The sequence below is a fragment of the Chenopodium quinoa genome, unplaced genomic scaffold (genome assembly GCF_001683475.1).
Source record: "Chenopodium quinoa cultivar QQ74 unplaced genomic scaffold, ASM168347v1, whole genome shotgun sequence".
Taxonomy (NCBI): Eukaryota; Viridiplantae; Streptophyta; class Magnoliopsida; order Caryophyllales; family Amaranthaceae; genus Chenopodium; species Chenopodium quinoa.
Window position 1 is genome coordinate 3849439 of NW_018745003.1, and position 144179 is coordinate 3993617.

The window sequence follows — 144179 nt, forward strand, 5'->3', positions numbered from 1 at the left end:
AATAAATCAAATCAAATTGTTCAACTATCAAAATTTGAATTGATAAGAAAAACAAATTGTTCGTTAATTATAATTAAATTAAAATTTGTGATACCTACCATTATAACTTGACACATCATAAAGGGGAGTTTTTTCCCGAGTTTTTAGAGCGCCACGTAGGATTTTAATTTTTTAAAAATTATTAGAGCGCCACGCAGGATTAATATTTTTAGAACGCAACAATCGGATTATGCCACGTAAGATTAGTTTTTTTAAAGCGCTAAGTAGGATTATATAAAGGGGAGTTTTTTCCTGAGTCTTTAGAGCGCCACACAGGACTTTAATTTTTAAAAAATTATTAAAGCGCCACGCATGATTAATATTTTTAAACACTGCAATCGGATTATGCCACGTAAGATTAGTTTTTTTAAAGCGCTACGTAGGATTATAATAAAAAAAACGCTACGTAGGATTAATATTTTTAAAACGCTACAATAGGATTATGCCACGTAAGATTAGTTTTTTTTAAAGCGCTGCGTAGGAATATAATAATAAATAAAAATTTATCAGAGCGTCACATAGAAAAATGTTATATTTTATCCAATGAAAAAAAGAATTGCAATTTATTTTAGATCTAAAATTTTATATTAATTATAAAAATAAAATCACGAGTTTATTGTGTGGCTGGCCATATCGTGTGGCAGCTGAGACACACCAAAACAGTGACCGAGTAGCCTTGGTCGTGCGAGTAACCCCGGATCGATTTAAGTATCCTGTGACCAACCGAGTAACCCTGACCAAATAATCCCGGCCACACGGTGTGATCAGTCATATATGAAACTTTGTGAAATAAAATATTATCTTTTTATATTAGGAATTTTTATCTAAATATGAAAAACAAAATTAATAATTCATTTTATAGAAAAAATTCAAGTAGTAAACAAGCGAATATCACAAAGTTTATCAGATAAATATAAATTTAGTAAACTATTTTGTTTGAAAAATACATATAAATCGTGCATCGCACGGGCTTCATCTAGTATTTAATTATACATGGCCTACAACCATGAGGAAGTAGTAATGCACTATTGTTATGCATTTGCAAATGCGTAACAAATATTTAAATATTGAAAAGCACATGGAAGAGAGATAGAAGGAGTGAAATAGGTAAGTGGGACCACTTTTAAATGTACCACTCAAAGTAACAAAGTTTATATAATACTGTTTCGGGGTTTTTTGATGTCTTGCGGGAGAGTTACAATTCCAAGACTGGCTTCTAGACGCCTGTACCTGCAAAATCACGGAGACTCCGGTCAGTGGGAGCTCCGCCTCCGACGATCAAGTTAGAACGCGTTGTAGGAGTTAAGTACGGAAAGTAAGGTCTCTCTCGGATACCAAGAGAGGATCTGCAATGTAAAATTGCTCTGTTTGGAGTGTCAGGTGACTGACTTGTTCTCTGTTTGAAGAGTAAATGTGTTTGGTTAATTTCTGAATACTTGTTTCCTCAGGGGAAACATCTGTATTTATAGTGGAAGGAAGAGTCCAATACTAGGTTTCTTTGCAAAACCTAGGACTGATTGGACTCTGCCTAGGAGTTTGGGCCGTACCGGCTGCTTCCTGTCAGGCTTTCCAAGACTGACTTCTGGACGCCTGTACCTGCAAAATCACGGAGACTCCGGTTGGTGGGAGCTCCGCCTCCGACGATCAAGTTGGAACGTGTTTTAGGAGTTAAGTACGGAAAGTAAAGTCCCTCTCGGAATACAAGAGAGAATTTGCAATGTAAAATTGCTCCGTTTGGAGTGTCAGGTGACTGACGTGTTCTCTGTAGAAGAGTAAATGTGTTTGGCTATTTGTGAATTTCTGAATGATGTTTCCTTGGGGGAAACATCTGTATTTATAGTAGAAGAAAGAGTCCAATCCTAGGTTACTTTGCAGAAACCTAGGACTGATTGGACTCTGCCTAGGGATTTGGGCCGTAAAGGCTGTTTCCTGTCAGGTTTTCCTATATGCCACGTGTCGTGGCCTGATTTGTCTACTTTGGACCTCTTACAGGGTGACACGTGGCGCATCACAATTGGTCCGCGTGGCAGGCTATTATAGGCCCCTGCGGACGACACGTGGTGGACCAGGACTGGTCCACATGGATGACACGTGTCGGACCAGGACTGGTCCACGTGGAGGGGAAAAATTCCCCTAAACATTTTCCCCTCACAGGGGTGACGTGGCTTTCCACGTGACACCTGTGACAGATGTCACGCTGCCATTGGACAACATTTTTTTTTTTACTCTGACTCTTGGAATTCATCCCCCTATAAATAGGGGGGCTGTCCTAATCATTTCATTTATTACAAACTCTTCAAACCATATCTAGCCGCCTGTTCTGACTAAGATACTTAGGACGACTGTTCTGACTCCTGGCCGCTTGCTTTCCTTAACGTTGGAGCCGCTTTCTTTCACAGACCGCCTGATTTTTTAACACCCGTATCAAGCACCGCCTGTTTTAAGGACCGCCTGAATCAAGGGCCGCCTGCTTCAACTTTAGTAATTCAACTCCAACTTATTCGCCAGGTAAACGATTGCTTTTTTATTTTACTTTCATTTCTTTTCAATCATGGTAGCCCAAAAACAGGCGGCACGGCCTAGGTTAGCGATCAGCCGGTCACCAGGGACGGCTGAATCTAGAACTGGGAGTGCCGATTGTTCCTTGCTGGACCATACTAAACGAATCGCCAAGTGTCCGACTGTATACACGTCTGTGCAGGACATCATGGCAAGAACAAAATGAACACAACGAATCTATAACTCCGACGGATCTTCTTTTCACATCCCTGTAAACTAAGTGTCGCTGGTGCCGCCTTGTACCCCAAGCACCCCAAATGACTCAATATTGGAGGAGTCAGAGGACGAGGTGGAGAACTCGGCACCTCTTATAGACCTATCTGGACAGGCGGCTGCCATGTCCGACTCTTCAAGCGAGTCCGACTCTAGTTCGACCAGTCGGTACTCCGATAACTCTGAGGAGAAACATAGTCATCTGCATGTGGCTAGAGAGAGCCACGCTGTCGAGAAAGGGGACGACTGGGCGCAGCCGTCTGCCTCACAAAGAAAATCACACACCGCCTACTATTGCCATGTTCCCCAAGGCAGGCGCAAGGCGATGTCCGACCGAATCGGGAGCTTCCGGGCTGAATTCTTCATGGGCCATGAGTACATACTCACGATACGGGATGCATAGGACACGGTCGTCTGGCCGGAGGGGACGAGCTATGGTGATGAATGCTTCGGCTGCTACGAGGCAGCCATTAAAGCTGGTCTAAGGTTTCCTCTACATCCGGCTGTAGAGAGGATATTGGATGGGTACCAGCTGGGCCTCTGGCAGTTGGCCCCGAATTCTTGGCTAAACATTATTGGCTACATAGCCGGATATGAAATGATGGGGGTGGACGCCTCCTTTGAGGCGTTCGCCCATATGAACTACCTCAGCCGGACCCCTAGAGCAAGCGGGACCGGCTGGTATCAAATTTCTATCCATCGAGGCTATAGTATGACGAGAGGGAAAGAAAACAAATGGAAGGACTGGAGAAACACGTTTTTTATTGTGTCCTGTCCTGATAAATCCCTAAATAGGAAGTTTAATAGGTGGAACCGGAATCCACCCTTCCTTGCAGGCGGCTTCTCAGACCTGCCGCCTGTTCCCAAGAAAGCTAAGGAGGAGATCCGATTCTTGACAAGGGCCTCTTCCAAGTATATATTTAGGCGAACTCCCAGACTGGGGTAAGGGAGTTTATCCCTAAATATTACATTCCCAAATACCATTGGTTGTATGAAGGGATGTGTCTGGCCGCCTGTGGCCTAAGTTTGGAGATGCCGAGAGGTAGCCATCCGCCTGTCTTTTAATGTCTCTCTTGGACTTAGTCAACTTTTTGTCTAACACCCTTTATTGTGTTTTTGTAGACAAAGCATTGGAAAGGATGTCGGCTTCAAAGAGAGCAGCCGCCCAATACCGCACAACCGTCCTGGGCAAGCGGCATGCAGAGGAGTCGCCTGCTAAGGCGGCGCCTAGGGTAAGCTACCTTGGATCTTGTACCCTTTTATATGCTACTTCCTTTTAGATTTGTAGCTAACTGTTTTTCTTTGGAGGGAACTTTTGTCAGACCCTCCTCCTCATCTCAGCCGGACCCCAAAGTCCGTAAACAGACAGCTGGGGATGTGTCTACGCCTGGTAATACCAGGCGTCCAGCTGAACGACATGGGAGGACCCTAACTACCCCTGGGAGCAGCCGTCCCCCAAGAGAAAAGGAGGCGGCTTGAAGTACTTAACTTGCATTTCTTCAATACTTTTTTTTTTAGAAAGGTCGCCTGTTTAGAACATGCGGCCTGTCTTGTATTGTTTTGTTGGCCTAGTGAACTGAGACCGGCTTTGCAGGCGCCCCTGAAGAGGCTGGTCTGATTTCAATGGCCAAGGCCATGCTCAAGGCCATTCCCGTAGATGAGAGGGACCCTGTTAGGGGAGTCGGCACCCTTAATATTGACAGCATCCTCGCCCTTATTGTCGAGGTACCCTTAGTTTTATTCTTTTCATTTTCTGTTTTATAACTAGCCGCCTGTTTTGTTGACGACTGCTTGTTGGCCGGCTGCAGACCTTGCTGCGAGTTCACGGTCTCCGAAGACCCATCAACGAGAAGAACAAAGAGGTAAAGGCTGCGAAGGCCATGGCCGCCTCTGACTCTGATAGAGCTATGTTTCAAATTGCTCAAAATGAGGTCCTGACAACTGACATTCTGTATTATCAGGTGTTAGCCACCTTGCAGGCCAAGAAAGATTTAGAGGCGGCCAAGAACAAGATTGCGGGCCTGGAAAAGTCCGTAAATGACCTCAAGGAGGAGATGGCGCCTCTAAAAAATGCGGAGAAGGATGCTGAGACCCTTCGCATAAGGGTCACCAAGATGAAGGACCGCCTGGAGACCCGAGAGGCGGAGCTCTCCCAGAAGTTTACAGAGCAGGCGGAGAGGGAGAAATAGGCTCTAGTCCAGGATATGATGGAGGACTGTTCCTATATCATGAAGATGACTTGGGCAAACCTCTTTCCAGACGCCGGCTATGACAAGTGGGAGAGCCAGTTTAACCAATGTACTGATCAATTCAACCAACAGGTCCTGGCTCAAACAGGCGGCTAGGGCGGCGCCGAAGGCGAGGAGACCGAATCTACTTCGGGGGAGTCGGACAATGGCGGGGGGTCGGCTGGTCATGAGGAACCGCAGCAGAAGGAGGGTGATGCTGAACAAGAGCAGGCGCCCGCACCTGAGAAGGAGCAGGCGGCTGAAACCCCTGAGGTCCTTCCATCTGCATAATTTCAAGCTTTTTATGTATTTCTTCGGCCTGCGTGCCGTGTACTTGTATCATTACCCAGCCAAGGGGTCGGGCTGTATCAACAATTGTTACAACACTGTCGGCCAGAAGGCCGACTTATTTTATCAATCATCCGGCCAAGTGGCCGGCTTTACTTGAATTTTTTGAATGTTTCAATTTTTTGCTTTTTTCATGACCATTTTGTTAAGTATAAGTAGCCCGCATGCTTAGAACACCGACTGTTATTGCCCCTGGACGACTGGACACCTGGTTTCTCTTTGTTAACCAGTTGTCCAGGCGACCATGTATGTAGGCGAAGCTAAGATTTGCAGAAATTTGCCAAGTGTAGTAGGTCAGTTCAATGCCTCGATGATCAATCGTTTTGGACGCTTGTTTGAACAGTCGTCAGAATAGGTCGAGATGACTAAACTGGGTTAGAACACTTGGCATTTTTTAATTATAATAGTATGCTGCCTGTTATTTTATAAGAAACAGACCGCCTGTTTCGGCAACAAGCGACGCGGTCACATGTCCATGTATAAAATTAGGCAACTGATTTTATTGAGTAAACAGGCGGCCAAAGCCGCCTGGAGTACCCTAAACGACGACTGTTATTTATTGATAACAGACGCCTTGTAAATGACTTTGAACAAATGGGGGGGGAACTGGTGCACAAGTGGAGTCTTTCGAGCACAAGTGTCTGATGGTCTGGTGCCACCTGTTTTTAGAAAACAAGCGGTAGCCTGACCTCCCTTGGTTCCTCCTTGCCCCAGATTGAATAGTAGAGGAAACAGGCGGCTGGAGCCGAATGTTCCCCTTGATTCACCAAGTGTCGCTTGGCTCATTACTTAACCAGTGCCGACTGTGTCATTAACAGGCGACCCTTTGACAGATGATAGGATAAGTAACCGCCTGTTTGTTCAAAAACAAACGGCTTCCTGATTTGCTAAAGATTATAGGACAAGTAACCGCCTATTTTGTAAAACAAGCGGTACATAGACCTTTAGGTTTTTTCTCAAGTATGGAGGCTCTTGATAAATCTTGAAGACTGATCTTTCTTGGCCTCGTATTGAGTAGTAGAGTAAACAGGCGGTGGGTACCGAGTGTTTCTCTTGATTTGCCAATTTTAGTTGGCTTTTTTACTCAATTATTGTGTCGACTGTACTTTGTCCCAAGTAAGCACCGTTGGCTTCCGACTTAGACTCGAGCTAGTTACCACTAGTAGGGGTACGCTTGGTCTTTGCCTCATTTTAGCCATTACCAAGGGTCTAGGGACCGCTTAGGTGGTCCGTTTGTTTTATAGAGCAATGTGCCACCCGAAATGGGAGATGCTCTCTACGACAAATTCACCCGGAAGGATGTCGCCGGACGCCTGCTTTATTCTAGGCCAGGTGTATTTGTTAATATAGGGGATCATCCGGCATTTGCTCAAGTATGATACTTCGGCCCATAGCTTTGATAAGCTATGGACTTACTGGTTTTTTAAACTTAGCGTTTTAAAGAATTTTTCCAAGTTCATATAGTATCCGTTTTCAAGGAGACTTTGGAAGAATTTTTGGGGCCGACTGATGTTCAGTCTACTTGTCTCTTTAAGGAGACTTTCAAGGCCGACTGAAACTCAGTTGGTTAGCTCCTTCAAGGAAGCTTTCATGGCCAACTGATGTTTAGTCGGCTAGCCCCTTCAAGGGGGCTTCCAGGGCCGAATGATATTCAGTCGGCTAGCTCCTTCAAGGAGGCTTTGATGGCCGACTGATTTTCAATCGGCTAGCCCTTTCAAGGAGACTTTCAAGGCTGACTGAAACTTATTCGGCTAGCTCCTTCAAGGAGGCTTTCATGGCCGACTGATGTTCAGTCGGCTAGCCCTTTCAAGGAGGCTTCCAGGGCTGACTGATACTCAATCAGATAGCTCCTTAAAGGAAGCTTTCATGGCCGACTGATGTTCAGTCGGCTAGCTCCGTCAAGGGGGCTTCCAGGGCCGACTGATACTCAGTCGGATAGCTCCTTCAAGGAGACTTTCGAGGCCGACTGAAACTCAGTCGGCTAGCCCCTTCAAGGAGGCTTCTAGGGCTGACTGATACTCAGTCGAATAGCTCCTTCAAGGAGACTTTCGAGGCCGACTGAAACTCAGTCGGCTAGCCCCTTCAAGGAGGCTTCCAGGGCTGACTGATACTCAGTCGAATAGCTCCCTAAAGGAAGCTTTCATGGCCGACTGATTAAATAGGCGCTGAACTTTACCGAAGATACTTAGAATAATTCATAAAATAAATGATAAAAATTTATTGATGTAAATGCAATTACAAAAATTACAAATCCTAGAAGTAGTACTTTTTTAAGTTGTCTACATTCCAGGTTCTGGCTAGCTGCCTGCCGTTGGTGTTTCCAGGCGGTAGGTGCCGCCTCTAATTTCTTCATAGATGCGGTAGGGTCCTTCCCAGTTGGGAGTTAATTTTCCCTACTCATGGGCCCTGCCGACTGCTTCCAACTTTCGGAGTACGAAGTCCCCCACTTTGAGGGGCCTCTTGCGTACTTTCTTATTGTAAGCCCTTGTCATTCTCAATCGATAAACTTCATGGCGCAGGGCCGCATTGCCCCTGCGTTCTGGAATTGAATCTAGTGCCAGCCGCATAGCTTCCCAGTTGGCCTCTTCGTCATACAACATGACTCGAAGAGTCGGCTCATAATGTTCAATAGGCAGAACAGCCTCAGCCCCATAAACCATGAGAAAGGGTGTTTCACCAGTCGCACCTTTTTCAGTCGTCCTGATGGCCCACAAAACATGCGGTAGCTCGTCAGCCTATAGGCCGCCAGCCCTTTCGATTTTCTTTTTTATGCCATCAGAAATCAACTTATTGAAGGCCTCGACTTGACCGTTTGCTTGGGGACGGCCGACTGATGCGAAGCAGTGAGAGATTCCCTGATCTTCCAACCAGTTTGTGAGAGCAGACGTCTCAAATTGAGGTACATTATCAAAGACCATTGACATGGGGACCCCATACCGAGTGATGACATTTCTCCAAATGAAGGAGATGACATCCTTGGTTTTTATTCCCTTGACTGCCTTGGCCTCTACCCATTTAGTAAAGTAGTCGACTGCTACCAAGATATATCTCCGTCCGCCTGTAGCAGGCGTGTAGGGACCCAGAATGTCCATGCCCCATTTAGCGAATGGTAATGGGCTATGGATAGCCGTCAGATCAGTGGCCGGACGATGAATTAGCTTGCCAAACCTTTGGCACTTGTCACATTTTTTAACCATTTCCACGGTGTCTGCTTCTAGGGTAGGCCAGAAGTAGCCCTGCCGCCTAGCTCTTTTTGCAAGCGCCCTGCCGCCTATATGCGAGGCGCAGAACCCTGAGTGCAAGTCCTCCAGGACCTCTCAGCCCTTTTCTGGGGTAACACATTTCAGAAGGGGTTGTAGATATCCCTTTTTGAAGAGTTCCCCTTGGTGCACTTCAAAGTTAGACGCACGCTTTTTGACCATGGTTTTTTCTGGGTAAGCATCCGGCAGGGTGCCGTCTGTTAAGTAGGTCCGGATGTCATCCATCCGGGTTGAGCTTCTATCAAGAACTCCAATTGGCTCTTCCTCAATACTTCTCTTTTCCATCACTTCCCAGAAAATAGATCAAGGTGTGTCACAGGAGGCGGATGATGCCAACTTGGAGAGGGCATCCGCCTGGTGGTTCTCAGACCAGGACACCTGGTTGAGATGGAACTCTTCAAGCGTCTCGGCCTCTTCTTTGACTGCCTGTAAATATTTGACCATAGCCGGATGAGTGGCTTCATAATCACCATGAAATTGGCTAACAATCAATTGTGAATCGGAACAGGCGGCCACCTTTCTTGCCCCTGCCGCCTTACACATGCAGATGCCAGCAAGAAGGGCTTCATATTCTGCTTCATTGTTTGATGCTTGAAACTTAAAACGTAGAGCATACTCATACTTGTCTCCTTCAGGAGACTGACATATGACGCCTGCTCCACAGCCGTTCATTGTAGAGCTTCCGTCCACATATACCTTCCAGACTTGGTCAGAATTGTCTAGAACAGCCGGCCTAGTCATTTCTACAATGAAGTCGGCTAGTGCCTGCCCCTTCACTGATTTCCTTGGTTCAAAAGAGATTTTCCAAGCTTTATATTTCGATTGCCCATTTTATCATTCGGCCTGACGACTCCATGGTTGTTAGTGGCCGCTTGATTTGATGGTCAGTGTATACTACGACCGGATGTGCCAAGAAGTAAGGCTTCAACTTTTTCACCGCCTTATAGAGGGCCAGGCCAAACTTTTCAACCATAGGATATCGCAATTCAGCATTTTTTAGAACATAGCTGATAAAATAAACAAGGAGCTGGCTGCCGTCTCTTTCAGCAAGAAGGACGGCACTGAGAGCATGATCGGAGACGGCCAAATACATATACAACTTATCTTTGACCATAGGGCTAACGAGCCTTGGCAAAGAATGCAGATGTTCTTTCAACCTTTGGAAGGCCGCCTCAGCATCCGTGCCCCATTCAAACTTAGCTTTTTTCTTAACTGCTTGGAAGAAATAGAGGCACTTGTCGCCTGACCGACTGAGAAATCTCCCCAATGCCGCCAGGCAACCTGTTAGTTTTTGAACTTCCTTTACAGTGCGGGGCGACTGCATGTCTATGACCGTCTGTATCTTTTCAGGGTTCGCCTCTATCCCTCTTTGATCAATTAGAAATCCGAGGAACTTCCCAAACTTAACACCAAAAACGCATTTTTTAGGATTGAGCATGACATGGTGCCGTCTGAGTGTGGCGAGTGTTTCTCGGAGGTCTGTGATGTGGTCCGTCTGGAGTTTGGATTTGACTATCATATCATCAATATAGGCTTCTACATTCCTTCCTATTTGGTTAACAAAGACTGTATTTATCATTCTTTGGAAGGTAGCAGGCGCATTTTTCAACCCAAACAGCATCACAGTGTAGCAAAATAACCCTTGGTCTGTGACCAAAGCTGTCTTTTCTTGGTCCTTCTTCCACAAGGGTATCTGATGGAAGCCTGAATAGGCATCCATGAAGCTCATCAAGGCATGGCCGGCTGTTGAGTCGACCAGACTGTCGATCTTTGGAAGAGGATAGTTATCCTTCGGACATGCCTTGTTGAGGTCTGTGTAGTCCACACACATGCGCCAGGTTCCATTCAGCTTTTTCACAAGAACTATATTTGCAACCCAATCCGGGAAGTAGCAGGGCCGAATGAACTTAGCCTCTAGAAGCTTTTTTACTTTGGCGGCTGCCGCCTGACTTCTCTCCTCACCGTGGTTTATTTTCTTTTGCCTAACTGGCTTTATTTTAGGATCCACGGCGAGTTTGTGGACGGCTAGATCCGGGCTGATGCCTGGCATCTCGTCCACTTCAAAGGCAAAGATGTCTTTGAATTCTTTTAACAAGTGGTGCAAGTCTGCACCAAGTTCAGCAAAAGCAGCCGTCCCAACCTTGACAGTTCGGTCGGGACGAGAGTCATCCAGGACTATGTCCATGTGCTCACCAACCGGCTGGGGACGGAATTCATCCGGCCTTTGGCCAGTCAGTGACTGCTATTGTTTATCTTTTCTTTCGGCCACCATCTGGTTGGCCTTTCTTTTCTTGCCGGCTGTTATTGCAACAGGCGCGGCTTCCTTGACCAAGTCAAGGTTAACATGTTCTCCACTAGGACCGGATGTGGCCGTAGTGGGCTTGACATCAGAGAGATAGCACTCCCCTGCCATTTTTTGGTCTCCCCGTAGGGAGCCGACCGTTCCATCATCCTTCTCAAATTTGAGAAGCATAAGAGATGGGATGATAACAACTTTTGATTCATTAAGGGTGGGACGCCCCAGAATCATGTTGTAGGCCGACAGTTCTTCAACAACCAAGAACCGGACCACCATGTGGCGTCCCTTTCCCTTATCGCCCAGGCGGACGGGTAGGTCTATTCGACCTACCGGGTGTACTACACCGCCCCCAAATCCCACTAAGGGATGAGAGACCTTGTGCATACTTTCAGGTTTGTACCTGAGTTTAGTCACGCACTTGAGACTGATGAGATCAGAAGAACTCCCAGTATCAATGAGGATACGGCCGACTCTTTAGTTGGCCACCTTGCATTCGATGACCACGGGGTCATCATGCGGCCTTCTAACTTGTCCCCGGTCTTCTTCAGTTATAATGACTTCAGGGAAGGGGTCCTTGGACGCCTGCCCCTCGTCCACTGAATTAATATCGAGGCCTCTTATGTAGTCTTCGTTACCCCGAATGGTCGGGCCGCCTCCTGCGAAGCCGCCTGCTATAGTATAGATCGGAGTTTCATCCATATCCGAACTGTTAGCAGAACTAGGCTTCCTTTTGGAGGTCTGCCCTGCATTGGATGGTGGGGTAACTTTGGAATTCATAAGGTAAGATTTGAGTACCCCCTTATCAGCTAGACGATCCAACAAACGTTTAAGGCTGAAGCTCTCGTTGGTATCGTGACCAATATCCTCATGAAAATGACAGTATTTGTTCTTGTTCCGATTTTTAGCGGAACCTTTCATGGGAGCCGGTTTCTCAAAGGAGACCCGGTCCTTTATCTCCATGAGGATGGAGTAACAATCTTTGTTAAACTCGTACTTAGGGGAGTACGGCTTCCCTTCTTTCTTTTTCTTCTAGGGTGGTTGTTCAGAAGTCTCAGCCACCCAGACATGTTTTCTTTTTTCCTCTCTTTTAGCCGGCTGTTGAGGCCGACTCTCTTTTCTTTCGGACTTCTTTGGGTCCGACTGCTTTCCGACATTACAGAGGTTGGTCGCCTGTATATAGGCATCCGCCTCCATTAACACCTCTTGAAGGGTAGCAACCCTCTTTCTGACGAGGTCGAACTTAAAAGCCGACCCGTCCTTTAGACCTTTGAAAAAGTCAGTGAAGGCTACCTCATCAGGGAGGCCCTGAATTTAAATCCTCATCAGATTGAAGCGCCTGATATAGGAGCGTAGCCCCTCCTTCTCCCCCTGCTGTATCGTGCCTAAGTCAAGGCTTGTTTTCTTAGCAGGGATGTTCATAGAGAAGTTGGACGTAAATAAATATGCTAACGTCCTAAAATTATTTGCACACTCGGCCGGCAAGTTGCCGAACCATTGTTGGGAGACTCCCCTTAATGTTGCTGGGAAGCACTTTGGTAGGCGTGTCGCGTACCTATCAAAAATAACCTAACAGACCAATACTAATGTAGACTGGCAAGTAAGGGTCGGATCCCAAGAGACTAAGGTTCAAAAATAATTAAATAGACTCGAATTTCTACTAAGCAAGAATCAATTATAATCAATTATCTACGGAACTAAGTATGAGAAGAATTCGAAAATAAGCTAAATAAGATGATTAAATCAAGTACTTAAAACATCCAAGATCTAGTTTCATCACAATTATTATCGATGCAATTGTAATTCTACCCTTAAACCCTAATAATTACCAAGGATCTCTCTCGAGTATCAATGGCTTCCCTAACATACAATCAATCATATTCTCATGGAATCATGCATATTAAAGACATTAAACACGTTACTCTCACTTCCCAATTATCAAGGGATTTGTTAAACATCGCCCGCAAATTACCATATAAAGCCCACAAATATGACTTGGTGTGACTTTATTGCCCTTTTCCTTTTAAAAAAAAACACTCTCCACTTCTCTCTAAAAAAAATCAGAAAATCTACCTATCTTAAAAAAATTAATTACGACAATGTCGAGGCGGCAAGGGAAAGAGGTGGCGGCGGCGACGGCGGAAGAAAGGCGGCGACCTGGTGGCAAGGTAATTATTTAATTTTTTTTTTTAAAAAAAAAAAAAAAAGAAAAGAAGACGGTGGCGCGTGGTGGGGCGTCAGGTCTGGCCACCGAAGCCGGTGGGGTGGCGTCTGGCTTGGAAGCCCATCCACCGGCGTAGGCGTCCAAACCAGAAGCCAGCCCATTGGCTGTGGCGTCCAGATCTGGCGCCTGTGTCAATGGGTGGGCGTCCAGTTCAGGCCCCTGCCCACTGGCTACGGCTGCCGGACCTGGCGCCACCGCCAGTGGGTGGGCGTCCTGGCCAGGCGCCCGCCCCTTTTTTTTTATGATTTTTTTTTTTTTTTTTTTTTTTTTGCAAAATCAGAAATTTAGTTTTATTTAAAATAATTTTGTTTTATGTCTAATTTTTTTTTTGTTAATGTGTTTTTTTTTTTTAAAAAATATTTATCAACTTTATGTGTTTTTTTTATAAATCGTGTATATTTCATTTTTATAAAATCAGTTTTGTTTTTTGTGTTTATGTTTTATTTTTGTAATGTTTGATGTTTAAACATTTTTTATGCCTTAATTGATGTAGTATGTGGAAATTGTTTGTGTTAATGTGTAATTGTTTTTTTTATTTAAAATGTGTAATACATTAGGGTATTATGTGTGTATTTCTGTATGTGTAATATATTTGTTTTTTATTTTTTATGTTTAATTATTTGAAATAATTTTTATTTTTTTTGGAAATCATAAATTTTGTAATATATTAGGGTATTATGTGTGTATTTGTGTATGCCGTATAATATTTTTCTATGTTTAATTAGTTGAAATAATTTGAAATTTTTGTTTTGTGTCCTATTTAGTTATTATGTCTTTGATTTTTTATAATCTTTATTAATTTTATGTTTATAAACATGATGATATGTTGGAAGTGTTGGTATTTTGTATCTGTAGGTAGTTATTTATTTTTCTAAAAAACTTTTGTATGTTTATATATTTTTAATTTTTTGGTAGAATTCACTGGGTCGTCATGGTGCGGGGAAGAATGTAGAGCTTCTTAGTAGAAGCTATTCAGTGGAGAGGTCGGGGCATAGACATGTTAGATCCCGTGGTATTTCAGCCTCGGCTCGTAGAGAACGGATCCACCGTCGGGATGAGGATGACGATGACGATGATGATGCTGAGGAGGGTGACCAGGAGGAGGAGCAGGAGGAGGGCGCATATGAGGATGAGGATGTGGACGGTGGGAGTGGACCGTATGATGATTACGGTCCATTCAGTCAGAGGGTTGATGACATGTACGAGACACATATGGTGGAGGTGCGTAAGGGTAGGGGTGGTAGGTTTGTTAGTAGATCTGGCACATCATCTGCGTCCACTGTATCTGGGGCAAGCAGGAAACGGTCGAGGGCCGTTAATGATTCTTGGGTTGTTAGGAGTGAGGTGCCCGGTGGGCCTGTTGACGGGAGTGTGATTCCTAGCTTTCTAGGACACATAGCTGCCCGTATTTGGGAGGACCAGGAGAGGCCTTCAGTTACGGGGTTGTTGAAATGTCATACCCGGGAAAAGACTTGTAGCTTTTTGCGTACATGGGCTGAGGCTTGGCCGGCGGAGAGCGAGATGTTCGAGCGATTGGAGGGCACTGGGGTGAATCACGTTCCCGCCACCATGCACGATAAGATTGACAGTACGCTGATCACGGCTTTCGTTGAGCGATGGCAGCCGGATACAAACTCTTTCCACCTTCTGTTCGGTGAGATGACGATCATGTTACATGACGTCGAGGCCATTCTGGGGATTCGTGTTGAGGGTAAACGACTTTGTGCTGTGAATGATGCGGATCAGGCAGATTTGTTGGCGGAGTTGTTGGCGGTGGACAGGGCTGCACTGTACACCGAGGCGCTTGGTGTTTGGGAACACGGCGGTGTGAAGATCGCATCCGTGTTGCAGCGGTGTTTGTACCCCAGTGCACGTAGGATGCACGACGCACAGCTGAGTGCTTATGTTTTTCTACTCCTCGGATGTACCTTGTTTTCGGATAAGAGCGGCGGAAACAAGCTCAGGCCACGCGACATAGTAGAGGCGTGTGACCCTGACAGTGTAGGCCAGTTTTCCTGGGGATCGGCTACGTTGGCGTATTTGTATCGCCAACTAGGATTTGCGAGTCGGGCTGACGCGGCAGGTATCACTGTGTGTCTGACTCTATTGCAGACCTGGATATACGAGTACTTTCTTACATTGCGACCATATCGTGACCCGGTTCCTATTGATGAGAGGATGCCGCGTGCTTGTGCGTGGAGTCCGCGCTCGGAGAAGAAGTCCGTTGACCGCCTCCGATCGATACGGTTATTGCTTGACAGGCTGTCCCCCTTAGAGGTAACGTTTATAAATTGTTTCTACATTTTATTATATGCACATATTATATTCATGTTATTAAATTTTAAAACTATGTGCAGGTGAACTGGATGCCTTTCGGCCCGAACCCTAGTGTTAGGGTACCCAGGACCCTGTACACGGGACTCATTCAGTATCGTGAGATCGTCGAGGCGTACATGCCCCAGCGTTGTCTTCGCCAGCTTGGATTTGTCCAAGTTGTCCCTCCTCCTACTGCCACGGCCACAACGATGATGATTATGTGCCACCGCCTACTGCCACGGAAGCGGTATGTCTCATAAAATATTTATCGTTATTTTTTAATTAAGTTTTATATGTTGTTATTGTATTTCATCTTTTATTTTTTGTTGTATGTAGTGGATGGGAAAGATAATGCAGGACGTACAGAAACTCTCTCTGGAGAAGGACAACATGAGTGCAACAGTGAGAGCTGCTGTTGATAGTCTGGAACAGACCCTTGCGCATTGGGAGTCGGCGTCGAGGAGGGATTACTGATGGTTTTGTCATTTTATTTACAGCGCACTTTAAATATTATCGTTTTAATTTATTAAATTGGACATTATGTTTTAAGTTTGTAACATTTTAGATTGTTGTTTTAGCTTTCAACTTTGACATATTATCATTGCTGTTTTTAAATTTTGACGAAATAACCATTCGTGGATCCGCGCAACTTACCTATGCAACATATAGAATGCAATAAGCAATACAATATAAAAATTTAATGTTCTCATTAAAAGAGCAACGTACAAATAAGGTTACATAGGAAGAATGTAAACATGAAAAACTAAAATGCAGTTAGGGTGTTCCATTCGTGGATCCGGTCATGATATAGCGCATCCCAACCCTCTACGCTCGCTGTGCGAATGGTGTACCACCGAGGTATAATCGGTGGCACTGGAAAACCGGATGACATGTCTAGTCGGATGAAATGTCTGTATGACGACCCAAGAAACGCAATAGCTACCTTTCTGACCGGTGTGGTGACAGTGTCACGCGAACGCCAAGGGAGAACCGTGGTACAAGGATAATAATCTTGACTGTGCAATCCCAGCCCGAAATGCATGACTGTGCACTTGTAAATGTTTGCAACGGCAAACAGATCTAGGGGCGCGTCAAAATAATGATTTTGACCGCAAGGTCCACCTCCCCACCGGATACGCCGCAGAGCGCCATCCAAGTCATCCTGGTACACATGACGATAAACATTTCGGTTAGAGGCAATTTCGTTGTACATCAACTGACGCACCAAACCGTAGTTGTCTTCGCCCATTTGAAAAACATCAGCCACGACCCGGAATCCGCAGTTACCATCTCCGACTACATCATTCCACCCTTCCAAGTACGACATGATGATGTTAGGTATCCTGTCCTTGTACGGAAACTGATCAACATCGTTTCTTCCTATTCACCATATAATTAAACACAGTTAAGAAGGCAGGAGTAACCTTATAAACAATGTGCAATGTAAAAAACCAAAACGTACCAGTTCTCAGGGGCATATTCACAAACGATGAAGATTGACTACGACTAGATGACGATGTCCGACCACGAGCACGACCACGACCAAGACCACGAATATACTCAAACGCACTCCTGTTCCGCCGTTGGCGACCTCGAGGACGGTCAACTCCTTCGGGTTCCTCAAAATCTAAGGTAGACGTGTGGAACATGTCATGAAGTACATGAGTAGCGTCACGAATAATAGACGGATAACTGGAGGACACTCGGTCGTACATCGAACGAAACTGCTCCAACTCCTCCTGTTCACGGTTGGCCGTTTGAGTATCTGCATGCTCACCAATAACGAGCGTCCGCCAGAATGAATGAACCTGATCAACATGTAACGACGCCCTTTCTTCTGTAATAACGCGGTGAATGGTGCATGCGCAAGGTAATCCATGAGTTACTGAAATAGCACACCCGCACCGAGCATACACTTCGTCAGCAAAGTCCCTCATCCTGTTCAGCTCAGTGAGAATCAACCCCAAGCAGTAGTGCGACACACGACCATGGAGAATCTTAAATATGAAATGGCTATACATCGTACCATGTCGTCGTCTGGAGTCCTCTAGAGAGTTCCTGATGCCGTTCTTCTGAGTTTCAATTTACTTGTTAAGTCTATCGAACAGTGTATCCAAAGCAGCGGTCGATGAATCAATCCAGTCCTTGGTAGCTCTATGAGCGCTCTCAACTCTACATGTGGTAGTGTTCCCGAAATGAAGTACCTGGTTTGTCCAATATTTGACAAACTTTTCCCTGTGAGGGACCCATTGCTGCATCACATAGTCCACCAGTGCCGAACACCACTGGTACGAATCCCTGAAGTTAGCCAATTCTCGCTCGTACACTTCCTCTGTGGTAGCCTGTAGGATCTTCCGCCACTTACCATTCACCAATCTCTCTGCCATTTCCAAATTCTTGTTGAAAAGGTTGTAGGCTTTCACTTTCACGCAGTTGTTGATGTGCCATGTGCACAATAAGTGCTTCGACTCTGGAAACAACTCCCTAATGGGGGCAAAGAGACCTCCCTCACAATCACTGACGATGGTTGCTGGATGAACATTAGGCCCGATGTAGTTTCTCAGCTTCTCCAAGACCCAATAATAACTTGGAGCCGTCTCATCCTTGATGATTGCATGACCAATCAGAAAGTTCTGGTTCGTTGGAGTCATCCCCATGATCTCAACCAGTGGGAACTTGTACTTGTTTGTCTTGTACGTTGAGTCGATCAAAATCACAAATGGCCAAGACTTGATCATATCAGCACAATCAGGATGCACAAGGAAAAGATGAGTCACCTCCGCTGTATCTTCATCAGAATCAAACCAGAACAGTTAACCACGTGATTGTGCTTGGTGTAGCAGCTGCTGTATAGGGTTCCTTCCCTCTGACCGTTCAAACCTGAGTTGCTGTCTGACGTTGTAGATGTGTCTTCGGTTTGGATGGTCTTCTGGAAATTTCTCTAACACAGATGCTAATATTTTAGCAGGCTTGACTTGAGCATCACTCATTTCTTTCACAACTAGTTTCGCAGCAGGACTTAAGCCGCTCAGCTGTCGATGACCCTCTTCATATACTATCATCTCATGGTTGTGATACCCCCATTTAGAGTAACCAATCACTTCCCAACCGTCACGACTCCGTAGTTGTCGAACCTTTACTCTGAACTCACACCCACAACCTTTCCGCTTTGTATCAAACCGAGTGGCTGTACGAAAATCTCTTTCTTCTCTTTTGCGACAACGGTCACATCTCAAAATGCGATCCATTCTACCATCCCGTTGAGATTTATGAGTTACTACTACCAAGCAAAATCCAGCTGCAATTGCAACCTGTTTTGCCCAATCAATCGCTTGTTGAGCTTCTTTGAATGGACCATCATGTCCAAATATCCCACTGTAATCATTTCCGTCTCCACCATAATCCTGCATCAATTATATATTATAATAAATACATTTAACGGATAATACATTTAATTTCTATATTTACACAGAATTAACACAAAAAAAAAAACATAATTATGTATAATATTATTCATACACATACACATACAAATTTTAAACACAATCATTTATAAAAGTCACATAAAAAATTAAATATTTTGGTATACATTAACACAAATCTACTCACTACATAAATAAAAACATTAAATTATTAAACATAATTTAAAAAAACACCGTTTTGAATTTTCAATTTGAAATAAATTAAAAAAAAAAAAAAAAAAAAAACCATTTCCAATTTTTTTTAATACTATTTTGAATTGTCAAACTTAATTTTTTAAAAAAAAACCTTTCTCAACAATCAAACTTAATTTTTAAAAAAAACCCATTTCGAATTTTCAAACTTAATTTAAAAAAATACCATTTCGAATTTTCAAACTTAATTTTAAAAAAACCTATTTCGAATTTTCAAACTTAATTTTAAAAAAACCCATTTCGATTTTTCAAATATAAAACAATTTCGAATTTTTTTAAAAAATCATTTTCGATTTTTAAAAAAAAAATAAAATAAAAAAAAAAACAACAACAAAATCAAAAAAGAAAAAAAAAACAAAAACAGCAACAAAATCAAAAAAAAAGAAAAATAAAAAAAAAGGGGTGGCGTCTGCAGGGCCGCCACAGCAACTGGACTGGCGCCTGGCAGGGCCGCCTCAGCCACTGGACTGGCGCCTGGCCAAGACGCCTGTCTGGTGGTCTGGGCGTCTTGGCTGGACGCCAGTGTGGTGGTTCTGGCGTCTGGCTTGGACGTCCATGCTACGGTAAGAGCGTCCATCCTAGGCGCCGGAGCCACTGCACGGCCACCTCTTTCAGACGTCGTTACGTAAATCGTGAATTTTAACGGTGACTTACCTCGTTTTCCGTCGACGACGACGTACCTCCGGCGTCCCCCGCATTTCCGGCCTGCCCTCCGGTCTCCCCCGGCGAGCCAGTACGGCTCCACATTTTTTAAATCGAGATTTGTTCAATTTTAGAAAATGGGCATAATTGTCATACCAAGTCATATTTGTGGGCTTTATATGGTAATTTGTGGGCGATGTTTAGCGATTCACATTATCAAACCCAACTACTCTCGTGTTGAATATCAAACCCTAAATTGATCTACTCAAATCCTTTTAAATCCAACTCTCGTTGTGATTGAAACAATGGAATAATCACAATACTAAGATTACGTCTAACCTAGTATTGGCATAATCACAATCAATTTAGCATAGCAATTGCAAAAGTTATTAGAGAATTTAAAGATTTACTTCATGCATCAATCATAATTGAGCTACCTTAGATCTTGGAATAAGAAATCTACTCACACATATTGAAAGAAACAATAACAAAAATAATTAAGGAAAACATAATTAAGAAAATTAAAGATGAAAAGAAAATACCGAATCTTGAATTAAATTGAAGGTGGAAAGTATAAATCTTGAATCTTGAATTACAAAAGTAGAGGAATTAAAATAGAGAACTAGTTCTTCACCATAAAAAAATAAAAGGCTAGAATAAAACTTAATGAATCCCCCAAGAAAAACAAAGCTAAAGAATATATATACAAGCCCAAAAAGATAAGAAAATCGGCCAAGCCTTGGTGCACAAGAATCCCAGGAGGCACGGACGTGCCTCTCTAGAAATAAAAACGCTACAGAGTCTGTCTTCCAGGCACGGACGTGCCTGACTGCTTGGCACGAACGTGCCTGCTCTGCTACGCGTATCACTCATCTTAAATCAGTTATAACTTCATATCCGGAGCTCTGTTTGAGGCGTGTAAATTATCGTTGGAAAGGTCTTCTAGTTTACTTTCCAATGCAATTTGAATCACCCCATTATCATTTGTATATCAAAAGTTATGAGCATAATAGTGAACAGATGTCATATTTGTCAAGTATTTCATCAACGTTTTGCTTCATTTCCACTCAATTAGCTCCGTTAATCCTGAAATACATCAAAAACAACGAAACTACCCATAAAAGCATCGAATCATCGAAACTAAACCAAATTACACCAAAATGGACTAAAACACTCGACTAAGCTAATAAAACCAACCAAAAATAAGCTAATAAATATGCACAAAACACGACTTATAAAACTCCCCCAAGCTAGACTAATGCTTGTCCTCAAGCATTTAACCATGAATCACAAGGGAAGAGAATGACAACTCCTCAAACAATCACAATGTGCCATCAAGTTCAAAACCACGATAAAAACAAAATCAAGAATCAACATGTACAAAAACCGCCATTCATTATCTCATATACTTAGACTTGACAACCAATCTTACCACACATCTCCCCATACCTACTCACACAAACATGAATAGTTCTCACTTTAGTTGTGAAAAATAAAAACAATAACGCTCATGTGTTTTCGGGGTGAAATATAAAGCCACTCAACCTAAGCATAGCATGCATATCAACTTTACACAATCGGCCTCTTTAGGCTTGCAATGCAACTTTCTCCACTTTTAGTGATTGATGCAAACACGAAAATCATGAAATCCATATTAGGTAAGCTCGGTAGATAAGGGTTGGACGACGTAAATTGGGAATGTGGTGCTCAAAATAAAACAAATCCTAATCCCACTACACATTCAAATGTCGGGTTCAAGCCAACCTTATTTCCTCCAACTTCATACAATATAAACATAGCCCTTTTATTCTTTCTTTCCCTTTTTTTTCTTTCTTTTTTTTATTATTTTTTCACAAAGAGGAGGGAATTAATAAATAAAAACAAATGGAAGAATTCTCAATTTTTCAAAAACCTTTAAGGCCACTTTTCTTTTCTTTCCTTTCTTCCTTTTTCTAATATCCCTTCTTTCTCTTGTTTTCTTTCTTTTTTTTCCGCTTCTTTTTTTTTCAAAAAGCACACATATGTGATTATAATCATAGAAGCATAGTCATGCAATGGCATATTATTCGACACTAGAAAGAAATAAAATCTATACAATGAAATTAACAAAACTAAACTAAACACATCAAAAACAAAAAGAGAGAGAAAGAAAGATACCTTAATCCAAAAATCTCCCCCAAGCCAAAATCAGACAATGTCCTCATTGTCTTAAAGGGAAACTAGTAGTCAAGGTGACTACTACTCATCATCATCACCAAATCAATGTCACCAAAGCCTCGAGGATTGAAATGCATCTCTTTGGAAAAAAAATATTGGGCAAGAATGAAACAGAGTGTTAGTGGGAAAAAGATAAAAAGGTGAGTCATGTGCACTATTCTGATCATAAATTTTGATTTATGAATGATAATGCAATGATTTTAATTGGGTTGGAAAGTAGCCTTGAAGATCTTTCCAACGATAGGTCACACGCAAAAACCCGATAAGAAACGCAAAAGTTACGGCCTGTAGAAATTGAGCAGTTTTGCTGATCCATACGCGCGCCCGATCGGGCGAGCTCTGCCCGATCGAATACGAGTGCAGTCCAGCGAATTCAATTCTTCTCTAGCTCAAAATCTGCACAAAAACAAACTCCCACAAGCATAAGTTACACTCTCCTTACCTCTCTAAGAACCAAAAAAAACGAAAACACACAAAAATTAGGAAAGACTAAAATAAAAAACAATAAAATACGGGTTGCCTCCCGCAAAGCGCTAGTTTATCAAGGTCCCGCTCGACCGTACTCCTCCCTCCTCAATCAGAAGAATTCAATGCCTTGAGTAACTTATCAAACGCTCCTGCAAACATGTCATTAAGCACTAGATAGGGCTTAATTGCAAGCATAGGTATCTTTACATAGAAAAAATTAGGAGCACATAAAGAGAACTCAAGGTAAAAGGAAAAATCAAAAGGAAGAGATGAAAATATACCACAACCTTCTACTTCCTCCGCTAAAAATTTAGAATTAATAGATCGAACATGGAGGTAGTCTTTGTCTTTATCATCCAATAATAACTTGAATATTTTACCCTCATGAATAACCTCATCATTAACAAAGGAATTTTCAACCACCGTTTTTACAACTAATGATTTTTCAATCACCGATTCGTGAACCAATGATCTTTCAACCACAAATTCTACAACTAATGGTTCTTCATCCTCAATAACATCCGTGTTATTATAGTGTCCATAGACTTTTTCATCAAGAGCCTTCCAATAACTCTCATTTGTAACTACTCTTCTCAGAATAAGATCATATGTAAATGGAAAGACTCTAAAATCATCCGGAGCACGCACGAAAAACTCACTATAAGGGCATTCAGGATTTTCATGGCAAAGAAGTTGACAACAACAGTAGTCAGGTTCTGCATAATATGAATATAAATCTTGTTGTGGCTTAAGCATGGATATTTTCAACTCATAAAAAAAATTAAATAAAAAAAAATCTAGACTCAATAAAGCTTAGTAAAAATGAATCACGAATAATTAACATGAAACCGTTAGTCCCCGACAACGGCGCCAAAATTTGGTAGGCGTGTCGCGTACCTATCAAAAATAACCTAACAGACCAATACTAATGTAGACTGGCAAGTAAGGGTCGGATCCCAAGAGACTAAGGTTCAAAAATAATTAAATAGACTCGAATTTCTACTAAGCAAGAATCAATTATAATCAATTATCTACGGAACTAAGTATGAGAAGAATTCTAAAATAAGCTAAATAAGATGATTAAATCAAGTACTTAAAACATCCAAGATCTAGTTTCACCACAATTATTATCGATGCAATTGTAATTCTACCCTTAACATACGATTTCAATCGAACGGGGAAAAGTAAACCCTAATAATTACCAAGGATCTCCCTCGAGTATCAATGGCTTCCCTAACATACAACCAATCTTATTCTCATGGTATCATGCATATTAAAGACATTAAACACGTTACTCTCACATCCCAATTATCAAACCCAACTACTCTCGTGTTGAATATCAAACCCTAAATTGATCTACTCAAATCCTTTTAAATCCAACTCTCGTTGTGATTGAAACAATGGAATAATCACAATACTAAGATTACGTCTAACCTAGTATTGGCATAATCACAATCAATTTAGCATAGCAATTGCAAAAGTTATTAGAGAATTTAAAGATTTAATTCATGCATCAATCATAATTGAGCTACCTTAGATCTTGGAATAAGAAATCTACTCACACATATTGAAAGAAACAATAACAAAAATAATTAAGGAAAACATAATTAAGAAAATTAAAGATGAAAAGAAAATACCGAATCTTGAATTAAATTGAAGGTGGAAAGTATAAATCTTGAATCTTGAATTACAAAAGTAGAGGAATTAAAATAGAGAACTAGTTCTTCACCATAAAAAAATAAAAGGCTAGAATAAAACTTAATGAATCCCCCAAGAAAAACAAAGCTAAAGAATATACATACAAGCCCAAAAAGATAAGAAAATCGGCCAAGCCTTGGCGCACAAGAATCTCATGAGGCACGGACGTGCCTCTCTAGAAATAAAAACGCTGCAGAGTCTGTCTTCCAGGCACGGACGTGCCTGACTGCTGGGCACGGACGTGCCTGCTCTGCTGCGCGTATCACTCATCTTAAATCAGTTATAACTTCATATCCAGAGCTCCGTTTGAGGCGTGTAAATTATTGTTGGAAAGGTCTTCAAGTCTACTTTCCAATGCAATTTGAATCACTCCATTATCATTTGTATATCAAACGTTATGAGCATAATAGTGAACAGGTGTCTTATTTGTCAAGTATTTCATCAACGTTTTGCTTCATTTCCACTCAATTAGCTCCGTTAATCCTGAAATACATCAAAAACAACGAAACTACCCATAAAAGCATTGAATCATCGAAACTAAACCAAATTACACCAAAATGGACTAAAACACTCGACTAAGCTAATAAAACCAACCAAAAATAAGCTAATAAATATGCACAAAACACGACTTATCACACTTACACCAGGTGGCGTCCTCCAACCCTTGTAAATACATGAGGTTGGTGTAGGCCATAAGGTGGTCTTCTGGATTGGTAGTACCGTCATAGGCGCCTACCAATACATTTTTAACTTTAGCCGGTTGGGCGGCCTCGGTTATGTCTTTGGAGAATGCCGAAGGCTGTTCCCCAAGTCTTTGCAGCCGAAGCTGCCAGTCCAGCGGCTGGATTCCGGGTGCCGCCTGTCTTCCAAAGGGAGTAGGCTGCACGAAAAATTGTCCATAGGGCCCGTACTGCTGTTGTGGCATATAGGGGGACGCCTGGAACATTTGAGGAGTAGAATGGACGGACATGTCGCCTGTCTGACCTCCTTGATTTAGATTAGAACACCTCATGGGGGTATTCTGAAAACTATCATTGAAGTTCGACGTTGAGGCCGACTCTGATAGTTGCATACTCTTCTTTTGCTGGATTATCATCCGAGCATCAGAGTATGCTTTTTGGGAACCATCCGGCTGAATATGACGGATGACTTTTCTTTTTCCTGGCGCAGGACATTGAAGTCTGGCCAGGTTTATTAAGGGTTGCCGCCCCTCCCTTGGTTTAGGATAAGGGGTAGCCGCTCGGATGTTGACCGGTTTATTCCTCCCAGAATGGGAGGGTTCTTTGGCCGACTGTTCCTTGGCAGGAACAGCTGTTCGGTCTGTAATCAGGTCCCTTATCTCCCCCCTGAAACTTCTCATGAGGACATGAGTTCATTTCTCGTGATGGGCGTGGAACCCTCGTCTGCCTGGTGATGACCAGCCGTCTGGCCGGCTGTTTCACTGGGCCCGGCCTGGTTAGCGGTCCGTTTCCTCCTTTCGGTGGGTCGGACACGTCGTGACCGGAGAGACCCGTCAGGGGCCGTATGAGTAGACCTGGACTTCGACCATGGGCCGTTTCTCATTTAGAATTTGTACAGGTTCTTGCGAAGCCATCTTAAAAGTACTCTCCCCACAGACGGCGCCAAATATTTCGGGGTTTTTTTATGTCCTGCGAGAGAGTTACAATTCCAAGACTGGCCTCTGGACACCTGTACCTGCAAAATCACAGAGACTCCGGTCAGTGGGAGCTCCGCCTCCGACGATCAAGTTAGAACGTGTTGTAAGAGTTAAGTACGGAAAGTAAGGTCTCTCTCGGATACCAAGAAAGGATCTGCAATGTAAAATTGCTCTGTTTGGAGTGTCAGGTGACTGACTTGTTCTCTGTTTGAAGAGTAAATGTGTTTGGCTAATTTCTGAATACATGTTTCCTCAGGGGAAACATCTGTATTTATAGTGGAAGGAAGAGTCCAATACTAGGTTTCTTTGCAGAAACCTAGGACTGATTGGACTCTGCCTAGGAGTTTGGGCCGTACAGGCTGCTTCCTGTCAGGCTTTCCTACCTGCCACGTGTCATGGCCTGATTGGTCTACTTTGGACGACCTCTTACAAGGTGACATGTGGCACATCACAATTGGTCCACGTGGCAGGCTCTTATAGGCCCTTGCGGACGACACGTGGCGAACCAGGACTGGTCCACGTGGATGACACGTGTCGAACCAGGAGTGGTCCACGTGGTTGACACGTGTCGAACCAGGACTGGTCCACGTGGAGGGAAAAAATTCCCCTAAACAAATACCATTGGTTATTTAGTGATACTATATCTGCACGTAGTTGGTACCAGTGAATGCATATATAGTACCACTACATACATATATAGTACCACTGAATATTCAACGGTACTATTTGATCATCCAATGGTATTATTGATCATCTAATGGTACCACTCTAAATTCAGGATATGTATTTACGTGTAATTACACTATTGCCCCTCGTTATATAATTGTTTGTGCATAACAATCCTCCCTTTGAACGCTCTATAACAACCCATTTTTTAAATATCAACACACAACATCCTTGTGAACAATTAAGCCTTATTTGGCAACACTAATGAATTGATTGAAATTGAAAAAATAGTAAATGAAACTGATAAGATTTTCACATGTGCATCCGATGGAAAAATAAAATTTCCTCAACGGAGTAACAAACAATTTTACCAATCCTATGCATCAATGTCCTTATTGTGACATTCAATGGGAGCAACAACATCATCACCATCAATTCTATCAAGTGCCAAAACTAAGCCCATAACAAAAGCAGCATCATAACCAGCCTTAAGAACAAGACTAAAAACATCTCTTCCTAACACTATTTTTCTTGTGGGCTCCACTTTACGTTTAATCGTAGCCACTGATTCTGTCAATGCATCACCATGATCTGATGATGTTACATGATATATGGTGCAACTTCTCTCACTGAAACATCCCTCAATTTGGTATTTTGCATGAGATCCACCGTTGATTTCCACGTTTAAGCTCGACCGTCCGATTAAGGTTGACTTCCATATGTTGAAAATTGGTTGTAGTTGTTGTTGATCGTTGGATTTCTCTCCCAAGAATCCTTCCCACCTATGATGAAGTGTAGGCCTCTATTTCCATGCCAAATATTGTATATGGATTAGAAGAAAAAAAAAAAAATAATGTTCAACGAAAAAACTAAAAAAGTAACCTTGTTTATGTTAACAAGTATAATTTTGTCTACATTGATCATCATACATCGTATGTACAATGTAACAATATAATCTCGAAGCATCTAAAAGTCATGAAAGATACTATTAATTCAGTGATACCGTACCTAGTGAATAGTGACCTTGACCCTAACTAGCTAAAATTAGGATGCCTACAAAGACACAAAAAAAAAAAAAAAACACTTTATTTTAAGTTGCTATTGTGTGTCAATCAATCATCTATAGATGATAAATAGAGTAGGTGATATGCGAAAAGCTAGAATATTACAGATGTAAACTTGAAAGGGTTTAGTGTGTTGCTTTTACTCTCTAGTCAAATTTCATCCACCTATGAGGGTTTTTTTTTTTTTTGATTGAAACCCACCTATGAGGTTTTTTTAAGTCAATAATAAACTTATATTCCAGAAACATGGACCCAAAATAAGTGTGAGACTACGTGTATAATATGTGCTCTTAAATGTGCTTGATATAGCGATGTTTGAGATAAGTTTTCAAATAGAGTTAACAATTAGGTTTAGCCTAGAATGTATAATTATGAAATCAAAGAAAGTGTTCATTCATGCCAAGTCTGTGTTTGAAATTTTGAACTTAAATACATGTGACATTTGTTTATGTACTCACACTCAACAACCCTACGATATCCTAGAAACATACTTTAGGTTACAAGATACCAATCATACCGTCAATAGTAAGCGATTAATTGCTAATAGAATCTTTCATTAAAAGGATGTCCCATTTACACAAATATTGACAATCAATTTTAAAGGATGTCCATTAAGACAAATATAAGTTTATTATGAACATAAAAGTAACCAAGTTTAGTTATAAAAAAGTTTTAACACTCAAAGTTTTTCAAAAGTGGACATCTTTTATAAAGAGTTTGTAATAGTGTAAATTTTGTAGGCCCAATGCCAGAGGATCCACGTTCAGCCCATTAATGTTGAGCCCACATTTTGTTAGAGAGGAAATTGGTAGAGCTTCACCAATTACAGACGCAATTTCTTTATTCCTTTGCGTACGAAATAACGAAACTATGCATTGGCGCGTGAACGTTAAGATGTTGCAATTAAAAGAAAACGGGGTATGTATATAAACTAAAGCAGGGATTAGAGAGTATAACCTCCACACATGTACCATTCTACATTTATAATAGTATTTCTACAATCACCATTACTTGGTATTATGTTGCATGATCAAAAAAATTATTAAGAATAAATGAAATTGCACAATAACACCATGAATAAGGATATATATAAGCACGAAATGATCACCTTAGGGAGGAGAGTGAGGAGGGGCTTGCCAAAGGTATCCATAAGAAGGAGGCGATTCTTAGTCGGAGAGCACGTATCAACTCGAAAGACGATATCACCCTTCGAGTCATACACTATGAACCCATCTCCTTGGTTAAACATTGAAGTTTTGTGCACGGTTAACTCTACTTCTTCCTCATAACAATATCTTTCTTCCACCACCACCTCTTTCTTCACTTCATTATAATCGCACATTTTTTATTTTTTTTTTGTGAATCTTTTACTATACTACAAAGTCTAATAACTTAATAAGAAGAAATAATGAACAATAATAGTAGCTACTAGAAGTATATATTGTTGTAGTTATTGTTTAAGGAATTAAAGAAGGATTTAATTTGCTTTGTTGAGGTGGTTGAAATGGTGTGGCTTTTGCTATAAATGAATCTTCAATCAATCTTATCACTTTGGGCCTTAGCTTAATTTGGCCTACTAGTCGTTGTTGTGAGGGTTGTGGTATGGGGTTGGAGTCTTATAGGAAGTCAAGGAAGTCGGTCGTTTTAATGGAATGTACTAGTATTAATTAAGTACGTTGTTATTTAGCCGCACTAAAAACATTACTCTCTTCGATTTTAAATATTAGCTCTGTTTGTACGCAATTTATGGAAGCCTTGTGAGTTGTGATTATCACATGAAAATTAATTAATAAAAGTAATGTGCATGTGCATGAGTGAATATAAAAGCGTTATTTTAATTGTTTGTAGGAGAGAGAAGTAATGAGGAATTAGTTCAAATTAAGTTAAATTAAGGGCAATGAACTAATGATATATGCAATCTATATTATAAACATAAAACATACTTCCTTCGTTTCAAATTAGATGACACGTTTTGATTTTTGACACTATTCATTAACTTTGCTTTGCCTAACATTTGTGATTTATAGTTATAAAAAATATAGTCATGTGGAATCTTGTTAGATTTATTTCAATTGTACTTAATTAAAATTCTATTTTTAGTATTTTTTTACAATAATAAATTAGTGATATTTTTTAATTGAACTATTGCATTGGCAAACGTGATAAAAGAAACGTGTTATCTAATTTGGAACGGAGGAAATATATTTTTTAAAATGGTATAAGTTTGATAATTTATGAAAAATACACGCGTCAATTGGTGTAAGAAGTAGTGCAGGTGAGGATTTTAAAAACAATTGTAAGAAATAGACAATGGTTTAATAGTTTATTTGAAAGTAAAGGATATGAGAGGATATTCATTTTATATAAAATAAAAAATAGAAAAAGGGACCATGATATAAGGACAATTTTAATATAAATATATAGATATTTCCAAAATAAAATTAATGTACTTACAAAAAATTGTCACCATACAAAAATAGTGTACTGGATAAACAAACAAAGATTAAAATTCTAATGCTAAACTTGAGGTCGTGCGTGAGTCTTGTACATTAGAGAGAAAAATAAAAACTGATTTATGGAACTTATATGAAAAAATGCATTAAATGCTCTAAGTTATATTTCACGCTTTTAACCATTCCTATGAGAAAACCTAAAATTATTAATTGTTATATGGTCAATAGAACAAATACCATGACATTCACAATTTACCACCGATGATATCCTCTTTTTTTTTTTCCTCCACTAATCAATAAAAATACCAAAATTACCCTTCTTTTTTGCTTAAAAAAATTAAAATTTTCATCGCTAAATGAACTATTCACGTATAAGTGTTAATTTTGTACAACCCGCCCTCCTAATCTCCTATGTACAAAAATTCCTAGTGATGAGATTCCATGGGTGCAACCTCAACAACATCATCAGTTCATCACCATCAATTCTATCAAGTGCTAAAACTAAGGCCATACCAAAAGCAGCATCAAAACCAGCCTTAATACATAGAGTAAAAACATCTCTTCCTAATACTAATTTTCTAGTGGGCTCCACCTTTCGTTCGATCCGAGCCACTAATATTCGACACGTGGTATGATCTGATGCAGTGGACATATAATATATCGTGCACCTTCTCTCACTGAAACACCCTTCAATCTGGTACGTTGCATGAGATACATCGTGTACTTCTACCATGATTATTTTGGACCGTCCGATCATTGTTGATTTCCACATGCTAAAGATGGGTGGTTGTTGATCATGATGCCCTAATTTTTCACCCATGAATCCTTCCCACCTTTGATGAAGTGTAGGCCTCTATTAATCCCAAAGAAAAAAAATATTGTAAGTAATAAAAACAAAATTAGTGCTAAGTAACTTTATGTCAAACTAAATATTGACATATTGTTTGACCACTTCTTGTAAAAGGTTGCGAATAAAAATTATAAAATGAGGTGTTGAAGAATAGACCTCCCAAATATCACCACATGTAAGAGTCTCACATTAGTTGAAAAAGAGAGAGTTAATCACTTTATAAGGCTAAGGAACTACTCCTATTGCCATATGATTTTGGGATGAAACCTTCTTTATACTTGTGAAATGGATTGTTTCTCTTGGTTTGTGGGTACGGCCCAAACCCATATTTAACATGGTATCAGAGCCAGACCTACAATATGGGACCCTAAATGGCTAAAGTTCACTGGGCCAAGAGTAGGTCCAAGTGAGGGGGAGTGAAGAAGCACTCTAGCTTGAAAAATCACATGAAACAAAGTTCAAAAGGGACCTTACATGTGAGGGGGAGTGTTGAAGAATAGACCTCCCAAATACCACCACATGTAAGTGTCCCACATTGGTAGAAAAAGAGAGAGTTAATCACTTTATAAGGCTAAGAGACTATTCCTCCTATTGCCAAATAATTTTGGGATACAACCTCCTTTGAACTTGTTAAGTAGATATATCTAGATGATAATGTATCATACATTATTTTATACAAAATACAAAGCATTTTGCAAAAAGTATATTAAAATGTGTATGATAATATATACAGTACTATATCACAACTTAAAAGTTTGTATTCATTGTCTTTTACTATCAATAACCAAGCGTAAATGATCTTGTAAACAAGCTTTGAAGAAAGGGAGGTTTAATATAAGCCAAAAAATTTACTTATTAACAATTGGTTTTAAAATGAAATTGCCGCCACGAAATAATGTATTATAAGTCAAAAAGTATATAATTAAAAACTATCTTTTGATACGACTATGTTTGACCAATCAAAATTTATGTATAGATTAAGCATCGTTCAAGTAGGCATCTTTAGATTTGAAATAAAATTCCAAGCACTTGTAAAGCTAATGCGTTCAAATTCAGATGCATCTATAGATTGAAACCCTAATAACAATGTTTGGAGATGTATAAATTAGTCGCCTTACATATATAAACTCATCTTGAGGAATAAATAAAATTCAACTTTTCAAGATTATTTTGAGTGACAAATAAACTTTAAAGCATTTCCCTCAAATTCGTAGAGTTGTCAATATTGAGATTAGCTTCTTCTAAAGTATGTAAAAGTGATGACATGTTTTAAAGATCCTCAATGATATTGAGATTATTGATCATCAATTCATCATATATAAAGTATAACAACAAATATTGACAAAAGGGCTTAAATTTTGTTTAACTTACCTTAGGGAGAAGGGTGAAGAGGGGCTTCCCAAAATGATCCATGAGAAGAAGGGGATGCTTAATAGGACCATACGAGTGAACTCGAAAGGTGATATAGCCTTTCGAATCATACGCTATAAACCCATCTCCTTGGCTAAACATTGAAGTTTTGTGAATTGTAAACTCTCTATCTTCTTCATAACAATACCTTTCTTGTACCATCACCTCTTTCTTCGTCTTATTATCCTCCATTCTTTTTTCTTCTCTTCAAAGTAATGAATTTTTAGACGGTAATTTGCAAATTATGTAGCTATATATTAGCATATTACTATATATATTAATAGCATGTAGAAATATTAACTTGATGAAAGCGGCATGGACAACTAAGAGTGGGTTGCCTCAAATTGAATTAATATTAATTAAGTTGAATGATGTTTTTAATTAATCTTGTGTTAAGACTTGAGTTGGATAAAATTTTATGCTTTTAATTTTTAATTAATAGTCAATCTTATCACTTATATATGCCGGCAAGTTATTGTGTGAAATGCGACCACTTCGGCGCTTCCTCTCCTTTAGTTGTATTTATTATTTAATTTGAATTGCAAAGAGTTGACATTTGGTGATTTGAACATAAAAAAATAAAAAATTAATTGAAAAAAACAAAAAACATTGTTCTTTAATGAAGTACGTTTTTTGATAACTTATCACTTGGTTCTCTTGAGAAGCATAAAAAGACTACCCCTTTATTGAACCCACTAATTCCACGAGGTAGAGTTACAGTGTAACACTAGAAAGTAGAAATAGTATATTCCGTAAACATAATTAGTTTAATCACGAGTACAAAATAATAAAAATTGCAAAAAATATAAAAAAGCTGTTAACTTGTCAAGCAGTTTGAATACAATGTTTAAGCTAATGTTTTCAAGTTTACTGGTCAACTAAAATCCAATAACAGTAAATGATTATTCTTGATATTCAAAAAAACAAAATTGTATAGTACTATGAGAGGAATTGGGGACTATTAAAGTGGTGAGAAAGCATACGGTGATAAAACAGGGTCCTATTCACTTTACCTTAAAAAAATATATAATATTCAGTAAAAATAAGTTCAGTTTAGTAAAAATAAGTTTAATTCAGTAAAAATTATTTCAGTTCATTAAAAATTAGTAACTTTAAAGGACAAAATATAACAGAAAATCAGTAAAAATAATTTCAGTTTAGCAAAAATAATTTCAGTTCAGTAAAAATAATTTAAGTTCACCAAAAATAATTTCAGTTCAGCATAAATAATTTCAGTAGCAAAAATAAGTGAAGTGAATGAGGCCTAAGAGTAAGTAGAGACCATAAGTGGATAAAGTCATATTATTATTAAAATGTAGAACAGTAAGAGATTTTCAAAAGAGGAAGTGTGTCATTAAAAAAAAACCGGTCGAATAAGACAAGATATTTAAAAATATGGAGAGAGTAGTATAATAAACTAAGATGAATACTTGTATAGTTTTACAACTGAAAATGAGCTGACGTTTTAAAATCTCGAATCAATATAAAACCAAACCTACTGTAACCAGACAAAATCCATTTAGAACCCGGTTTCAACCCAACCAAAAATTATCCGAATCAAACCGACTTGTAAGTGTTTAACATTGATCTAGATCGATCATGAACTCTTTTCAACCCGACTTGATTTGACTAGCAACCCATTAAACTTGACCCATATAATCAGTGACTCGATAATAAGTTAAATTAAATCGATATAAACCTGAACCTGCAATAATCCAAGTAAACTCGCTCCCAAACCGACTGGTATCGAACCAACCCATTATGACTTGAATCATCATTTATGACCTAAACCGAATTAGAGCTGCATAAAAATACATTGAAACCGAAACGAATCGATATGATCACCTTTAGTAAAAGGTTGTCTTTGTTTCTTTTTAACTTAAACGAGCTCCTCACTTATCATCACCTTTAGTAAATGGTTGTCTTTGTTTCTTTTTAACTTAAACTCACATTTATGCTTTTGCTCATTTTGGACCTTTGCTGTTTACAATGTGATGGTTTGAGCAGTTGAGCAGGATGCTCTGTTTAAGCCAGTGTTATAATGATTACAGGATGCTTTTAATTTCTTTTTTATTCCGCCCTTTAAGTTTATTCTATACTACAAATGATTATACGAGACTACTACTTTACTCTCACACTAATTACTTTATTACTTTTGAACCCGCCAATTTTTCTCTCATCAACTCTTCCCAACCAATAATTTAAAAAGCAACTTCATTTTTATGGGGCAAAAAGTGAAGGACGGAGTGACTAATGAAGAAGGCCGCATAGAATGTCATCTTCTAGCTGTTTGTGCAGTTATAGATACAAGTATATCATTATTGTAGTCAATGTATATGTTGGTATGTTTATTGCACTATACATTACAATTTTTTGGATTTTACCAATTCGTACATTTTTTTTTTACCAATCAAAGCTTGGTGGAGTTGGTGGGGAACTCACCTTGTGACTTTAAGGTTACATGTTTGAGACCCACCAACTACAAAATGCTTGGGAGTAGGGGGATTCTCTTACCTCCCCCCTCACTCTCAAGTGTCGACTTGTGGAGGTGGACTGATTAAACCTGTGAGAGGTGCCGGTTTAGTAGGGTCTTTCATCTTACCTTAAAAAAAAAATCCAATGCGTACATTTTTTATGTATGGGAGTAGAAGGGTATGTTGGTTAACCAACAAAAATCAAACAATCTTACCTTAGATTATTGAGTTGAGCATAATTATTCCAATGATTCATTTATGTGCTGTTTAAGATTGCAACTGCATCCTTTTACTGTTTTATCTGGATTTGAGACTAAAATATTCTAGTAAGGTTCTGAGGTAGATTATACTTGTAGTTTACTAGAATGCGCGCAAACAGAAAGTAGGGTTTCATAGCTTGAAGATGTTAAGAAAGATATGTGCACCTGAAACTTACATTTTGTACTTTGAAAATACTTGACAGTCATCCTGGAAGTGGGTGAAGGAACTGCTGTGGGAACATATTAGATGCACTTAGCGGAATTTCAAGAAACAATTTCTTAGCACCTAAAACAGGATCTCATGCACATAATAATATGAATCATAAGATTAAAATATTATACCTTTGATGCGTAATTTCCACAAAGCAAGAGGGCACTTCTTCCGGTTAATTAGAGATCTTTAGAACGTCAATTGTCGTCCCTCTAATGTTGGTCCACGAGCAATGAATGAATCTCCACGTATGCTAGTACGGAATAAGGAACAATTCCTTATTGCTTTTGTTGGAGTTTATGTGAGTGAAGTTTGTGATTAATGAAAGATGTCATGATTCATTAAAGTCACTTAGTCATATTTATAATAGACCATCGCAACTCTTCACGTAATTGCATCTCTTCACATAATCGCATCTCTTGGGCATTAACGCCTATTCATGCATATTTATTCAATCATATACTCATATGTGTGACCTCATAGGACCGGATTATTATTAGCAGTAAACTAATCGCATTAGTTCACAAATCATAGTTGGTTTCTAGCAAAACATTATGATTACCTAAAATAACCGATTATAATTTATCTCCATATTTGTCCTAATTACAATTAGTAATTACACTTGATCGACGGACATTTCCTTCAATCTCCCACTTGTCCTAGAACAAGTGTGTAACCATAAATTCCTTAAGTCACTTAATGTCGAATTTGATAATATGATAACATCTTATGTCATCCATATTAAGATTCAAATTGTTTCTTGAAATCTGAGTTAAGAACTGTAGAAACAAGTGATTAAATCTTTAATCCACTTGAGCACGGCCATGCATTTTCAGTTACTAACTCTTCAAGAGGCCAAGACACCAATCCCATTTAAAATAGGAGGACTTATCCATTCTTGTCCAACCAATACTCCCACTAAAATTTTAGCACTCCTGATTGCTGCCTTTATTACCTCCTTTTACGGCACGGCGTTTGACATCATCAAGGATATACCAATTATCTCATGGAAGAATGTTGTTCTCATGTCTGAGGAATCCACTAAATATAAGTTTGAAATCTTATTTCAATTTTGGTCTGTTCCATACACATCACAATGCATATCTATGTAGTCGACTAAACATCTCTATGTCCCTATAGCTCATGAAACTGAACTATCAATCGATCCACATACTAGTCTTTTGATTAAGCCATTTATGTCCACTAATGTCTCAGACTAGGAACGCTAGTAATTTATAATTTATGTTCTCCTAATAGGGTTTCATTTGTCAAATCACGCATTTGACAACCTATAAAAAAATTACAATTACTTTGAACATTTTATTTAATTCTAAACCAGAATTAAATAAGAATAATTTATTGATAAACATAAACATTACATGAGTCAATGTCTTTACAATTATGAAAATCAATTACACAATCTAAAGCCATTCTCCAACATGCTTGATTCGAATAGCTCTAGCGTGACTTTCATGCTTTGGCTGTGGTAGGGGTTTAGTCAATGGATCAGCGACATTCTCATCCGTATGAACTTTGCAAACTCTGACATCTTTCCTAGCAACAATTTCACGGATTAAATGGAATTTCCTTTCCACATGCTTAGATTTATGATGTGATCTTGGTTCTTTTGCCTGAGCAATTGCACCATTATTATCACAATACAAATCAACTCCATTCACAATGGAAGGCACAACTCCCAACTCAATGAGGAATTTCTTAATCCAAACGGCTTCTTTGGCCGCTTCAACTGCTGCCAAATATTCAGCTTCTGTTGTAGAATCTGCTACAGTGCTTTGCTTTGAACTTTTCCAGCAGACTGCACCTCCATTTAGACAAAAAATGAAACCAGATTGTGATCGGAAGTCATCTTTGTCGGTTTGGAAACTTGCATCTGTGTAACCTTTAACAACTAAATCACTTTCACCTCCATACACTAGGAAACTATCCTTAGTCCTTCTTAAGTACTTAAGGATATTCTTAGCTGCACTCCAGTGCGCGTCGCCCGGATTTGATTGGAATCTGCTACATACGCTCAAAGCATATGAGACATCTGGCCTTGTACAAATCATAGCATACATAATTGATCCTATAGCAGATGCATAAGGAACATTTTTCATTCGCTTAGTCTCATCAGATGTTTTTGGACACTGAGTCTTGTTTAGCGATATGCCATGTTGCATGGGAATGAATCCTCTTTTAGAGTTTTCCATATTGAACTTTGTAAGAACCTTATCTATATAAGTTTCTTGACTTAGTCCAATCATCCTTCGAGACCTATCTCTATGGATTTTGATTCCCAAAATATATTCGGCCTCTCCTAGGTCTTTCATAGAGAAACAACTTTTCAACCACTCCTTGACAGATTCAAGCATTGGTATGTTATTTCCTATGAGAAGTATGTCATCCACATACAATACCAAGAAGACTATGCTGTTCCCACTTTCTTTCTTGTAAACACAAGATTCTTCTTCGCTTATGAGAAAATCAAATTTTTTGATTGCCTCATCAAATCGAAGATTCCAACTCCTAGATGCTTGCTTAAGCCCATAAATAGACTTCTTAAGCTTGCATACCTTCGTAGGATTTTCTGGATCTACAAAACCTTCTGGTTGTGTCATGTACACATCCTCCTCCAAGAAACCATTCAAGAAGGCGGTTTTCACATCCATCTGCCAAATTTCATAATCATAAAATGCAGCAATCGCTAGAAGTATCCGAATGGATTTAAGCATCGCTACCGGTGAAAAAGTTTCATCATAGTCAATACCATGGATTTTCTTGAAACCTTTAGCAACCAGTCGAGCTTTGAAAACAGTTACATTTCCATCCTTGTCAGTTTTCAATTTGAAAACCCATTTGCATCCAATAGGTGTTACCCCATTTGGCAAATTAACCAAATTCCATACTTGGTTTTCTGACATGGATTCCATTTCAGATTTCATGGCTCCAAGCCATTTTTCGGAGTCTGGACTCGTCAAGGCTTGTTTATAACTAGTAGGTTCTTCCTGGTCCAAAATCATAATTTCAGAGTTTTCCGTTAACAGAAGTTCAACAAACCTCTTAGGTGGTCTTGTTGATCTACTAGATCTACATACGGGCTGAGCAACAGGAGAAATGTTCTTCTCAACTATTTGAGAAATTTCGCACGAATTTGATTCGAGTGGGACCATAGGAGGTTCTTGCGTTGAATGCAATTCCTCCATCACATTGTTAGAAGTAAGGAGAGGATCGTGCGTTTGAGGCACTAGCTCTTCCTCATCTACTAATGGCCTAATCGGTAAGAAATAGCCTTGTGATCGTGTCTCTGACGTGGTTTTATCCACATCCATTTGTTGCTCCTCTCGAATTTCTTCGAGATAGATACTACTCCCACTTGTCTTTCTGGAAATAAAATCCTTTTCCAGAAAGACACCATCTCTAGCAACAAACATTTTGTTAGCATTTCGGTTGTAAAAGTAGTAGCCCTTTGTTTCTTTAGGATAACCTATGAAGAAACATTTGTCAGATTTGGGAGACAGCTTATCTGAGAGTAAACGTTTTACATAAGCTGCACAACCCCAAATTCGTAGAAAAGATAATTTTGGAACTTTTCCTGTCCATAACTCATATGGTGTCTTTTCTACTGCCTTTGACGGAGTCCTGTTTAGTGTAAAAATAGCGGTTTCGAGGGCATGTCCCCAAAAGGATATTGGAAGTTCTGCAAGACTCATCATTGATCGAACCATATCAAGTAAGGTGCGATTCCTCCTTTCGGATACACCATTTAACTGAGGTGTTCCTGGTGGAGTTAGTTGGGAAAGTATTCCACAACCCTTTAGATGATCATCAAATTCTTGGCTTAAATATTCTCCACCACGATCTGATCATAGTGCTTATATTGTTTTGCCAAGTTGATTCTGTACTTCATTCTGAAATTGCTTGAACTTTTCAAATGATTCAGACTTATGCTTCATTAAGTAAATATATCCATATCTACTTAAATCATCAGTAAAAGTTATAAAGTAACTAAACCCTCCCCTGGCCATAGTGCTCATTGGTCCACAAACATCTGTATGTATGAGTCCCAAAAGATCACTTGCTCTTTCACCTTTTCCTGTAAAAGGTGACTTAGTCATTTTACCCATCAAACATCCTTCACATATATCGTATGATTCATAATCAAACGATGTCAGAATGCCATCTTTTTGCAATTTCTGAATACGTTTTGGGTTGATGTGTCCTAAACGACAATGCCATAAATAAGTAGGGTTCGAATCGCTTAATTTGTTTTTCTTGAAGTCCACATTACAGATATGTTTGTCAAAATCTAATACATACAAACCATTAATTAATTTAGCACTAGCATAAAACATCTCTTTAAAATAAATCGAACAACTATTGTTCTTTATTTCAAAACTAAAACCTTCAGTGTCTAACACAGAAACTGAAATGATGTTTTTAGTAATAGAAGGAACAAAATAACAATTATTTATTTCTAAAACTAATCCAGAAGGTAAAGGTAGACTATATGTTCCAACTGCTAAAGCAGCAACTCTTGCTCCATTTCCAACACGCAGTTCTACCTCCCCTTTAGCCAGCTTTCTACTTCTTTTTAGTCCCTGCACATCCGAAACAATGTGAGTACCACAACCGCTATCAAATACCCAAGAAGTAGAAGTTGTTAAATTAACTTCTATAACAAAGATACCTGAAGAGCCTGTCTTCTTATCTTCCAAATACTTAGGGCAGTTTCTCTTCCAATGGCCTATTCCATCACAATAGAAACACTTGGCATCCGCTTTTGGATCGCCCTTGGGCTTAATAGATGTCTTAGTCTGAGCAACTTGCTTGCCCTTTCCTTTGACAATCTTTTTGCCCTTCCCTTTCCATTTGAACCCCTTACTTTTTTGTACCATAAGAATTTCTTTCTTCGGTTTTGGAATGTCCATCTCAGCAGTGACAAGCATTCCGTGCAGTTCTTCTAGGGTTTGCACTTTATTGTGCATGTTAAAGTTTTGCCTGAATTGCTGAAATCCTTCATGCAATGACATCATGATTATGTCAGTGGCCATTTCAGTGGTATAGGTCATTCCCAGTTTAGACATTTTCTAGAACAATTACATCATTTTGAAAACATGTTCGCCCACTGGTTTATCGACCTTTTGCACACATCGGAGCAACTCTCTATGAGTCTCGTATCTCTCTATCCTTGCTTGCTTCTGAAACATCTTTTTCAGTTGTTGGATAATGCTATAAGCATCCATACCATCAAACTTCTTTTGAAGGTTTGGTTCCATGGAAGCTAGCATGAGACATGTGACAAACTGATTTGTCTTTAATAACCTTTTGACTGGCCTTTTCAGCATCTGATGCTGTGGCTGTCAGAATTGGGACATGGGTGTCAAGGACATCCTCTCTTCCTTCGGCCCTAAGAACAATTCTTAGGTTCCTTTCCCAATCAAGGAAGTTAGTGTTGTTCAATTTATCCTTCTCAAGGTATGAACGTAAATTAGGACTGTTGTTGTTGTTACTAGACATGATATCTACAATAGAAATATAGCAAAATTTAGTTATATGATTATCATAGTAGCAAATATTTGAACAATTCAAAGCTACTTATCACATTTAAAGTTTATCCCGTATAATTAATGTGAATACCAAGATCCTTTAAAACAAAAAATTTTAAGCGGACTTTGGCCCTATGAATAAAATCTGATGTTTTATTGGTAAGTAAACAACCTTTACTAATTACATCTCATATAATTCTTGGTCGATAGATAACAACTTTTGTTTCCATCTCTATGTTTCAAGACCCAAAACTTTGTCTTTTGATAATCTTGTTGAGAAAAAAACCAAACAGTAATATGTAAATTTCATAAATATTACCCTATTTTCCCGAGATTATATGTAACACCCCGCTTTGGCGGAAACTATTACTTATGATCAAGGGCTTTATAGGTGTCTGTTTGGGAAAAACATATATCAATATTTCTTTTAGGGACCTAATTTACTATGTTGGTTTATTTATTAGAGAACATATACAATAAATAAGAGCAATATGTGTAAATTTAAATAAGCAAAATAAAATGCAATAAAATTGTGATCCTAGTATGGCCCCCTAATCCTATGAAAAATTCTATCTTCATAGGCTCCATCCATGATTACTCGCGAATCTCCATCCAAGATTCATCGTGGATCGTTGCCGGATAACTCTTGTTTTGTGTTCTAATTTAAATAAACAATAATTTAAATTACAAAAATACAAACGGTGCGCAGACCGTATTTACAAGAAATACTAACGGTACGCAGACCGTATTTACTATCTTGATTTGGGCCATACTAGTCACAAGCAATAATAATAATAATATCATATATATTCATATAAAATTGCCATATAATAAAAATATCACATATTTTTAATTTGATCAAATAACAAAATTATGGACCAAGAAATAAATCAGCCAAATTAATCAACAATTAAAAAAAAAACGCGGCCATATACACAAAACTTCAGGCAACCCATTAAAAAACCTCAAAAAAAAATTCAGCCCATATAAAAGGCTTTCCTCTTTCTTCATTCTTTTATTTTTACCAGAAAGATAGAAAAACAAAAGCCATAGTAAACGATAGCATGAACTTCAGCTATGAATCGCCACTAATGAAGAGGCACGAAGCAATCGTCATATTATAATTGATTGAATCGCCATATTATGAATCGCCACTTTTACAACTTTTTGTGGCTGACTCCTTAACCACCATATTACAACCGTCAGCCATGAAACATTTTTTTTTTTTTTTTTTTTGAGTTAATTGATTTTACAACTTTTGTAAAAATAATTGGCGATCCTGGGGTGCGGTTTAGGCTGATTAAAATGCCTCATATAATAAATTAATCAAAATCTCCATTTTAATTAATTTAAGGTTTTTAATTATAATTTCAATAATACAAAAACATCCTCCCCTTAATGAAATTAAAATTAACAGTGAATGCATCAAATTAATCGAATTAATTATGATCATAAAATTATACGCAAGAGGCTAACTGATACCCACTGTGGGAACATATTAGATGCACTTAGCGGAATTTCAAGAAACAATTTCTTAGCACCTAAAACAGGATCTCATGCACATAATAATATGAATCATAAGATTAAAATATTATACCTTTGATGCGTAATTTCCACAAAGCAAGAGGGCACTTCTTCCGGTTAATTAGAGATCTTTAGAACGTCAATTGCCGTCCCTCTAATGTTGGTCCACGAGCAATGAATGAATCTCCACGTATGCTAGTACGGAATAAGGAACAATTCCTTATTGCTTTTGTTGGAGTTTATGTGAGTGAAGTTTGTGATTAATGAAAGATGTCATGATTCATTAAAGTCACTTAGTCATATTTATAATAGACCATCGCAACTCTTCACGTAATTGCATCTCTTCACATAATCGCATCTCTTGGGCATTAATGCCTATTCATGCATATTTATTCAATCATATACTCATATGTGTGACCTCATAGGACCGGATTATTATTAGCAGTAAACTAATCGCATTAGTTCACAAATCATAGTTGGTTTCTAGCAAAACATTATGATTACCTGAAATAACCGATTATAATTTATCTCCATATTTGTCCTAATTACAATTAGTAATTACATTTGATCGACGGACATTTCCTTCAACTGCATCACAATGCTTCCAGTGGTTTCACAACTTTGGTTGGTTGTGCACTTGTGCGGGTGACTCGGTGCTGTATCGATGCTGTACAATTATTGTTTATTGCTGCATGCCTTTCAAAGCTTTGTGTATCCTTAATGCTTTATTAACTTGGTGTATATTATAAACACAAATCCTTGATTAAGACGGACTTTTATCAAGACGGTTTAAAGTTACCGTTAAATTAACCATAATTGTAACTTCGTAAACCTGCCTTATACATGATTTTTTTTTTTTGAGGAAATAGTAATATTTTACTACCTCCGTTAAATATTAGTTGCACTTTGAAATATTTTATATCACACAAATAATATTCAAAATTACAACTAATATTTAACGGAGGTAGTAATTTTTTTTTTTAATAAAAATATTACAGAGTAATATTTTACTTTGTTTTTTTTTTTTTTTGAGAAAGAGTCCGTACTACTCCGAATATGGTAAAAGTAGAAAAAAATATCTTAATACATGGTATATGCTCAAAATTGTTCAAAATTGTATATGCTCCAAATATGGTAAAAGTAGAAAAAAAATCTTAATATATGGTAAGAACTAATTATAAATATCTACTTCTATAAGTTTCACATTTTTTTTTACAGGAAAGTTTCACTTCTACTACTTGGTATTTTTTTTCTTTCTCATTCTAATTATACATACGTACGTCGCGTTTAATTTTTTACATTTATATTTGCTCACTCTCCTACATTGAAGCATACTCTGAAGCCTTCCACTGAAGCAGATTCTTAGGTAAGATAGTGTTTTTCAATCATCGTAATTCACCATCTATTAAGTCGATTGTGTCAATTTAGGATTTTGATTATTCGAAGAATTTTATCCATTAAGTCATTTTTTTAATTTTAGTTGAGTGTTGCAAGCTTTTTGTATCATATGAAATTAATTTCAAAGTCGAATATACTTGTACTTGTATTAATTGTTGGCTTTAATTATTATGTACAGATTGATTGATTAATCGGGGGATTGAATTATCGACATCAAAACTCAAGCAATTGTATCAAAATTTTGATGTCTATTTCCTTCCTTAAGCATGGCTTGTGAATGGATATATTTGTTCAGTTTTACAGTACCTTTCATAGCAATTGTATTGTTTGAAACTTGGAGAAGATATCGCTCGTAAACGAACCATAACTCACAAGGTAAGGGCTCATTCGGTATCATTGTGATTTTCAGTTTTACTAAGTTTGATACTCCGTGTAGTTTATAAAAAATGTTACTCGTTTTTCATATAATATTGTTATTATTATTTAGAGACAGTTTTGCAATGGCTACAATAAAATTGTAATTATAGCCATTATAAAAACGAAATCTATACTGCTGATTATCTTTAGTAAATAAGGGCCATTATTTAAGTTGACCAAAAAAAATTTCAATAAATATTTTTCGTTGTTCCTCTTAAAACTAAACTACTGCGACAACTTCTAATTCAATCTTCCATTGATGATTTTCTGCAAAGTATGAATAACCAACACAATCCACTTGAAAGATTATGCACCATTGTCAACCACAAGGAAGATATTGCAATTGAAGAACTTTCCAACGCTAAAGATTCCGACGAATTTGCATTTGTCGTTGAACATTGATGTCAAAAATGAGCATCAGATACCTAATTCATGAGATTGATGGGGATAATTTGATAGAAGAGTGGGATGTTGATGAGAGGAGAGTGAATCACTTAAAAAGAAATCCATGAATTAGTGCAATAGTAAAATTGATCCTATCCAATTATCCATGTACTTCATATTAAATTATCCAATGTATAAAATCGTATCCCTTTTTGAAGATTAGTTGGCAGTTTTCCATCGATTGTTTGTTATACTTTAATCGTATCCATGTTAGTTGTTCTTCTATGGTTATTTAATGGGAATTAGGTTGAAGGTTGAATACTTAGAAGTTCATCAATGGCAGTGACAAGTAGTTTTCTTTTTTCTTTTCAAAATGAATTAGTTTTTAAAATCAATTATAATTTAGAAGTCAAATAATGAATGGATAAGATTAATTATTAAGATTTAAACGGTTGAGATTGAAATTAGTTACAATGACTACATTTTTTATGTAGTCATTGAATAGTCTTCCACTATTTAGTTCGGCATTTATAGTGTTGTACTCCTTCTAAACATAAATTTAACATTATTCATATATCAAGGGTCGTCTTTGGAAGTTTGGAGCCCCTATGCTAATGAAAGTAACGAGACTATTGAATCAAATTATCTATTGGAGGCCCTATGCTAATATTTTTTCTTTGGAAGTTTGTTTTTTTTTTTTATAGAAAAATTATTAATTAAAAGTCATACGACATCTACAATAGAGATTTGACGTAAACAAATACATAAGATATTGAATCAAATAAAATTTTCCTTCATAAAAACTACGATTGTCGAGTAGATTTCTGTAAATTTGTTAAGGTCAATTATTTAATGTAGTTTACGTTATCATCCAGATTAGAATAATTTTAATTTGGAATTATTACATCCTCTACAACACTATGGTTATTTTCAATAGAAACTTGTGATTAAACTATCAAAAGCTTTAATTTTTATTTTATTTTTCTTTTTTTCACAACCAATATCATATTTCCTAATTTTTAGGATTTATTGATAAACTAAATAAAGCTACATTATTAAAAAAATAAAAATTGAAGAAGGAATTATATTAAAATTGAAGAAAATTAAAAATATAATAGATAAAACATAGAAATTTATAATTGAACAATCATTGTGGAAAAGTTAAAAAGCTCGAGTGCTGTGATTTTTCCCCCTTTTTAAATGAATTAAAACTAATTGGTAGGATGCAAAAGTTCAAACGCAACCTCTCACATCCTACAATTTTCGTTAGTGTGTGAGAGGGTTGTATTTGAACTCTTACTTATTAATTGTAGGAAAGGCTTTGGTTGTGGTATTGTGTTTGAAATCCCCATGTTGCGTATATATAAATCCGTAATTTTAAAGATACCTCATCCAAAATAGGTTGATGATACTTCCGAGGGAAATTGCAGCAGATTGGTTGGCAAGATCTTATCATTTTCTTACAGTTTGGAAGATCAAGATCGTCTTAGTGGTCCTCCTGATGACGTTTTATATTGTATCCTCAGATATTTATCATTGCGCGATGTTGCAAGATTGACTACATTATCAAGAAACTGGAGAAAGGTGTGCTTAACCCTGTCCTCGCTTGACCTGGATTGCCGTGTAATGTGTGGTAAGCTTCTAGTACCCCATTCCGAGTAATGTGAACCATGTAAACAAGCATATGTGAGGAGTGTGGATCTACATCGTGTTACTCTAGAGGGGACGGCACAATGGCAGGGCATTCTTTCTTGCTCTTCAACCATTGAACATTTAGCGCTTGAGCTCTTTTTTGATTGGTTGTTGTTCAAGTTTGCGAGAACTACAACTCAGTGCCTGAAACACCTTGAGATCTTTGGTTTTGAAGCATTTAAGTGCTCTTTCTTAAATGTTCCCAATCTGGAATGTGTGTATTTGTTTCACAAAGCCGGAATAGAAGGATTTTTCAACATCCTTGCAGCTCTCCCTAGCCTCAAATCTTTGTACTTACGTACAACATTTCCTTTGGTGCGCGGGAAATCTATAAAAATTTGTATGCTATTAGTTAATATGTCAAGTAATTTAGAACTCCCTTTTCTTTTCAGATCCACGAACTACCTTCTTACAAATTATTTCACACGGTGTTGTGTTTATGCATTTACATAAGCTCAGATGATGGCAATATAGTTCCAGCCCTTCCTCGTCTTCTCAAAGCATTTCCACTGCTAGATACAGGTAATTATGGTTAAACTTCATTTTATATGATGATTTATGTAATTTAGTTTTTGTGGTGTTTAAATAATATTCTGAAATGGTGTAAAAGTGACGTTGAACTCCTACGAAATTTATTAATTAGAGAAGAAATATTATTCTGAAATGGAACTTAGACTGCATTTGGTTTGACGAAATCATATTCAATGGAGAATAATTTTCTATGAAACTTAGTAGAACTTAGACTGCAATGTTAATTGTTTTATAGCGAAACTGACAAAAACCAAAGCTTAATATTGAATTTGTAGTCCCAAGCCTTGCTTGATGACGGTTGGTGTAGTTGATGACTATGGTGAGGAATTCACCACCTTATTTATAACCTTGAGGTCACAACTCATAAAGTTGAATTCTCCCAACTACAATACTTGAGGGTTGAAAATCCTTTACCTTTTTCCCTTACTTTCAAGTGTCTAGCCTGCAAATATCAAATCAAAAAACCCATGTCTCCATGAGCAGTAGTCTGTAGTTATGTTGTGTTCTATTTACCTGATTTTTACTTATCTTAACTTATCTAAGTTTAACTAAACTAATCTGAATTTAACTGAACTTATCCGAACTTAACTGAACTTATTACAACTTATTTTAGTTGTAATTTGAACTTGAGTAAATTTTATCAGAACTTATTTTTTCTGAACTGAACTTATGGAGTACATTATAAGATAATACGAAAGACATTACTACGCTACTTTAAAGTATTTATACATATTATCCGGAACTAGTAGCTAGTTTTGCCAAACAGGCCCGTGCCCGTCATATTTCCCGCGCTTCAAGTCCCAACTCCCAACATAACCAATTAGTCAATTACAGACATACTCCTCCAATACAAGTTACAGTTATGTTATTACCTCTTTTAAATTTCTAACACACCTTCTTCATCATTTCCTTGAGTCAAACAACAATGGCGTCGATCTCACCATTTTTCGACCCAAAACCATGGGAGTCAATGCTTCCAGGTCCACCAGGTCGCAACAATGGCGGCGCCTCCGACGTCACCTCTTCCGGCCTCCTCGCCTTCGCTTCCGGCAGCTCAGTCTCTCTCATCGACACTCGATCCATGCAGCTTCTCTCCGTCATTCCTCTCCCTCCTCCACCTTCTTCTCTCTCCTATTCTTCTTCTTCCTCCCCTTCTCTCTCCCCTTTCGTCACCTCCGTTCGTTGGGCCCCACTTTCTCTCCGCCAATTCGACATCCTCTCCTCCGATTCTCTCTCCTCTTCTCACCTTCTTCTTGCTGTTGGTGATCGTCAAGGGAGATTATCGCTTCTCGATTTCAAATCTCGAGCTCCGATTCTATGGTTTGATTCGGATCATAACTCGCTTAAACTGGGTATTCAAGATATTTGCTGGGTTAAATCTAATCTTGATTCGTGGGCAATTGCCGCCATTACTGGACCTCATCTTTTGTGTTTGTTCTCATCCTCTACCGGAAAATGCTTCTTCAAATACGACGCCGTTTCGGAGTTTCTCTCCTGTATTCGCCGTGATCCGTTTGATTCTCGGCACTTTGTTGTGCTAGGGTTGAAGGGGTTCTTACTTTCAGTCAAGGTTACTGGGGAATCGGAAGACGGTGTCGTTTTGAATGAGCTTCAGATTCGGACTGATTCGTCAGAGTTAGCGAAATTGGAGAAGGATTTGGGTGGTAGTGGTGGTGGTGGGGGTAATAATAGTGCTAATACTTCTCCGACATCGGCGATTTTTCCTAATTATCCGGCCAAATGTTCGTTTTCGCCTGGGTGGCGGCATATTTTGTTTGTGTCATTTCCAAGGGAGCTTGTGGTGTATGATTTGCATTATGAGACGGCGTTGTTTGCCGCGAATTTGCCACGGGGAGGGAAGTTTCTTGACGTCTTGCCTGACCCGAATAGCGAATTGTTGTACTCTGTGCATCTTGATGGGAAGCTTAGCACTTGGAAACGTCGAGAGTGAGTGAGCTTTGATCTTGTTTTTATGTTTTTACATGTTGTCAATATGATCATGATTGGTAGTTTATTCATTGTTTATGTTGGGAATTTATATTAGGTGCAATTCAAGGTGAAATTATTATTATGATTGTTACACTATGGATAGAGTGTGAAGAATTTTTTGTTTGAATAGGAGTGTTATATTGTCAATGTGGGAAATTTCAAATTTGGATGTTGCCTATAAGTTGGTGAAACTAGCAATCTAACCTCAAAATAGAAACGAAGCATCATTAGCATATTTTGTTGTCAATCTGGGGTTGATGTGCATCGAGATTGTGCTGGGGAATAGATTGTCTTGGAAAGTTTTGTGTGAAAAATAAAAGAAAAGAACATTGTCTTCTTTAGTTGCCAATGAAGGTTGAATATGGAATTGCATTTGACTCTCACATTGTGAATGTGTTCAAAATCAAATATTTATTGTATTAGGGAAAGAGCTTTATCCCTTTACTTTGGGAGAATGGCTGTAAGAATAGATCTTCTTTCTTTTATTTTGTATGGTTCCAGCTTGAGAGGAATAGATTGGTCTAATGGAAAGTTGATGCATGTCATAACTCTTAAGGAAGGTTAGAGATCTTTCCGATGACACTGGAATTTTATTTGTAAGGTTGAATATCTACATTTTGTCTATGCTTCAATGTAATCATGTTCGGTGGAATTGAGGCCATAGAGATTGCCTTATTAAGGCTGAGGGTACTTTATGTCTGTCGATTAGTATCTTATGCGCATCTTAACTAGTAGACTAATAGTAGAAATTTGAATTTCATGAATGGAATGTGCTCTCAATGTAGCATCTCAAATGCGGGATTTCAACATCAGAACTTGCAGTGGGCCAGTGGTTCCCAAATAACATTGCGTGTCTATTCTATTTGTTTAATGTTTTGTTCAATGGATGGTAAAATCATATCATATCCTATATTATGAGCGATTGTGACTATGTGACTATTTCTTGTTGGAAGGAGTATAGGATAAAAAAATTGTTATGCTAATAGGTTTTATTGATAATCAAGGATCAGAAACCATGTTAGTTATTCTTGACAAAAGTTTTACACAAGTCAATAACTGATTATTTATTTAATCGTAGGTGGCTTGTTCACAGGAGAAAGTAAATAAGACATAAGATTGTACTATTGGAGGGAAGAATTGGGTTTGGTCAGTAGGGGGACTCACAGAGTGTAGATGTGGCATCAAAGGTGAGCAACTATTAGGAAACCATAGTCATTTATGAGAACAGATACAGGAACTAATTGGTGGGTATTATGAAAAATGATTACAGAAGATTAAGTTAATTAACTGACCAGAAGCAAGTTCTAGCTAATGTGAGCTCTAGTAAAGGGTAAACTGGTGAAGGACTTTTGCGATTGTTATGAGTTGGCTGTGTTCTGCATAGTGATGATTTTGGTTAGTTGTAAAATAGAAATTTTCGTTTTTTGTGAATAATTAAAGATAGCCTTTACCGATTAAGCTAGCATAATTTGATAAAAACATATCAGATTCATTCATGCCATCTTTGTTGTATTCACATCCTTCTTTTTTTCTTGGGTGATTTGGGAAGAATCCTAATTTATATTTCATCACAGAGGTGAACAGGCATATACGATTTGTTCAACACAAGAGTTGATGCCCTCTGTTGGCTCGTCTGCTCCTTCTCCCTCCATTCTCGCTGCTGTAGTATGTGAATCTGATTATGCTCTCCAAAATGTTGGAAAAATTTACTCTGATGTGCCTCATACTCCTTTTAGTGACGAGGACTTTGACAATCCTTTTGATTTTTGTGACGAGTCACTTCCTGCCTCAAAAACTCATTTGATCTCTATTTCTGATGATGGAAAAGTATGGAACTGGCTCTTAACTGCTGAAGAACCTCAGGTGACTGCCAAAGATGTGTCAAAGTTGAAAGAACATGTGAATGAAAATGGATCACGTGTTTCAGATATGAGTGCTGGTAATGACACTTCTGAGGGATCTCTGACAAGCCAAAGATCTGAACGTACGAAGGGAAGAGAGCGTTCATCTAATTTGACTGTCTATCCTGAAGACACACTATTCAAGGTTGGTCAAACTTCTTTCTTACTATTCTTTTTCCTTGGGTGAGTTGGTTATATTATATTATGTTTTTATCCTTTATAAGCTTTTGGTTTCATACACAAATTGAACCTATTGGTAACTGGCCAAATATTAGTTATATCTTGTGATTGATGATTGTTGAAAAGCAAAAATCAATATGTATTTGGTTGGTCCAGCGAATGAAGCAGAATGATGTGGTCAATTGTGTTGTCCAGAAACTCTAGATTTATTTCCAGGTTGTTATATTGTTTACTAGTTACTTGAATTGGGTCTTATCTATTTCTTTTTTTTTGTATTGTAGTTTGGTAATGTATGGTATAATATTTTATTAAAGAATCATATATGCACTCACCTAACAATGAAATCTGCAGATAATCTTAGTAGGACAGCTCCATCTAATATCTTCAACTGTGACTACGCTTGCTGTACCATCCCCTTCTTTGACAGCTACTTTGGCCTGTTAGTTTCATTTCTGATTATTCTCTACTTTTAAAATGGATTATATTATTTATATTTTGGCATTACTGAATTCTGCATTTGTTTTCTCTGAAGGTGGTGGTAATCATCCTGCTGTGGCTGTTCCTTTGGTTGCTCTGGGTACCCAAAGCGGTGCAATCGAGATCATTGATGTTTCTGCCAACGCAGTTACAACTTCCTTTTCTGTTCACCATGGGATTGTCAGGGGATTAAGATGGCTTGGAAATTCTCGGCTGGTGTCATTTTCTTACACTCAGGTAATAGAATGCATAATGATATTCATATATTAAGTTGTGGACTTCCTTGCTAATACCTGTTGCTGTCTGGATTAGTCAGATGAGGTGGCAGGCCTCTGCTTATAATCAGTGTCCTCGCTCATGGATTTTTGCTTAATGAAAAGAAAATGCATTTGGGTGGTTGCAGGCCAATGAAAAATCCGGAGGCTACATTAACAGGCTTGTTGTGACCTGTGTTAGAAGTGGTTTTAATCGGGCATTTCGGGTTCTTCAAAAGCCAGAAAGGGCACCCATTCGAGCTCTCAGAGCATCTTCATCCGGAAGGTTAACACCGAATCTCAAATCTGACTTGGCTATGTAGATATCTGCTCTTTTTCTGTGTAACTCTTTTCCTTTAGATACTCTGTGAACAAGCAGGGACAACAAACATATTATTGCTTGAATTGCATTTGGTTTCTTGTTGCATCAAGACTACCTTAGTTAGTTGTACTTTTGTTTGACAAGTGCATTTCATTCTCCCTGTCTTACAACCAACACCCCCCCCCCCACAAACCAAAAAAAGAGGAAAAAGAAAAATGTGCTAATGATTTGATACGTGGTGCATAAATGTTTTGTTGTTTGATTTAAATTCCATATATTTGATCATGTTATCCCATTTTGATTTTTTGACTCATGTTTTAGAATTTGCTAAATAACCTTTATATTCTTTGAATCGTTGGCTTAATTATGCAGATATCTGCTACTTCTATTTCGTGATGCTCCTGTAGAGGTGTGGGCGATGACGAAGAACCCAATTATGGTCAGCTGTTAAATTCTTATATATGTTGGGCTAGTTTGATTCTTATTATCCTGTATGTTAGAAACTATGATAAATGTATATTTTGTAACGTTTAAATTTTACTTTTCCACCTGAAAGTGCTTTACTAGTGGAGTTGTATGATCCTAATTGCTTGCAACTATATTTCAGGATTTCTTATTGCCTTTTAGACGAGTTATAAATTTTACGTAGTTTAAATTAATGTTTTGAGGATCATGGATGAGTTCTATACTTGTAGAATATGAACATAATGGTTGGTGGGCCTGTAGAAAAATTAATGAATGTAAATACCAATCATAGCATCATGTTTGCTGCCTGTGACCCCTTTACTGGATACCTCACTTCTTCTCTAAAATCCTGTAAGTGTTTGAAACTAAACTAAACCTCAGGAATTCTGCAGAGTACATTAACATTATGAGTAAATACCGATTAATTTCATGATGTCAGAACTGATTTTTAAGCTAGTTGTAACTATTTGTTTATATGATTGTTAGCAGTTTTTTCTCCTTACAAAAGGAGGAAACAGTTTACGGTATAATTAAAGAATTAAAATTTGTGGATTTAGCAACATTTAGTGTCCAAAACTGTCAAGACTTGCAAATATTTAGGTTGACGTGTTCTTTATCCCTATGCCAATAAGTATGTGCTTGGCCAGGCTCCTAGAGCAGTTCCTAGGAGTGAGAGATAGAAACTTGGCCAAACAAAGGTTTTCAGAGAAGTAAAGAAAATGCTCATTAGAAGTCTATACCAGCTTTTGGTACAAAGTCCAAAATGAAGCTATGAAGCTTTGGTATTATTTCACTCTGGTGCCTTGTGTTCACTAATTCCTTTTTGGAGTCCTGACATTTAAACATTTGTTTACATTAGTGCCCTTTTGATAAGAGTTTCATTTAAGCAATTGAGTCATGTGCCTTAATGGTGTTCATCAACTGGCATTTATCTAAAAGATTCACACTTTAACCTATCCAAGCTTCCAAAAATCAATTCTTTCCTTTTATCTTTCTCCATATCTGTTTTAAAACCTTAGACAAGAGGATATAACTTGACATATTTATAAAAGTAACCAAAAATTAAATAATAAAAAAAAAAAAAGGAGGCTTGTATATTGCTTTTGTTGGATCTTAATCAACACATTAAACAAAAATGGTAGGAAAGGAAATTAGTTAAACTTGACTCTTTGTTGCTAAGCACTCTAGTGAATAAATTTGTAACTTTAGGAACAAAAAATGAATTACTAATAACACGGCACCAAAGTAGAAATTATATTTCAGATACAAATGAAGTAAATGTGAGCTTTGCTTTAATTGCTTTGCCCAACAAATTTAATGCTGGCCCTATGCTGCTGTTTGTTTGCGTATTTTTGACACAGCTATTTAACTGTAGTTCACATGTCTTGATAGGATGAGGAGTTACGGGTGTTGGATTCTTTGTGTCTTAGAAAACCTCACCAGAGCCTAGAGTTTGTTTTTCCTGGTGCTCTGGAATTATAAATACCACACAAATTGACAATTCTTTAAATTGAGTGGAGTGATATGAACTTTTCTGTAAGTTTGTGTGAGTAAGTATGGGGAGACAGGGAGGCATATATTTATGGATTGCAAGCTGGCTAAGTTTTTGTGGTATAGATTTGATATGGAAGTGAAAGAGTAAAAAATGTTTTTTTACAAAAGTTAATCTGAAGATTGGCAAGGCATATAGGAGAGAGTTAGTAGAATGAATGGAAGCATGTCAAGATGTCTAGTGTTTCTTTCCGAAATGCTAGCACTCTCTTGACCTTCAAAATAATTTTGGTAAAATTTATTACTCGAGATCCTTTTCTTTGTTTGTTTGTTAAAATGATCTAGTTAACGCCTTTAAATATGTTTAATGCATGTCATTCGTTCTGCTGTACAGATTTTGTATTCCTAATTTTCTCAGACATTTCTATAATTTTGGTGTTATTTGCTCTATATTCTTATCATCTCTATTTCTTTAATTTTAGCTTAGATCACTAGCACTTCCATTTACAGTACTGGAGTGGACTCTTCCAACAGTTCCTCGACCAGCTGCACCAACCAGGCAATCCTCAATATCATTAAAAGACCGTATTGTTGGCACGCAGACGGGGACATCATCTCCGTCAAATGATACTTCAGAAGAATCTAGTAAGCTTCATTTCCATAATATTTAAGATAAAGATAATATATATGCACTGCTAATGACTATTTACTCATGAAATCGGCTCTGATTTGCAGAGCCAGGGAGTTCTGAGGGATCTCAGGATGAGAGCTCTGAGAGTTTTGCTTTTGCACTTGTCAATGGCGCCCTTGGAGTATTTGAGGTCCAAGGCCGTAGGATAAAAGATTTCAGGTATATATTATTTTTCAATGCTGCTCAGAAATTGTATCTGATTGATTTTGAACTTTGTTGTCTGATTTGAGACTCCTCTTTTTCTTTGGTTTATAATAATGTTATCATATTAGGTGTCGTCATTTGTGGTTGATGATATTGAGTCTGAGTTTTGTTCTAGTCACATAATATTTAGTGGCTTATTTCACTTTCTATTGCTGATTAACAAGACCATGTATGAGATATTGACTTTAGCCTATCAATCTACCAAGCAATCACACAATCTTGGGGAATTTTAATTTAGCATTAGGCTCATAGGAATTTGAGGGTTTCATCTTGTAAAACACGACTTACAGCATACTAGGTTTGATGATCTTGATATGAGAATAAATGATCTATCTTCCTTCTAGAGGAAATCTAGCCAGGATGTTATGTGTTCCAACTGTGACATCCTCTGGGAATTCATTCCATGGGGCTGGGCCTTTCGTTCTGAGATAATAGTGAATTTCCTGCTGTTCCAATAATTAAATTACTTTGTAATTTTATCAAAGTAGAACGATATAGGAAGCAAGCAAGAAATATCACTATATCATCAGTATCTAATAAAGAGAAACAAGTATTAAGTCAGATTTGGGCTTGTGACAAAACAAATAGGTTTTATAGGATAAAGGCTGACGATGGATCTCAAATGATATGAATGATTGATAGGTCTCCCTTAGAAGAGTACATATGACTTTCAACAATGATGGAGCAACAGAGTTTTGAGAATTCCTGAGAAGATTCTGGCTAGAAGAGCATAATGCTTAGCGTTTTTATTTTATAAATCCTCTCAGGCTCTCATATGTGCTGATCCATTTGGACTTGGAAAATCTTTTGGATTGACTATATGTTGGGTTGCATGGCCCCAAATTTCATTTGGCCCCATTCTAGCTTCTAAAATTTACTAGTAAATGCTGGATCATTTGTGAAAATCTTGCATGATCCCCTCTTACTGCTCTCGTGAGTCAGAAACTTAGAGCATGCTAGATCATTCTAAACTTTTGTCCTTTGTGAAAAAATGTTTGGGAGCATTATGATAAGAGGATCGTAACATTTCTAGAAGTTGGTCAACCGACCTTTGCCAAGACTTATTTGCTGACATACTTCAAGACTTCAAGTATAATATACGTGAGTTGCGCTTCATTTCACAACACCCATAAGAAGCCATACATTACGAGCTTTCTTTAGAATGGACCCTCTTTGTGCACTACGAGAATACAATAATACATTCACAGTGTATTATTGCAGCTTTGACAGTTGAGTACTGATGAAATGTTCTGAGTTGTGTATTGTGTGACACTGAGTAGGTGGATTAGGGACCAAAATAGCTTGTGGTTATAGATATGAGGATAGCTAGTGCAATGTTCTGATTGTTAATTCTAGATGAATACTCTTTCTGTCCCTACAAGATTGCCCCAAACCTCAGAAGCTAGTGCAGATTTGTTCACATGGGCGGGCACAATTATTGATGATAAGAGAGATAGAAAGAGCATGTGGGGTTGCAAGTGGGAAAATGTACCAGTTAAGGTATGAAGCAATTTTTAGGACATCCATATTTAGCATATGAGCCAATCTTTTAAAGGCGAAGAGAGCAGCAATAAAGAAAGAGGAAATTAGCCTGCAGTCTATAGCACATTTGTACACACCACTGCTAGTAATCTTCGGGTAAGGTTGTTTGTGTCACTATATCTTGCAATATGCAAACCTTGAGTCCTTGAGTGTGGTGGGATCCTAACTGGCTTTCATGACTCCAGAGTGGATCATGTTGGCTAGGGTGGGATCCTAACTGGCTTTCATGACTCTAGAGTGGATCATGCCCATGACCTGAATAAAAAAACCACTTATTTCATTTGCGATTCTATTATTTTATGGTTTGTGGTTTGTGGGAGGGGAGAATTTGTGAATCTTACTTAGCTACTTACCATATCTTCTTTCTAAATAGTACATTAATATTTATCTAACAAATTTGACTAGCAACTTGCCAACTTTATCTAACATGATGTCAAATAACCTTGCCTTACTTAAGATATGGTGATTAAGGATGAATAAGGCAAGAATGAGATGGTTTGGGGCATTAAGTAGGACTCTCAAGGTCATTTGGGAACCCTAGGATGGACTTGGATGCATAATCTTGCCGGGTGAAAAACTGATCTACAGACGCCAAATGTAAAGGCTATAATACACGAAATCGGAGCAATTTTGAATGTTTCGAGACCCGGTGAAAAAAATTCACGGAACAATATGGGATGCATCCATGGTCATATAATGTTGTTTAAGCCCATATACGGCCCTTAGTCGGTTATATAAAGGCCTCGGGGAAGCCTATAGCTAATACAAGAGTTGTGTACAAAACAACATATTGACTGGTTTAAGGCAAAGCGGACGGCTCCGACCACTTAAATGGTCTCTAAGGGTGTTGTGGGGTCCATGGGTAACACCTTGACCTCTTTCCTTTCTGCTGGATAAGTACAAAATTGTCGAAGGCTATAATACACGAAAACGGAGCAATTTGGGAGGTTTTAGGACCTGGTGTCAAAAAATCTCGAGATACTAGGGAATACATCCCGGGGTCATATAATGACGTTTGGAACCATATGTGATCATTATACATTGTCATAATTGTCCGTGGTGGCCTTGAGTTAATGAAGTTGGCGAAAGATGTAAACATGTAAATTGGCTGTTTTAAGGCATAGTGGATGGTTCTACCCACCCAATTGGGCTCCTATAGTGTATTTGGGTCTATGGGAAGCATCTCGGCTATATTTGTTTTCGGGTAAAAAAAAGTCAAAAATTGTCCAAAATGGAAGGCTATCCACGTTTTCGGGTCAATTTTGAAAATTTTTCAAAAAATGAACTGAAAGTGTGGGGTGATTCCTGGTGTCATATAAATTGGTTTGGAACCATAAAACACTATAAAGATGTCTACTAAGTCCCGAGAATGAGTTTAGTTTGATTCAGTTATATTATGTTGCATTATTGCATTATTGTTGGTTTGTAGTAAAAGAGATGGTTCTAATAATGACAAACTCTGTGCAACACCCTAACAACTATATATTTAGCATAAATTACTAATCAAGTAATCATGGATGCATAAATGTATATATAAAAAAAAGCATTCCCTCAAGGTTTGATATGTGAAATTGTGGTGTTCTCTTGCTTCTCAGTTCTCTTTGTCTTGTCTAGTGTAACACAGTTAGAAATCTATGCTTCCATATTTGCTCCAAGTAATGGAACATATTGCATTACTTAACTAGGGTTATTTTAACCTTTTTTGCTGCTGAAGTGTTGGCTTTTATGCCTTAGATTGTTATATCTTGTATTTGATATTTTAATTCTCATAAGTGGTGTGTTTGTCGTCAGACCAAAGTGGCCTTCTTCTTCCTTTGTTTCATCTGATGGGTTGATCACAGCCATGGCATACCGACTTCCTCATGTGGTATATTCTACACTTCTATTCCAAGCTATGATGATTTTAGAAGCAAACATTTTACTATTATGAATGGATACCTTTTTTTTTTTCTGTTAGGTTATGGGGGACAGATCTGGTAACATACGCTGGTGGGACGTGACAACTGGGCACTCTTCCTCATTCAATACTCATAGAGAAGGAATAAGGAGGATTAAATTTTCACCTGTTGTTGCTGGAGATCGAAGTCGAGGGCGTGTCGCTGTACTATTTTATGATAACACATTTGCTGTATATGACCTTGTAAGTGTAGCTGAGGCAACTCACTGGAAAACAAATTTCATCTTCGAGAGTATTGCTCTTTTTGTTTCATTTGAAGGTCTTTCAATGCAACAATGTTTATGGCTAACTTTATTAGAAAATAAGGGATGAGTGGCGAGCAATTTATGTTCAGCTTCTACTTACTTTGAAGTTCAAACCTACATCATCTTCTTAAATTGAAAATCAAGATCCTGATCATATATTTTGTAAGAATCGTAAATTTTTTCTTATATTTTTTTTGGTTATTATTATCAATTCATGTGCGAAGTATACAACAAATCATGTCTTTAAAGTCCCATTGTAAATTTTAGGAATTGTTATGATCTTTTTAACAATTTTTTGGTAGCTCTTGCTGCACTTGGTGATTGCAAGATTATAATTGCTTTTACATGTTACACCAAAGATATGGAAATATTAAAAAAAATATTCATGTGTTTTCTTCTTACTGTGCTGTAACTGAACTATTAGCTTTGCTGAATTTTCAGGACTTGCCAGATCCATTAGCGAATTCCATTGCTCAACCCCAATTTCCGGGAACACTTGTTTTGGAACTTGACTGGCTGCATCTGCGAACTCACTACAGTGATCCACTAGGCTTGTGTATTGCTGGAGCTGATAGCAGTTTTCGACTTGTTGAGGTTACTGTGTATGTTTCTTTCTATGTTTAGTTCGATACTTTCCACTTGAGCTCCTTTTAAATTATAAAGTCTATAAGATTTTAAGCTTACTCAAATTACTATTTGTTTATCATAATCCATTTGGTGTTAGGCTCTTTTTGCACCCTTGCATGAACTTCACTTTGAATCCTGTCATAACTCTCTGCTACCTTTTGTTTAAATAAACTTTTGGCGAACTTTTTGTATATACATATGTTACGTAATTTACAGTTTGCTCATTACTTTTCTTTAATAGTTTTTGACATGAACTTTTTGATCATTTGCATTACATTGGACTCTTCTTTCCTTTACCTTGAGTAGGCCATTTTTTTTAACTGTTGCTCAAGTGAAGAGTTTGTTGACTGATATTGCTGAAACCCTACCAAGCTATAGATTTTGCTGTGTTTATAACATCATCTACATTAATATAATTTCACTTTGATTATTCCCAAAATAATTGATGTTCTCCCCCCTCAATCTTTCTTTTCCTCTTGCAGAAATGACCAAAGATCTGCATATGGATCAATTAGGGAGAAGTTTCGGCCAATGCCTCTGTGTGCTCCCATCTTACTTCCTACACCACATGCCCTGGTAAATTATGATGATGTTTTATTATATTTCATATTTTTTTTTATTCCCAGGCTTTTGTTTCTTCTGGTTAAATCAGTAAGCATGCTTCTCTTATGGTATCTGAGTTATTTGTTGACGAATCATTGATGTTCATTTCTTTTTTTCATTTAAAATGGTTTAAGATAGGTTTATGCTCTAGTCCCATGGGAGGTGTTTTGTCTTCTTTCAATTTTATATTTATATCTAATGTGATAAAAGTTTCTCCTGTTTTATGAAAAGCTTTCTACAAATACAGTGAGTGCACTACACTACATATGAACTATACAATGTGTAGCTAGAGTCTGGAAATTATTTTGTCTTTCATATTAGTTTGAGTGTTTGACTGCTCAATCTAGTAGTGCCAAGCTTTTTCCAAGAGAGTGACCATTAACCTAAATTGACGTTTATTGTAATACATTAATCACGAAGATGGAAGTGCATCCAAACAATTTTATGTACTCATTTTATTTATTCTCTCTTCAGGCATTGCGAATGATTTTGCAACTGGGTGTGAAACCTTCTTGGTTTAACACAAGCAGTATAATGATTGATAAAAGGCCTCACCATATCCCGGGAACTCCAAAATCAGCAGGTGATCTCCGCAGTTACATTATTGACACTCCACCTGTTGGTGATGTTGCGATCCCAGAAATGCTTCTCAAAGTGTTGGAACCCTATCGTCAAGAAGGTGCTTCTATACATATTCAGTCGCTACTATACAGTTTTTAGTTTTAAGCAGGCTTGTCAACAATTTTTAATTATGCGTGAATGTAGTTTATTCATGACTTCTTTTTTTTTTTTTTTTGACGAGATTATTCATGACTTCATTTTTCTTATTATAGGGTGCATTCTTGATGACGAGAGGGCAAGACTATATGCGAAGATAATGTATAAAGGTTCTGCTGTGAGGCTTGCCTTTGCTGCAATGATCTTTGGTGAATCATCTGAGGCACTTTTTTGGCTACAGCTGCCTCGTGCACTTAACCATCTTATAAATAAGTCACCAATTAAGCTGCCTCAGAGAAAGTCTATGCCGGATCCAGCTCCACAGGTTGATGAAGTAGCTCTTCTGACTGAAATAAAATCGGGTGGTAATTCATTGCCTGGGTCAGAGAGAAGAGAATCACTGGTAATCATATGTATATTGTGCAGTACCACTATTATAGGAGGTTGTTTTATTTAAAAAGTTTATGTTTGTAATCTGGATTCATTTTGCTGTAGAGTCAAGGCCAGCTTAGATTGATGGCCTTTGAGCAAGAAGAATTGTGGGAGACTGCTAACGAACGAATACTTTGGCATGAGAAACTGAATGGAGAAGATGCTATCCAAAACCGTGTACATGAGTAAGTCTTTGCTGTTTTTATTTTTATTGGATTTATTATTATTTACAAATCAAAAATATTAAATAAGGTAGCTCTCAGTTGTTCAAAACACAATAACTGTTAGCTAGTCCAGATTTAATGGGCAGATCTAATGTTTTGGGCACTGTGGAAGCCTTTGTGATAGCTTTGTAATATTCTCTCAAAAGAAAAGACACTTGAAAAGAATATACTCAGGCTCCTAGCTTACAACTATGTTTTCAGAAATTTCATAATTTCAACTGTCAGTGTCTACCCCAGCTATCTCTCTATCTCTCTGCTCCCACTCTTATTTCATATATAGTCCTGTTCAAAGTTCCATGTTCCTGGCTACCAATTGTACCTTGCTGATACATATGACTTGCTTTAAGCCAATGATGATGCATACATCTATTCTAATGACTCTTTGGTATTATGGACAGTCTTGTCTCAGTTGGAAATTTAGAAGCTGCAGTTAGTTTATTACTATCCACTTCCCCTGAAAGCCATTACTTCTATGCAAACGCGCTGCGTGCAGTTGCCCTCGCTTCTGCTGTGTCAAAGTCTCTTCTTGAACTTGCTGTTAAGGTATAGCAACAGTTTCGCATTGAATTAAACTGTATGTTTCCTATGGGTCTATGTGTACTCTAATCACTGTCACCTTTATCTAGGTTGTTGCAGCTAATATGGTAAGGACAGATAAATCATTGTCTGGCACTCATCTTCTTTGTGCTGTTGGAAGGCATCAAGAAGCTTGTTCTCAGGTCAATTTTCTCCCCTTCTTAGGGTAGCCATAGAAGGGTAAAAGGGAACAAAATTGTGTATTGATGTGGCCTGTGCACATAATGTCTGCTTTCTCATATATGTGATGCTGTCCCTTCTTCCTCGTCTATAAACCCATTTAAACGAAACTCAGTCAAGAATAGTGGGATGGGGGAAGTAGGAGGACCACTTAGTGCTGTGCATAGGATGGGTGCTTCCTCATATTCATCCCCCTAGGCTTCTATGCGACTCTCAGAATAGTCTGACTATTCTATGCTGTGTGGCTTTGGTCCATGAGACCATGATAATATTGCTGTGCTTTGAGCAGTTAAAAATATAATTACCACTGTTATTTTGCAGTGCTGCAGAAATACATTAAATAGACTTCCGTTGCTGCATTTCCAGTAGGACTTGTGCAAAAACCACTTTACCTCTAGTCTATTAAGTGCATTAAATCAAGAGGAGACAAGTGCTGCTTGAGTGTAGCTTATTGCAGTACTGTTTGTGCTCTGTGGCTGTTGATAAGTTTTGGTTCAGACAAATATAATGGTTGCTCTTAAAATTTGTGTGATGATCTACTAAAAATCTAAGCCAAATTGGAAGATTATGTGCGACTCGTGGGATTTTGGTGCTTTGCCAGGAAATTCTCAGTTTTCTCATCATTTTCTCAGCTTATAATCTCTATATATTGTCTAAATGAAGAAATGTCAAGGAATGCCTCAAACTCAATCACTCAATCAAAGCCTTAATCCCATAAGAAATGCGTCAAACTCGAGATTTAAAGTTTTTTTCATTTTGTGATCATTTTGAATTGAGAATGTTTTTTGTACTTGTTGGAGCGTAAGACCAGTTTTGATATTATATTGGGAACCCTCTCAAGCTACACTGTAAGGCGCAATGTGGTGTAGATATACTGATTTAATTATTTGTTAGTTTGTTACACTGAAGTTTATCTTATCCTTCAATGCAGCTACAAGATGCTGGATGCTGGACTGATGCTGCAACTTTGGCTGCAACACATTTAAAGGGTTCAGATTACTCAAGGTCTGTCTCTTCTCATATCACATGATTATTCTATGATGCTCAGACTCGGATTCAAGTGTCAGATTCAAATATGGATCTAAGTGTGATTTGAATGTTTCTAATCCTGAAGATTTGGGGACACAGTTGTTCAAAGATTTGATTGGGGCGTGAGTGCGTGACACACTATTAGAATATTTATCTTATACATGTATATAGGAGTAGAAAAGTATCTATATTATTATTCCTGTATCTGGCCAAAATTGAAATGTTTATAACCCTACTTGAGCTGAAATGATGAGTCATTACATCACAGATTTATGATACAATGACATGAAAATGCCTGAAACTATTATCTGTATAACCAGTGTTGGTTTGACTAGATTACCCTGCTCTCCCCCCCCCCCCCACCTCTCTCTCCCTCCCCTCTTGCTCCAGTTGAGATATAGTATCTTATTATCGTATTTATGGACGTATTGTAGATTGAGTTCAATTTTTTTTTTCTTCTGAAAAGTAGCTCTCATGACTCATTTATCGCCTAGCATTTGCAGTAGATATAAAAATTGGCAGTTCACTGACTCACTGTCTTCTTTATTTTAGTTGTTGCCTAAGAAAGTTTTCCAAATCTTACTACATACAAATGCTCACTTGCTTGTTTCTTTCTATGATACACTAGGGTATTGCAAAGATGGGCTGACCATGTGCTTCACACAGAGCACAATCTCTGGAGGTATGGCAATGGTTTTCTTCTTAACTCATCGTATACTGTCTGGAAAAAGTCATCACTTTTCTTAAAGTAGTTATGGCTTATAATGGAATATTTTACTTTGTCTCGTTGGATTTTGTGATAGGGAGGAACCAAAAAAAAAAAACTATTATGTAAAGGGGGAATTTATTGTTAAAATCTTTTCCTTTTCTTAATCATGACGACCAGAGGTTGGGACCTTGTGACAACTAATTCCAGATGTAGGAAACATCTTATCTTCTCATAATGTCCTGCCTGCAAGATCTAATATGCAACTATGTTCATTTCAGGGCTCTGATTTTGTATGTTGCTGCTGGTGCATTTCCAGAAGCTTTAACTGCACTTCGTGAAGCCCAACAACCAGACACAGCAGCCATGTTCGTTGTTACTTGTCGCGAAATTCATACTGATATTATTGCTAATATGGAGGACACAGAACAAGGGACTGAATCATCCACTAAAGACCAGCTTCCAATCTTGCCTGAGCTTAGTTTGAAAAATGAAGAAGTCATTGCCGCGTATGAGCTATACGGGCAGTATCAAAGAAAACTGGTCCACTTGTGCATGGATTCACAGCCTTTCTCGGACTGAACACTAAGAAGTTAGGCAACTCTTAATTCTAAAAATTTAGTGGCCTAAGCTGAATTCTGGTATAATTTAAGTAGCAGCTTATTTTTTATTTTTTTTACATATAGCAAAAAATTAATGCTCTCCATTCTAGACTTGGAGTATATTTTTCAAAATTTTGTTGATACAAGTCTGTAGAGTAAATTAACATTATTGGATCAGAAAGTCAAATTATCGACTTGATAGTATTTCAAGATTAACTGAAATTGAAGTATTAACTTGGGTGAAAAAATATTAATTTACCCCAAATTATTTTAGTTCACTTACTTTGAAGTTTGAATGGTGAAAAACTTCTATGATTTTAAATTGCATTTCGCCTTCATTACTAACAAGTTCACATTAAAATTATAAAGTATCACTCTACAAATAGAAGTTCTCGTCCTCTCAACGGCTCAACCTCATGTTGGATGAGAACACACTCTATCTAAACTTTATCCTTAAAGAAGAAACAACAAATGAAGTAAACAATAATTGATTCTAGATATTAAGTACCTACCCCAAAAAATTTCAATCAACTAAGCTAGTTGACATTACCACTTCAACATCGTCCCCTCACCCCTCACTAGATATAGGAGTATGTAGATAGGAACCCCATCACCATTTATGAAGATAGCTTTCACGAAGAGTGATTTGACGATTTTGAGTAGTTATTCCCAGGGTGAATTTTGCGGTAGGGCATGTTGATGATCTAGAGCAATGGTAGAAATCATAGAAAAGGATCCATGATACTCATGCAGACTTGTTAATAATAACACAAGGGCTTTCCTACTATAGAGGCGCGATTTGGAAAAAACACCACCACACCAGAGTTTCTCCTAAGTAACACCTTAAATATGAACTGGGCGCTGAAAAAATGTTGAGCTACCAAACTAAAACTATATACTCCGTAATATGACAAATACCTAGAACAAATGCCAAAGCGACGCAAACTGAGCAAAATTACCTTGTTCGTTACATCTGGGTGCAAAATAGAGGCTCTTTGAGTTTGATACTATACTCATGTTTTATTCACAAAAAGATGTACTCTTTTTAAACCATCAAAAGCATGTCCACAGTACATACACCACATGTTGTCTAAGGAAGTATCAATCCACAAACATTACAAGAAATACGCAAGTTATCAACACCAGCATCGTTTGTACAGAAACATAATACATTGTACCAAGTACAGCACATGAAATATGATGAAGCCGTAACTCTTGGCTAGCGCGATCCTTCCCAGCTGCCTTGCTCCTGAGTTCACACCAGATAGCAGATCTATGCATTAGCTAAATTTTGCACAAGACAATACAACAAGTTTAAAAAAATGGTTGACCAATTTTTATTTTTATTGTTTTTGGAGGAAAATGGTAGACCAATTTCATTTAAAGTATTATAGATGTAATAGACCAAAGCAGTCTGAACAGTTCCTTACAATATTAGAAAATTGTCAGTATACTCCCACAGGAATTAAAAGTCCCATATACTTTGGTACTACTAAGTACTAAGTCAGGAAAAAGTTACCTATTACATAAAAACAGTTCATGTGTAGGTTTAGTGATCAGATTTCCTAATACCCTTACCGGATAGTAAGGCATAAAATACTTCGTATGTATGTTAGTGAAATCATCTTGTATTAATGGTTGAGTGGTTTGAGGAGGATGGAGGGAATAATTTACATATATTGGGAACCTGGATGTTTATAAATAGCTTTGAGTAACACACGATAGATAGCAGCAGAAACTTACAGTGAGGGTAAAGCTTCCATTGCTGATTCTGATTATCGCCTTTCCAGGGTTTGTATAGGGCAATAATTGTGCCCTCATGGATTCCACCATGATCCTTGTCACCATTGAAAGCATCCAAAACCAGGTGAACATTGTTCACCATCCTGATGGTTCTAAAACCAGAACCTAAATCCCTGCTCTCTGTCCACAGGATGGATTCGTCCAAAACATTAGGCTTGTATGGGACTAAATGCACCTGGACAATAATTCAGATGAGAATTATGTGGTTAATGCTTAGGCCAAATTCTTTTCATCTTACAAAAAATAAATATATAATACTCGCATTCAATAAATATCAGCAATATTCCATAGAAAACAGGAACTGCATATAGCCAAAACATTAATCAAGTTGTGTGAATCAATTTTGATCAGTTAAAATATTTTCATTTCAGTAAATTTCAGGAGGAAAGACCAAGGTTTGAGTAAATTCTTGCATTCAAATGCAGACCCTACGGTGATCCTCTTTGTCAAGTGATACAGATCTCGAATAAGTAATCATTCAAAAGATATATTCTTTGGATTTGAAGATTCGGGTCTCCATTTGACCCACAAAAGTCCCCACATAAGATATGTTTGAAAACTATATGGGGCAAGATATGGAAGGGGTCATATAGGCACTATATTCCAAGATCAATGACGCTACCAAATTATTCTGTCCCACTACAAGGGAATATGCTAACAGGACTCCACACATTATATCATGGAAGACAGCAAAGAGCAAAGCACAACGATTAACCATACTTTCTCGAGAATCAAACAACTTGGACATTGACCCATTGCACAACTAGGGACCCTTTTCAGGACTGTAGGGAAGCACAATTACATACGAACACATACTCTTTAAAGGTTTATTTGATCTCTTGCTGTTTGATATCAACATTGACTCTTTGAAATTTTGAATCAATAAATAATGGAAATGAAATTAAGTACGCACGCACAAGTAAAGATATTCATCAAATTTAACGGACCTGAAAAACAGTTTCTACAGAGAAAGTATGAACATAGGCAAAAAGTGGCGTAAATCATAACTTTCATTTGATTACATTAAAAAAAAGGAACCAATTTATAATATCACAACTTCACAAGCATAACAGAAAAGCCTTTGTCAATTATATTATTCATGTCGACTAGAAAGCCAAAATGGTTGATATCAGGACCTTTTCTCTGTAGATATTTCCAAAATCTTTTGTTTATGCCAGTCTCCACACAAGACAGGTTCACAACTACAGAGGAAAGGAACACCCATTCTTCCTAACCCATTGGACTAACTACGGATGACACGTACTAAGTTTCTACTAAATACGTATTATACTTCGTACATAGAGCAAATATTAAAAATATCAGTATTGAGCTATGTCATGTTCCAAAAATTTATTGAGAATCTTGATTCACTGATTCTAAATTGTGCAGATAAATGTAAATGGCAAAACAATCTGCAAAATACTCACCGGATGAGCAGAGGCTGAATGTTTCAAAGCCTGCCCGGTCGATTTGTTCACCAATGCAAAACTTGGATAACCATCTTCATCCTTAACCTTGGTGCTAAACTTCTCATCCTTGTACCAGTGCTGTACCAGAAATAACAATCCATACAACATCAAACATTAAAATCAAAAGTCCATAGATCCCAAAAATCGAGCATGATCAACGTCGAAACCAAAACACAAGGACAGATTATTCATCAACTTCCCCTGAACACAAACTGAAACTTGACAATCCATTCAACCTCAAAATTCAACTAGAATTTGGATCAAAGTATAACTTATAATTCGATTTCAAGAATTAAGACTAGTGCATACTCAATAGCTACACAATCTTTTCTTATTCTCAATCCCTTTCTTAATCTCAATCCTTCATCACCATACTTTTATAAACACAAATCAAATAGGCAAATTAAATCCATTTATATTTTATACACATACACATACACATACAATTAAATATCCCAACAACTAAAATCACCAAAACAAGCTAAAAATCACAATTTCAAACACAAACCAAATCCCCAAAACAATAAAATTGAAACTTTTCATCACCTGATCACAAAATATTATTCAACTATACACATACATATATCTCTAAACTATCAATCAACAATCAAACAATTTTCAACCCAATTTCACCAAAAAAAATTATAAAAAATACAAACCTGAGTAGGATCATTAGGATCAGAATAAGCAAGAACAACCTTGCCATCCCTAATAGCAACAGAATAAGTATCACCACCAGCTTTGCTATAAATCTTAAAAGTTGGCTTATTCCCAAAATACCCCTCTAAACTACCCCCTTCATTAGACTCATACCCATGTCCATGACTACTCACATCACTAGGAGAATGATGAAAATGCTGAGCAATAAACCCAGGCATATGAGGCCTAAACCTATGCTCATCACCCCCACTTTCATGGTGTTGTTGCTCAGATTCATTGTAAGATGATTGATGACCATATGAAGGGTAATTTGGGGATTCCAAGTGATGGGACCCACCATATTCATGATGAGATTGGGACCCAAATGAACCTGAACCCATTTGTGGTGGAGGGTAATTTGGGGATTCCATGTGGGGTGTATGGGAGGTGTGATAAACTCCGGCGACTTGCGCCGGATGTGGGTATGCCCCGGCGCCGGATCCGCCGCCGTATGACGGCGGCGGAGGAGGGTAATTTTGTGGGTGATGGTGCGGAAAAGGGGCTCCAAAAGGGGGTTGAGAAGGAGTTGGGTAAGGTGGCCGGGAAAACTCGTCGGAATCCTCTTCATAGCGGCCGGGGTGGTGGTGGTTGTGGTGGGGGAAATCCATTTTTTTATTGATTGAGAAATAAGAATTTTGAGGAATTTTGTATGAAATGTGGGTTTTTATTCAAAGTTGTGATGAATTATGGAATAATAGAATGATTGTAATGTTAATTTATTGGGTTTATAAAAAAAATTGTTTTTTTTTTAATTGATTTTTTCATTTTTTTTGGGATGGGGTGTGAATGTGTGATGGTGATTGGGTATTTGGATTTTTATATGAGGTTGCACCAAACTTATATTAGTAGTTCAACTATAAACAAGAGATGTCACTCAAACAACCAAAATGTTTAACTTGTGAGTCGTGTGACAAGGTCATATTTGACTAAATTCTAATGGATTTTTTTTTTAATAGCAAAAATAATTCATTAATTAAAAGTCATACGACATTTACAATAGAGATTCGACGTTAACAAATACATAAGATACTGAATCAAATAAATTTTTTCGTTATAAAAACTACGATCGTCGAGTAGATCTTGCACTGTGGAACATCTCCCGCTTATATCGCTGGAAAATACAGCCTTGTTGGAGAGACAATCTAACGATCTTTTGTAGCCGTGAGGATGTTTTCCTTTTGATTCATCTGTTTGTATTCGAAAACTTGATAACTTTTTCACCAATGAAATAATTTCACAACAATCCATTAGATCTAATATCATGGATTCAAAATTAAGAAATTTCTCCCCCGAAAAGAGGAGATAAACCTTGTCTTTCGAAGGAGGTCGAAAAACACTTGTCTTTCGAAGGAGATCGGAAACCATTTCTTTCGAGGGAGAAAAGTTCCTCCCAAAAGGAGGAAGCATTATTATAAACCTAAGAAACTTTAAAGAAACAAGGATTAGGGCTTTCCACCAGTTAAAATTGATGAAAGCCCCTTCAAAATTCAACAATGGAGGCTAGGGTTTTGGAGAGAGGAAAGAGGAGAACTCTAATGGAATTTGAAGTGTTGGAGTTGTATGTTTTTCCTTATTTTAGAAATTTATTACTCTTTCACCAAAAAAAAAAAAGAAATTTATTACTTTGTTATTACATATGTAATCAAATTAGATAAACAAACAAGCAAAAAATCATGGAATGTAATTACGAGTAGGTTGTAAAAAAATCAAATTAGATAAAAAGGAATCAAGATAACAAAACCAGATCCAATACAATGAAATCAAACTAGATAACAAAATTATATCTGATCTGATAAAATAGATAAGTTTAAATTAAATTATAAGTTTACATAATAATGTTTGGAATTTTTAAAAAATACTTAATGAAATGAACACTCTTTTCAGTATTAATACTTCATATATGTATATAAGACGTATTTGACAATTTTCTTAGGTGAATTGAGGTTTTGTTTTAATTTAATTCCTTAAGGTGGTTGACCTTTTTCTATATCAATGATTAAATTGGTTTCCATTAATTTTGAGGAAATGGGCTTCATACATTCATCAACATCAATCATGTATTTGGTGTCATCATACACAATGGTAAATTGGTAACTAAGGAGTTTCCCAAGAAAAACCTCAAACTTTTGTTGAGATTTTCCATTGTCACCTCAAACAATTTCTAAGTTATAACAAAAAAAACCTCAAACAATTAACATGTGTGAGTACATGAAAGCTAAAGTTTGACAAGGAAGTGACTGGTTGTGTAATCGAAACTTGGTCTAGCTATATTTAGCGTCTTTTGCTAATTTTTTTTTAAAGTGTCCCCACCAAAATTTCACACTTTATATAAGTAGTTCAATTTTAGTTTTGTTATCGTCACATTTTCACAATTTGTTTGTATTAACAGTATACAATTTTTTAGCTAAAATCCACCGAGTATGCATGTTGAAATTAACATGGGAAAGCGACAGTGCAAATATAGGTTTTATTGTTTTGGTAATGTGGTAAATTGTTTACAAACTTGTATTTATAAAAAATTAAGTGTAGTAATGTCACAAGGCCATAATTTGAAAACTTTCCTTGTCATATCACAAAAATTTTACTATAAACAGCTACAAATCAACAATCAATATCACTATAAACAACCAACATCAACGATATGTGATAACACCAATATAGACAACCAATAACAACATCAACAGTGGTGGAGGTAATAACACCACTATAAACAACAATATAAAAAAAACGAATAACTGTGTCGTAATTAATAATGGATTCTCAATATCTTAATTTGACCTTGTGATGTCTAGTTGGTGATTGAAAGCATCTCTAAAGTTCCATCACAGCATACTTTGGCTCATGCGGCCTTGTGCAATTGAATTGTACGTTGGCTTGTTGCAAATGCCCTATCCCTTGGCTTGCTGCTCGATCACGCCTTGTGCCTCTACCTACTACTTGTTCATGACTTATGTCTTGGCTTGAGTTGGCCGCAACGGCGCGCCCTGACCAATACCGATAGCTAAATATACTTTGGCATATCCTAGCTAGCTAGGAGGATGCTTTGCATCGCTTATGTAATCTGTGTAGAAAAAGTAAAAGTTCACGTAGTCACGTACTGAACTATTTTTCATACAAAGCATCATTGATTATCTAATTGTCAACATATATACTTAGGACTACCTAATTTTCATAAGACGATGTTTATTTACATGTTTTATTTCTATTTAGTTTGTAATTAAGCCAGTCTTTAATTATTGAATTATGATATATATAACCCTTAGGGCTATATATAAGTATTAAAATCTATTTTCTAAAATGAAATTAAGTTAGAAATTCATGATAAAATCACACGTAGATCGATGTAATTAATGTTAATTTATCTTCAAAATTTCCTTTTTTAGCTTCTTATACATAACCCTTAAGGTTATGTTTGCCACTTTTCTTTAATTATTCCATGTGAACATAAAATATGAAACAGACAAATCTATTAAACTATTGATATATGATACTCATGATAGACTTAATAGTCAATTAGTGATGATACAGCAAGATGAATAACTTAATTAAGAAGACACGCTAACCTGCTTGACAATGACAAAGATTGTTTGTTGTCATGTAACACTTGTAATAAGCTTGTTCGACTCTACAAATTTGCAACTATTACGTGTTTTGACCTTAATACTAGCTTATTGTGGCCAAAAATAAAAAAATAAGCTGCTCCCAAAAATAAAAAAATAAAAAAGTTCATCTAATAAGCTAATAAGTTCATATGATATGATATTTATAGCCATATAAGATAATTAAATTTAGCAAAAAAAATAGTCCGGATAAATATATATTAAGTTTAGGAATAATAAGGATATATCTAATTTTAATTTATAATATAATTTTGCATAAGTTCTAACAAATTTAAATAAGTTTATTAGTTGACTCATATAAGTTTTTAAAAAGTGAAAAATTAGATAAATAGATCACAAATTCCATATTAATAAAATTTGAAAAAAAAAGGCGTTAGGAACTGAGGATACACAAAACTTTCATATAGTAAAAAAATAGACGAAAACGAAAAATATAAGTATTTTTTTAAATAAGGTTTTAATTGCTAGATGTCATCGTATTAAAGTGCGTGTTTAAATTCAAAGTTTTAAAATTTGTAGTAGTACATACTCTTAATTTATAGAATTTGTTATATACATCCGGGTATATTGTACATCCGAGGTAATTTACTCATTTAATCAACAAAGAGCAAATAATATTTAAATTCATTTGTTGATTGAATGAGCAAATGACCCCGGATGTATGATCCACCTAGGTGTAGATAATTGGCTCTTCTTAATTTATCCTGATTGTCAAATCATGGATGGCAAGATTCATTTCAAATTAATTCACTTGATTTTGGAGTACGTAAATAGATTAATAGACAAAGATATTTTGGCGGGAAGGGTAGAGTAATACTGTACAGAAATGTACACAAAATCTTGGTTGTAATTAAATTGTCCAGCAACCCAGCTTAAGAAGGTGGGGCCAATAACAAGTGCCCAACAATGCAAAATGGCTTGTTAATGCATGCAATATGCAAAGTTTCAAACATTGGATATGTAGTATGGTACAATTAAACAAGTTGCATAGTAATCCTAATAAATGGATATGGTATATTATGACGTGAGTAGAATGTATTCCTTCCGTCTTAATTTACTAGTAGTTTCATTGATTATTTTTTGTGAGATTTTTTAGGTTAAATAATGATCGGAATTTCGGGACAAGTAGAATGAAAAGGAGATCGAGATCGATTTTTATTTTGTAGTGTGATCGACTAATCAATTTATATAGATCAAGTTGTTAATTATTACATGCCACATCAGGTGGATGATTCACATCACTAGAAAATTTAGAATTTCTTTTCTACCTTTACCTATCTACTTGCATTTTATACCACATTAGATTATAATAAAGTTATTGTATATTAGTAACAAAAACTAAGAACACGTCCAAATCATATATGGAGTAATTTGTAATAGTGTCGGAGAATATTACGAGTATTCCTTCCATCCCAATTTACTAGGCACATACCTATAAGTAGATCAGAGTGAAACAAATTAAAATGAGAGTGAGGTGATTGTACGTGACTTAGGCTAAGACCTCATTGGTATAATTAACAACTTCTTAATTTACGCGTGCATGCATAACCTTAGTTTAATTTCTAAGTATAGGGAGTAATTAAACCAAAATTGAAAAAGAGAGGGAAGCAAGATAAGAGAAAAGGAGGGAAACCCATGAATTTAATAAAAAGCCTTTAAGCAGTAGCATGTCTTTGCTCTTTGATTTGCCAAGCAAGCAGAAATAATAATGGCAATCACAATAAATAGAACACCCCTGCAAAATATTTATTACAACCATCCAATATATTCACATTATTTACTACTTATGCAGTCTTATATTTAAAATTTATATTCATATAATATAATTTCAAATTTTCAAAAAATGTAGCAATTATATATATTTATGGTATAAGTCAGAAAATCACGTAAAAAAGAAGTATCTCTGCATGTATTTTAGTTTGAAAAATGAATATAAATTAGGTTAATAAGTCTAGTTTCAAAAGCGTGAACATTTCTTGCTAGTAGAGGTGTTTTTCTGTGAACTCATTTTCTCTTTTGCTATGCTTTCATGTGAACTTGAGTTAACCAACTTTTTTTATCTGTGATTTGCTTCAATTGTCACCTCATCTTCACTTCATACATCCCTTTATATATATTCAATCTCTATTCTTCACTTTCTATTCTCACACCCATAAATTAAGCTACTATATATTCATAAAAGTGAATCGAATTAATTAAAGTTTGAGAGATCGATAAAAGAGACTACGTAACAAGTATAAGAGTAGAAGAAGATCAGATTGAAGAAAGAAGATCATGAAGAGATCGATTGCTCTAGTAGTTCTTCTCATTGTGCTCCTTGTTTTGCCAAACATCACCGTTTCTAGACACATCACTAGACCACGTTTCTGTAAGTATATACTAATATTTTATACAATAACCTATTAATTGTATGTAGTTGTAAGTTGTTATATAACTCATTTGAACTGTACAATATATATTAACGTAATTACGAAGTATAATTATTATGCATGTTACGGTATTATATATGTGATAATATATAGTATGATCTTCTCCGATCCCTACTTTGTATGTAATCTGATTAAATTAGCTAGTTCGACAAAAATACTGTGATACAAATTCGGGTTAAAGATCCCTATATATAGATATTTAAGGGTGATACATATAGTTAATTATGCATGCTACATAGTACATATAGATCATATTATTACATACGTACTTATCATAAATTTATATATTTCTACTTCGTTTTACATAAATTTACTATTCTACTTCGTATTATAAAATTATATAAATTTAATTATTACATATGTACTAATATAAATTTCTTTTCCTGTCTAAACAGATCGCAACGCTCACCGAGCCGCACAAGGAAGAATGAGAGGCAACATGAACCCAAGAGGTAGACCAGCAATGAAGCCTAGAGGGCCAGGACCCGACACCGTTGAAATCGCGGGTTCAAGCTTGCCCGACTGTTCTCATGCTTGTGGTTCATGCTCACCATGTAGGCTAGTTATGGTGAGCTTTGTATGTGCTTCTAGAGAAGAAGCCGAGACTTGTCCAATGGCTTATAAGTGTATGTGTAAAAATAAGTCATATCCAGTTCCTTAAAATTAATCTTTGTAATATTTTTGTAAGGGCTAAATCTAAATTCTTGTCAAGCACTAGCTAGCTACTAGTTCAATGTAACATAGTTTATTCTCATTTTATTTTATTTCTTTTATTGATTATATAGTTCTCTCTTTTAGTAGGCCATTGATGCTACAAAATTTTGTTTGCAACTTGTTGTATGTAAGTTGTAAGGGAAACATAATGTCAATGGTAGCATAAAATTTTGTTTGCAACTTTAATTTGTTCCTTAAATAATTTTCTCATACATAAATGATGCGCCGATGTTTAAAAAAAAAAAAGTCAATGTTAACAAACAAACATGTGAAAATTTGTTACATTCATTTTAATGTGTATATTCAAAATTAAACAACTTTTTTTCACAAATTTAAATAGCATGTAATTACAATCAATATTATTAGTATTGAACTCGATACAAATAAGATACCCATACATAAATAATACGCTATAATTATAGTTTATTTGGTCCAAAACCAATTTATACAACCCCAAGAAACACATCACGCGCTCAATTCATCAATTTTGGAGAAATTTTACAAAATTGGTTCAAAAGCATGATGATAGCCTTTAATTTCGAATGATTTTCAATTTTTTAGGCACAAAATAGGAAAGAGGTTGGGGTGCTTCCCTTAGACTCCACAAGACCTTGGCTGGCCATGTGGGGAGCTGGAAGCCTGGAACCGTCTTTGCAAGCTCTTGACCACAAATGTGATAGGAGTTCAAAATCGTTGTTGAATTGTACCACTCTTTAATTTTACAAAGTTGTGTATGTCTAGTTCCAAACAAGCTTTCATGATCCCAAAGGACACTCCACACGTTCAGATCAAGAATAAAATTGGTCTACAAGTGTAAATTATAGCCTTTAATATTAGACTATTTTCAAGCCTAGAAAGAAAAGAAGTCTACATTTTCTAACCAAAACTCTATGTCTAAATAAGACTATACATATGACTTTTCAACCAAAACTTTATACTTGTATATACCATAATACCCATAACATTAAAACTCATCTACGTCACCAAAAAAAATGTATTTCATTTAAAGATTCGACCTCTTTTCAACTTTTTTTTCCCCGACTCTTTCGAACCCCGAAAGGAAAGCAAGCTTGGAGCAAAGTCATATGTATAGTTTTTTTTCTAGTGAGACAACTAAATGACTAATACAATATGACAGATATTTATTTTAAGTTATCTAAAACTCTTTTCTATAGGGACCAACTAAGAAGATGATTGGGATGTGGAGTTAGGCTGTGGAGGCCGGGCCTCTCCAGTCACCCCTAGTTCACTTTACTTCACTGGAAGAACCTTCTACTACAACGTGCAGATCCTTGTTCCTCGTATTCGGCTTTGGTGGCACACATTGTCTCAAAATCAGGACTAGACGCCAGAAGTGAACCACCTCGCCAAACACCTAATATGGGACTGGATAAGAAGAATGCTATCAGTTAAGTATAATACTATAATTTAGGCATATTAGTGCTTGGAATTTGTAAAAAATAGGAAGAAAATTACTCTTCTTGAGTGGTTATCTTCACTTGGTAATCATCAGGGACTAATGGTCGAAGCTCCTTTTCCCTACAAAGAAATGAAAGAAAAAATCTTCAACATAAACAGGCTGTGTACAATCTATTATGTCGAAGTATAATATAAGAGGCATGGTTCGAGGCAAAGCTTACAATCTCTCAGCAAAATGAGGGAATAAAGTGCTTCCACCAGTCAAAATGATACTGAATCACAGCATTGAAAAGCAAAGTTCATAAAATGCAGTAAAATACAGTAGTATATTACAAAATACAACACTCAGAATTTAAACAAAGAACTTTGCAGAACTTCGGTGACAACCTTTCATATAATACAGGGTGGAGAAGAGGATGACAAGAGTTAACAGAACGAACAATACATTCCGCTAATCCAGCTTGATTCATCCCTGCAAGAACAGTTGACAATTAATGTTCCTAGTTCCTACAATCAAGTTCTCATATTTAAAAATCAAAAAGCATGAGGGCTTGAAACTTAAGAGCTGAGACCCATCCTTAATCATTATAACACACACAGATTACCCAATTCCAAATTACCATCATATAAACAACAATGATTACTTTGAGCATAAATAAAAAGACAACCCTTAAATAAAATCTCTTCAAAATTGCATTTCATTCTCTCTTACAGGCATTAAATTGATCAAAACCAATTCTTTTAAACATTTCTTGAAATAAAAAGGGATTGAGCTAGCAAACGATCCTTCAACCATTTGTCAACAATACAATCAGTACATACTTCAGGACAAACCATTGAAATGTCTTATGTCAGTTATGTCAAAGTAATATGAAAGGTATACAAACCTAAATCTGCAGGACAGAAAATCATCTCTGGGACAAGGAAGCGCTCATTGGTCAAGTTAAACTCCTGCAACCAGCAAATAGACTATAAGCAAGGGATTAAAATTTTTAGACAAGACCGAACTGAAATTATTCCTTTACATTTTTAGTTGGATCAACTTTTTTTCTGTCCTCAAGATCCTCCTCTGCATCATCCGAGGGATCTATAGCCTTTTCCTTATTAGGCATAGAGTTTGGTTCCCCATCATACAGAGTTTGATACCTCAGTGCTTCATTCATGTCTTTTACAAATCCTTTTGTATGGATGATTCCATCAGGAAGGACATATGTACATTTAAAAAGGTTGTCCTTGCCAGACTTCCTAAAAGAACAATCAACTTGGTAAGTCATACGAAGTATTACATAGCATCAGAGGAAAATTCACAATAAAAAAGATATAGAGATAGATTGACCAAAAGGAAACCAAGATTATATATTGTTCCATATTGCAAGATCAACATGTTGCCCGAGGCATGTACTAAATTAAGCTTAAGTGTAGACGACAAAAATAAGGAATTAAGACATTTATCTGAGAGAAAATTTTAATGTCAGACTTTAGCCACAGGAAATCCAATAGTACTATAGAAACTTGATGTCTGAATCATATCAACAAAATTCTATCAAAAAGTCAAGAAGCTAAGGCTTTACGGAATCTGCAAGCTATCCAACCGAAGTACACGATCCTATGCAACAATGTAACTAATTGATCACAATTGTCACTAATGAACACAACACAGTTAACTAACTCATCTCACTTCCTCCTTACTCCCTTCAACACTTGCAAGCCACAATCATCTCATGAACTCATTAGACTGAAAAATTATCTGAAAAACATCCCTATTCTAAAACACTAGCTGTTTCATACATATCAGAATATCACCACACTTCCTCAACCCACTCCATCAAAAACAAAACCGAGTAGTCGAAGTTATTGTCATTGTGGAGGCAAATATCAGTCCACCCAACAAAACCCATTTCATTTATTCTTCCACTAACATTCCAATTCATTTCATCAGCAATTCTACCTCTAAAAACAAGGAAAACCCCCCAAAAAAAAACTCTAATCCACAAACCCCAGTATTTATCATGCCATCACAAATTCATAGCTCTAGAAAATAAATAATTACATACCATCAACAATGTATAGCTCTAGAAATCAAACAACAACAACAATGTACTCAAAACGACACCGTTCCTCGAAAACGATGAAAAGGGAATTGAATTTGAATAAACTGACCTAGAAATCTGCAAGTCGCGAGGAACATCAAGAGAAACAAAGCAAAGCTCCTCCTTAACATGATCCATAATCAAAGTTTCATCCATAACATTAATAGTACGATACGAAACCAATTCCTTCAAATAATTAGTCAATACTTTACCCCCTAAATCAAGCCTCTTAACCCCATAATTAAGCGTAAAATTCTGGAAAACAGGAGCACAATGAGTGAAAGAAAACCCACAATCAACAACAAGACTACACTGGGTCTTCGAAACGACACCGTTTGGATTCCTACTAGCTACATACAAGTGAACCAAAGAAGGCGAATCAGAAACATACAAAGACCTGAAATTGAAGTCTTCGAAGACGAGCTCAAAGAGGGGTGATGACGTGGAGGAGAGAGAAAAGAGGGGGTGGGTGAGAAGAAGGGAGGACACGTGGGGGGATGGGAGTGGAAGAGAGCGAAAGAGGTGGGCCCAGATGTCGCGTTGAAGGTCGGGGTTAAGGAGGTAGCCGCGATCAATGGGGCGGCGAAGAGAGAGAGAGGTGGGGTCGGAAGAGAGGATTTCGTCGGAAGTGAGGAGTTTTTTTGAGGAGGAGAGAGAAAATGGTGGTTTGGCGGTGGAGTTTGGGGTGATTAAGGTCAGATTCCGGTCACCTCCGACGCCGATTTTTATTGTTCCGCCGCCGTTGTCGAGGACTATTACGGTTGATGACATTGTGTGAGAAGTTTCCAAGGGTTTTTTGGGGGGTTTTGGTTTTCTTTGATTGGGTTTTCCCGCGTTGGTTCTATACGAGTATGTGTTTAATACGACTACTAAGGAATGACATGTGTTACTCAATGTATATTTCGATTTGACTTTCACACTTATTAGTACTTGTAATCCGTATATGTTTGAACGGACAAAGGCCATATTTCGAAATTAGTTGGTAGCTGATCGAAGTAGCTGGTTGTATTACCTGTTTTAACTAGCTGATTGTAATAACTGGTTCAACTAGATGGTTGTAAAATGTAAATTGCTAGTTGTGTAAAAAGTGTTTGATATATATTGTTTAAAGTTAGTTGTTTAATAAAAGCTAATACAAAAGAGCTCATGTTTTGAGTTTTTCAAAAAAAATTTAAAAAAGAATTTTTTTAGCCCAAAATGCTCTCTCAAAGAGCTTTTTACCAAGCACTAAAATTAGCTTAATGATGATGGTTAACACTAATAGGCTCAATAAACTAATATCTCTCCAAAAGCTTTTTTACCAAACAACACCAATTATATTTGCATCATTTGCCTGGATAACATATAATATTATAATGTAGCCACAATGTTATAACTAGTAGATAAACTCTCCAAGTTTGAATTTTAACTAGCATGTATGTCTATAAATAGGACTAGTAGATAAATTACTCTGTATCAAAGTTCTCAAATTGATTCATTGATCTGATTGTCTCATACAACTAAACTTTGATTTTATATTACTCTTTAAAAATTATTTCATTTTCCTATCCGTATATAAGTCTCTAGCAGCTGTGCCAAAATCATCTCTTATGTGCAGACAGGATTGAATGATGCACTAATTGCAGTAAACAAATGACATGCAAATGGCAGTTTGCTACTATATTGCAGTTTCTGAAAAAAATATTACATCATGATTTATTCCATTTCTATTGAGTATACAAAGATCAAATCTGTACTAGTGTCGTGTTTCCCTTAACTGTTTCGAAACTGTAAGTACAACTACATATGAATAATGAATTCATCTCAACTATGATTAGACTATCAGTATGTTATAAGAAGTATGTACTAGACAAAAAAAGAGGCAATTTTTTTTTTGTGTTTGAGCACTTTCTCTAAGGCAGTATTTCTCACATTTCTCCAAGGGTTAGACTTAGAGCAGCCCCAAGTCATTGGACGATGTCACATGAGGCATCCTTTCCTGCAGACAAGTAGCATTGTCTGTGGTGGATCCACTAAGCACGCGACTGACTTGACCTTGCATCCCATTTGCCTCGTACTCCTGCCAAATCTTCTGTTCTTGTTGCAGCAACTGGAACTTCTTCTCGAGCTCCACTATCTGAACATAAGGAGGAGGCGGAACTGCTAGAGAAGCTTTGAATGGATCCTGATTAACCATATGAACTGGCCCTTCTGTACTCGGTAATGCCAAAACCGTATTCCTTCTCTCCTCATGCCAAGGCAATGCGAGGCTGCTAGCACTCCCACCACTCAACTGTCTTACTGCACCCTGATCATACATGTCATTCAGCATGACAGCATCAAAACTGTCACCAAAATTAACATTTGGCTTGGACAGATTACTAGCTGAAGCCACCAAAACCATCTGCCAGTCTTCATTATTGGGATTAGCAGCTGAACTTTCCCAAGCTGAAGTAATGTGTGATTCAACATTATCAGAAAATTCTTCCCACGGATTTATAACTATGTCGTTTTGATCCTCGTGGAACAAAGACAATGCCATACATTCGCCTTTCTCCTCAGCTGATGGCGCATCACTATTAACCTTCAAGATCACCATGTCTTTTCCTATGGCATCAGAATCCTGAACACAACCATTCATAGCATTTACATTGTTCACTGACACCTTATTCATCAGTTCTGCCATCTTCGAACTACTCTTCTTAAAACTCTTCGTTTCATTCATCCTTTTCTTGACAAACTCCTCCATTGACCTCAAAAGATCTTCACTAATACTCTCAACCTCAGGATACTCATCAGACGGCTTATTAAACCCAACACCCTTACACCAACCATAGAACTCAGCAAGATCATCAAACTGCTTCGCGACAGTAGCATAAGTCCCATAAGTCTTAACAGAATTAAGATACTCCATCTCCCAGAAACAATCTGACAAGAATGACAGACCCCCAGATACATCATCATACAGAACAAAACTGTCCTCAACCACAGGAGTAAGTGCAAGAAACAGTAGCTCTTTGTACTTCCCATTAACGCACCTCGAACATCGAATGTTAAGCACTCGTTGAAGACACCTTTGCAATCTCTCCATCCTACTCAACACCTTCTCAAGTAGTAACTCATCCCTCAAATGATTTTCCTCCATTTTCTTCTCCCTTTCCTCCATTCTCCTCAAATCATCAGAAGAATTCACTTTTCTTCTCAGCCACATTTCGTCGAACACCATCAGCTCAACTTTCTTTACAAGAAACATCCCAAAATTCCTCACAAAATCAGAGTAATCCCCAGAATTTGAATGCGCTTCATCTCTAAAAACACACATATTACTCAACATTCTACCACTAGCATTAGCACAAGCAATCTCCTTCACAAAATTCCTCCCACCATCAATAATCAATCGATAAACAAGAATCAAACACTTTAAAGCAACAAAACAATCATGGGTTTTCTCAATTCTTTTCGAAATCAAACACACACATTCTTTAACAAGATCTCTTGAAATCATTGTTTTACGCAAGATTTCAGTAAAGTATCTGATTTTGGGGATATGGGTGTCGTGATTTGTTGCTTTGACGATCAAGATATCAAGTTCTGGATCAACATTATTCGCCATTTTTGCAATACTAATGCTTGTTCGATCCTTTACTACTCCAATTGCTTTACGAAATGAAGTGGGTGCCATTGAATTTTCTTGTTTGATGAAAAAATTTTATGGGGTTAGGATTAATTTCATTGAGGAAGAAAGGGTTTTTGGAACTTTTTCTGCAGAAATTTTAAACAGAGGAAACAGATAGAGCGCGGCAAATGGTGCATAAGAAAGAGGAATTGTAACTGACCAAATGCCCAAATTAGTTTTTTTTGTCATGCTAAATAATTGCGTCAATACAAGTCAAAAGTTGAGTCGGATATTTTTCAAATTGGGTCTGATTTTGGCACCTTTAAAGCCTTGTTTGGTTCACCTTATTTTTACTAATCTGGTCTGGTCTGGTCTGGTCTGATATGATCTGATCTGATCTGATCTGATTGTCTGATTTGACCTTTGACCTCAAGTGTACGATAATATATAAGGAAAAAATATATCAAGTGGGATCTTGTTAGATTCGTAATAAGGTGTAGTTTATTAATATGTAATTTTCACAATTTTTTTCATTACGAAATTAAGAATATTTATTGATAAAAAACCGCACATAAAACAATGTTCTGATCTGAACTTATTTTTTCTGATCTGATCTGAACTTATTTTTTCTGAAATAAGTAAAAATAAGTTGAACTAAACAAGACCTAATTTTAAGCAGCTACAAATACTTGAGTTCAGACTTCAAACAAAACTAATTATGGATGTGTTTAGTTAGGAGGTTTTTGGAAGTAAAAAATGTTTAACCAATTTAAAATTTTATTTGGAGTGTTTGGTAAAGAGATGTTTAAAATATTTTGTTTGATCCAAAAACCTCAAACAAGGAATTTTTTTAAAAGAATTTTTTAGTTTTTCGGTGGATTAGCAATTATTTACCAAATAATTTTACGCAAATGATTTATGATTAATAACCATCACGTAACAAAATATTTAATAAAAACAACTAACGGTACGGCTAACATCTAGTCAAAATAGCTAACAATTAAAAAGCTAATTGTCGTTGTCACAAAAACAAAAACAAAAACAAAAACAAAAAAAAAAAAAAAAACCCTAATTGTCAAACAAAGCCTATATTAAAGTTTATAACTCTTAACTAAATTGAGTATGTTGATGTACGAAGCTTTGATCTCACTTTTAAAGTATGGTCAATCTTGCCAAATAATACATTTAAGTGTCCCATTTTCCTATAGTTGTAAAGCTAGGAGTGTTAAACACATTAAAATTTTATCCATACACTTTTATAATGGAACCTATTTGGACTTGTGAAGTGAACTTCTTCAACTGATGGACACAGCTCAAACCCAACTGGAACATGTGCATTTAAGTCTTTTTAACCCTATACTCCCTCCGTTTTTTGTAAGTGTCCTATAGTGACATGACACGCATGCCGATACAAAATTTTGACTAATAATATCTTTAATTATCATTAACTAAAAATTATAACAATTAAATATTAATTATCACCCATTGAGACGATTCTAACAAGTACCCATAAAACTATATTTTTTCTTATATATAATTCACAAACATTGGTCAAAATGTGTTTAATGAATAGTGCCAAAATCCCCAATGAGGCACTTAAAAAAAACGGAAGGAGTATGATTTATTCCCATCGCACCTGACTACCTGAGATAGGTTAACTTAAATCATCTGCAAATGCTAAGCTTTTGGACAACCATAAGCTCCCACCAATATGTCATACCAAGAGCACCATAAAAAACAACGCAACTCTTCACCCTTAACAATGAAATTATGAAAACAATCAATGTCTCCTCTCTTTAGCACTGACCAATTTTTAAGCATCTATCTATATATATACTATACTAAAAGACAAGCACTTCAATATGAGATTGACAAATGTCACTCCCTCATTTGCTTATCTTGTATATATATATATATATATATATATATATATATATATATATATATATATATATATATATATATAGGGTCGAGATCCGGTGAGAACCACCTCCTATGTGAGAACTCATCCCATATGTGAGAACAAATCTCAGCCATTAGATTGTATTAATCCAACAGCTGAGATTGTTCAACTAATAATGGCAATAATGTAATTCTTAAAACAAACAAATCAGCCCCCAAAACCCAAATTACGTACAATTTGTATACTCCTCTTTCTCTCTCTTTAAAGCTTGAAGGTGGGATTTCTCTCTCCTCTTCTTCACTACTGCATAATTTCAAGTTCCGAATTGATTTCACTTATTCGAATTTCTCTTAATTTGATTTTAATTTTGATAATTTCAATTGAATTCCCAAACTTCTTGTTCTGATTTTTGTAATTTTGATAATTTCAAATCATCTTCTTCCAATTTTGATAAGTTCAAAACAACTTGAAGGTGGGATTACAATGGAGATTAAAAATTGAAGATCGGCGATTTGTTTCCAGAATCATAAGCAAATTCACACCGACCTCACTCGCCTTGCTCGTGAATCTCGATGTAAGTTTCCAGAATTTGATGAATTTTCATTTAATTTGAATTTTTTGTGGATCTAGTTTTCAAATTTGATTTTGAGCTTACGGTGAATGAAATTGAAGCATTATTTGAGTTATTCAAAAAATTGAGTTGTACAATCATTGATAATGGCTTAATTTTTATTCTGAATCAAATTTAGTACTATATTTATGGTCAGCATATTCAGTACAATGTTCTTATTATGTTCTTATTTACGAATGATGTTATTATGCTCCTATGTTTTTTAAGTTCTTATTTGCAACCAAATTTAAAATGAGCAAATAAATTGAAAATGAGCAAACCTAAATATGTGCAATAATATAGAAAAAAAAAATATAATGAGAAAACATAATTAAAATGAGCAAATACAAAAAAAAAAGGAAAAAAAAAGGAAAAAAAAAAAGCAAATATAAAAATGAGCAAATAAGGAAAATAATTTGGTGGTGGTAGGGGGAGGGTGCAGGGAACAGCAGCGGCGGCAGGGATGATAAAATTAAACTATGGTTATAAATAAAAATGAAAAAAGGTGAGATTGGTGACATTGTGTGAGCATATTTTGATGGGATAAGTTTTTGATGATTTGGTCTATGGTGAAATTGTACATGTACACTTTCTTTAAGTTATGACTTCTTGACCATATTGTTGTGTTTTTATTTTAAATTTAAGTATAATTGTTTCATCTTGTTGATGTTGCTAGGATAGTTTGTTTTTGTTGGGGTTGTGCTTCCTAAATACTTATTTGCTCATTTCACAAATAAGCACTAGGTTATTTGCTCATTTGATAAATGAGCATTCAATTATTTGCTCATTTCCTAAATTTGTGAAATAATATAGAAAAAATATAATGAGCAAACATAATTAAAATGAGCAAATACAAAAAAAAAAAAAGCAAATATAATTATGAGCAAATGAGGAAAATAAGCTAGTGATGGTAGGGTGCAGGGGACAACGACGATGGCGGGGGAGTGACAATGAGACAGGTTGTGGTGATGGTGGTAGTGGTGGTAGGGTGCAGGGGCAGAGGAAGGAGAGAGAGTTTGGTGGTGGTGGTGGTGGTGATGGTATGGTGAAAGGAAGATGGTGAGAAATGGCAAAAATCAAATATATCATAGCCAGCAAAATATATCATACATGTTCTATTATAGGCAGCAAAGTTGATTATTTGTTCACTTTTTGTTGCACAAATATAGTGTTTTTTTTATGATTAGTTGTAAAATTATTTCACATGGTTTGAATTGGGAGTTCTTACATGTCATACTTTGTAGTGTAGAACATAGTCTACCTTCTGCTATTCAACCCCTTCTTCTGCCCTCCTGCTACTGCAGCCACCCTTCTACTGCTCCCCCTCTTCTCTTATTATGTTTTATCTTTTACTGTGTTATTGACTTGTTATTGAGCAAAATAGAATTAAAATGACTAAATAAAATAAAAATGAGCAGACAGAATTTAAAATGAGCAAATATAACAAAAGCTATATTTTCTACTTTATTATGTTCTTAACTTGTTTTTTGTAATATTCTGCAGAAATGATTAGCAACAACGAACAGTGTAATAGTGATTCTAGTGCGAATGGCATAAAGAGTATGTGTTTTGGAACGTGGTTTCTGTTGCTGTACACACGGTAAATTACAGGAAATCCATATGGTTGTGCTTTCCTATATAGCAGTAAACATAGTACGACTATACGAGCAATCACTTTTGTTAAAGCTAAAACCCTGAGATTTCTTATTTGCAGTGTAGTTGGATTTTAAATTTGCAACATGTCATATGTGAACCTATTAGCTCAATTGGTAGAGAACTATGCAAATGCATAGAGGATGTAGGTTCAATTCCTACATAGGTTATTTTTATAAACAAAATTAATTAAAAAAAAATCAAATTCGTACTAATTATATGAGCAAAAAAATGGTTTGAAATGATTTATAACTATATAAACTTTGTTACAATTAAACTCTCATACAAACTTATGTCTCCATATTACATAAATGAACCTACGTAGGATTCGAACCCACATCTTTTGTACATTTGCACAATGCTCTACCCTTGAGCTAGTAGGCTAACGTATTTAAAACATTCAAACACACTCACAAATGAGCATTAATTTGAAAAAATGAGCAAGAATTTGCTCATTTGAAAAATGAGCATTAAATAGTTTGCTCATTAAACAAAGGAACATTGAATTTTTTGCTCATTTGACAAATGAGCAAAAAATAATTGCTCATTTGACAAATGAACAAAAAAAATTAATTGCTCATTTGACAAATGAGCAAAAAATTAATTGCTCATTTGACAAATGAGCAAAAACTTAATTGCTCATTTGAAAAATGAGCAGTAAATAGTTTGCTCATTTGACAAAGGAGCATTGAATTTTTTTTTTTCATTTGACAAATGAGCAAAAAATAATTGCTCACTTGACAAATGAGCAAAAAATCAGTTGCTCATTTGTCAAATGAGCAAATAATTAGTTGCTCATTTGTCTGGTAAAATGTGTTCATGGCATAGGTCGCGTGAGCCCTACCATTGTTCGGGTTGTAACAAGCACAACCTGGTTGAATGGGTTTGCAATCAACTCCTTGGCTGCAGACGTAATTGATGTTGGACTGCAAACCAAATATTATGAATAGAATCTGCAACACTAGAAGCCGATGCGTCTTTATTCACAATCTCCAGCTTTATACCTGAACATTTGCATTGCAACAGCCAATGTGATGTGAGCTAACTCCATATTATGAATAGAATTGGCATTAGTTGTTTCACATTGTAACCTTCCCTTATTGATCACGAAAGGCGACATTAGATCAAGAAATTGATACGCGTTAGACATCAATATTCACATTGAACAATGAGTGTCAACAGTAATAGGAAATGGACATGTACTCACATTGTTGTAAAATATTCTGTGGTTCATATTTACTACTGTGGCATTAAGTATTGTTTAGGCAGATGATAAAGACGATAAAAAACACAAATTGGACCAAATTTTGGCCAAGTACAATTTTATAACTTCATTCTAGAATGAGGCTTTACTGAACCAAGGGTATGGTGCATAGCTTACTTAACCTGAATACCTTTCTTCTTGTTTTTCTCATCGACATTAATCCATACATCGCTGAGTGCTATTCAAAACTCTTAAAGCCTGTCATTTCATAAAAGAAAGTCTTAAAAGAGGGAAATAGATGAATAGCAGGATTTAAGTCCTCTGTCTCACCTAAAAACAATGGTAAATTAAAACTTGATTTATAAAGACAAATAAATGAAGAAGCACATATACGCATACTTGGACCATTTACCTCTTCATATACATGGACTTCATCATCTAATTCACTAAGTAAGTTAATATCTTCTTTGTGAATGTTAAAATGATGAGACATTTCATGGGTTTCTTTTAAATCAATAAGCTCCTCACTTCCACCTCTTGAAGGTTCCTGAGAATTCATCAGCAAGTAGCCCTCTTTTGAAAAAACTACAACAAGCCCACTAGTAACTGTCTCTGATCTATTCTCCCCATATGAGACGAGTTCCAGCGTGATTTCAGCTTGAACTTCCAGTTGATGTAAATTAGTGCATTCACTACCTTCTCTCAATTGATTTACGTACATCAGTAGATGGACCGACATCAACATTTCCTTCAACATCACTTTGTTCACAAGTCCCAGCAAGGATCTCGTTTGCAGACTCATCCTGTTGAGCATCATTTAGGATCTCATTTGCAAGCTCATTTTTTAATTGAGCACCATCAAGGACCTATTATAAAGCTATGAGGACTGTTCTCCAAAGAACTACTAGACAAATCACTTGCTTCCAACTATTATAAAGCAAAACTGAAGCAACATATTATAAATAATAGCAAAATAAGAGTTCAACCTAGTAGCAATTTCATAAATACGACTCTCATTAGCACAATAATAAGCATAACTAGTTGAAGCAAAACCTGTGAAGAGGATTTGTATTTATGAAGCACTAGTTGGAGCAAAACTGGTTGTAGAAGTCTCATTAGAAAAATAAGACTTTCCAAGTGTACAAAGTTCCCGGAAACAAAAGTCGATAATCTCTAAATAACGTTTTAACAATTGATAAACATAATACTTTTGAGACTAATTGGTTTACTTTTACTAATTTTTTATCTACTTTTAGAAAATACAAAAAGCAATAACTGTTCAACTTAAATCAATTTGTAAGCAAGATATATAGATAATTCTGAAAGCAATTGATCATGGATGGGGATAATAAGATAGTATATAGTAACATACTTCCCTAATACTAGACTTATATTATGACATTCACCTCAATCTTAAGGTACATAGCTCATAATCACTAATACAAGCCCACAATCAATTGGATTTTATATACTAACTCGAACATAATCGCAATGTTTACCTATGAACAAATTATAGCAAAATTCAGATTTTTTTTTTGTTTTTTTTCTATAAAATATCAATTTCAATCACATACCTTGAATTTTGCGAAATTACAATTTCTTGCAACCTCAACTTTAACAACTTCAATTTCAACAATTTAACCTGAAAAACACTCAAATTAGTTAGTAATTGTATTAAAAACAGTTCAAACACTAACATTATTTAATGCTCATTTAAATGAGCAAATAATTGTTTGCTCATTTGATAAATGAGCAAAAAATGATATGTTCATTTGATAAATGAGCAAAACATTATTTGCTCATATCTCGCAACACGGACTTTACATCAAGAAGTTCTGCAGGCTTCCTGATAGCATGAACAGCAAAAGACCTCACCAAATTACGATGTCAAACAAAATAGCTCAAGAAATCATGCTAATTTTCTAAGCAATTCACATCTTCGAGGAACCTTGCAAATCTTCAAATTAGTAAATGTGACTACAGTGAGTAATGTAAATACGGAGTAATATTTATAAATGCGGGGATTACGAGTTTAAATATCACAAAGCCGTCCTAACATCAAAATTCTACTCAAATTATGAATCCTTTTATAGAACACTCATTGAATATTTAACAAAGCAGACCTCCCATTGTCTCCCCCAACCTGATATCTACAACATTACATTTAGCTTTTCACTTAGACATTTTATCGAACAGTTTACGTGCATCCTCAATTCCTGTTGCAAATTTTTCGAATCAGAATTCACAAGTAAAACAGGGGTTTTAACTGTTTGGATTACCTTGAATGTTTGTAGGAAGCTTTATACTAGCTTTAACAGTACTCACAATAAAACCAAAACCGCAACATAATCGCAACAAAATCGAGCAAAAATCGCAACAAAACAACAACATAATTTCGAAAATACATAACCAAAATAAGAATACATGTTAAAACCTAAATTCAAGCAAAATAAAACTAAAATGAACTTGATAATTACTCAAAAAAATGAAAATAAAACTAAAATTAACAAAAAAACAAAATAAAACATAATCGACACAAAGTAACCTAAAATTAGTGAGATGAAATCATCACAAATAAAACGAAAATCAAAATGAAGATAAACAATGAATGTAACCTAAAATTAATTGGAAAACAGCAAAAAAATAAACAATAAACTTACATTGACGAACAATTGATGAAGATTGGAGAAGTTGTGATGAAATTTCAGAGAGAAAGAGAGTACAAAACCGAATGAAATTGAATGAGGAGAGAGAAATTGCGCGTGAAAGAGGAAGGAGGAGAGAGAAAAAACGCAGAAATTGTTTTGAAATAAAATGGTTTTGTTTAAACCGGGATTGTATTGTGACCGTTGGATGCAATTGATCCAATGGTTATAATGAGTTCTCACATACAATAGTGTTCTCACATAAGGGGTGTGGTCTCATATGATCCTATTTCTATATATATATATATATATATATATATATATATTTAATAATTATTATTTACATATTCAAGCATATTTATTTTTGTTAAACTTCAAACTTAAATCTATCAATAAAAAGCAAGTTCTATACATGCATAAGATCTTCATGATTTCCGAAGAAAATTTTGTATTTTATTTTTAGTAATAAATTATACTCCGTGTATTGTAATTCTTAAATGTTAATTTTTATAGTGTAACTATGTAGTTATACTTTAATAGTACAAGTAACTCATAATATCTTTCCAATATTTACTTCATCTATGATTTACAAATGACATCAAGTTACTGAATAAATAATTTGAATAAATATGATTTAAGTGGCATAAGGAAACAAAATATTCCATATATTGAAAGCCTAATATTGTTTTTCTGCTGAAAATTAAACAAAATTAGTGGTAGAATTTAGTTTGAGATCAATTATGGAGTCAATAAAGGTACAATACAAAATAGTGTTAAAATTAATTTTATCGGTTGTTGTAATCCTTGACAAATACTGAATATTAAGCTAAAATGTTGCTTTATAAAAAAAAATTAGAAACTTGAATATAAATTTAACTTTAATTTTCCTTTCATTTTCTGTACAATGTCTCTTACAATGACATTTTTCTTTTTTTTTCCATAAGAAAAATTGAAGCAAAAACCAGTCTAAACGAGAAGAATACAACTTAAATTAGACATTTGATAGAAAAATATATATAGGGGTAAAATGTTTTACAACAAATACTCGTGTTTAAAACTGTAATATTCGTATATTGACAATGCCATTACTTTTAAGAATTTTGAGAAAAAATAATATTTTGATTCAAAATAAAATTGTGCATTACACGGGTGCTATACTAAATATATAATAATTATTGGCAATAATTTTATGCTGTTCTATATATAGTAATGTTGTTAATTAGAATATTCTAATTTACATCAATTAATTAATTCATTATACTATAAGACAAACAGATCAATCAATCACTAATTCGTTTGTCTTATATTTGTAATATTATCTCTAACAAAGACTTATATTTTGTTGCATATTTTTGGTTAGTTTCTCTTATGTAAATTATATTGAAATCAAAATATATTTTATTAACTTTGATTGATTCCAAATAATTTATGACAAAAATTTGATCAATATGTTCCTAGCAATTATGCCAAAAATTTATATATAGTGGGTAAGATATAAGGTTATTATTGTGTCTACAAATTTGGTGACTGCGACGGGTGAAACAAATATTAGATTTTATAGCTATTGAAGCGGATGATGATATGACAAGAAAATTTTTAGTTTTTCCTGACCAAGGATAAGAAATGAATCTGTCTATTTCTCTTATATAGTTATGTGGAGCATTATTCATTTATTTTTCAATTAATAAAACAACATTATAAAAAAAAAAAGCGAATAAAATAAAATAATGCAAATGACATAAAATATTATTCAAGTCACATTCCGTAATTTCTATATCGGCCATTACTGCGACTAAACAAAATTTTAATAATTAAATTGTTAGTAAAAATGAGCCCTTTATTACTAATTGAATTATATTTAATTTTTTCGTGTGGGATTAATAATATGATTTATAAACCGTACGTGCATTGCACGGGCACTATACTAGTTACCATTATTTGAACTTCCCAAATCTCTAGTGATTAGGATTTCAAAAGAAATCTAAATGATTACACTTTCGAATAAAAGACAAAATTCTAAGCTTCCAAAAATAAGGAATTACTATCTATAGTGATTACATGTTCAAAAAAAAATCTCTAGTGATCACGCGTTCAAAAAAAAAAATTCTCGAGATTAAATCATTTATGATTTAATTCCATAATAAAAATATATAATATTTAATAATTTATAAGAAAAAACTTCTATTTTAAATCTACATCCTACATTATATAAGCCACAAAGTCATTAACAATTTTATTCACAACTAAGCTTTTAATTTCTCAAGTCATTTAGATTAAGGTCACACAAATTTTTTATTTAATAAACAATCTTATATTTTTTTTAAATGGCAGGAAGGTCAATAATGGTCCCTTTTTCTCTAATACTAATGCTTGTCTTTATGTCTCAAGGTAAGTTTAAATTCATCTTTTGCCTTCTTTAAAAATTAAGGCTACACATACCCTAAAAAATGGCTAAATTTTGTCCTTATTTTCTTAGGTTTATACACTCTACCCTTTCTTCTAAATAAATGTTCATTTATCTTATTATTAATTACGACATTATGAAAGCGATAACCCCCATCTTTTTTCAAGTACACGTATTTTATTTGTATTTTTTTGCTCACTTATTCGACCAATATTTCTTATATTCATAGTACGTAGTAATGTAGTATTGTTTCTTACTATTATTTTTGCATGCAGGAATTATGAAGAATAGCGCACAAAAAATATGCTCAACTCCTTATGATAATAAACTAGACTGCACTCTTGCTACTTGTGGAGAAAACTGCTGGAAAAATAAAAATCATGCAAGGGGTATATGCATCGAAACTCCAACGGGAAGTGATAAATACAAATGTTATTGTAACTCTCCTTGTTGATCTTATATAGTATTATGTTATATATACTCAGTACTATGTACGTTATGACTCTTATAAAGCTTTAAATAAATTGCATGCACTTGACTCTACTGAGCCTTTAAGTAAATCACCTGCACTCATATATAATGTACACTTATTTACATCCTTAATGAAGTATGCATGATTTCTATGGTTGACAATTTTTTCCCTGTCCTCTTCTTATTATTATGCATTAAAAGTAACAAAAATATTGAGTATAAACTTACTTTATTATTTCTAATCCATTCTTCATATTTTGGAATAAACAAATAGTCACTATGAATGGAAATAATAAATGTAAGAAAATAAACTTTCTTAAACTAAACTTTTTATAATGTGAATGATTATTTTCAATTAATAAACATTAGAACCTACGCATTGTATAACTTAATGTTAAAAAAATAATGGTTAAAACTATTTAATTAAACAAACACAGTAACATGTTTATTTGCAAATTGAACTTCTTCCATTTTGCCATTACACTCATTCCCTCTCCTATCCCTTTGTTTTTAGAAGTATCCCTTTCTTTTACATTAATTAGCTATTCTCAATATAGAGAAACAATCGATATGATTAATTATAGATAGTCTATAATAACTTAATGCTTTAAAAAAAAACACCCATTTTTTTCTCCTAGAAAATCTCCTTTTTTTTACATTATTATATTTATATATATTCTCAATATAGAGAAACAAAGCTGTCAAAAAACAAAAAATAAAAAAAAATAGAGAAGCAAATGATATGGTTAATTATAGCCATATATTCCCACAAGTATATAAGCCTAAGTCATTAACAATTTTATTCACAATTAAAATTTTAATTTCTCAAGTCATTCCGATCAAGGTCACATTAAATTTTTTATTTGATAAACATCTTATATTTTTTTAACATGGCAGGAAGGTCAACAATGGTCCCTTTTTTTCTAATACTAATGCTTGTCTTTATGTCTCAAGGTAATTTAAGTTTAAATTCCATATTTAATATATACTGCGAAGATATTTTAAAACTAAAGATCATATAGAACCATTACTCCTAAAAATAAATAAATAAATAAAAAAAAAAAAGAATCATTACACATGTCCAACTAAATTATATAGAGTATGAAAAGTTTTTGAGTAGTAGTAGGGTACAAACAGATTCACCTTACAAATCCATCTTTCACCTTCTTTAATTATTCTCATAAAACATGGCTAAATTTTGTCTTTATTTTCCTAGGGTTTATACACTATACACCCTCCTTCTAAATAAATGTTCATTTAATCCTATTATTAATTACGACATTATAAAAGAAAGAGATAACCTCATCTTGTTTAATTTTTTAGTACAAGTAAATCTAGGTTTACTCAAGTGTGAATTTTACTTGTATTTTTTTGCTCATTTATTCGACCAATACTTCTTGTATTCGTAGTATTATTGTTTCTTACTATTTTTTGGCATGCAGCAATTGTGAAGAATAACGCACAAAGAATATGCTCAACTCCTTATGATAATAGACTAGACTGCACTCTTCCTGTTTGTGGAGCAAATTGCTGGACACATAAAAATCATGCAAGGGGTGTATGCATCGAAACTCCAACGGGAAGTGATAAATACAGATGTTATTGTAACTCTCCTTGCTGATCTTATATATTGTATACGGGAATTATGTAATATACTCCGTAGTACAGAGTAATATGTTATGACTTTTATGAGTCTTTAAATAAATTGCATGCATTCACGGTTCTATAGGCCTTTAAATAAATCGCATGCACTCATAATGTATAATGATTTACATTCTTATTGAAGTACGATTTTTATATATGGTTGACAATTTTTTCCTTGTCCTCTTTTTATACAACAAAGTAACAAAATTACTAAGCATAAACTTACTTTATTTCTAATCCATCCTTTATATTTTACCAATAATTACAACCAATGTATACAAAATTACAAACTTTTGTGAATTTTTTAGCACATATATTCCCTTAGTGATAAGAAGTACGAGTAGTAAAGTAAGGGAATTTAGCCTTAGAGTTGGAAAACCTTGCATGACATGTGTATGTTAGACTTAGCTAGTAAATGAATGAAGATACAAGGTGATTGTGGGATGGACTATTTAGGAGGGGCTATTCTTGTCAATTTGTCAACCATGAGATGAAATTTCATTCATCACAAATATATTGCCATCAAAGAAAAAGGCTTCATTATTATGAACAATTGTAAGCAACCAACCAATTCAAGCAAAGTCAACAATTGTTTTGTAATGGTAGTGAGTAACAAACACCAACACAGTGTAATATAACCAAAATCAAATCGCAACAGCATTATGGTAATTTAGTAATGAATGGCCAAAATGGGTGGATTTAGGTTTGATAATAGAAAAAATTGTCCGAAATAATCCGACCTTTGCCTCATCCGCCCAAAATAATCCTACCTTTCGATTATTTTTTAATAATCCGACCTTTATACCCAATCCGCTCAAAATGGTCTCAAGTGGCCTGTAACCGCTTGAGTAGGTAATTAATCTTTTTTTATTAAGTTTAATTTACACGTGTCACCACATGATTGGTCAAAAAATAAGTTTTAAAAATTAATTTTATTTTAAGAAATGATTATTAGTAATTAACTATTTTTAACTTTTTTCTAAAAAAAACAAAAAGCTAAAAATTAAAACCAGACGCCAGCCACCTCCCTGCCCCTACCATCGACCCAAACAAGGCCCAAAGCCGCCAGCCCCACCAGGACCAGAGCCCAGCTCCTCTACGTCGTTCGCCGACCCTCCCCTACCCCCTTCCGCCGCCACTAAACCACCACAACCATTATCGAAATCAAGGTATGGGAAGGGGAGAGGGGCCGAACTCGAGGCGTGGGAAGGGGATGGGGGGTTGAAGTCGGGGTGTGGGGAAGGGGAGGTGGCCAAAAAAGGGACGAGGGAAGGTGAGGGGGTTGGGATCGGGACGGAAAAGGGGTTTTCGAGGTGGGGGGATGGTTTTATGGCTCATCGGTGCTTTCCGAAACACTGCTTGGGTTTTCGTGGGGGAGGGAGGGGGGTCGGGCGCGTGGTCGGCGCCGACGCTGGGGTTGGGGGTCAAGGTGGCAGGAGCCGCGGGGCAGGGGACTCAGGCGGCAGAGACGGTGGCTTAGTGTAACACCCTAGAAATTTATTTCCTTTTAAATACTTGTTTTGCTCTTTTTAAAATACAAAATAGGAAAATCTAAGACATTACCGCCACCGTGAAAACGGCTAAGGCAATTATCAAAGACACACAGCGAAAGACTCACTTTAAAAATCATTCAAAACCAGTCAACTCAAAAAGTCAAACTAAACAAAAGTAAAGTCAAACAAAGTCAACCTACAACTTGGAACCAATGTAGACCCTTATCAGACCCAAAACAAATATTAAAACCTTTGTGTTAGTCTCACAAGCAAATATATAATAACCAAAACAAATAAAGCACATCATATTCTTATGGAAACTAAACAGGATTCGCTTGCCACTCATACCCATCATGAATATGCTTCATCACCTAAAAAGTTTCTCTATACTTTGTCCTCACTACTCGCCATTAGAAATGGATCGTCGTAGGACCAAAATAAAGATAAGGCCAAACAAACCTACAACACACAATTAGCAATGCTAAGTACATAAACGTAAACAGTACACACTAACATGCTTTCATCCTATCAACACACAACTTACCTTGTTGTACATGTCACAAGCATTCAACATACCTTCAACCAACCAATAAATAAATGAATTGCTTATTTAATTTGATTACGCATCGAACGGGTTTCCCACCAAATCCCTACTTTGTAACACCCTAGAAATTTCTTTCCTTTAAAATACCTGTTTTGCTCTTTTTAAAATACGAAATAGGAAAATCTAAGCATTACCGCCATCGTAAAAACGGCTAAGGCAATTATCAAAGACACACAGCGGAAGACTCACTTTAAAAACCATTGAAAACCAGTCAACTCAAAAAGTCAAACCAAACGAAAGTAAAGTTAAACCAAAGTCAAAAAAAGTCAACCTACAACTTGAAACCATTGTAGGCCCTTATCAAACCCAAAACAAATATTAAAACCTTTGTGTTAATCTCATAAGCAAATATATAATAATCAAAGCAAATAAAGCACATTTATTTTATTCTTATGGAAACTAAACAAGATTCGCTATTCACTCATGCCCATCATGAATATGCTTCATCACCGGAAAAGTTTCTCTTTACTTTGTCCCCACTACTCGCCATTAGAAATGGGTCGTCGTAGGGCCAAGATAAAGAAAAGGCCAAACAAACATACAACACACATCAGTAATGTTGAGTACATAAACGTAAACACTAATATGCTTTCATCCTATCAACACACAACTTACCTTGTTGCACCTGTCACAAGCATTCAACATACCATACAACTAACCAATAAATAAATGAAATGCTTATTTAATTTGATTACGCATTGAACGGGTTTTCCACCAAATCCATGCTTCAAATAAATTGAGGTAAACTACACCGGAGCTAACCGGGTAGGCAAATGCCACATGAAAGTGACGGACGTCCTGCGCATAAAATAATAAAAGGAAAATACAACGTCCTGTACTCCCAATAAAAGCTATGGTTAAATGTAAAACTCCATAACTCTCCCCATATGTTCATACTCAAGGTATATATGTTCCATGAGTTTTGGTGTGTAATCTCTTTCACTTTACGTTGATTACATATTTTTAGACTTGGTGATGACTCTCAAACCATAACACAATCAATCATAATAATCATTCAAGCAATCAAACATACCAATTTTGTTCTTGAATAATTACTGACCACATTTAATTTAATGTTGAACCCTTTTTAGACTACCTCGGCGTTAAATAACACCTTAAACGCATAAAGCACCGCAAATCCTATCCCTCGGTGTTTAGAACACCTTAAGTGCACTATGTACCGTAATATATTTTATTCTTGTGTACTGAGACACTTAATAGCTCAATTCTCATGCCTAAAGAATTAATAAAAATTACATAAACCATCATAAAATTCTCTTTTTATATTCCAAACCAAATTAAACATTTAGTTTAATTAAAAGTGCTTTCAATCATGCCAATAATAAAAGTGTGGTTCATAATCAACATGCCAACATAATTAATTCCAATCATCAATTCACCACAAATAATCCTTACTTCACAAATCAATCACCAACATCAATCCAATCAACAATTCCAACCAATACTTATCATGATACTACCTTGGAATTAATTAACAAAGTCTAGCATGCTTCTACACACTTAAATAATTACCAAGTACGCGAACGTACCTCGAATATGATCTCAAAATTGTCACGACTACACAAAATCACTCACTTGGAAATGTCCTACAACCCAAAATTACAAAGAGACATTAATACCTATTCATAATTAATTTCCAGCAATATATACACTCTTTAAATCACTTTTAAACCTTCTAAAACATGCTGAAAATTAATTAGAAGAACCTACTTTTATTCCCAATTAATGGGTAATTAAAAATCCTTTCAAGAATCATAATTCTAGACTTTATATAAAACTTTCAGCATCATAAAAACTCATAAATTTACCATAATTTTGTTTAAAAACATTCATTTCAATAGTTTTAATTAACTACAATTAAATTCCATCAATAAACATTAATTTCGAAACCCGTGGTTTTTAATTTGGGGCTTTTTAATTCAAAAGCCAAATCTGAAAATTATATACATATTAATCATTATTAAAACATCATAAAATCATCACACACCCAAAATCAATAACTAATCAACATTGGATTAATTTAAAACAAAAGAGAGAGAGAGAAAGAGTTTTTTTTTTAAACACAACCGCACGCAGGGGGGGCTGCTGCTGGCGGCGGTGGCCGACCGATGGGAAGTGGTGGTGGCGGTCGGCCACCTTGGTGTGTGCGTGTGAGTGTTGTGAGGGAGAGAGGAAAATTAAGGAGAAAGAAAGAGAGTTTACCTTTAGGTATTCTCCACTTTGGGAAAATTCTAATTTGCTCATATGATGGGTATTTATACCCTCTCTCAAAACCCTCCTAACTTAAATTTCCTACCCTTAATGTTTCTTCTCCTATTTAAACTAGTCATTGACTTTTTAAAAATTCCATTGACCTTAAAAATTTCTTTTTATAAAATAATTATACCCCAAAATTTACAAATAATAAAAATAAAATATTTCTAAAATAAATAAATAAATAAATATGGACTTTTAATTAAAATAAACCTTTTTAAATTAATTAAAATACCATAATTAATTCATTTCGAATTATTTAAATACTTTATAAAATAATATTTTAAATTAATATACATATAAAAATACGGGGTATTACGCTTGGGCAGCTGGTGGGGTGTTTTTTTTAAATCTTAATTTTTTTTTATTTTTTCTTTAAAAAAAATTAACTTTTTGTTAAAAATTTATTTTATTTTATTTTTATTAATAAAAGACCACCACGTGTCAGGTAACTTCTTATAACAAGTTACATGACCGATTGGGACATGTAGGGAATTTTTCAAACTCAACCTTGAGCCCCACTGTGATCATGCCTTGAAGCATGGTGACGTCCAAAGGGAAGGAAGCTAGAGATTAAAGAGTCACCAACAAGTTTTAGGAACTTGTAAACCGTTCACGGGAGTGAAGATTATACCCCATTCACGATCACAGAGATCGCTAACTCTATAGTGGTCCAAAACCATGACTTGATATTCGAGGATGATGGTATGGATCTAACCTAAAAGAGATTGAACCCGCCCTAAATCATCCTCTATTTATTTCTTATGATATTCTTGTGCGCTTTCCGATCAACATACATACAATAAATTAACCCTAAGCATATTTAATCTACGTTGGTTGATTATTAATGCACAAATAAATCTATTATTGGCGATCACTTGAATTAAAATCATATTATTAATTATCTTATTAGGCGTGATTTCAAATACAAATTCCCTTTAAGCCTGCAAAAAGGGGCGTGATCAAACAATAATAATAAATCGTGAATAATCAAGCAACATAATAAATATTGACACAACAATCATTATCATAATCAAAATATCAACAAAATATTATTAGTAAGATCCTAGGCATGATAGTAAACAGATTAATAACAAATCCTAGCATGTCATTAATAAAAATCATAATCAAAGCATTATCCTAAACATGATACTAGAAACTAACATGATATTATAAATATTAATGAACATTCTAAACATGATAATAGGAATCAAAATCAACATCCTAACATGATTTCTATATCAAAAGAATAACTAAGTAATCGAATTACTCACTTTGATGCCTCGTACCTCTTTCTATCAAAACAATACATGCGTTAGTAAACTTCAAGAAAGATTAAATCAAATAAACCAAATAAATCAAATAAGAATTGAAATATAGATTTGGGACCAAACCCTCAGAACTATCAACCTTTCACGTCGAGGTTAAAGGCAACTTCGAGATTGGCTAGGAGTATAAAGCTCGTGAAGGAGGTATGGTGTTTGCTTAGGAAAAATATCAAGGATGTATTAAGACGTGTTTAGGCTAGGCTAAGAAAAGAATCAAGAGAGAGAGAGAAAGTATTAGAGAAAGGATTTGATGATGATTATTGGTGATCAAGCTTGTTGATGATTGAAAACGGGGTGAAAAGACCTCTATTTATAAGGAAAAAAGAGGGTCGAATTAACTAAAAAGAGTCAAAATTCAAATCGGACTAAAACTCCTTTTATCACGGCGCGATAGGAGTATCGCGGTGCGACAGGGTTCATCGAGGCGCGATAGACATCAGTTTTTGCGGTTTTTGTTTTAATCATAACTTTTTATCCAAAACTCAAAATAAGATAAATAATGTATCGTTGGAAAGCTCTTGAAGTCTACTTTTCTATGTTAGGTTTTCAAGTAATTCTAAAACAAGAACTACTATAACAATTGTGGGTACAAAACCTAACTATGTATAATTGATAATGAATTATACAAAAATCCAAGTACAATTCAATGTATTACAACCAAACACCAATTTATCAAAGTAATACAGAAAAACACAATGAAAACACTAGTTGTGAAAGATATTTTACTTGCCTCTACTCCAAGCTATTACATCCAACATGAACATGAGAAAACCGGTGACCACTTGAGTCTCAATCCTTGACACACTGACTTAGGCGTATGAATACATTCCTAAAGAGTTTAATTTCCCCCACAAAGGTGCTTGGGTTTGATCCGGAAATACTCTTTGAGATACAAAAGTCAGCCCAATTGTTCTTTGCACTAAGAAACAAATTGATGATGAATAATTCACAAGAAAGACTAAAATCAAGAAGATTTCTCACAAAAGATTGCAAGTTTTTTGAGAGAAAAATGGAGAATTACTTAGGGAGAATACCAGAGAAAAGTTTTATATATTTCTATATAAGAAAAACCAGTCTTTAATAGAGACTTAACTGTCAAAAAATCGCAAAAAAACAGATGGCGCGGGCGCTCCTCAAAGTGGCGCGGGTGCTCCTATAGTAGGAGCAGGCGCTCCTCTTCTGGAATCCCAACTTTCTGATTTTCCAGAAAGTTGACGCGATTTTGTCGCGATTTAGACGCGGGCCGCACCTAATAGTGGCGCGGGCCGCGCCTAATAGTGGCGCGGGCCGCGCCACCTGGAGGAGCGGACGCTCCTCCAAAGACTTGCCAGATTTCCAGAAACTCATCGCGGTTTTGGCGCGGTTTCATCGCGGGTCGCGCCTAGCTAGCGCGAGCGCGATCAGACAGTAGAGCACGCTCCACTCCGACACTCTAAATATTCCAACAATCCTCCCCCATTTAGAGTGTCCCTTTAAACATTCTCCAATTCTATCATTTAGCCACATCTTATGCATCAATGTTAATGTCCCTTCGGATTGAATTAACACCTAGTACAACACACTTAACGATGATCATATCCCATGATTTCCATACGGATTGAATCACACGGATATATTCAATCATTCGAAGGTGAAGTACACATAAGACAAGTCGAATTAATCATCACTTGACACCTTTAAACAGCCATGTGTCCGTATCTTTCATAAGTTCATCGAAGTCTATATGTCCATCTAGACTCCTTGAAGCGGCTAAACTTCGAACTTATATAGGTAGGTTCTCATATACGTAAATGTGCCCTTGTGACAAGACACTTACATTTAGAGCTTCTCAACTCTAAATCTTTGAGAACTTTAAATGACGCTACCTAACACATCACAAGTATCATAGCAATATGGGTCATCAAATATTGCTAACAAACATCAAAATTGCAAATTCAACCACATTGAATCTAAGACTTGATGTTTCTTCAAGCGTTAGATTGGGTTTCACAAATTTGCGTTTTTGGACATAAACCCATTCCATTCATAGCAAATATGATGGAATGTCTTGGCATTGCCTTTGTAAAGCAATCCGCCAAATTTAACTTTGTTGGAACATAGTCAAGACTTGTGACCCCATCATTGATAAGCTCTTTCACTAGGCTATGCCTTAGTGAAATATGCCGAGACTTACCATTGTACACTTGACTATAAGCCTTTATCAACGCCGAATTGGAATCACAATGGATTGCCACCGGTGGCATTGGCTTTGACAATAAAGGCAACTCTATCATGATATTCCTCAACCACTCAGCTTCTTTACTAGCTGATGCAAGAGCTATAAACTCTGCTGCCATAGTGGAATCAGCGATGCAAGTTTGTTTCTTGGAAGACCATGAAATGGCACCTCCTCCAAACATGAATACCCAACCACTTACAGAAGAGTCATCCTCTTTTTAAGTGATCCAACTAGCATCCGAAAATCCTTCTAAAACTGAAGGAAATCCACTATAAGATAGACCATAGTCTATTGTACCCTTAAGGTACCTCAAGACCCTTCGAACTGCAAACCAATGCTGTACACCCGGGTTACTAGTAAATCTACTTAGTTTTCCCACAACCAATGCGGTCTTGTACTAGTCATGGCATACATCAAGGATCTAATTATCCTTGAGTATTCCAATTGGGAAATTGTTTTCCCCGAATTCTTAACCAATTTGACATTTGGTTCCATGGGGGTGTTCACAGGACATTTATCAAACATATTGAACTGTTTGATCATTTTCTCAACATAGTGAGATTGACTTAGAATAAGTCTTCCATTGTCCCGAATTATCTTGATGCCTAAAATGACATCCGCCTCCCCCAAATCCTTCATCTGAAAAGATGAGGATAAGAATTCCTTGGTCAATTCTACTTGTTGTAGACTTGTACCAAAGATAAGCATATCATCAACATATAGACAAATGATGACACCATGACCTTTGTCATCAAATTTTCTATATATACACTTATCAGCTTGATTCACCTTGAATCCAAAGGACAAAACTGTGTCATCAAACTTCCGATGCCACTGCTTTGGTGCTTGTTTAAGTCCATACAATGACTTAACCAATTTACACACCTTATTTTCCTGTTTTTCCAAAACAAACCCTTCGGGTTGTTTCATATACACTTCTTCCTCTAGTTCTCCATAAAGGAATGCCGTTTTGACATCCATTTGATGGATTACTAGATTATATACCGAAGCCATTGCAATTAACAACCTTATCGATGTTATTCTTGCAACCGGTGCATAGGTGTCAAAATAATCAACACCATGCTTTTGCCTAAAGCCTTGGATAACCAATCTGGCTTTAAATTTCACTATGGAGCCATCCGGTCTCCTTTTCCTAGTGAAAATCCACTTGCAACCAAGTGGTTTGCAACCGGGAGGTAAATCCTCTATGACCCAAGTGTCATTTCCCATGATAGAATCCATCTCATCATTTATAGCCTCTTTCCAAAATGCACTATCTTGGGAAGAAATTGCTTCACTATAAGTTTTTGGGTCACTATCCACATTGAAGCAATATGGAGTAGTGGAACTTAGGGTATCTCTAGATCTTTCAACCAAATAAATTATGAAGTCATCTAGAGGATTCCTAATTTTCCTTTCTCTAGTACTTCTCCTCAATTGAGGAGTTTCAACATTCTCATTATCGAATGCACTTTCATGAGTTTCAAGTTGATCATTCAACTCTACTAATTCCCTATCATTGGCACTAATTTGTAGATCTTTCGGTCTACTCATTGATGAAAATCGGTTTTCATCAAAAATTGCATCTCTGGACTCTATAACTGAATGAACAGATATATAGTCATTTTGTTCTATTACATAGAACCTATAAGTTTTGCTATTCTCAGCATACCCTATAAATATGCAATCCAAGCCTCTTTCACCGAGCTTTCTTTTTTTGTTGTCGGGCACTCTTACGATTGCCCTACAACCCCAAACTTTGAGATACTTCAAGTTTGGCTTTCTTTAGTACCTAAGTTCATAAGGAGTAGATTCTTTTCCCTTTGTGGGAACTCGGTTAAGAATGTGACATGCTGTCAACATTGCTTCACCCCAGAACCCTTCACTCAAACCTGAGTAAGACAACATGGAATTAACCATTTCTTCAAGAGTTCTGTTTTTCCTTTCAGCTACACCATTTGATTGTGGTGCATAACCAGCTGTAGTCTCATGAATTATACCCAAAGATTGGAAATAACTTGGATCATAGTATTCCCCTCCCTTATCAGTTCTAATTCTCTTAATAAATGAATCTACTTGCAATTCTACTTCCCTTTTATAAATATCAAACTTGGTTAAAGCTTCATCTTTGGAATGCAAAAGATACACGTAACAAAACCTAGAATAATCATCTATAAAAGTTACCATGTATCTTTTGTTCCCCAAAGAAGGCGTACTATGAAAATCACACAAGTCACTATGGATTAGTTCTAAAATGTTAGAACTTCTCTCAACTCTCTTAAATGGAGTTCTAGTGATCTTGTTCAACATGCAAGTAGAACACTTATTAGGAGAAATATCACAACATGGAATCAATTCTTGTTTGGACATAAACAACATTTTATTATAATTCACATGTCCTAATCTAGAATGCCACAAGTCAAATAAACTTAAATCAACATGATTATCACTTGCATCAACATTCAAACAAACATCATTAAAACCATACATGTCTTTCAAAGAAAGCTTAAATAATCCATTACATAAATAACAACGACCTATGAAATTTGTTCCTCTAGTAATTATACACCTATTAGCTTCAAACACTAGTTTATAGCCAAGACTATTCAGGGAAGGCCCCGATACAAGATTCCTACTAATATCCGGAGCATACAACACATCCCTAAGAATGATTGCATTCCCCGAACTAAACATTAGTTCTACTTGTCCTCTACCAAGGACCTTGATGGTTGAATTATTTCCCATAAAGAGATTTTCTCCATCACCAACCTTGTGAAAGGTTTTGAACCAATGCCTCATCTTGCATACATGCCTTGAAGCCCCCGAATCAATCCACCATGAGTCATCATCCTGCACCATAAAAATGTTAGGATCCGTTGCATTTAAATCCAAACTGGAATTAAATTCAACCTCATGAATTGGATTACCTTTGGTGGGTTGTTCCTTGCTAGTGCTAGCATGGCCCTCCTTGGCTTTTTCCATCCTTTTCTTAAAGGAAAAACAGTCCTTCTTGCGGTGTCCAACTTTACCGCATTCCCAACAAGCAAACTTGGTATTGTTTGCTTGCTTCTTGGACTTTTTCTTGAAAGAGGTATTATTCTTCCTCTTTCCACTAGTGGAAGCACCAGTTTTTCCTTCCTCTACCAAATTAATGGTAGATGAGCTAGGATTCCCATCCTTAGCACTTTCCATGGCTCTTATCCCTTCTTCAACTTGAAGATGGGTGGCCAACTCGGACAAAGACATGTCCTCTTTCTTGTGTTTAAGCTCATGCTTAACACTTTTCCAACTAGCAGGCAACTTGTCAATTATACTTGAAACTACAAACAATTCATCCATAGAAATACCATGTTGTTTCAAGTTCCCATAGATTCGTTGTAATTCATGAAATTGGTCCATTATGGACCGACCATCAACAAACTTAAAATTATTAAAATTACTTACTAAAAACTTCTTACTTGAAGCATCTTCAGCCATATATTTGCCTTCTAAGGACTCCCAAAGCTCCTTAGTCGACTCCACATTTTGATAAACATCAAAAAGATCGTCCTCCATACCATTCAAAATATGACCACGACAAATAAAATCATCGTTATCCCATTTTGACCTTTCACGAACATCTTCCAAGGATTCATTCTCATGTTCACTAGGCCTTGGAGTACTAATGACATAGGCTACTTTCAAAGATGTAAGAAGAAAGTACATCTTCTTCTTCCATCTCTGAAACTCCACACCGTCAAACTTCTTGAGTTTGACGTAATTTGTGGTCAATTCTTTCACACTAGACATGCTTGATTACTTCTAGGTTTAAACTCTTTAGATTGTTAGGTTTTCAAGTAATTCTAAAACAAGAACTACTATAACAATTGTGGGAACAAAACCTAACTATGTATAATTGATAATGAATTATACAAAAATCCAAATACAATTCAATGTATTACAACCAAACACCAATTTATCAAAGTAATACAGAAAAACACAATGAAAACACTAGTTGTGAAAGATATTTTACTTGCCTCTACTCCAAGCTATTACATCCAACATGAACATGAGAAAACCGGTGACCACTTGAGTCTCAATCCTTGACACACTGACTTAGGCGTATGAATACATTCCTAAAGAGTTTAATTTCCCCCACAAAGGTGCTTGGGTTTGATCCGGAAATACTCTTTCACTAGTAGAAAAATTGAAAAAGGCACCCCCCTTTCGCCACCGGTTCTTAAAAACCGGTGGGAAAAGTTTTGTTTTATATAAAAAAAAAAAAACAAAAAACAAAAAAGAGGGAAAATGGATTTGCCACCGGTTCTAACCAAACCGGTGGGAAAAGTGTTATGAAATAAAAAAAACCGCTTATATTCTTCTTTCTTTCTCCTTCAATTCCTCGATCTTTCCTCCTCTCTCGTCTGCGCTACCTCTCTCTCCTCTCCCTCTCCTCCATTAAAATGAACCTCTCTGTACTCCTTCCTCTCTCTGTACTCCTTCATATCTTTCTCGCCGTACTCCTTCCTCTCTCCCTCGTCCATTTAAGCGTTTCTCGCTGTACTCTTTCCTCTCTCTCTCCTCCATTTAAGCGTACTCCTCCCTTTCACCGCTCTAATTTGTGGTCAATTTTTCCGCTCGCCACAGCCCTCTCTTTCACTCACTCACTACTAAAGGTAATATTTGAAATTATCACCTTAATTGAGAATGAATTTTGATTTGGGTAGTGTTTTGGGTGTTTGTACTTTCCCTAATTTATGGGTAATTAAACGACATGCAAATTGGAGTTTTTTACTTTTTAAAATTTTCTTGCTTTAATTGATTAGTTCTTGCTTTAATTCATTAGTTCAGATGTAGTTTATAGGAATTCATTTTGGTCAATGCAATTGCATGTGCTATGTAGTTCTTTCGCCCATTTTTGTTTGAGAGTTGCTGTATTTTTCTGGGTTCTGGTTGAATATTGTGAAATTTGCAAGATCTGTGTGTACAAATTTGATGAATGTAGCATGTGATAACTTTCTGTTAATCGATGTTGGTGTTAATCAGGCATGACTTGAAAATGCATTTCACAATGTCAGAATCATTATCACTAAATTCATCATCATTATTTGATATGACGTTGTGTTTTATTATTATTTATTTAGCTTTATTTGTGGTGATCTTAATCTTAGTGTTGTTACTATTGTTAGTTGTCTTGAATTTGAGCTAAATTTTGTAAAAATAATAATTTGATATTTAATTTTGTTGTGGTGTTGTATTCCATTTTTCGCACAAAACTGAATTGAAAGTTCATATAGCACTTGTTACCTCTGTTGTTGTGGTGCCTTGTTCAAGTAAGCTCTGGGTGTTTATCTTTACAAATTGAGGGATCCAGAGTACTTGTGAATATCTTATGAAGGTAGTGATTAATTAATTCTCAATGTCGTCTGAATTATGTTGCTACTTTTGGTCAACTCAAGCTAAGTTTCTATATACGAGTCTCTAGATACTAGATTAGGATTGCATATTTGGGAGGGTTGAAGGTGAAGGATGTTGTTAGTGGGGAGGTTAAGGATGTGCAGGTTTCTTATTTTTCGGTGTTTAGAGAGACATAAAGAGCAATGATATAAATCGAAATGATGACCGGATTACGGAATGCACATTGTGGATTTGTGGTACAATCGTATAAGTGTTGTGATATGTTTTGTTGATGATGTTATCAGGGAGATGATTTTTGTGTTAGCTGCTACTACATTGACAGTGAGCTCAATGCTTATGCCATATCTTCTGCTCAGGTCAACTGCTTAGCTTGCTTATCTATTTTTATACAACTATTGTACGAATACACAAAGGAAGTACGGAATTATGTTGAGTACATTTGATAATTCGGTTCCATGGAAAGTCGAAAAACCTTTAAACTGTTGCCATGCTTCGGTGATTGTAAGTTGTAATTGCTCTGTGTAAATGGATCATTTGGTAAAAAAATAAATAAATAAATAAATAAATAAATAAATAAATAAATAAGTTGTTTGGATGAACTATTTTAATGTTAATTTGTTTTATGGAATGAGCGTTACCCTTGGCCCTGAATCTCCAAGACGATACAGAAAAAGTGTCAGTGGGATGTCTTTGTGGCTTGACGGCTTTAAGAGAAGTAATGTTGTTTCTGCATCTGGTATACTTGAGTTTGCTTACAGGTTTTCTTTCCGAAATTTACTTAAGTTTTTAGTGACAATGTTAAAATTATTCCGTTGAGACATTAAAAATAAGGAATTGGCAATCCTCTTTATGTGATCATAGGGACAAAACCGAATTGGGTAGTGAAGATGAGAAATCTTATCAGTCCGATTAGTGCCATTTTTATAGATTGATCAATGGATTTTGTAAATGTTGCTAGCAAATCAATTATGTTTCATAACTTGATGCTTGAATCTTGGTGTTAGATTTTATTACATATATGCTGCTGTTTTGATTCTTTGTAATTTACGTGAGAATCGTAAAAGGAGGTATTAATTGCTTTCTTATGGTAATAAATAATTGTCGTAGCAGACCTCATTACAGCTTATAATGTCATATTACTGTGTTTGGCTGGTGTCATTGCTTTGCTAAGAATGTATAATTCAAGTATAATTTACATCTTAATATGATTTTTGGTCTCAGTATCTCAAGTGCTCTCTTTCTCCACCCTCTTTGTCAATCTATCCTTGTTGGAGAGTAATTTCTTGTAGATTCAAATCATGGTGAAACTACTGATATGAACAGAACTCTGATTGCACTTTACTTGATGACTATAAGAGTATAAGCTGGCTACTTCTTTTGCAGGGATTTGTAGAAGGCGACTCAGAATTTCACAACATTGGTTGGCCAGGGTGCATATGGTCCTGTGTACAAAGTTCAGATGTCAACTGGTGAAATAGTTGTTGTGAAGGTGCTGGCAACTGATTCAAAGCAAGGGGAGCGAGAATTTGAAACAGAGGTAATGTCATATTTTAATCAGTGCAGCTTCTTAGCGGCAATATAATCTATACCAAGGTTCATCCTTAGATGTCCTGTGTGGTAGACAAGTTGTTGTCTCTTTTTATGCTGTAGTTATTGTGCTGATTGATTCTTGATCTCACCTTCTTTTATTGCATGCTCTTGTTTCTCAGGTTAAGTTGTTAGGAAGGTTGCATCACAGGAACCTCTTGAATTTGCTTGGATATTGTACAGAGAAGGGAAAAAACATGCTTATATATGCGTATATGAGCAATGGCAGCCTAGCTTCCCATTAATACAGTAAGTGAACAAATTATATCTTCAGCATTTATGCGAGCCTAGGTTAATGTAGAAATAAGAGTGTTCTAGCCCTTCTAGGTGTCATTGCAATGATATGAAATAATCAGATTTAACCAACTTTTTTTCCAGGAAAATTAATTACTGTGCATGTAAATGGATACATTGAGATATGTTGAAAAGTTACGATATTTGATTTTCTTCTGTGGATTGACTGACGAACATCAATGATTAAACTACCTTGCAAACCTAGTTTTGTGAACCTTTCTTACGTTGGAGCCTGCAAATTGACAGGTTTCCTCATTTTTCAGCTTAAGTGATCCCATTTCAAGGATAATTGCAATTAGGGCTTCCATGCATGCAACTATGCAAGCTTAATTAGGAAGAGGTTCTTCTGTGAAAAGTGGCTCTATAGGAAGTTCTTGTCGCTTGAACTTCTTGTTCAGCATCCCTAATTGGTATCCTCCTGTTCAGACCAGTGACACCAGTCCCATTAACAAAATCTATAGTTGTCTGAATAAGATTTTGTTTCCCTTATCATCTATTAATCAAACTTTGATTTTTCCTTTTCTTATGATCTTCTAGAGCGTAATTTTTATTGCTATTCGCGAGAAGTGATGGAGGGTAGTATCCGAATTGGGTTGAAATTTGTTGTGAAATAGAACTACAGGACTTGAATTACAATCTTGGGTTGATTATTCCAGTTTTAGGTGAGCTGTATCTTAGAATTTTACTACAATTAAATAGATTCTACGAATGCTCATTTGGACCCTTTTCTTTTGATTTTAGCATGGTGGCATTTTTGAGGTATTTGGGGAACTAAATTCTCTGCTTTGCAACTTATATACTGTTATAGCTGGACGATAAACTGAATGAATTGTAGTAGCGTAATAATAAGTTTGGGGAATGCTTTGGGTCTGATATTCCTGTTTGTCTGTCATATGGTTGGTTCCTTTTGGCAATAGGACATTAATAAAAAAACCTCTATTTTGGCATTAAATCATCAAAAATACATATAAGTAGGCATTCATGTTGATTTATAATAGGCTGATGAATAATTTGAGTGCATTAAATTTTAACCTGCCTGACCTGACTCGTGCTTCTACTATATATATATATGTAGTATGAAATTTGGTTTTTTGCTGTTTTCAATCTGATTTCTTCCTTCTGCTTTCAGGCAATTCCTCCTGTGATACATCGTGACATTAAATCTTCCAACATTTTGTTGGATCAGTCAATGAAAGCTAGGGTATGTACATTGTTATCACTTAAATCTCCTGTGATACTCTAGAGTTAGCTTGAATCCTTCCCCTACAATGGACATCAATGCTGCCATCGGCAATGAGGACACCAGCTTGGGTGGGGAAATGGCATTTGATACTACAAAGACAAACACCATTGCCACCAATGTCACTGTGCTCTGCTCTGCATCAGTTTTGCATTCTTGCCACCCTTGAAGTCCTGAGTTCTATTAGTTTTTGTATACTGTCAGACAGCATATGTTAGTGTTTATATGTCCAAATATATATATGTTAGTGTTTATATGTCCATTTTTTTTTAGTTTTTTAAAGTGTAATATTACAAGTTATTGAGGCAAATATATGTGTTTTATGTATATTATGATTATATATAAGTATTTGGTACAATTTAAGTGAAAAAAATGCAAAAAAAAAAAAAAAAAAAAAAAAAAATTTTTTGGGGCACTTTTGCCACCGGGTCAGTGTGAAAACCGGTGGGAAATGTTATAGTTTTGCCACCGGTTCACTTGAAAACCGGTGGGAAAAGTGCTCATCTAAAACATAAATCAGAAGTTTTTGCCACCGGTTCACTCCAAAACCGGTGGGAAAAGTTGTTTTTGCCACCGGTTTAAAACCGGTGGCATATCTTTGAGGATTTACCACCCTCAAATCAAGAATGGTTCAAAACCGGTGGGGAATGTGTGGTTTGAACCGGTGGGGATTGGGGTTTTTCGTCTAGTGTTTGAGATACAAAAGTCAGCCCAATTGTTCTTTGCACTAAGAAACAAATTGATGATGAATAATTCACAAGAAAGACTAAAATCAAGAAGATTTCTCACAAAAGATTGCAAGTTTTTTGAGAGAAAAATGGAGAATTACTTAGGGAGAATACCAGAGAAAAGTTCTATATATTTCTATATAAGAAAAACCAGTCTTTAATAGAGACTTAACCGTCAAAAAATCGCGAAAAAGCAGATGGCGCGGGCGCTCCACAAGGAGGAGCGGGCGCTCCTCAAAGTGGCGTGGGCGCTCCTATAGTAGGAGCGGGCGCTCCTCTTCTGGAATCCCAACTTTCTGATTTTCCAGAAAGTTGACGCGATTTTTGTCGCGATTTAGGCGCGGGCCGCGCCTAATAGTGGCGCGGGCGCGCCACCTGGAGGAGCGGGCGCACCACCTGGAGGAGCGGGCGCTCCTCCAAAGACTTGCCAGATTTCCAGAAACTCATCGCGGTTTTGGCGCGGTTTCATCGCGGGTCGCGCCTAGCTAGCGCGAGCGCGATCAGACAGTAGAGCACGCTCCACTCCGACACTCTAAATATTCCAACATTCTAAACAATTTGAATTAGATTGATATCTTTTGTAGAATAAAAGATATGGCCGAAATAGTGAAAAGGTGTCAGTTTTGGATAGAGTTTAGTATTTCATTCATATATTTTTTGTTATAGCTCGTAATTGGGATTATGATATATCATTGGAAAGATAATTTCAAGGGATATCCAATCATCTAATAGTTGGATAAAAATTATGAGGCACAAAAATCATATCTAAACGTCTTTAAATTCGAATAGAACAAGGACTATCAAAAGAGAAATTTTATTCAATTTCAAACTCTTTGATCTTTATCATTCGAAAAGGATAGATTAGAACCTTCTAGAGACTTTTAGGAGTTGCTAATGAATCCTAATTGGTTTAGGATTAATATTAAGGTATTGGACTCTCCACATGATCATTGGGTCGTAGGTAGGATGGACCTAGGTCCAGTTTGGGCTTGGTTTAGTATTTTGGCTATAACTTATTCGTTATAAGTCGGATTTGAGCTTATAATATATCGTTGGAAAGCTTTTTCAAGCTCCATCCAACTAAATAATAATTGGACCATGATTATGGACCAAAATAATCTTGTTTGGACGATTTTATAAAGAGGACACGAATGAATGATTTTAAGGTTACAAAATGAATGATTTTGGTTTAAAACATTTAAGGAAAGTTTAGAAACGGTTAAGGCTAAAGGGAAATTCACGAGACTCTTCAACTCTTCACCTGACTCGATAATTAAATACATGAAAGATACTTATCACTGGGTTTGGTTTTTGGGGATACACAATCAAGTGTCTACAAGACCATTTTGAGCGGATTAGGTGTAAAGGTTGGGCTATTAAAAAATAATCGAAAGGTGGGATTATTTTGGGCGTGACAGGCTAAAGTCGTATCACCTAATCAAAAGTAATTCCTAAAACCACTAACTATAATAGATAGGGAAGTAGGGTCGAATCCACAAGGAAACAATGTTATTTTACTCCTAATTAATTATTATAATCTAAATCATCAAGTAACAAGTATGATTTTATGTGAATTAATCTAAGGGAACTAATTAAACTAAGCAAATAAGACTAGAAGAATATCAATGAAATAAAAGCTTAGGGCATAGGTTCACCAATAAATAATATTCCGGGATGAAAGACAACAATTAATTATCAATGCATAAATTAATCAGATTATAAAGGGCTTTCGCTACGTATTACAATCACAGAATTAACTTAGCGATATTAAATTGCATCTCTCGAATCTTGACTTAACCATTTATAAATTAACCTGCCTATTGAAACTAAGTCTTAACATCAATTCTCATCTGTCGAATCTCGAATCAATATTGCGTAACTCATACAATTAAACCAGCGCTAATCTAATTGCATAGCAGTAAATCAATCAATAGGAAATTAATCTAAAACATTAACAATCAACAATAATAAATCATCCCTTCATATTAATTATGGATCCCACAACCCTAAAATAAAACTATTCACACATAATTAAAATTAAACTAACCAAAGAAATTAAATAAAAAATAATAAATAAAAAATTAAATAAAGTAATAATGACGACAAAACTATAATAAAACTAAAACATACGTTCAACTAAAACAAAATAAAAACCAAGTATATGACAAAGGCTTAAAAACTAATCTAAAGATTATGATAAAAGCTAATCTACTAAACTAATCTAATAATAACTCCTGTCTAATCTACTTACCCCCTGCTTTATAAATAATACGAGTAATAGGAAAGTGAGTATGATAGAAACAAACTACTACTCCAGCAACTCTACTAAAACTACTACTCCTCAAACTAAAACTACCACTCCTAAACCGACAATCATCAGCAAACAAAACCCAAAATCGGCAAGCCCAAGAAGAAAGGCAGCCCATCTGTTGAAGCAGCCTAACGTGTTGCTGGACACATCCGCCCGATCGGCCCGTCTATCTGGCAGCGAGCTGGGCTTCTTCACGCGCGGGCTTGAGTGTTCTCCTTGGTATTGGACTTCTCAAGCTTTGAGCCCAACCTCTTCTTTTAGACTTAACTTGGTTATTACTCGATCATGATATCAATTTGGACCTCTTCAATTAATCGAGCCCTTAATCACCAAATTAAATTCCTTTAACTCGGTCTTGGGCTTAAAATATTCGGCCATAAAATATGATCAAACTCCAATATTTTCGTAGTGGTTTAAATAGCTCGGGAATTGTCATATTTTGCAAATTCCTACAAAATAATACCAACTCTACAAAAACACTAGAAAACGTATATTAAATAATGACCGTGGGACGGGGAATAAAAATATATGTAAAATAGACTCATCAGGGCGGATGAGGCAATGGTCGGATTATTGTGGACAATTTTTCCTTGATAATTTACAATGAAGGATTCTTTTTTTTTTTTTTTTTTAACAAAACAATGAAGGATACTTGACTATTAATACACAACAAATAAAATTCTGATATAGCCACGTAATTGAACCGAACTCATTCTTGGAACTTCATAGACATTTAGTAGACTTGTTATGGTTTCAAACCAACTTTAATGACCTAGAGGACACCTAACACATTCACATCAATTCTGGAAAAGTTCCCGAAATTGATTTGAAAATGTGAATTATAACCTTAAATTTTGGACAATTTTCTACTTTTCGGGTCCAAAAAGAAAGTTTGGGGTGCTTTCCATGTACCCCATGAGACTCCGGAAAACCATTAAGGATTTTTGAAACAATTTACTTCACCTTTTAAAATGTCAATTTAGTCAATTATATTTAAAACAGGAAAATGCATCTTCTATCATTACTTAAATTTTCAACATTGATTTCGAAAATTTCTGAAAATAGGAAAATTTCAAGTATTGAAGCCTTCAAATTTGACCATTTACAAAGTTATCAAGATATGGTATCGAATACATAAGTGATGATAAAAGATGTATCCAAGACAAAAAAAAAAATAAAAAAATAAAAAAATAAAAAAATAAAAAAAATAAAAAAAAATAAGCATTTAATTAACAATATAAGGCATGCACATAACCAACTAAATCCATAGTTTAAAGGAAAAGGAGACGGCTCTCTACATCCATCTCTTGCATGTAAGCCCTTTCCATTTTACAAAAGACGATCGACAAATTAAGACGGCGTATTTGTCAAACATGCTTATATTAAAAGTTAATAACTCTGAATTTAATTGAGTACACATTTATGTACGAATCTCAATTTTAAAATATAGTCAATCTTGCCACAATACATATAAGTGTCTCATTTTAACCATATTGATAAAAGTTGAGAGTGTTAAACACTTTATAATACTAAGGGGATACTCCTACTATATCCACATGCTATTACGATGAAAACTCTTTGGACTTGTGAAGTGAACACTCTTCTGATGGACGCAACCAAGACCTAATTAGAATATGTGCATTTTAAGTCTTTTTAACCCTATATGCACACCAGAGACATGTTAACTTAATTTATCCACCAAAAGCCTTGGTACAATCATTAGCTTTCCCACCAAGACGTCATACCAAGAGCACCATCAAAAACACCACAACTCTCCTCCCTTAACATTGAAAAATATTGATCTCTCTTCTCTTTAACACTAACCAAATTTTTAAGCATTACCATTATTTGAACAGTCCTGAGTTTCTAGTGATTATGCTTTCAAGAGACATCTAAAGTGATTACACTTTCGTATAGAAAATATCTAAGCGTCCAAAAATTAATCAATAATTATATACTTCGTAGTAAAAGTGAAACTAGAAATGACACGTGTCATTTTCCAATTAAATATTTTCCCTCCATTATATATATATATATATATATATATATATAGAGAGAGAGAGAGAGAGAGAGAGAGAGAGAGAGAGAGAGAGAGAGAGAGGGATCCGGTGAGAATAGCTCAATATGTGAGAATACATATTTATATGAGAACTGATCTAAAATTTAGAACACGTGAGTAAAAATTTAGAACATATGATTAAAAATTCAAAACACATGATTTAACATTTTAGAACACATGATTTAACTTTTTAGAACACATGATTTAATATTTAAAACACGTGAGAAATAATTTAGAACATTTACGCGAGTAATAATTTAGAACATCTTATTTGGATTTATAACGTGTGATTAAAAATTTAAAAAACCTGATTTAAAATTTAGAAAATTTGAATAAAATTTAGAACATCTTATTTAAGATTTAGAGCATGTGAATAAAAATTAAGAACACCAGATTTTAAATTTAGAACATATGAGTAACATTTAGAACATGTGAGTAAAACTTTGGAACATACGAGTAATAATTTAGAACATACGATTAAAAATCTTAGAACACAATTTAAAATTTAAAGCATATAAGTTAAAATTTAGAACAAACAATTTAAGATTTAGAACATGTGAGTAATAACTTAAAACGTTTGACTTCACTCATTTAAGATTTAGAACACATAATTTATACGACGTAAGAAAAAACTTCCATTTAAACCTACTTACTTCTATTAATATTAGATTTCTCACTGCGGGAATATAGCTTCTACTTGATATTATGAAATCAAAACCTAACAAATACAAACTCTTTAATGGACCTGGTTTACGCTGATTTATTGTGGACCACTAATAACGGAAACACTGTGGTTGTTTTATTAATAATAAAAAATTCACTATATTAAAATAAAGGTTATTATGTTGAAATAAAAATCCTTGAGACATTATAAAGACTATAAGAGGTTATTTTATTTTTTTTTTATGAAATTTATATACTAGTCAATATAAATTAAAAAAAAAAGTTATTGTGATAAAAGTAGGGTCACTATGTTTAACTTGGTTTCAAAACCAAAAAAAAAAAAGTTACTGTGATAAAATTAGGGTCACTATGTTTAACATAACATCGTACTTCAGGTTTACAATAATATTAAAAGTCACACAAGTTTTAATAAAGGTTACTATGTTCCATATAACGTCAGTTGCGTGCGTATAAACCTCAGGTTCACAATAATATTATTGTGGACCAAGTCCACACAAGTTTTTTCCACAAACAAATAAACAAATAGTCACTATAAAGGAAATAATAAATGTAAGAAAATAAATTTTCTTAAACTAAACTTTCTATAATATGAATGATTAATTTCAATTAATAAACATTACAACCTAAGCCTTACATAATAACTTAAAGTTAAGAAAAAAAAATGGCTGAAACCATTTAACTAAACAATCAAACACCATAACATGTTTGCAAAATGAACTTCTTCCCTTGTGCCATCATAGTGATCACACTCATTTTCCTCTCCTAGAAACAAACGATGTGGTTAATTATAGATAGTCTATAAAAACTTAATGCTAAATTAAAATTAAGTAAAATAAATAAAACAAAAAATAAAAAAGAATGGCTGAAATCATTTTGCCATCACACTATTACATTATTGGAAATTTTCCCTTTCTATTACATTATTTATCTATTCTCAATTTAGAGAAACAAAGCTGTCAAAAAAAATAATTTAGAGAAACAAATGATATGGTTAATTATAGATAGCCGTTTGTCAAAAAAATTGTGGATAGCCATATATTCCCACAAGTAAATAAGCCACTGGTTCATTAACAATTTTATTCACAACTAAAATTTTAATTTCTCAAGTTATTCCAATTAAGGTCACATTAAATATTTTATTTGATAAACAATCTTATATTTTTTTAACATGGCAGGAAGGTCAACAATGGTCCCTTTTTATCTAATACTAATGCTTGTCTTTATGTCTCGACGTAAATTTAAACTCCACATTTAATAATTAATAGTATATAGATATTTTAAAACTAATTAAAGATCATATAGAATCATTACATATCTCCATCTAAATTATATAGTGTACGTAAAGTATTGAGTAGAGATTCACATCACAAAACCATCTTTCACCTTCTTTAATGATTCTCGTAAAAAATGGCTAAATTTTGTCCTCATTATTTTCCTAGGTTTATACACTATACCCTTCTTCTAAATTATTCTCATAGAAAATGGCTACACATACCCTAAAAAATGGCTAAAGTTTGTCCTTATTTAAAAATGCCAAAATGGCTAAATTTTGTCCTTATTTTCCTAGGTTTATACACTATACCCTTCTTCCTTCTAAATAAATGTTCATATAAATATAATTATTAATTACGAGTTTACGACATTATGAAGAAAGAGATAACTTCATCTTCGTTAATCTAGGTTTACTCAAGGGTGAATTTTATTTGTAGTTTTTTGCTCATTATTCGACCAATATTTCTTAAATTCGTAGTAGTATTATTTCTTACTATTATTTTGGCATGCAGCAATTGTGAAGAATAACGCACAAAGAATATGCTCAACTCCTTATGATAACAAACTAGACTGCAATCTTCCTGTTTGTGGAGAAAATTGCTGGAAACATAAAAACCATGCAAGTGGTGTATGCATCGAAACTCCAACGGGAAGTGATAAATACAGATGTTATTGTAACTCTCCTTGTTAATCTTATGTATTACTTATGTTATAACTCTCCTTGTTAATCTTATGTATTACTTATGTTATACTTGTTAATCTTCATTCTTATGTATTACTTATGTTATATATATACTCCGTAGTACGGAGTACTATGTTATGACTCTTATGAGCCTTTAACTAAATTGCATGCACTCATGGCTCATAATGAGCCTTTAAATAATTTGCATGCACTCATAATGTATAATGATTTACATCCTTAATCAAGTACGATTTTTATGGTTGATAATTTTTTCCGTCTTCCTTCTTATGCATCAAAGTAACAAAATTATTGAGTATAACCTTTATTTCTAATCCATCCTTTACATTTCACCGATAATTACAACCAAATTATTGTGAATTTTTTATTACATATATTCCCTAGCCTTAAATATAAGAACACAAACTATTGGGTGCGGACAATTTCGTGCGGCAAATAGCTTCATTGTTCCTAACACCTCCAATAGCAGAAAAACACTCTCATCTTCTTCATCACTTTCTCAGAGACTCATCTCCACCTCCTCTGCCGCCTTCCATGGTGTCAAAATCTGCACAAACCCAAAAATCAAAATCAAATAAAACATTTAAAAACCCAAATAAAAACCTACAAAAAAGGGGGGGGGGGGGGGGGGAACCAATTAACTCAAAGGAAACATCGAAATCAATGGTGAATCGAAATCAATATGCTGAACTCAACGCTGAATCGAAATCAACGGACTTAACAAGGATTGCCGGACTTGACTTGCTTGACTCAACAGTGAATCAAAATCAACGGTGAATCGAAATCAAGGCTTCCACGAGAATTGCGTGTGGTGGCGGAACTGGTGCTTTGGTGCGGTGATTAATGGAGGCGACGCAGGTGATGGCGGTGGCTAGGTAATTGTAGTGAAAAGTTGCGGTTGTTTGTGGTGGAGGTGGTGGCGATGTGGGTTGTTTTGCGGTGGAGGCGATGCTAGGTAATTGCATATTTGCAGTGAAAAGGTGCGGTTGCGTGAATGGAGTTGCATGAGTGGAGTTTTTCTTTGGGGGCAACAGGGGAGTGGAGAGTAAAAGGGAGTAAAATAAAACTAATGATGCTATAAGCCAAAAAAAATTAACATATCAGCTAATAAATGTCCAATATCAATTAATATTAGGGACATATCTGACATTAATAAAAACGTATCATCTAACAAAAGGAATCTATCAGCTAACAAAGGATTACATATCAGCCAACAAGAGTAATATATCAGCTAACAAAATATACTTATCAGCCAAGAGACGGAACATACCAGCCAACAAAAGATACATATCAGCCAACAAGAGGATGAAATCAACCAACAAAAAGTACAAATAAGTCAACAGAAGGAACATATCAACCAACCAATGAAGCATATCAGCCAACAAAAGAATAAAATCAGCAAACAAAAGCAACAAGTAAGCCAACAAAATAAACATATCAGCCAACAAAATGAAACATATAGGCCAACAATTAAAATATACATATCAGCCAACAAAGTAAATATGTCAGCCAACTAAAGAAACATATAAGCCAAATAATGTCTGATATCAGCAAACAAAAAGAAAAAAAACATATCCAACAAAAGGAATATATTTGCCAACACAAAAATTATATCAGCCAATACATGAAACATATCAGACAAGCCAGCCGCACGAAAATTTACGTGCGGATGTCCGCACGCAATAGCTTCTCATATAAGAAAAGGGAATTTAGCCTTAGCGTTGGAAATTGAAAAACCATGCATTACATATTTGCATGTGTATGTTGCTCGAGCTTAGGTACATTTCTTCATGTGTTAGACTTAGCTAATGAATGAAGATACTCAGATCAGTTGGGTGGTGCTTGTTTTTTGGGTTCAGGGTGTGTTAAGCTGGGAACAATTTACTTTATCTTTAAAATGTGAATTATGTATACGCCTTCTTTCATTACTCAATGTCACTTAGCCTTTATGTGATCAATTATTGGCACCATTTGGTTCAAAACAACATTATATATTTATACGACACCAGAATACATCTCCTATCATTACTTACATTTCCAACATTGAATCCGAAAATTTCTAAAAATAGGCAAATTTCAAGAATCAAAGCCTTCAAATTGACCAATTACAGAGTTTTCAAGATATGATGTCGAATACAAAAGTGATGACATAGGATGCATCAAGCATGCACATAACCAACTAAATGATAGTTTAAAGGCAAAGTAGACGGCTCTACATCCATTTCTGCATGTAAGCCCTTCCATCTTACTGAACACGATCAACAAATCCATTCCACAAGGTTTTCTACAAACTATTTCCACCAATTCTAATTACCATCTCTCACCTACAGAGTAATAGAGATAGCTAATTTATACTCCATACTCGACCACTCGGATAATTTGTAGAAGGGGTAAGAACAATGAAACGAGTTATCTAGATGCAGAGCAGAGTAGTATACTTGCAAATAAATTCCTCGAGACGATGTGTTCAGTCAAAAAACAAGAGTAATTACCATATACAAGACTTAAAGAACTAAGATATTTCAAATCATTATGAATTACAGTACAATTCTACTATTCCCTTGACAAACTAAGGTGCATTACATTAGTGCTTTCCACGAACTCTAAACGACACTAATAATATCCTACTAAAAAAACTATTATAACGCTAATTTCATGATTTTTTTTTATAAGAAAAAAAATCAAGTTTCTTCTAATAAAAAAAGTTGGGGAGAAAAAGAAAATTCTTCCTGAGGTCCCTCCAAAATAAAAGAAAACACATGGGGTTAGTAATACAGAGCTGGTCCAAGACCATTCAAAGTGAAAAATGAAATGACACTTCTAAAAGCGTTAATCACTAATTGTCTAAGAAAGTTGGATGGTTGCCAATTCCTGTGCCTAATCCATGAGAGAATGATCTTCAAATTCAGAAGTTTGACTAATGAAGATTCTACGGCGGTAATACCTGGATCCTGCAGCTTCCCTCTGATTAAAAAAATAAGTGTGGCGAAACCAGGAGCAAGGTGACTGACTGTACAGAAAGAACATATTTGGTTGATTAGCAAAAGACGGTCAAATCAATCATCTTTGTGGTTGATCTGTCCTGGCTGCTCCAGATGGATTGCTAGTTCCAGCACCATTTTCTGCAGGAGGTGGGGTGCCCCATTGCCCTTCTGATTCTAGGGGCTCGAGAACACAAACGCCACCATCGGTAAGTCCTAATGCAAATTGATTGGCTTCGGTGGGATGTGCTGCGATGCAGAGTGGATACACTCTCATACTGTCAAAGCCACAGGAAATAATTTGCTTGTTAAGGCTACTTCGAGACAATGCACAATACAAAAGTGTTGCACAATGTTAATAATTATGATCTGTACCTTGGATTAAGAGGTAGGTATGCATTAGGGTTAATTCGACATCTGAGTCTAAGATTTGAAGCAGTAAGAATGCTGACACTCCCATCTTCAAAGCTTACATATATTGACAGGCTATCGCAGGAGTAGGTGGCATGCGTTATCGGGCCTCTTGCTTCGGGAGCAAACCACTGGTGTGAAGGTATAAACTAAAGGTCATTTTCAATGTTCAAAATGATTTATAAAAGATATGATTACAAGAAGAAAGTACCTGTTTAAGGCATTCAAGCTTAGGAGCCTCATATATAGCAATTTGTGTTTCATGCACAGCCAACAAATGTGTCTGATCTTGGTGAAATTGAACACGCGTATCTGAGAGGTGATTCGCAGATCGACCACTAGGGATTTGTAAAGGTTTACTTGCCAACTTTTCCCATCCATCCATGCTCCAAACACAAAGCTAAAAATTGAATGTAAGCAGCCAGTTAAAAGGCTATCATAGGTACTATACATCTATTCTTACAAAGCTATTTAAAAAATATACAGTGAACCCAAAAAAACAGTAGAAGATACAAAGATTTTTGTTAAAAACTCATAATGATTGCACCAAAATTACAGTCAATCAATGCTGTAGTTCAATTCTCAATTTGATAGATCCCCTTTTATTGTAACTATCAGTAGAAACAAATCAAGAGTTTGCTTAGCAATTATGTCCGTGCAACCCAACATCTAAGACCCTCGACATTTCATTTTCACTACTATTTCAGAAAAACTAGAAAACAACATAGCATTTGTTACCTGAGAATCAGCCCCTGAAGACACAAGCACATTTTGAACATTTGAGAATGCCAGGCCAGTGATTCTCTTTTGATGTCCTTTAAGTTTTGACTTGACCTGTACAGATAATACATCTAACATGTCAGCATTGTCATGTCATCAATATCTCTTACAAAAATTCTGTAGTTGGAAATACATATATATAAATATATCAGTAGCAAGGCTCAGGACCTCATCAACTCGAACATTGTATATTTGAATAGTTGAATCTTCCATGCCAATAGCAATAATATTGTTGTCTTGAGGATGGAAAGCCAAAAATGTTGCTGCGGGTGGTGGGGGCATGAATGTTGTCATTGTCTGCATTATGGAAACCAAACATAAGGCATCATAATGGTTGGTTAAAAGCCGACCAAAATATACAAACTAAAAAACACCAATGGGAACCAACCCCCTGCCCCAGTCTTCTTTTGCTGTCTAACCAAAAGACTATAGCGCTTCGGCAACACACACACACAAATGCTGAAATTACTCATGAAGCAAAAGGATTTAAACAAATTAAATTTTAATACGATGCTCACTGTGTCATCAATAAAGAAGGAAAGTTGGATGCACATTACAATAAAATCTAAAGGCCAAATTAATAAAGGCAATGCTAATAATGGACAACCTTGATTTTGAAGAGCGTGTGATAAACTTTCCAAGCATAAAATATATAATTATGCAAAATTTGAGAATGGCGTATAGAGAAAAAAAAAAAACTGCAAGGTGTCATTTGCAAGGGAATTAAATGAATGAAAATTGACACTACTGATTACCTTAAAAGTCATCATATTGAATAAAGAAATTTTTCCGCCTGAAGCTGACATAACATAAGAATCATTCTTTGAAAGTGCAAAGCAAGAAACTGTATCTTCAGGATTTGTGTCGCCTAAATCATTTGTCATTAATATTCCACTCGAAGGTTGCCATAATTGAGGGGCAATACTTGCGGTCGCCTGTATGTAGATATGTTAACTCCAAGACAGTAAAATTCATAGTGACAAATACAATTCTACCTTCTAGAAAATACCTTGCCAGTCGAATTTCTGTCATTCCTAGGCCATTTCCACAGTTTATGTACAGCATTCGATGCCAGTGCCAGCATGGCAAATCCTGAATTCGTATAGATCAATCTAGAGATCTGAAATAATAGAAGAATGATAATCAATATATGACAGTGTTTTAACAAATGAAAGTCCATGGACAGTTAGCAGGAACAACCAAATACTACAGAAGATGCAAACCCTCGCATAATAAAAGTACAAGAGACACAGTTCAGTTTAGAAAAATCTGCATATTCTTCAAAAAAAAAAAAAAAGAAAGAAAGATCTGCATAGGAATTTACATTAATTCCCAATTAAGTTATGACTCATCAAAACTGCTCTAGCTATCGCATAAATGAAGAATATAAGTTTACCACATAGCAAGAAGAAAGAACACTAGCTACATATTTATATAGCTAAAAATGACTGGCAAGTATTGAGTGCAACTCCAACACAATTCTACCAGCTAACAAAAAGAGAAGCAGTTGTAAATAAAAGACTAGAAACACTTGGGACATTCGTGATGTCTGTAAAATAGTACTCTTTAAATTATATATGCATTGCCACAGAAATTGGCTTAAAGTGTCCAAACAAGGATCCAAACATTAGACACGCGAGATACTTGAGAAAATTACCAAAGACATTCACTCTAGAGATAAAGGCTTTGAGGAAATTTTATTAGGTCCAGACTAAAGAGTACAGTTACCTACCCTCATTGCTGATATACTATCAGGCAGTTTCAGTGATCGGCACTGAGAAGATTCATTAATCTCAGTCAGCTTCCATATCTTTGATTTATCTGCAGACTCATCAGGAAATTTCGGTTTCACATCAACTAGGCTTCGATTATCAGCATTCTGCATAAAATCAGAAGAGAATTATTGAAAAAACAAAAGTCTGATCCACCAAGTTACATTGGTGAGAATGGTGACAAAATTGAAACAAACAAAGGAATCTGAATCAAAACAAGTACCATAGCAACCATGGCTGGCACAGCAGCTGTTCGATCTGCAATACTGGCTCCCACTGCAGCATTTGCAGCAGGAAATACACCCATTGTAGGGCCCTGAATATGCAACCATGTTTTCAGTTAGAAGCAGGAAAGTTATTTCTTTCTCAAGTACAAGTAACAACAGGAACTCAAGAAAGCATATTGACCCCTCTCCAGTGAGAGCAAGCTAGAGAGATGTCAAAGAAGAAGATATTAACTAGTGATAAAACTAGACATACCTTGACAATCGCAGCAGAAGTAGAAGTAGAAGTAGAAGTATCAAATGGGCGATTTTCTACAGCACGAAGTTGCCTCATCCCATCTGTATTAGCTAGAATTTTTACACCATTGTCACTAGTTGAGACAGCCATTAACGTTCCCTCCTTGTTAAACCGGATACAAGGAGAAGCCTGGTATACAAAGTATAAACCAAGAAACAAATAAGGATACCAAAATTCATAAGCCCATAGCAAAAGTTTCCAATAAGTTAGTTCTAAAAATTACCGGCAACCCGCCACCAGCGTCGGCTGTAGTTAAAATGTTAACACTATCCATATCCCAAAATTTGATAGTAAACTCATCTCCAGCAGCAAGGAACCTATTCTTTGTGGTATCAAAATGCACAACTCCCACAGACCGCTTTCCCAGACTAACGTACGTACGCTTGACTGTTCCTTCACTTTCATTCCATTCAACAAGGAAGGATTCTCCTTCTTTGTTGGTCCCACAGGAGAATAATCTTCAAGAAAAAAAATAATCAGGGAACAAAGAAGCAGAGTCAACCCCATTTTTAAAATTTACTACTTTTACTTGTATATTACTTTGACAAAGGGAGTGCAATATTTACCTTGACCCATCTGCACTATAAGCCATCCTTGTTGACGAATGACCTGGCGCATCATAATCTACTCTTGAACCCACATTGTCATACAACCAAGCTTTTATTTTTCCATCCGTTGCAGTCGAGAAAATAAACTGTCATGAGTGAAGCAACTTTTAGTTAAGTAAATCAAGCAGCTGAAGCTCATTAATCTATAGATGAAGCCATACAATGCAGTATAATCATACAAGACATTTTACTGATAGATTCCTACTCAGGAGGCGGCCAAGTGCAGTAATTTAAATACTTCCTCCGTTTTTTTTTTTTTTTAAATTGCACCACTTGGGTTGGGAACGGGATTTAAGAATAGGTATAAAAGATGGAGTATGTCAAAAGTGTTCATGTGGAAAAAAAAAGTAATAATGGTTGTTATCACATGTGAACAAGGGTAAGTAGGGAATGTCGAGTGTGAACACAACCAAAAAGTGAAAAAAACATACCATATAAGGAAATGGTGCAATTAAAAAAAAAAAAAAAACGGAGGAAATATAACTTTACTGAGATGAGAACTCTCACAATCCATTACAACAACCACAACAACAAAGCCTTAGTCCCAAAATGATTTGGGATAATAACTGCTGCAGTAGCATATTGGCATATCTTTTGTTATAGATACCAGAGAAAATCCATTACACAGCAAAAATATTGAAGGAAAAATCTAAGGCAAATTCAATGATAAAATCAGGTACCTGAATACTCTCCTTGTGATGTGGACATACTGAATAAACAGGTGATTCATGACCCTCGAATGTATACTGCTTGGCCCCAGTTACAGCATCCCATACCTGAACACAATAAAATTCTAAAATTCCATTCCCTGTATAATTGACATTGAAAACAGAACGCAAAACAAACCTTAATAAGCCTATCGTCTCCACATGTAACAATAGACAATTGTTTGTTTGGATAAGAAAAGGCAAGATCATTAACGCTGCCAACGTGGGCCTCGATCTGTATAGTCAGAAACACAATTTATTGGCAAATGGCAACCATATAAAAAGCCTCAAAATCAAGAATGTACAGACATAAATACTACTGCTGATAACAACACAAACCTCTAAGTGGTTTCTCAGATCATTGGGGCCATGGTAGGAATATATATGCACAATATGTTTTGAGTATGCAACACCTGCATTCAGGGAAAAGCACATATATTTATTAAACACATACCAACCACCAGTAATATCATTGTGACATAGTCACAAAAGAGGAATAGCACCCCCCCCCCCCCACCCATAAAAAAAAATAAAAAATAAAAAAAATAAAAAAAAAAACCACTCAGAAGCATGATGCTAAATATGAAAGAATTTTAATCAACAAAAAAAACAGCAACAGCAGAATACCAAAAAGGGTTCCATCAGGACTCCACATGACACGATTAATGGATGCAGAGTAATCACTGGCCAAAGAAGCCTGTTACAAAGAATATCAGTGTTAGCATTAGCACATAGTGAAGATTTGAACATCAAAAGACATGCTCAATAAGGCCTTTAAGATAAACTAACCTGCAGAGGCATAGAACATGTACCAAGTTCCCACACCTTAAAATTTCTATACGCAATTCTTTCCCTGCTTACTAATTCCCACACCATGACATCACCCATATTTGTCCCCACTGAAACAACAAAAATAGATTAATCTCAATTACAGTAAGAGTGGAACAAAGGTCAACAAAAGAAAAATTCCCGGCAAAGGTGCAACCTAGGAGCAAAATTTGCTGCGATGGATGGAAGTCAAGACTCTTGACAGTAGAACCTTGGCTCAAACACATGACAACATCTCTTGGCAAGTCAAGAGATGAATATGAACTTTGACCATGGCTTTGGTTGTATGCCACGGGAAGAATGTTGACAGGAAGATTGTTGACCTGTTCACAAGTTCAGCAAAGGAAACAATAAACCATAAAGAATTCTCATAACCAACACTTTCTCCAAGTAGAACTAGTCTATAAATAAAAATTTTATAAAATGCATTAAAATTCAAAGCCACTAAGCTCTAGTTAAATGCAAATATAATCTTTACTCCATTCGCATATATATGATGCTGAACCTCTGACAAAACTTAAATGACATTCTGTCCATAATATTTACTAGTAATATATAATGATTCTTTAAATTATTAGCCACAAATGTAATTAAAAAATCAATTAGAATAGCCATATATAGTTGAAATGATACACCTCGGCTAAACACTATAGCGTTGCATACAGAACCAACCATCACTTTCTTCAGTAACATACTAACATTAGTGGTTACTCACTAACCAGCACACTGTAAATCCTTTGTTTTGAACTTAAGTTAAAAATTCAAATGTGAAAACACTAGAACTTACTTTGACAAACAAGTCAAGGTCAGTTAATCAATTGTGCACATACATCATGGTGTTCCTCATTTCAGAAGCAAGTCATTACAGATTCATAAGAAATTCATAAGGAATTCATTAGAAACATCTCTCCTTAATTGATATTTTTACCTTTCGGTTCTTTAACCTTTCAAACTTCTAGTTATTGATAATCACTTTTGATCTCTACCAATCTTAGTCAACATGTCATCAAAATTAAATTATATATGCTTTACAGGCATAAACATCTCCGTAACAAGTTTCTGTCTAGCTCAAAGGAGTAGTGGTGTTGTCTACGGCCATTTCAATGATTCAACATTTCTATTCTTTCAAAGAGGATAAGAATGGAAGTGAGTCACACATACTTCTTCTGGCGCTCCAAAAGGTCTTGGTCTCTTCAACACGTGTTCAGAATCTGCTGTTTGATAATCCATAGCTGCATTGTTGTTAGGAGGAGTCCGCGGACGCTTTACTATAGCAGCTTCGTGTGCAATAAAATTTTGCAATACAAATAAGAGAAAATTAGCTGACATGGCACTTAACACTTTGAGTGAAAGATTTAACATTAATAAACTTACGATATATTTAACAAGCGCCCCAAGGAATTAGGTATGAGCCAAAAATTCTAGAATCATGATATTAAATTTGGTTAAAATTAAACACACATTAAATTAGCATATTTCATACTCGTAAGTTAGCAAACTTGTGTTTGGGTGCTGATTTTGACAGTTCCTTGATGAAATTGGACACAAATTTCAAGCAGTAGCTTGTTGATGATTAGTGAGGGACAACGATTTTTGGGTTTAGGGTTTAAGTTTTGAGGTAAGGTTTATTATAAACTAGTATGCAGGGAAGAGATTGAAGAAGAATTAATGGAGCTAGATGGTGCAGAGATTAAAAATAAAAAACAAAATAAAAAAAAATATAAAAAAAAAAAAAAAAAAACAACGGTAATCTATTTTGAAAAAGTTTACAGAGGCAGTACAAGGAAGAGAAATTGACGCAGAAGATCAGTGGGTTGCTTTTAACGGTAGGCTGTAATTACAAAATTTAACTGGTATTCTTCAAAAAAGTTATTTATTTTTTTAATAGATTCTAATTGATTCTCGCTCTTTAGCAATTTCATTGACAATATGGTACTTAAATGCAATAATTAAGCCATATGCTTTTTTCAAAAACAATAAGAAATTTTGATGCCCTTTAACAAAATCTATCATACAATACAATATTAACTATAATATAATATAAAAGGTAACAATGTCATATAGGCAACTTTTTTTGTACAAATACCTGGATTGTTAGGGACACCTAAACCCATGGGCCCAGCTGAAACAGCAGGGTGAGGTACAGGAGGAGATGGATTTGCCATCCATCCAGCAAGTGATGTTGGAAGAGGAGCTGGAGCAGCCTGGAATGGCTGCAATTTTCAAAATACAAAATCTAACTGACATTCTTCAATTTCCCAAGCACAGATGAAGAGGAAAATCTTAATTTACTTACTCCATGAGCTCCAAGTGGAGGAAAAGCTCCTGCCTTCGGAACAGGACCAGCATTCATCAATGGATTGGTCACAGGTGACGGTGCACGCGCGCCATTAGGAGGTCCACATGTATGGTCCACAAACAGAGTTTTAATGTCAGGATTAGGCTTGGGATTCTTGCATAGCTGGTGTTGCCAGTTCAAACTGTAATGCCATAGTATAAATGGTCAGCACAACTCCCAACCAAACCAAACAATTTTGCCTCCAAAACCCCAAAAAAAAAAAAAAAAAAAAAAACCGCTGACCTCTGATTGATAAGAGTCCTTAATCTTGAATTCCTCAAGGTTGGGAATTGAAGCTTATCACGAAACAATGGGTTGGCTTCTATCAACTTCTTAAGTTCAGCAAGCATTATGCCCCTAGCTGACTTAGTATCGCCATATTTCGACAGTTGCTCATTTTCTCTGCATTATTCACCCGGTAATGTTGTAATTAAAAAAAGAGGGGGGGGGGGGGGGAGAGCCTTCAAGTACATTACTAGCGCATACCTAAAATTATCCAAGGTTAATAAAAGAGTTATTTCCTTGAAGAGCTCTTCATTAAAAGCTGAAAAAACCTTTAGATCCTTGACAAGAATTTCTACAGCTTTCGCACGATCTCGACTGCAATTAAGATACCAAATTAAGACCAGTAACATAAAAGCTCACTTCAATAAACATAACCCACACATAGCATTACACCTAATGGCCAGACACTCACCTATCCAGGGCTTCAAGGTATTTCTGCTTCCTGATTTCGAAAAAGATCTTCATGGAATATCTATTATCATCAACTTTGGTGAAACCAGACAAGTACTTCTCTGCCTCATCCCACTCTCCACCCGTCACCAATTCTTCAAAATATCTCATGTTAAAAAAGAACCCTGATTCTTGCTCCAATCTGTTCCAATAAAATTCACAATATAACAACTGACTATGATCAGAAAATACATTACAGCCGCAATAAAAAAAGCAAAATTGCAAAATTAAAAGCTCAACACTTCAGAAATTTCTATCACCAGATAAGTAATGCAGCTATATTTCTTATAGACATAGACTACTAGCTTTAACTGGCGTACCCAAGTGTCGTCTAAGGTCATTAATGCAAAAAATTGACCTCAGCTCCTTTTGCCTTATTAACCCTTCAAACATTCTACTCCAACTACCGTTGTAATTGGGTTATTTTACGGGTCTTCAAATTTGGATAGAAAAAAACATTAAAACAACACTTAGTTTCAATTGAATGTACGATTTTCCATGATTAATGCAGCTGCAAATGCAAGGTCAAGGAAAGGTACCAAAATGGTCATAATAATTAACTTCAACCAATCCATCCCCACCTCCCCAAGTTATAAAGGTCTCAAATGTCCTGTTTAACAAGCTTAAATCTTACCTATAGAAGTCAGAACCAATGTTACATGGTACGCAATCCAATTCAATTCAATACAATACAATACAATACAATACAATACAATTCGATACATTACGGGTTGCAACAACGGAAATGCAAAAATCCGGAAGATATCACCAAGGGTTTTAATCTCCAACTCAAGAGTTTATTAACTTCACCCAACAACATTCAACAATCAATGAGAAAATTTAGACTCTTAATTTGCCACTCTTTATAAGTCACATTGAATACAATAAGAATGAAATGATCACGTACAAATAATTATAATTCCCTTAAGTTTTCAGCAACCAAACACAGCAGCACTACTACCAAACAAAGCAAATGTCGCTAAAAAAACAAGAGAAAAATTATGTCTTTTTCATTTAATCAAATACCAAGTCATTATGACGTCAGAAATTACCCATTTTTTCCGCTTTAATTTTCTCCACATCACACAAAAGCCAAAAGTGAACCATACTAAAAGAGGAACCATTTATAATTACAAATTAATCATAACAACAACAATAAAAATCAAACATTTCTCATCTTCAATTAAAATTAACAAATAAATAATTAAATAAAAATAATAATTAAAAGAGAAATTAAATTACCTGTGAACACTGTCCTTAAATTTCTCCTCCTCCAGAAACTGAAGTATGAGAAAAACAAGCTCTCTGCTTAACGACGTCATTTTCCTTCAATTTATTTAATTTTTTTTATTCCAAAAAAAATTAAAAAATTAAAGAAAAAATCCTTCCTCCAATTTTTCACCACCAAATCTCAGATCGATTCCAGAAAATCACCAAATCCCTAATTTTTTTCCACAAAAACAAAATTAACACTAATTATTAAAATAAAACCTAAAAATCTCATAACAATCCAGAAAAACAAAATTAAAATTCATAAAAATAAAATTGAAGATTATTATAATAAGAAAAAGCAAGTACCTCGAACTCGAAGAAGTAGATCAGTTTTTTTCTCTCTCTTTCAACTTTCTCTCTCCTCTTTGTTTTCGCTGAGCTTTCTCTCTCCTCAGATGGAGTTTTCTGGGGGTCAGAGAAGAAAGATGGGGCATTTATATAGAGTGAATTTGAGGAGAGAGAAAATACCCTAAAAATAAAAAGAAAATAAAATTATATTTAAATTAAATTGAATTTTCTTAGAAAGCGAAGAAAACAAAGGGAAACCCAGACAAAATAAATACTCATTTTCTCCTTTTATTTTATCGTGTTGTGATATTTTCGGGAAATGAGATGATATTTTGAGAATTTGAGATTGGTTTTTTTGATAAGGGGTTTTGATAAGTGAGTTTGCTTATTATCTCGGTGATTGTTCGGTGATTGATAAGTAATGTGGTTTTCATTGGGAGTTTTTATAGAGACGTTACGGATTTTCCAAAGGCGCGTGATTTACGCGCTTTGTTAATGGGAGTTAGGTTGGACTTGGACAACTACCCCTTGAAAATGACATTTCTCTTTTCTTTTTTTATTTTTATTTTTTAAAAATATATGCTTTATCTATCCAATGTGTCTTTAAGGTTAAGTAGTTTTGTAGTACACTGTAATAGGTACATTACACAATTAGAATATTATTAGCATGGATGTTGACTAGCTTAGTTGATAAAGGCGTTGTCGTGTTCTGTAAATGTGGAGTATTTTGTGGCTTTCTAAATAGTACCAAAGTAAGTACCTCGTGACCATGAATTGGAGTATTAGTCTTTGTAAGCTAAATACAGTATCAAATGTTGAAATAAAAAGTATCACGGGAAAATTCAGGACTTAGTTAATACATAATCTAGTTACAATCCATGCATTATTTTACGGTGTTATTGTCAAGTGTTTCATGAGATTGATGACACGGCCTATAACACAATTAGAATATTATTAGCGTAAATGTTGACTAGCTTAGTTGATAAAAGTGTTATCGTATTTTGTAACTACCGATTATTTTGTGACTTTCTAAACACCAAAGCAAGTACCTCATGATCACGAATTGCAGTATTAGTCTTTGTATAGCTGGATACAGTATCAAATATTGAAATACAAATTATCACGGGAAATTGAGGACTTAATTAATATAGAATCTAGTTACAATTCATGCATTATTTTACGGTGTTATTGTCGCATGTTCATGACAGATGGCACGGCTGTTATAAAGGAAATTTTGGTAAAAGTTTTTTCTCGTGTCATTTAGTTTAATCACAATCGGTTTTACTAGTCTATAACATTAAATCAGGCCAAATCAAATGAGATCATAAAAACTCAAACCAAACCATACCTAAGCAGATTAGATTTCCTTATTTTCGTTTGCTTATTTTCAAATATGTTTAATATTGTATTTGTAAAAATTATAGAAAGATAAATATTTGAAATACACTTATTAAGAAGTTTGATAATGCCAAACACGATAACATTTTTTTCTTACACATTTATGTAATATTAAGGTTAAAGTTCAATCACTTCACACAATTAGTTCAGATCAGAAAAATTCAAATTAGACCGGATTCGACTTCAAAAAAAATTCAAATTAAAACACCTTATTTCAGGTAAGGAGGACAAAACCATCCTTTGTGATTTACGATGACCAATTAAAAAGAGCAAGAAAACTATATTCATACTCCCTCCGTTTTTTTTAAGTGCCTTATTGGGGATTTTGGCGCTATTCATCAAACATACTTTGACTAATGTTTGTGAATTATACATGAGAAAAAATATAGTATTGTGGGCACTTGTTGGAATTGTCTCGATAAGTGGATTATTAATATTCAATTGTTATAATTTATAGTTAATGTTAATTAAAGATATTATAGGTCAAAATTTTGCATCGGCGTACTTGTCATGTCATTATGAAGCGCTTAAAAAACGGAGGGAGTACTAAGTACTCGTACTCCGTATATCTATACTTATATATTAAAAAGCGTTCCTAAAAATGTTTATGTGCCACGTAGATCTGCATTAACATTGCGCCATGTCACCATTTAACTAGCATTGTGCCACGTTACTACTAGCATTGTAACAATTATTCCATGTCACTATTAATAAGAAAAAACATCCCACAAGTTTAGACATGAGATCATCTTAGCCAATAGTAATTCATGTCATTTATAAACACATAAATTAATATATGTTACGCATAAAAAAGGTATAAAAAATAATTATAAGCCTAGAAAATACGTAGGAATGGCCTCAACAAAATAAAGATAATGTTGAGAGATTTTTTATACCAACATTTGTTTCAAAGTAGTAACCCGGTGCAATGTCCAGACCTCACACTAGTTCATATTTATAAGTTGATGTGGTGTATAAAATAGTAGATAAGAAAAGTTAGTGAAATTGATTGATTATATGGTTACAGTAGAACAGTACTTGTAAACTAAAGGAATTTCATTTTTATTTTTTTGTTTTGAATTTTAGTTTGTTGGGTGGAGGATAGTGACAAATGCCAGACCAAATGTAAAAGAGTTTGTTGATTAATCGTTGGATTTTTCACATGCTGTGGGGAAAGTAATAATTCCGTTTTTATTTTATTTTACTCGTATTTTGTTTTATTTATTTTCTTTTAAAATTTAAAAAATAAAATTACATATTTTCTTTTCTGTTTGCCTTTTCTGGAAGTGGGATATTGTGAAAGTGTCGGTTGGTGATGGGTATTGAGGTTTAGTGTTTAAACGATAGACCAAATGCATGTATAAAACGTGGCGTTGCTTTAGAGGAGATTTCGTGACTAAATGAGAAAAAAAATATATTCCGTCCTCCGGAATTTTATTTAAAGATAACATAAAATGTTCTATTGAATATTTGAATCAGCATCTCTCATGAATTAAGCAATCTCCTTATTTCAAAGCATATGTAGTTAGTGGGATTTGAAGTTGTGATATAAAAGTCACGGGGTGAATTATCCCACCAAGCAAGCTTAGTTCCCATAGTCCATAACATATATGAATATTCCAATATACATACGAATTGAAGTATATACTTGTATCACACATATGAAGTATATTTTAATTCGATCTTAGACTTATCTAAATATTTAATTGTATTATTTACAAAATATAAAGTTTTTATTAATATGTAATTAAAAATATTAATGATCATCAAAATATTAGTTAAATCAAGTTATTGCAATTAACTTCAAATGAAATGAATACCTTTCTATGGCCATTTTTACATAGACTATGTAGGATTATATTCATTTTAGGCTTTCTAGTTTCAAAAAAATGTTATTTATTCCCTCCAAGGTTTATGTCCAAATTATCTTCGTATATGACACCAAAATTAGCAAAAGGATAGATGTTTTTATTCTCTTTAAGCATTTTTCAATCGTTTGGGGAAAGCTATGAAAAGAATCTTGTAGTCTTTGTCCAGCTTCAATTCACAACATCAAAGAAGAGAACGATTTCCCTCAATATTGTTGAAATATAAATAAATCTCATTATGCTTCGTTTTTAAAACAAATTTCTAAAGTACTGTCCATGTAGGATTGGTTTTCAGTTCAGCTTAAAACCGCTAACAGTATTAGCGGTTTTGTAATTTTTGTAAATAAAGTCAAAGAGACTTGTTTTTATTGAAAAGCAGTCTCTTTGAAAACTGCTAATGGTAATAGCGGTTTTTAAACTACAACTGCTATTACCATTAGCGGTTTTAAGCTGAACTAAAAGAAAAAAAATTAAAGCCCAACACCGATCCTACGTGAACAATATGTAGGGAATTTTTTTAAAACCAATGTATAATGAGAATTTTTTTTTATTTCAACAATATTGTGAGAAATTGTTCTCAAAGAAGATTATGTAAAATCTAAATAGATTATGCCTACTTTGAATTCAACAAAATGCATTTTAAATCATGCACGTGTGAGTAATTATTAAATGTATATCCCTAAACACCGCACGTTGATAAATTTTGTGAATGGTAAATTAGCAAATCGATGCATGATAAAAAGAACATCGTCAGTTAAAATGATAAATAATTAAGAAAACGAACTCTCATGTTTTAATATTTTGGTTGTAAAATTAAATAGTTTACCTAGGTTCCAACAAGTTCAAATTAGTTCAATTAGTATCATATAAATTTGGATATGTAATTACTGTATGTGTGAATAAATAAATTAGCAACGTGTGCATATATATGATTGAACCACTTCATTAAATATTCTAACTCTGAGGGGTCGTTTGGTTTGGGGTAATCAGGAAAGTGAAAGGGAATCAACAAGAATGATTACCTTAGTTGTTGTTTGTTATGTCAATTCAATCATTCCCTTTTCCCACTTAATTACCCCAAAATCCTCTACTCTTATTCCCTACCCCCCATGGTATTTGCATTCCCTTTCCCCTAAGCCACCAACACCACCACTGCTCCACCTGTACTAAGACCCCACCATCATCGGAACCCTTCCCACCACTGCCCCCATCGTTCAGCACCGCCGCTCTTTTGGTCTTCCCACCACCGTCCCGTCAGCATAGCCACCGCCCCACGACTCGAAATCAACCACCCTCCACCTTAAAAACACACCACCCACCAAAAATCAAACACAATACGAGCTTTGAGGGTGGTTGGGATGGGGTTCGAGGGTGGTTGGGAAGGGTTTCGAGGGTGGTTGGGTGGGGAAGGGTTTCTAGGGTTTTTTCGAGGGTGGGGGAAGTTTTTCGGGGGAGAGGAAGTGCGGCGAGGGGTGGGGCAGGTGCGGCGAGGGGCGGCGAGGCTGGAGAAGTGGGATAGTGAAGAATGAGGGGTTTGTGTAGTGGTGGTGGTGGTGGTGATGTGGTGTATTTTCATTCCCTTTGATTTTTAAACAAACAACACCCTAAATTTGAGGGTTTTCATTCCTTTCTCTTTCATTCCCTTTGTTCATTCCATTCCGATTACTCCTTGCGAACCAAACAACCCCTAAGTCCTTTATATTTCGAAATCCACTTGATAATTTAAGATAGATAAAGATTTCACATTGACACTCGCTATTATTTAAAGTATCGTTCTTGTTATCATGTTCTACACAATTTATTATCCATACACATACATGTAATACGTTTCCTATTTCTTAATAATATTCAAAACTTAAGACGAAATATGATCTACTAAATTTCTTTTTTTTTTGAAACAAAATATGATCTACTACATCACTATTCACTACGCGTACAATTAAAGTCTATCTTTATCGAAAAAAAAAAAAACACCATTTTGGAGCATGAATGTTTTTTTAAAACATTTGCATGCCTTTTTCTAAACCCTATTTGCTATTTTTTTTTTTTTTTTTTTGACGGGTAGTTGCTAATTTAAGCTATGCAAATTTGAATAATTTTATTTGTTTGACTACTTTATCTTCTAAAGTAGTTCGATATGTTTGCCCACGTACTTCACGAATAATCTTCATAAATTTATTTGGAAGATCACTATCATACGTTGACTTTTTATATATTTATTTTTTTTTAAAAAAAAAAAAAAAATTCTTGAGAACCTCTGGTAGTGCTTCGAAAAATAAGTTACCATTCAAATTAAAGTATCACACGGCAAAATCAAGTGGCCTATAATAACTTAACATGTATGCATGCACCATTTTAAAATAACATAGTACTTGTGCTTAACTAAATTAAATTCTATAGGAGTGAGCACTGTGTACTAGACTCATTTTTTATTTATTTCTTTATTTTTACTACTACTTGACTACTCTATATGAAACATAATTTTGCAAAGTTTTTACTAGTATAAATTATATTTCGTACATTTTAAAAATTGTTTTTAACACAACAAATCTTCCATAAACTATTGTTAAAATTAATTACTCTCTCAAATTGTTTTTCAAATGGAAGCTAATACGTACCTTATTAATAAATTAAATTTGGTGACAACTAATACAAATATCTCCATTCACATATATAAGAATTTTGAAAGATGACACATAACATTATTATCAATAGTAAAGCTTTAGGTTCGATCTATTAGTTCAGGTGTCATGCATCTATATGTTCATAAATTACAATGCATCTATTTTTATAATATTTACCAATCCAGTAATCATGCTTGAACAATCACTCAATTTTTTATTAAAAAAAAGGAAAAATGACTTCCTTAAAAATTGTTGTAAAACAAAGTTTAATACTCTAGCTTTAGAATGTCACTATCAATAAATTATAAGAACAAATGGCCATACTTTAGCTTGTTGTGTCTAATTTGACTCTTTGTTAAAAAAAGGAAATAAAGGAAGGTTTGCAATTTATTCCACTCACCTACCATCAGATATACAAGTATAAGAAATAGCGTTTATTACTAGTTTATTAATTCTTAATTTAGCATCTACATCAATTTCCCCAAAAAGAGTTGTATATTAGCAATTACTTCGTACCATATGGGTGTAATCCCAAATTGTTGTTGACTTTCGATTGTTTCTCTATAGTCTTAATCTATTAACTAATATTAAAACAAAATGTCGTTGACATCATCCCTTATCCCAAATTGTACACATCACTCTGACATAAAAAATAAAAATAAAAAAATCCCCCCAAATTGTTATGATGATGTCATTTGTTTTTTTTTTTTTTTTTTTTTTTTTTTTTTTTTTTTTTTTTTTATCCAATAAACCTTTCACATGCTTTATCCTTTGTCCCTACCGAGTTGTTTTTTTTACCGGTATGTTAACTTGTCAATGTTCAAAAGTGTTCATTGTGTTGTCTTTTTTTTTTTTTTTTTTTTGTGTGTGTGTGTATTTTACAAGTAATTTGCTACAGTAGAAATTACTTACCATGTATACAAAAAATTTACGGAGTAGAAAACTATCTTTCTCCGTGTTATAAACAAATCTCACAATGTGTTTATTTAAAACCGTGCATGACACGAGAACTAAACTAGTAAATATTACTAAAATAACAACTGCTGACATCATCTCCTTTTCAAATTGTATACATGTCAAGTTGTGGTAGAATATTTTTCCGCCTAAATCAATTGCTGACATCATATTCTTATTCTTATTTTTTTATTTTGAAAGATCCTTATTTTTACCTTAAATTATTAAATTATGATTTTTTTAAGATAATTATTATATTATATTATACTCCATATTTTATACATTATTATGGATTTATGAGTGTCTATTTGGCTTCCAAATATAATTACCCCCAGTTAAAGAGTACTCCCTTTTGTATAATTTGCTTAAATTTTTATTCTTCTTCAAAATTATTTAAATCTAATAGCATTGCAATTACTAGTTATGTTTCTATAATTTTTGTCATATGAGGTACATATATTATATTTATTTCAAAGAAATTTTTTATGTTGTGCATCGTACGGGATTAATCTATTAACTAATTCTAAAACAAAACATTCTGACATCATCTTTCTCTAAATTTGTACACATGTCGCTTTCTCATAAAAAAAATTCCGCCTAAATGCTTTAATGACATCATCTTTTTTATATTTTTTAAAGCTGAACTACTCTATTTTTTATTTTTATTTATTTTTTTAAAAAAAGCTGAACTACTCTATTTTTATCAATTTGAAAGTTGTTTATAAACTTTGACTAAAAAATCAAATAGCTAGATGCTTTTACAAACTACTATACAAACTGTTAATTGTTGGAAGCTAAAATAATAATTTTGATGACATTGGTGCTAATTATATACTGTGTATTTTTTTCTTCTTCAAATTTCATTAATATGCATTCCTTAAATAATTTTCTTTTGACTATTTCAATTATTAATTGTAAATAATATGGTTCATATATATCCTTAAATGTAAATTATTTTTATATTTAATTCTAATCTTTATATACAATGTAATGCAATATAACATAAATTACAAGAAAAATTAATTATAACCGTGTATCGCACGGGGATAACCTAGTCTAGTAATATAACATATTATTATCCCCCTAGATATACATATCCTCGAGTTAAATAAGACTATTGTACTTATTTCTTTACACTTCGTTATAATTACACAGAAGTTGCACTCCCAATACAATTATACTAGCTTCTTCTATTAATAAAAGTAATAACCGTTGATCGGAATAAATAGCACACAATCACAGTTTAATTAATATGAAGAACTTCATCGGAATAAATAGCACACAATAATTAAATTATTTTAATATTGGAATCTCGATTGAACCAAAGGCACCGAGTTACTCTAAGTGCGACTATACCATAATTATTAATCATCTCTAATTTTAAAAAATGCTTGTAATTATTCGAGCTCAAAAGTGTTGCACATTAACAATTTAATATATGGGTCGTTAATTTCCCAACGATTATACTACTCTGTAAAGACTTCTTTTAATCTTGATAGACTTCCACCGCTATTAAATAATTGCACCATGTTTAATTTTTTTTTTTTTGGATAGGAACTACCCCAAGTCTTAAGTCAACTTTGATTTTGTTTTTTAAAATTTATTATGGTACTTAAGAATAGGAGAAAAATATAACAAACAAGAGTATTATATAGAGACGGTACCTCCTATAAGTAAATAACTCCCTTTTTATTTTTATTTTTTACAGTACTAAGTTACTAACTCCTTTTTAAGAAAAAAAATTTAAACGATGCACCTGAATACAATTAGCACGTTTTATTTGATAAAATATAAGATAAGTTATGAGATTTGAGACCATGTAATTATATTGTAGGATATAGATATGCATGAATTATAAATTTTAGTACCAGACGAATTTAACAAAAGTTTCAAATAAACTTGATGAATAGAGTACAAATTACGGAGTATAAAAGTAAACATATAACCAATGAGTTGTACCCTTAATTTGATCATAGATTTGATATTATTGGTTGCAATTTTCTTTTTTAAAAGGAGAAAAAAAAAACATTACTCCGTAAGAGAGCAAAAAGATGCTGATCCATCACATTCTTAAAACCTAAACACTACGAAAATTGCGTGCATCAGACGTTTTTTTTATTTAATGGATAAAGGTTCGCCAAGTCGAAAAATAAAATATGATTTAAAAACAAAGATTAAAACATTTAAAAAAGAAAGAAAAAAGTTCCAATTTATCGGAAAGCAACTGATATTTCAAGTTTTCAAAAACTTCTCAAATCTCAAAAGTCTTTTCTTCTTATTCTCTCAAATTTCTCATCTCACGATATTATTATGATAAAAACTTTATAATATACTTCCAGTACCTATTTTTTTGCCCCATTTAATTGTACACGGTCTCCTAACCATGTCTTAAAATGTCTATATCTTTATTTCCATACACATAAAATTATAAAAAATGAGACGAATCTAATAAGACCCGTCATGATTATATTATCTTTGATAGATTAACGGTAATTGATGGTCAAAATTTTTAAAATTTAACTCAAAAAATAGCAATGGGGCAAAAATAAAGGGATGAAGAGACTATCCTTTTTCACATCTCAAACTCAACAATATTTAAAGTTTTATAAAAAAAAAAAAGAAAATTAAATAAAAAGGAAGCTACAAATGTCAAGTCACACTGACGCAAGACGTTTTAGACGGTTCTTTGATCAGAAAACCTTCAAACTTTTTTTAAAGGAAAAAAAAAATTGTATTTAATTTTTGTTTGAATTATAAAAAGGGAATTAGCATGAATATGTAGAATGTGGACACTACTATTATCATAGATTTAATAAAATAAAATATGAAAATAAAGTTAAAATACTTGATAAAGAAATTTGGAGGTGCAAGTGCAACGTGAGGCTCAACCCATCACATGTTATCCACCTGGTTGCTATCTTGCTTACATGTACAAAACAACCCTCCAAACATATTAATCATTCATTCATTCACATTTAAATATATCGAATTTTAGTGGATCTGTAACAACTTCGATAGATCTCTTATGTAACGGGTGTATAACCAAGTATTATATTACGTTTAGTTATACGTGTTATGTAAACATCTTTAATGAATTTAGGGTGTGTTCTATTTATAAGAATTAACACAATTTATCTCTTTTAATTACTTGTCTTTATATGATCATAATGTGATGGTAATTTTAAATTCGATAATCTTTATTGAGTCTTATTTAAATTATTTATCAATATTAAACAAAGTTATTTAGGTAAAAATATGTATCCACCTTTAGACATTAGATAGACATTAAAAGATCTCATTTTTGCAATAATGAATCTAGTAATGAGTGGCAACATAAGGACAATATTGACGTATATAACTGTGAAGGTTGACAATATTAGTAATAATTGATAGGGAAATATTTAGAAAAAATAGTTGTGGGACTAATAATACCAATATTGTGACTTTATCCCCCTACCTACATTGCAAAAACACTTGCGTGGACCTGGTCCACAATAATATTATTGTGGACCCGAGGTCTATACACACGCAACTGACATTATTTTGAATATAGTGACCATTATTTTTAACATAGTAACCTTATTTTTAACATAGTAACCTTTATTAAAACTACTACAACGTTTAATAATATTGTGAACTTGAAATACGACGCTATTACCCTAATTTTAGCATAGTGACCTTTATTATTCATATTGATCAGTATATAAAGTATTTCATTACAAAAATAACCACTTAGGCCTATATATTACCAAAATGATTTTCATTTCAACATAGTGACCTTTTTAAAATTATAGTGACCCTTTTTTTTTGTTAATAAAACAACCATACTTTCTCTAATGTTAGTGGTCCACAATAAATTAGTGTGAACCAGGTCCATTTAAGAATTTGTACCTACATTGTAGGCTTTGTAGCATACTTATTGATATTAAAGTCTTGTTCTGTTTATCTTATTTTCACTTATTTCAGGGTTAATAAGTTCAGATAAGATAAATTTAGGAAAAATAAATTCAGATAAGTTGTGATAAGGGTTAATCAGGGCTACCCAAGTTTAATTTATAACTAAAATAAGTTCTAATAAGGGCTAATAAGTTTAGATAAGTTCAGATAAGATCAGATAAGTAAAAATCAGGTGAATAGAACGCACCCTAATTTGCATCAAAGATCATTTTTCATTTGTAATATAAGTAAACACGATTAAACAAAGATACAGGTCGGACAAGTTATGTATGATGTGACTCTATGTCATTGTCAAGATGAAGGGTCCATCTATGTAACGGATCGAAAGGGTTTCGTAAAATACGGATTGGAGGGATTATGTAAAACACAATATAATAAAATAGTAGAGATATAAATGTAAAAGACTTTAAAGTATAAATGACATGTAGAATTTAATGTGTTCACATGCAATGAAAAGTAATTATATTATTGGTAGTATTATTGCCTACCCTATACCTTAATTGACTACGATTTTAGTTGAATCATGAGATAGTGGAGTGATTATAGCCAAGTGCATTTTAACACAAACATTATTTTTGAAAGTACAATGAATGTATTGCGTATGGTATGAAGAATCATATCAATTGTAAATGGTAATATTTCATTAATTCATACTCAAGACACATGGAAAATAGATTAAAATTTTAGCCTGGCATACTAATCCAAATATCTCCATTATCAATTACATTATTGGATTATTTAAGATGATTCAACTTTCAATATCTATATAAATGGAAGGAAATCATAACTTTCTAAGTACTCAAAATCATGAATTGAATGACATTCAAATTAAAAATTCCACATTATATTATACTATACGTATAATTGTATAGAAATACAAACTACTTGTACTTTCCGTACAAGTGTTCATAATACAATAAGTGACGGTATATGACTTATGTTCGCCTGAGTGACAATAAGACTTAAGTTCACCCGAGTGTAAAATATATACGTATAGTTGTAACCTGTACATACATCTTACTTGGATGGTTACAAACAACGGTCAATTATAAAAACCATAAATGAGTACCGAAAGAGGGAACAATCTTAAGCGGTCCAGTTGCCACCTAGACTATAGGTAACACGTCACCAACTTTGAATGCCTTGACAAATATCATGTCATAATCTTGCATTGAGATTCCTTTCAAGATATAATTAGCATTGGAAAAATCATCGTAAGTTCTTTTTGGCATATAAATACCTTTATAGAATAACCAAATTCTTATTTAAAAAAAAAGAATAACCAATGTCTCCATTTCTACCATGTGGAGCAACGAATCTGAAATTGATATGATGAACAATAGAATACTTATCACTCAAATATGTGATACTTTATGAAGCTTTTTTTTAAAAAATTAGGGGGACATAATCGTTCCATATTATAACTGTTAGAGATATAAACA

The 144179-nt window shown here is 35.2% G+C and overlaps 8 protein-coding genes and 1 long non-coding RNA gene across 9 annotated transcripts; 3 read left to right on the forward strand and 6 right to left on the reverse strand.

The window, feature by feature from the left end:
- Window positions 1-26774: 26774 nt before the first annotated feature.
- Window positions 26775-29287, reverse strand: LOC110707971 (protein LURP-one-related 12-like). The gene is made up of 2 exons (XM_021886064.1): window positions 28678-29287; window positions 26775-27307 (listed from the first exon to the last, which is right to left on the reverse strand). Exons 1-2 carry the CDS (start codon window positions 28909-28911, stop codon window positions 26882-26884), a joined length of 660 nt encoding a protein of 219 aa, XP_021741756.1. The 5' UTR covers window positions 28912-29287; the 3' UTR covers window positions 26775-26881.
- A 1032-nt stretch (window positions 29288-30319) lies between these two features.
- LOC110707652 (protein LURP-one-related 12-like) lies at window positions 30320-32501 on the reverse strand. Its single transcript, XM_021885675.1, has 2 exons — window positions 32244-32501; window positions 30320-30875 (listed from the first exon to the last, which is right to left on the reverse strand). The coding sequence occupies exons 1-2, from the start codon at window positions 32472-32474 to the stop codon at window positions 30432-30434; spliced, it is 675 nt and encodes a 224-aa protein (XP_021741367.1). The 5' UTR covers window positions 32475-32501; the 3' UTR covers window positions 30320-30431.
- Window positions 32502-47490: 14989 nt separating this feature from the next.
- Window positions 47491-64381, forward strand: LOC110707972 (WD repeat-containing protein 11-like). Its single transcript, XM_021886065.1, has 20 exons — window positions 47491-48666; window positions 50283-50754; window positions 51141-51228; window positions 51322-51503; window positions 51670-51806; window positions 52215-52281; window positions 54281-54443; window positions 54534-54648; window positions 58027-58102; window positions 58193-58375; window positions 58879-59039; window positions 59547-59640; window positions 60142-60346; window positions 60501-60787; window positions 60880-61001; window positions 61439-61583; window positions 61667-61759; window positions 62728-62801; window positions 63454-63507; window positions 63813-64381. The coding sequence occupies exons 1-20, from the start codon at window positions 47645-47647 to the stop codon at window positions 64111-64113; spliced, it is 4041 nt and encodes a 1346-aa protein (XP_021741757.1). The 5' UTR covers window positions 47491-47644; the 3' UTR covers window positions 64114-64381.
- A 746-nt stretch (window positions 64382-65127) lies between these two features.
- LOC110707973 (ricin B-like lectin R40G3) lies at window positions 65128-68936 on the reverse strand. Its single transcript, XM_021886066.1, has 4 exons — window positions 68065-68936; window positions 67364-67483; window positions 65877-66111; window positions 65128-65382 (listed from the first exon to the last, which is right to left on the reverse strand). Coding segments are annotated over exons 1-4 (1005 nt in total). The 5' UTR covers window positions 68713-68936; the 3' UTR covers window positions 65128-65380.
- A 4782-nt stretch (window positions 68937-73718) lies between these two features.
- On the forward strand, window positions 73719-74941 carry LOC110707653 (protein EPIDERMAL PATTERNING FACTOR 1-like). Its single transcript, XM_021885676.1, has 2 exons — window positions 73719-74092; window positions 74549-74941. Exons 1-2 carry the CDS (start codon window positions 73999-74001, stop codon window positions 74812-74814), a joined length of 360 nt encoding a protein of 119 aa, XP_021741368.1. The 5' UTR covers window positions 73719-73998; the 3' UTR covers window positions 74815-74941.
- A 684-nt stretch (window positions 74942-75625) lies between these two features.
- Window positions 75626-79402, reverse strand: LOC110707974 (actin-related protein 6-like). The gene is made up of 7 exons (XM_021886067.1): window positions 78447-79402; window positions 77312-77531; window positions 77174-77237; window positions 76674-76758; window positions 76508-76558; window positions 76344-76406; window positions 75626-76253 (listed from the first exon to the last, which is right to left on the reverse strand). Exons 1-7 carry the CDS (start codon window positions 79340-79342, stop codon window positions 76124-76126), a joined length of 1509 nt encoding a protein of 502 aa, XP_021741759.1. The 5' UTR covers window positions 79343-79402; the 3' UTR covers window positions 75626-76123.
- Window positions 79403-80127: 725 nt separating this feature from the next.
- Window positions 80128-82208, reverse strand: LOC110707654 (putative clathrin assembly protein At2g25430). Its single transcript, XM_021885677.1, has one exon. The coding sequence runs from the start codon at window positions 82035-82037 to the stop codon at window positions 80307-80309; it is 1731 nt and encodes a 576-aa protein (XP_021741369.1). The 5' UTR covers window positions 82038-82208; the 3' UTR covers window positions 80128-80306.
- A 24519-nt stretch (window positions 82209-106727) lies between these two features.
- Window positions 106728-111242, forward strand: LOC110707976. Its single transcript, XR_002508619.1, has 4 exons — window positions 106728-107077; window positions 109203-109356; window positions 109529-109655; window positions 110830-111242. It is a non-coding gene; the product is annotated as an uncharacterized LOC110707976 (long non-coding RNA).
- Window positions 111243-121160: 9918 nt separating this feature from the next.
- Window positions 121161-132088, reverse strand: LOC110707977 (topless-related protein 4-like). The gene is made up of 26 exons (XM_021886068.1): window positions 131955-132088; window positions 131619-131817; window positions 130339-130518; window positions 130128-130241; window positions 129885-130043; window positions 129600-129783; window positions 129390-129516; window positions 128465-128580; window positions 127461-127626; window positions 127265-127374; window positions 127103-127172; window positions 126815-126888; window positions 126615-126710; window positions 126449-126544; window positions 125727-125854; window positions 125384-125618; window positions 125119-125289; window positions 124862-124954; window positions 124599-124745; window positions 123876-123986; window positions 123622-123801; window positions 123035-123163; window positions 122825-122920; window positions 122298-122486; window positions 122051-122217; window positions 121161-121953 (listed from the first exon to the last, which is right to left on the reverse strand). The coding sequence occupies exons 2-26, from the start codon at window positions 131696-131698 to the stop codon at window positions 121755-121757; spliced, it is 3417 nt and encodes a 1138-aa protein (XP_021741760.1). The 5' UTR covers window positions 131699-131817; window positions 131955-132088; the 3' UTR covers window positions 121161-121754.
- Window positions 132089-144179: the final 12091 nt, after the last annotated feature.

What these genes read in the sequence shown, in the direction of transcription:
- LOC110707971 (XM_021886064.1), bottom strand. Translation starts at nt 28,911, where the DNA reads ATGTGCGATTATAATGAAGTGAAGAAAGAGGTGGTGGTGGAAGAAAGA. An exon ending in TCCTCACTCTCCTCCCTAAG is followed by an intron (nt 27,308 to 28,677) that starts GTGATCATTTCG and finishes GCATGGAAATAG; the next exon opens with AGGCCTACACTTCATCATAG.
- LOC110707652 (XM_021885675.1), bottom strand. Translation starts at nt 32,474, where the DNA reads ATGGAGGATAATAAGACGAAGAAAGAGGTGATGGTACAAGAAAGGTAT. An exon ending in TCTTCACCCTTCTCCCTAAG is followed by an intron (nt 30,876 to 32,243) that starts GTAAGTTAAACA and finishes TGGGATTAATAG; the next exon opens with AGGCCTACACTTCATCAAAG.
- LOC110707972 (XM_021886065.1), top strand. Translation starts at nt 47,645, where the DNA reads ATGGCGTCGATCTCACCATTTTTCGACCCAAAACCATGGGAGTCAATG. An exon ending in AGCACTTGGAAACGTCGAGA is followed by an intron (nt 48,667 to 50,282) that starts GTGAGTGAGCTT and finishes ATTTCATCACAG; the next exon opens with AGGTGAACAGGCATATACGA. An exon ending in TTCCTACACCACATGCCCTG is followed by an intron (nt 59,641 to 60,141) that starts GTAAATTATGAT and finishes TTCTCTCTTCAG; the next exon opens with GCATTGCGAATGATTTTGCA.
- LOC110707973 (XM_021886066.1), bottom strand. Translation starts at nt 68,712, where the DNA reads ATGGATTTCCCCCACCACAACCACCACCACCCCGGCCGCTATGAAGAG. An exon ending in ATCCTAATGATCCTACTCAG is followed by an intron (nt 67,484 to 68,064) that starts GTTTGTATTTTT and finishes TTTCTGGTACAG; the next exon opens with CACTGGTACAAGGATGAGAA. An exon ending in ATTCAGCCTCTGCTCATCCG is followed by an intron (nt 66,112 to 67,363) that starts GTGAGTATTTTG and finishes ATTATTGTCCAG; the next exon opens with GTGCATTTAGTCCCATACAA.
- LOC110707653 (XM_021885676.1), top strand. Translation starts at nt 73,999, where the DNA reads ATGAAGAGATCGATTGCTCTAGTAGTTCTTCTCATTGTGCTCCTTGTT. An exon ending in CATCACTAGACCACGTTTCT is followed by an intron (nt 74,093 to 74,548) that starts GTAAGTATATAC and finishes CTGTCTAAACAG; the next exon opens with ATCGCAACGCTCACCGAGCC.
- LOC110707974 (XM_021886067.1), bottom strand. Translation starts at nt 79,342, where the DNA reads ATGGCCTTTGTCCGTTCAAACATATACGGATTACAAGTACTAATAAGT. An exon ending in CGCGACTTGCAGATTTCTAG is followed by an intron (nt 77,532 to 78,446) that starts GTCAGTTTATTC and finishes TTGTTCTTTTAG; the next exon opens with GAAGTCTGGCAAGGACAACC. An exon ending in TTTCTGTCCTGCAGATTTAG is followed by an intron (nt 76,759 to 77,173) that starts GTTTGTATACCT and finishes CTGTTCTTGCAG; the next exon opens with GGATGAATCAAGCTGGATTA.
- LOC110707654 (XM_021885677.1), bottom strand. Translation starts at nt 82,037, where the DNA reads ATGGCACCCACTTCATTTCGTAAAGCAATTGGAGTAGTAAAGGATCGA.
- LOC110707977 (XM_021886068.1), bottom strand. Translation starts at nt 131,698, where the DNA reads ATGACGTCGTTAAGCAGAGAGCTTGTTTTTCTCATACTTCAGTTTCTG. An exon ending in AGGTGTCCCTAACAATCCAG is followed by an intron (nt 128,581 to 129,389) that starts GTATTTGTACAA and finishes TTGCACACGAAG; the next exon opens with CTGCTATAGTAAAGCGTCCG. An exon ending in CTTCAGGGGCTGATTCTCAG is followed by an intron (nt 122,487 to 122,824) that starts GTAACAAATGCT and finishes TTCAATTTTTAG; the next exon opens with CTTTGTGTTTGGAGCATGGA.